This window comes from Grampus griseus, assembly GCF_964374135.1.
Source record: "Grampus griseus genome assembly, chromosome: 19".
In the NCBI taxonomy this organism is placed as follows: domain Eukaryota; kingdom Metazoa; phylum Chordata; class Mammalia; order Artiodactyla; family Delphinidae; genus Grampus; species Grampus griseus.
Genome location: NC_139013.1, coordinates 43,740,526 through 43,862,421, shown reverse-complemented (window position 1 = coordinate 43,862,421; position 121,896 = coordinate 43,740,526). Strand labels below are relative to the sequence as shown.

The window sequence follows — 121,896 nt, the reverse complement described above, 5'->3', positions numbered from 1 at the left end:
AGCCGCCGCTCGCTGCAACTAGAGAAAGCCCATGCGCAGCAATGAAGACCCAACGCAGCCAAAACTAAAAAATAAACAAATTAAAAAAAATACTGTACTTCTGTTCATCAAAATACACGATTAAGAGAGTGAAAGACAAGCCTTAGAATGCGAGATGTTGACAATACATTTACTTAACAAAAGATTAGTGTTCAAAATATCTTAAAAAAAAAAAAGACGAAAAACCCCAGCTCCTAACAAATCAACAGGGAAAAGACATTTCACAGAGAGAATATCTAAATGGGTCAACAGGACAGAAAAAGTGTTCTACATATCATTTGATGTCTGGGAAATGCAAATTAAAGTCATTATATTTTGCTGCATATGCACCAGAATGGCTAAAATTATAATGCATTGGCGAGGATATGCATCAACTGGAACTTTGCCATATTGCTGCTGGGACTGTATATTGGAGAACCATTTGGTAGTATCTATCAAAGCTAGATATATGCCTACCGTTGACACAACAAAGTATTTATCCAAGAGAAATGAGTGCATGCATCCACCAAAAGACATGCAAGAATGTTCAAAGCAGCTTTATTTATAATAGCCCTGAACTGGAATAAATTCAAATATCCATAAACAGGAGAATGGATAAATCAGTTGTGGTTTATTCATACAGTGGAATACTTCTCAGCAATGAAAGAAAAAAAAAGAAGTAAACTAATATGACAACATGGATGATTCTCACAGACATAATGATGGGCAAAAGAAGCCAGAAACAAAGAATGACTACTATTTGATTTTATTTATATGAAGTTCAAGAACAGGCAAACTTATTCTATCAAGATAGAGAAGTCAGAACAATGGTTACTTTTGGGGGGTTGGGCGTTGACTGGAAGAAACCCAAAGTAGGCTTCTTGGGGGCTGGAAATATTCTAAATCTTGATCTGAGTGTTGATTACACAGGAGTTATATAAAGATTCATCAAGCTGAACACTTAAGATTTTTAGTAAATGATGCCGGAATCAATTGTATATCCATATGGAATAAAGTGAGCCTGGCCTCCTACCTCACCTCCCTGTGTTTATATAAGATATTTATAAAAGACAAATTAGAATCACCTTAAATTTGCAACAATGAGGGGATATTTAAGTTAGAAATAAAATATGGCATTAAAAATGGTTCACAGAGATTTGCTGCAAGATGGAAAATGCCTATAACATTGGGTGAAAAAGGCAGACCACGCAAAAATTCTGTATAATGAATTATCAAAACTATGTAAAAATGTGTACAGAGAAAAGCCTGGAAGGAAGTGACACTAAAGTGTTAATAGTGGTTAGTTACCGGCTGTCTTGGGTCTTGGGGTGGTGAAATAATGGGAGGACTTTTTCTTATTTTTATTTTTCTGTAGCTTACAAAATTTCAAGACTTCCATATTGGCAGAACAAACTTTTAAAAATAGTTTTTTCTTCCAAAGTCAAAACTTTGCCCTTTGAGCTCCTCCACTAATTGCTGTCCTCACTTATTGATCTTTTAAACTTTTCTGCTTTCTGTTCTCCCTATAAAATGTATTCACTATGATTCATTTTATTTTAATTTTTTTTAAGTTTTTATTTATTTAGTTGCGCTGGGTCTTAGTTGCGGCTTGTGGGCTCTGTAGTTGTGGCATGTGAACTCTTAGTTGCAGCATGCATGTGGGATCTAGTTCCCTGATCAGGGATTGAACCCTGGCCCCCTGCATTGGGAATGCGGAGTCTTAACCACCGCGCCCCCAGAGATGTCCCCAGAAATGTTTCATTTTAGATCCCTTAGGAGGGGTAGCTGCAGCCCAAAGAGAAAGCCTCCCCCTCCATTTCATAGGATCATGGAGCTGCACCGTCGCGCAGTAGCGTGCATACGGGGCTGGGAGAAGTTATGGTCATTTAAAACGCAGATTTGTAGACACTGACAGACCTATCGAATCAAAATTTCTGGAAGGAGGGGCCTGGGCTTTGCTTCTTAATAAGTCTATCACGTGATTTCCCCCTCCTTCATATTTTTAAATGTTATTTGATACCTATAATTATATGTGATATACATATATGTGTATGTGTGATGTCTTTTTAAAAATAAATCACAATAAAGTGTACTTTCATGAACCTATTACCCAGCCCAAAAGTTGGATCATTAACAATAATTTATTTATATTTACCTATGTGCTTCTCTCTTATGCCTTCCGCCTCCCTACGAGAGGTAACATTTTACATTTTGTGTTTTCCGTTCTATTAAAATTTTTTAAAATAAAGTTTTTGTCTTCTTGGCATCTATGCCTATACATTATATTGTTCAGTCTTGGTTGTTTTTAAAAAGTTTTCTTTGGCTAAGAAAAAGTTTATTTTTTTTGAATTTTTTTATTGTGATAAAATATATATAACATGAAATTTCTGATTTTAACAACTTTAAAGTATACAAATCAGTGGCATTAATTATATTTGCAATATTGTGCAAACATCACCACTGTTTGCAAAACTTTTTCATCATTCCAAGCAGAAACTCTGTACCCATTAAGCAATAACTCCCCTTTCCTCCCTTCCCCCGGCCCCAGGGAGCCTCTATTCTACTTTCTGTCTAGACATTTCATACAAGTGGAACCACATAATATTTGTCTCTTTGTTTCTGGTTTCTTTCACTTAGCATAATGTTTTCAAAGTTTCATGTTGCAGCATGTATCAGAACTTCTTATAGGTGAATAATATTCCACTGTATGTATTTTTATCCACTCATCTGTTGAAGGACATTTGGGTTGTTTCTACCTTTGGATATTGTGAATAATGCTGCAATGAACATTGGTGTACAAGAATCTGTTTGAGGACTTCCCTGGGGGCACAGTGGTTAAGAATCCACCTGCCAATGCAGGGAACACGGGTTTGAGCCCTGGTCCAGGAAGATCCCACATGCTGTGGAGCAACTAAGCCTGTGCGCCACAACTACTGAGCCCATGCTCTGCAACAAGAGAAGCCACTGCAATGAGAAGCCCATGCACCGCAACGAAGAGTAGCCCCTGCTCGCCACAACTAGAGAAAGCCCGCACGCGCAGCAACAAAGACCCAACGCAGCCAAAAATAAATAAATAAATTTATTAAAAAAAGAAAAGACTCTGTTTGAGTCCCTTTTCAATTATTTTGGATTAAATACCTAGAAGCGGAATTGCTGGGTCATATGGCGATTCTAGTTTAGCTTTTTGAGGAACCATCATACTGTTTTGCAGATACTACTCCATTTTACATGTCCACCGGCAATGTATGGGAGTTCCAATTTCTCCACATCCTTGCCAAGACTTATTATATATAGTTTTTCTTGTGATTGTAGTCATACTTGTAGATGTAAGGTGATGTCTTGCGGTTTTGACTTGCATTTCCCTAATGACATTTTCCAGCAATGTTGATCATCTTTTCATGTACTTGTTGACCATTTTTGTATATCTTCTTTGGAATAATGTTTATTCATGTCATTTGCTCATGTTTAATTGTTTGTTTGTTTTTTATTTTGTTGCTGTAAGAGTTCTTTATTCTGGATATTAAATGCTTATCAGATATATGATTTGTAAATATTTTCTCCTATTCATAGATTATCTTTTCACTTTCTTGATATTATCCTTTGATGCACAGAAGTTTTTAATTTTGATGAAGCTCTATTTACCCATTTTTCCTTTTGTTGCTTGCGATTTTGGTGTCATATCTTAGAATCCATTATTGAGTTTACCTGATTTTGAGCTCTACAGAAGCGGTATCATTCTTACTTAATATAATCTCCTGAAACTTGAAGTTCTCTTTAAAAATTATGTTTATAACGCTATCCATGTTCTTTCATAGTTCATTCATTCTCACGGCTGTATAATGTCCTGTTATACAAATATACCAACATTATTTAGCCATTCTCCTATTGATAGACATTTGTGCTGTTTCCAGTTATTCTGCTGTTACATCAGTGCCACCTTAAGTATCCCAAAGGGATTCTTCTGCACACTCTAATTTAAGAACCACTGGCTTTTTATAAATGAGTTGATATTAAATTTCAGTTGAACAGTACTTGGGATACACAGCTGCAGGCATCTGACTAAAGCACATCTATTTTTCTCGCCTGCCTATTTGGATTGATTACTGGACTATAAAACCACGATAACCACTGCCATTGAGTATAGTTTGCGTCTACACTATAGCTTTAACAATGTTGTGTGATTTCTTGGAAAAAGACATCAGAGAAGACATAATAAATACATTTTACTGATTTCAGGTTGGAGAGCTTTGCAGCAATAAGGAGATGGCAACACAGAGTGGGGAAAATGATTCTGAAAAGGACATGCTTACTTTAGAGCCCTATCTCAGCCAGGTTGCAGGAGTGTCTCTAAGGGATCTGAAATAACCCCAAAAAGGCTCTGTTCAGTGCTGAAAATCATCCAAAACAAAGAGACACAGATTGACGGTTCCTCCCCCAGTCCTGCACAGTGGCTGATTTCGGGAAACACTTTGGCAGCTACATGGGGTCATGATGTGGCCAGGTTTCTTTGGCTCAAGCATGAAGAACACCAGGGGAAACTCAAGCGTGAAGCAAGAGCTCGACTCTTTAACAGAGATGTTGTTTGTGGCTTTCTTACTGGAAAATGCGAGTGACCTTAGCAAGGCCAAAGTGTGTAGACACAGGGATTATGAAATCAAGAAGGGGGTGGAGTGAGATACCGGAGACATAAAAGCATCAGAAGGTGCCCCACAGCACTGCTGTTTCAGAGGCAGACGTACCAAAGATGAGGTGAGTCCACAGTTCAGCCCTGTCCCCCCTTTCCTCTGGATTATTTCATCCTTCTTTGTATATATCTTTTATCTACATGACAGCCCAGGTACAGGAGAGGCTTACAGGAGAGATGCAAAAATATAACAAAGGAATAAGGCAAATGGGCTAAATTATAGTGAATAAAGTGTTTTCTGTGTTAAATCCTCTGCTTTTCCGTATCCATAAAGGGTAATTCAGATGGTGCTGTCTTTCCCATGAGATGTGACTTTCTCTAAGGAATAGATTTTTTTTTTAACAAATATTTTTTATAAGCAGATATTCATTTTAAATTAATTATTTATTTATTTTTGGCTGTGTTGTGTCTTCGTTTCTGTGCGAGGGCTTTCTCCAGTTGCGGCAAGCGGGGGCCACTCTTCATTGCAGTGCGCGGGCCACTCACTATCGTGGCCTCTCTTGTTGCAGAGCACAGGCTCCAGATGCGCAGGCTCGGTAGTTGTGGCTCACGGGCCTAGTTGCTCCGTGGCATGTGGGATCTTCCCAGACCAGGGCTCGAACCCGTGTCCCCTGCATCGGCAGGCAGATTCTCAACCACTGCGCCACCAGGGAAGCCCCTAAGGAATAGCTTTTTCCTCGAGGTTATGATATTTTCGCGGGGGATGCCAGCAGCTCCTGTGGTAGGCCTCCTGGCATTTTTTTTCTTTTTTGGGCCATGCCACACGGCTTGTGGGATCTTAGTCCCCCAACCAGGGAATGAACCTGGGCCCTTGGTAATGAGAGTGCTGAGTCCTAACCACTGGACCGCCAGGGAATTCCCCCTGGCATTTTGAATATGCCTATTAGCAGATTTTTTTTTCTTTTTAAAAATGTATAATAAGAAAGATCAATAGTGACACATTTGAGTGACACAATTCAGGCACTCAGATTTAAAAAAAAAATAAAAATTTTTTTTGAAATGTTGAAATAACGAGACTAGAAACTTAACCAAGCAATATTTGAGTAGCTGACATCCTTCAGGGAGATGGTTAACTGGTGAATATAGCCTGTGCATTGATGCCCATGTGCACAGTCGACCTTTCAGGGAGCCAGTTATCTTCCAGGTAACCTGGAATCCTGGGGTTTGCTATACCATTTCCTGAAGTCAAATTATAAAATAATAGAAAAAGCTGTATCAGTGTTTTAAATTATACATTAAAAAAAACCTCTTATTATGGAAAATTTCAAAAAGTAGAGAGAACAGCATAATAAATTCCAACTTCCCCATCTTCCAGTTATCCACATTTCATTAGCAGTATCCTTGTAGCCCAGCACCTTAGGGTGCCCAAGTGAGATTTCTCTTTGCTGGAGAGCTCATATATTAACAATTTAATGTTTCCTGAATGCTGCCAGAAACTGAGGCCCAATCCCCATGTGCCTTCCTATCTTGCTTGTTCTTCTCTGAAGCTTCTGTAGAATTCCCAGCAGCACAGAACATGCTGGAACCTGGGTGACTGGGAAGCTCCTAAACTATGCATGTGGGTGGGTGAAGGGCTTCTTTCTAGGTCCTAGCACTTCCGTATCTATTTTTTGCCTAATGGGGTGTGTGTGTGTGTGTGTGTGTGTGTGTGTGTGTGTGTGTGTGTGTGTGTGTGTGTGTGTGTGTGTGTGTGTGTGTGTGTGTGTGTGTGTGTGTGTGTGTGTGTGTGTGTGTGTGTGTGTGTGTGTGTGTGTGTGTGTGTGGTGAAGCGGGGAGACGAGCTGCGCGCTCCTTTCCGTCTTTTCTGCAGTGCCCTGCGAGCTGTTGTCGCCCTACTGCTCTGCGGTCAGCTTTTCGCGGTGGAAACCAGCGAGACCACAACTGCCACAGGTAGGACTCTGTGTTTGGACAAGAGCTGTACCTCCCAGCACTGCTGCATCCACTTTTGCCCCATCAGACCTGCACCCTCTCCTGGGGAAGATCCAATTGCTCCTTCTCACCTTAATCTCTGGTCTTTCAGTATCATGAAGAAAATTGGGAAGCCAGCCAGAAATAAGGGGAGATTGCCCTCCCCAGGGCTTCCATTTGGGGTGGAGGGAGGTTGATGTGCAAAGCAGCTGCTTCTCCTCTGACTTTTTGGGTCTCTAGGGGAAGCTTCTGACTACGAAATTTCTCTTCCTGTTTTTCTTTGCAGATGACAGCTGCTTAAAGCCCCCTGAGATTGCCAATGGCTACCTGGAACACTTGGTTCGCTATCGGTGTAAAACCTACTACAAACTACGCGCTGGAGATGGTAAGGCCGGGACGAATGTCCCCGGGCCCTCCTCTGTCCCACCATTTCCACAAGGAGTGGAGCCAGGGTGACTGTCCAGAAAGTGCCCGTGTTCTCTGGAGCCAGGAGATTTAGATTCTAACAAGGGTTTTGTCACCGGTAGCTGTGGCCTTTTGGGCAAATTAACTTTTCTCAGCTTCAAGTTTTCTTCTTTGTTAAGGGGAGGGAGGTGACGCCATGTAGCCTACCCTCTCAGGGTGACATCTACGTGGACAAAATGACGGTGACGGTGATGACGACAGGGAGCCCTTACCTAGTGAGCACTGCACTCCTGGAACTGTTCTAAGTGCTTCACATGGACTTGCTCACTAGGTCCTCACAACACCCCTCCGCAGAGATACTATTATTTATTTTGGCCGCCCTGCACTGCTCGTGGGACCTTAGTTCCCCGACCAGCGATCGAACCTGTGCTCCCTGCATTGGAAGTGCGGAGTCCTGACCACTGGACCACCAGGGGATTCCTAAGAGATACTGTTATTACTCTCACTTTGCTGCTGCTGAAACTGAGGCACAGAAAGGTTGAGTAATTTGCCCAAGTTCAGGTAGCCTGTAAGAGGGAGTCAGGACCCCGTACAGCCTTGCCACGATCACCATGATCGCCACGGTCCCCGTGACCACTGTTCTGCCCTGCTGGGCTGCACCGTGGCCCCCGCACTTGGCTTCTAGCACAGCACTCCTCCCTTCCTCCTCTTCCCCTGCCCTCCCCCTTCCTGCCTCTCTGATTCTGCTCTTTAAATACCTTCTCTCCCCACGCTAGGTCCAGATACAATTTCCCTTTTGGCTCATTTTTTTTTCTTTTTGTTTCAGGAGTGTACACCTTAAACACGGAGAAGCAGTGGATAAATAAGGACCTTGGAGAGCAACTCCCTGAGTGTGAAGCAGGTAGGAAATCATGGGTCCTGGGAAGGAGACGGAAAAGTGGGTATTGAGGGGTCGGTGCACCAGCAGGGATTGAAATGTCCTAGAGGAACATCCTCCCTGTGTGGTTTCCTCTGGGCACACAAGAGCCGAGGGGAGGGACCAGGGAGAACCACAGGTGGCTGGGCAGAGAAGTGCACAGGCAGGTAATACTTCCCCATGAAGTTTACTAAGGATTTGTTCATTTGGCCTGCGGGGCACTGACTGAATCCACTGTCTACACTGCCCACAGAGGATCAGGAAACTCTGTGTGTACATAGAGCCCACCTAGAGAGCCCTGGGCCAAGGGTAAAGCAAGCTCCAGGAACAACAGGTCAAGAGAGGGCATAACAAAACCTTAATCCGTGAGACTATGACAAAGGAGGCTGGAGATGGGTCAGGACTCTGTTGTTACTAGAAAGAGCTGACGCTCCCTCCTTTTCCCTCTTGGAACAAGAGGATCTTGCCTACCGTCTTCTGCTACTAGGGATGCGGAACTGCTAACCTGCCTGTTATGAAATGCAATATCACATCCCTCTTTATTCAGAGAGAATGAATCATGGTAGCTCCTTGTGCTTACAATGAATTTAAGGGAGCTATGGACATCTTGCTGTGATAGACTGTTTAAATATACATAGAGTTCAGTGGCCAGAGTTTGAAAACTTCAGGGCTACTTGTTTCTTTGTGAGTTAGAAAAGCAGGAAATAGAACTCCGCTTTAGTGACGTAAACATTAAAAGAAAAAAAAAAAGAATCATTTTAAACTATAAACACTGGGAACAAGAGGAGCAGAAGGTAAGGGCAAAGCGTGCAAACATTTCCAGCTCTGGAGAAATGAACAGTGACCGTTCAGACAGCAGCAAGAGTTGGTCCTTTTATCCTTCCCTGGGAAAGACTGGGAGACGGTCACATTCTGCTCATAGTTTTCTTACTCTCCTCAACAGTATGCGGAAAGCCCAAGCATCCAGCGGTTCAGGTGCAAAGGATCATCGGCGGCTCACTGGATGCCAAAGGCAGCTTTCCCTGGCAGGCTAAGATGGTCTCCCGCAATAATCTCACCTCGGGGGCCACGCTGATCAATGAACAATGGCTGCTGACCACAGCCAAAAATCTCTTCTTGGGTCATGACAATACAACAAAAGCAAAAGACATTGCTCCTACTTTAAGACTCTATGTGGGGAGAAAGCAGCTTGTGGAGATTGAGAAGGTGCTTCTCCACCCTGACTACTCCGAGGTAGACATTGGGCTCATCAAACTCAGAGAGAAGGTGCCCATTGATGAGACAGTAATGCCCATCTGCCTACCTTCAAAAGATTACGTGGAAGCGGGGCGTGTGGGTTACGTGTCTGGCTGGGGGCGAAATGCCAACTTAGTTTTTACTGAGCATCTGAAGTACATCATGCTGCCGGTGGCTGACCAAGACAAGTGTGTACAGCACTACGAAGGCAGCACAGTACCCGAAAAGAAGACACCAAAGAGCCCTGTGGGGGTGCAGCCGATACTGAATGAGCACACCTTCTGTGCTGGCTTGTCCAAGTACCAGGAAGACACCTGCTATGGCGATGCCGGCAGCGCCTTTGCAATTCACGACGAGGCTGACGACACCTGGTATGCGGCTGGGATCCTGAGCTTTGACAAGAGCTGTGCTACTGCCGAGTACGGTGTGTATGTGAAGGTGTCCTCCACTCTGGACTGGGTTCAGAAAACCATAGCTGACAACTAATGCAAGGCTGGCTGGAAGCCTTTGCCTGAAAGGCCGAGGGAAAACTGGACAGTAGCAGAGGGGACAAAAACGTGGCATGAAGCTGATGGGTTCCAGCCCTGCATTGCTGAGTCGATCAATAAAGAGCTTCCTTTGACTCATTTCTGTGCTGTTTCTGGCCTTGGGCCTTTTTAAATTCTCTCATTTATAGTATGGCAGCAGCCAAGTGCTCTAGAGTTTACTGGGAGTGTGGCAGAAAAACCCCCAGGGCAACTGGAAATCCCTAAAGTGATACAAACTGCCCCACTGCAGCGCTCATGATCACTGAATGAGTGCCTATCCAATGGCAGGCCTCAGAGAGGTCACTGTTATCCTTGTTTTACAGACAAGGAAATAGAGACTCAGAGAAGTTAAGTGATTTGCTTAGGGTTACACAGCTATCAAATAGTGAAGCTGAACCTTTAACCTAGGTCTGTCTAAATACAAATCCCGAGCTCTTTTCACCGCATCCTTTCGCTTCTTCAGAGTAAAGGAGGAGAAAGAGTGGAGGCTGGTGAGGAAGATGCTAGCTCAAAGTGGCATGAAAACAAGTGCTTTAACACAGACAGTACTTTGTTGTTTGTGCTCCAACACACCAGTGCTTCAGGTGGCAAAGTAAGATGGTATAAAGGCAGGATTTCTGGACTTGCTGGGTCCAAATCACAGCTCGACGATAAATCTGCCAAGTTCCTTAAGCTCCCTGCCCATCAGTTCCCAGGTCTCTCCTATGAGGGGCTTAACCCAGACGATCTCTAAAGTGCTCATCAGTAATAACATTCTGGGGCCGGGTAAAGTTAGATGTCTCTTCCTTAGGAGGGGCTGCTTTTCCCACTTGGAAGAGACCTACCCTTTACCAGGAGTCAAACGCAAGCCATCTGAGTCTTTCATTTCACAAAGAACGGTCTCGTTACTAAGGGTTTCCCAGAAAAAAGGTTCTAGAACCCAGCACATGAAGCTCTTCTAACTGAAGAAGAAAAGTTCTAAGTGAGCAGTAGGCCTTTATTCAGTACGCTGGCCCTTCACCAATATACCGTCCTGTCATCCCAAAATAGGGCCTCTCCTGCTCATGGCTTAAAATGTCACTATTCCTCACTAGGGTTCTGCCCTTCCCTGTGACGTTCTCCTCACATGCACTCTCCAGATCCATCAATAATTTTCAACAGGTTACAGCTCATAGGCCAATGAAGGACTTAGACCTGTATTCTAGAGCGTGTGGAAAAGACGATCGCTAGAAACTGAAAAATACAAACACATGAAATAATGCCTCTCAGGAGGCACCTATGTCTTCTGATCGTACCTTCAGCGCTAAGTTTTCTTGAAAAGCAATCTGACTGATTAAGTGGCTCCTGCCCACCCCTCAGGAGGAACAGAAAAGAAAACTTTCGGCATTTTCCCAACTCCCTCATCTCCTCTGCCTTCCTCCCAGCGGTACCTCTCACCCGCCTGGCCTCCTCCTCGGGTTCCAGTGACACTGGACTCCGTGGAGCCCTCTCAACACGCGTGCTGTCTCCAGCCCCCGGGCCTTCCTCCCCCGGTGCCCTCTCCTGAAAAGCCCTCCCCTTTCTCCATGAGTACCTCCTACTCTCCTTTAAGGCTCAGGCACTGTCTCTTCTAAGCAGCCTTTCTTCCATCCAGGAGTCATTCGTTTTTATGTAGCATCTGGCACAGGACGGGGCACACAGTATGTACTTAATAAATACTTGTGGAATGGACAGCAACCAAGATGAGAACAAAAACATGTAAACCAGGACTTCAGAGAAACATTCCCTAAAGCCCTCAGTAGGAGAGAAGATATGAGAATCTTACGCATGAAAGTTCCGAGGTTTTGCTCTTATCCGAGCACTTCCCACACCTCAAATGCTCTGTGACTTAGGCTATGAGGGACAGAAAATCCAACTAACAGTGACAGGCAGTGAAGACATTTTATTCTTTCATAGAAGTCTTAAGGGATGCATGTCTAGAGTCCACTCAGTAGCTCAGTATCGTTATCAGGGACCCAGGCTCTCTTCACCGGTCTTCTCAGCATGTTCATTTTTCATCCCAGTGCTGGTTGCCTCGTGGTCCTAAGACAGCTGCAGCAGCTCCATGTACCACGATCACCATGAAAGCAGGAAGTGGGGGCCAGGAGAAGACGGTGGTGGTGCTGACAGGGTTTTGTTGTCTCCTTCCTGGAGTGGCTCTCTCCTTTATCAATGAAGGTCACAAGGTACCCAGCAGCCTTCCTTCTACGCCACATTTGTCAGAAAAGGCTTGGACAGGACGCACCTGGCAAAGGGGGACAGACTTGCACCGACAGTGCTGCCCTGCACAGAACTGGGTGTCTGTCATCAAGGTGGCAAAAAGCTGCCAAGCAGGTCACGTGCTGCCTGGCACACTGCCCTCTGGCTCTGCATCTATTCTCTTATTCTAGAAAGGCAGTACCCTTAGCCCCGTGAGGTTCTGAGAGGAGCAGGAACTTGCCCAAGTGGTGGCAGGCTGTGCCAGAGGACCCTGGGAGAATTCTTCATAAAGTTGTTAACACAGGCAAGTCCTATAAACAGGATACTTCTTTCTAGCAATTCTGAGATCTCTTTCCAGTCTTGAGTCCGTGAAGTACAGTTTTCTCCTCAGGAAGAGACGGAGCTCTGGGAGAGATCAGCTCCTACTTACTAAGGGTAGTTAACTCTTTGTTTAGCTCACATTGGGTGCTGGATGGTGAAGGTTCAAGTTCTCACTTCTTGGGCAATTTCATAATAGAAAAGCTGGTAAACTGAGCAAGCCAGGACACCTTTAGAAGTCTGAGCCAGAAAGGCTCGAAGGTAAAACAAACTTGCCTGCTCTCAGTAAAGAATGACTTATTCCAGAAGAACTGGGATAATAGTCGAGCACGAGATAAATACACGAGTGGAGGAGTGGCGAGCTGAGGAAGATGGAAGGGGTGGGTGTGTACACATAGGGTAGAAAAGGAGTATTTTTGCTCTTACGGGAATTGACTTTCTATTTTACTTGTGTATCGAATAAACATAGTTAAATCAAATTGTACTAGCCAAGGTTTAGAAGGATTCTGTATTATCTTAAAGAATAAAGAAAACTATAATATGAAGAGAAATTAAAATAACCACACTGGGGAAACTGACCACGGCTGACTTGACTGCTCTGGGCTCTGCAGGGAGTAGACACTTGGGCATTCCCAATTGTCACAGCACCAGTGTGGTCTTCTACTTGGGGGCCGGTATTTTCTATACATGTCAAACCTCTTCTCCGCCGGGATGCTGACCACATTTCCGAAAGACCCCAGAGAAACAGCACAGCTGGAGTCAGGCACTGTGTCACGATGGGCCTGTCTCTTCAACTTTGATAGTAGTGAAAGTGCTAAATGTCTTGATAGAGGAGGTCATATTTGGGAATATTCTTGGGATCAATAGGACTTTGAACAATAAGTTTTCCCCTCATTGCACCTCGATAAATTACTTCAATCAAATCTATGAAGTCTTGTTTGGTTTTGAAACTTCCCACGAACTTAGTGTGATCTGGAGACCTAAATAGCATAGGAGAGAAACAACCTCGCTCAAAACTTTTCATAATTACTTGTCAGACCTTCAGGATAAACAAAATAAATAGCAGCTCTGTTATTTTCTTCTGATCAGGGAGCCTTTAGACACAAAGCCTGACACTGATTTTCCCTTTGCGATTACAGGGCCCATTTGATATACGACTAAAACCAGTGTTGTGGGCTGCTGGGAGAGCATGTAAGCCCTACCAGGTGCAAAGCTTCTGCTTCAAAACCTATTTAATCACTTCTCAACTCATCATCAAGTAGTATTCCCTGGGTGTTAGCATGGGCTTAGTTTGTTGTTGCTGTTGTTGACTACACACTGTGCAAAGTCCATTAACTTGTCCTTGTCTCTGAGTTCTAGTCACTTATACTTCTGAGTGGTAGGTGCAATGTTACCTTTTTTTTTTTTTTACTTTTCAAGTATCAAGTATGTTTACTGTAGAAGCAGTTTAGGAAAAAAAAAATGAGGCCATAGGCCACATTTTGGTATATACCCTTTCAAGCTTGTGTTTGTGTGTGTGTGTGTGTGTGTGTGTGTGTGTGTATGCATTTCTTTTTTTCAGAGTCACGAGAATCATATCATGTAAACTATCTCGTAAGGTGCTTTTTTCAATGAACATATAACATAGTTCTTTCAAAGTCATTAAACATGCATCTCCCATACCATATTAAATTAATTTCTAGTATGCTTCTGTAGACATCTAGCTTCTTTCTAAGTATTCTGTCTTCTAAATAATGGTGGGATGGATGAAGATCTATGTAGCCAATTCTGGCCACTTTCGTGACTATTTTCCTTCAGATAAATCCCTGGAAATGCAATTGCTGGGTTAAAAATTGTATACATTTTAAGGTGGTAAGTAGTATCATAAATCACCCTCTGAAAATATTCACCAAACTAATACATATATCAACTGTATTCTAGGAGAATAAATAGCTATAAAACACTTAAAACAGATTATATTTAATACACTTTCAAATAAATGATGACAAAGCAGGCACACAGATCTAGACAAGTGGACTCCTTGACCACAGTAAGAAATGATAGGATTATTACGGATACATTCAAAATTAATAAGTATTGGAATGCCAACTGGATGGAGGGGAAGGCATTAAAGATTTCATGTTATTTTTTTTTTTAAGATTTTTTTTTTGATGTGGACCATTTTTAAAGTCTTTACTGAATTTGTTACAATATTGCTTCTGTTTTATGTTTTGGTTTTTTGGCCTCGAGGCATGTGGGATCTTAGCTCCCTGACCAGGGATCGAACCTGCACCCCCTGTGTTGGAAGGTGAAGCCTTAACCACTGGACCACCAGGGAAGTCCCTCATGTTACTTATTCTTGACAGACTTTGTTGAAGAATGACTTCAAATTCTCTGAGTGAAAGAAGACAGGAAATTTGGCAAGACAAAAGCATGTCTTAATTTGCTGAAGGATTACTTCTTTTATAGATGCAGTCTATGAGTTTCAAAAGGTTAAGAACAAATGACCTACTTTGTTCTAAATAAAATTCCTGGGAAACTTTTTAAAAAGCTGTTCTGTATTTCTACACTGAAAGATGGCGAGTGCTTCACAAACTGTACTATTCTCTCACACTTAAGTTAAAATTCACCACTCATACTGGAAACACTCTCATTTTGTACCAAAGTTCCACATAAAAAAATTAGAGAGTGCATCAACTCAGGAAACAGTACCAGCATAAGACTCACAAAGCCCCCATCACATGCAAACAGGTGAGCTACTGAAACTGCCTGGATAAAAGAAACTTTTAAGACTATAATAACTTCATGTCAATATAACTTACCCATAATCCACTTTCATATGCTGCCCATTGAAGAAAAACACGGTAGATGGAATATAACTGATGTCAAAATAGTGTGTATAAACTGGGGTTTGGTCCACGTCTACCAGATATATAGCAGCCATTTTACTTAAGTCAGGAGATGTCTTAGAAAGCTACAAATGAAGAGAGAGATGTGGGTTACAACTTGAGGGCAGCAGCAACGTTTCTTCTGTGAACCTTTTTACTGGAAGAGAATTTTCTGTTTGAAAAAAATTCCCGGGCCAAGAATCTAGCCTGTTTGAGTTCCACATTAGACACAGTGTAACCTTATCATTCAGAGTCTGAATCACTGTTGGCAGGGTAATGAAAGGGCCCTAGGCAAATTGTGTGAGTATATTTCTGCTTCTTTTTTTTTCTTCTATTTTTGATTGTAAAGTTTTTATAAACTTTTTATGGATTTATAAAATCCATACTCGCTTAAATAAAAAACAAAACAACTCAGAAATATGTACTACAGACAATGGAATTCCCCCACATCTCTTCCTTCCAATCTCCCCATAGATGATAATTATGATAAAAATAGCAAACACTTACATGGCACTTGTTATGTGCTACGTGTTCTAAGTGCTTTACACTTGTTGGCTCCTTTAATCCTTACAACATTCCTATGAGGTATGCACTGCTACAGTCACCGTTTCACAGACGAGCAAACTGAGGTATGGGCAGGTAATGTGCCCCTGGTCACATGGCTGTACGCAGTAAGGTTAGGATTTGAACTCGGACAGCTTGGCTTCAGAGTCTATACTCTTTTTTTTTTTTTTTTTTTTTTTTTTTTGCGGTACGCGGGCCTCTCACCGTTGTGGCCTCTCCCGCCGCGGAGCACAGGCTCCGGACGCACAGACTCAGCGGCCATGGCTCATGGGCCCAGCCGCTGTGCGGCATGCGGGATCCTCCCAGACCGGGGCACGAACCCGCGTCCCCTGCATCGGCAGGCGGACTCTCAACCACTGCGCCACCAGGGAAGCCCCACACCCTCATTTTTAACCACAGAAGTGGGGTTTCTTACATTGTATCCACACTGAGGGTGGCAGCAGTAGAAATGGTGGGTGAGGTCTCAGTCCTGGGTAAGTCTCTCTCCACAATAAACAGAGACAGGATCAACTTACTCTGTCCCATACTCCCCTTCCTATTCATCAGACTGTGAAGATGTGTTGTGAAATCAGAGATTATCATCAGGCACACACTGGAGGCAGCACACTCGAAAAGCATATTTGCAGGCAGAGAAAACAAAGTTCAAATCCCAGCTCTGCAATTTAGTGGTGCTGTGCCTGTGGGAAGTCACCTGACCTTCCTGGCATTCATCTGCCCCCCTTGGGAACAGTAATAGCTATTATCCCCGTGCTGTGAGCACTGAGTAAGACAATGTTCATAGACTCTTGTTAATAATGTTCCTGGTCTTCCACTGAATTGTTGGTGAAACTGAGCTTCGGCAGCTGCTACTGAGGAAAGGCATCCAGGGCAGATTCAGCACAATCACAGATTTGGGGGTTCAGCTCAGGGCAGGCACACGATCGGCTCTCAGTGGAAGTGTGCTAACAAATGAACAGCTATATCCCCGGGCCCTGCCTGCTCCCTTTCATTCATTTTGCAGGTGTGGAAGTGAGAATGTATAGCTTTTTAATAAAAACGATTTACTTAAAAAATTCACTTACAATATCATCTAGTTGCAGACAGACAGGATCCTCGTCTCTCCCGAACCTGAGAACCAGCACCTTCTCTGCAGTACTTTTTATCGCCTGGTCCACTTCTTTTTTGCTACTCAGCTTGGGTAACAGGAAGCTCATGTTGAAATAATCCAAATATCAGTCCTCACTGTCAGTCCTGAAAGTTGAAATGTTTAAAGACATTAAGTGCATGCGTCCTAATTTTAAAACATTTTTAATTTTTGTAGTAGGTAATGTGTATGTATTTTTTTTCCAGAGGAAAAAAGGTTTCACACAACACAGGAACAACAAAGTAAAAGGAACACACTAAATGCACAAACTGGCGGCAGGTAAGTCCACCAGTTAAAAAGGAACAATATAGAAAAGTATATTGTCTCCCCTCAACTGGCTTAGTTCCCAGTGCCCTGTAAGCAGTTACAAGGTAACAACCTTCATTAGTTTCTCACGTACCTTCCAGAGTTTTGTTATGCATTCACAAGAAAATACAAACGGGTTCCAAAGTTTTCTCCCTTTTTTACTCAAAAGAGAGTGTATTCTTTCAGACAGTGTTCCAGCAGGAAAGAGGTGACATCCTCAGATTTGGTAATCTGAAGACTTCCATTAAGGAGACGTACAGGAAAACAGCAGGGTGTAGTGCAGGACCCTGGGCTAGTAGCAGCGGGACAGGGCGCTGTTCTCACCCGCAGGCCTGAAGGAGCCGTGGGAGGGAGTAGTTACCAGAACTGCGTGGCTGAGATTGCTGGAGTAAATGACAGACGTCCAGCACACGTACTTTACCCACTCTTCTGCACTTTGCACTTTACCTCACATGTGAAGACCATCACGTATCTCTGTGTAGAAAACTCACACATTTTTTGTCACAGTGCCATACTAGTTCATGCCCGTTCCATCCTTTTTTAAACAGTCTTTTATTGACGGACATTTTTATTATCGTGAGTCTGGTTTAAAGATCCTTGGTGTATGTCTTACTGAGTATACCTCATCACACGGCAAACAGATCAATTAAGAGTGTGTAAAAACCAGACACACACATACACAAAACAAATAATAAAATACTGAGATAGAAGAGGCCTCTCATTTTCAGACTAGTTTGCTCATAGTTACACTTCTAGCTACAAAAAAAAGAACTAGAATCCACGCCATCCAATTTCTAGTCCAGTGTTCCTTCTACTACAACAAGTCCTATTTTTATGATTGAGAAACTCTATGATCAAGGAGCTTTACTTTTGATCCATCCATGAGACTCCATTAAGATATTTAATATTTTGAATTCAGTCCCAAATGTGTCTTATGCTACAAAAAGGGAGGATTTCTTTCTCTCTTTTTTTTGGTGACAAGTCACATTTTAAGATATGAATTACTAAAAATTCACATAGGAGATGAAATTGTTCTAGTAATAGGTCACACTTTATTTTTTTAAATTAATTAATTAATTTTTGGCTGTGTTGGGTCACTTGCTGCACGCGGGCTTTCTCTAGTTGAGGCGAGCAGGGGCTACTCTTCGTTGTGGTGCGCGGGCTTCTCATTGCGGTGGCTTCTCTTGTTGCGGAGCACGTGTTCTAGGTTTGCAGGCTCCAGCAGTTGTGGCTTGCGGGCTCTAGAGCACATGCTCAGTAGTTGTGGTGCACAGGCTTAGTTGCTCTGCGGCATGTGGAATCCTCCCAGACCAGAGCTCAAACCCGTGTCCCCTGCATTGGCAGGTGGATTCGTTACCACTGCACCACCAGTGAAGTCCCAAAAGGTCATACTTTAAATAGAGAAGATGATTGCCAGAAGGGACTTCTTCAAGTCGGAGTGGCAGAACAAATTACTGATGAAAGGGAAAGTCAGAAAGAAGATGGATCTGTCCTACCACTAGAATTCAAACAAACAGCAACTTCTGTAAGTTACTGATTAAGAAGAGGAAGTGGTGGGAGAGCAAAGCTGTCAACGGGGAGTGGGGAGATAAGACTGTAAGAGGGTGGGACTGGATAAATGTTGGAAAGAGGAGAGGGAAATTGAGACCACACCTAAGAAAATGTCCACAGCAAAGGATACCAACGGAAAATTCACAAAAGAAGAGGTAAAAATGGACAAATATACTGGGAAAGTTAAGCTTTACCAGTAAGCAAAGGAAAGCAAGTTAAACGATATATTTTCAAATCCATTAATTTGGCAAAGATTAAATGATAACGGCAAGAGTGTGAGTGAAGGGGCAGGCATTCAGAGTCCCTGCTGGAATGCAGAGAAGCAAAACTTTTCTACAAAGAAACCTGAATACTCTTTGACCAACAATTCCACTTCTGAGAATTTATTCCTAGTAAATAAATAGACATATGCACAAAGATCAACGTACATTTATAACGCTGAAAAACTGCAAACAACCTGAGGAAATAAATGATAGTATAGCCACTGCAACGTACTAGCACACTGTCAATACATGCCGTGTTAGAGATGAATAACTGAAAAACCCTCGTGATAAAGAAAACAAAGTTATAAAACAACAGTATATAAAGTGTGATCCCACTTTTGTACAAAATCTAACTATAATACACATGTACATATTCACATAGAAAAATAACTAGAAATGAATATCCCCAAAGACCATCAGAGATGTTATCTCTGCGTGTGAACAGACGAGTGACTTTTACTTACACTGGGCTGCGCGTCTTTATTTTCCCCAAATATCCGACATACATACTTTTTAAAAAATTTTATTTTTGGCTGCGTTGGGTCTTCGTTGCTGCGAGCGGGCTTTCTCTAACTGTGGCGCGCAGGGGCTATTCTTCGTTGCTATGTGTGGGCTTCTCGGCGTCGTGGCTTCTTTTGCTGCGGAGCACGAGCTCTAGAGCGCAGGCTCAGTAGTTGTGGCGCACGGACTTAGTTGCTCCACGCATGTGGGATCTTCCCGGACCAGGGCTTGAACCCTTGTCCCCTGCATTGGCTGGCGGATTCTTAACCACTGCGCCACCAGGGAAGTCCGCCATACTTTTTTTTTTTTTTTTTTTTTTTCGGTACGCGGGCCTCTCACTGTTGTGGCTTCTCCCGTTGCGGAGCACGGGCTCCGGACGCACAGGCTCAGCGGCCATGGCTCACGGGCCCAGCCGCTCCGCGGCATGTGGGATGTGGGATCTTCCCGGACCGGGGCACGAACCCGTGTCCCCTGCATCGGCAGGCGGACTCTCAACCACTGCGCCACCAGGGAAGCCCCGACATACTTTTAATGATGCCAGTGGTTGGGCTACTCCTGGCCCACAACTGCCAGGGAAAACGATACTTACTTATTTGTACACGTCAGCTCCCTCTCTTCCACTTCAGGGTTGTCGGCAACCCTCACCCTTTCTCCAAAAAGCCGACTGGGGAGGCTCTTTCCTCCTCCCCCAACCGCGGCTGCGACCCCAAACCAAAGTAACCCACGGGCTAGAGCTGCCTAGCAACTGTGGCTGACCACTTTAAGGGAACGGAAACGGAAAAAGACGCACAGGCGCAGTGATGAACTCGCATTAGGCCCAGCTCAAATAAGCGGAAGAGGTTATTCTAGTCCCCGCCCACCTTCCCCTGGCCCTGACCGGAAGCCCTAGGGTCACTTCCGCCCCTATAAATATGACCGATCTCTTTAACTTCTGCTTCCCACATTCCACCTAGAGGCGGGGCGTCGCCTCTTAGACTAAGCGTGATTGGTCGTCAGGAGACTCGGAAGTGCCTCTGATCAGAGCCGCAGAGAAAGACAGTCTAGCCTTGTAAGCGTTCTGTCCCGCACTAGGAACGGGCGTTTTTCGGGCTGCTCTCGATGGTATCTTTGGACGGATAGAGGGGGCCGCGCAAAGTCTTATGGGACAATAATGGCGGCTTTCAAGGTGCGGATATTGGCTCTCTGAGGCGGTCTGAGCGAGGAGTGGCTGCGCCAGCGCCCCAGAATCCGGGACAGAAGGTCCCGAGAGTCGGGCTTGGTGAGGTGAGTGTCCATTCTTCATTTCCGACCTTTTCTTCGCCAATCGTGGCGGCTCCAAGCGGCGGATATCGGCCCCTCGCTCAGGTTCGGGCCCAGGTTTGGAAAGTCTTGTCCCTGTCACCCAACTTGCGTTACTCACTTTAGGGATGCTGCCTAGGTCCTGCAAGACCGGCCTTTCTCCTTGCTCAGGTCAGATCCAGCTTCCTGGCCTGGCCTCGCAGAAGTCCAGGGATGCTGCCCGGGGGGTCACCCTGCTCACTTCCTATTAGTCCACTCCCAGACGGACACCGAGCCCAGCAGGGCTCCTTTTGTCTTCCTCTTCTCTGTCACAGTGGTATCTCTACCAGGTGATATCTTTTACTAGAATGTCAGCTCCAAAAAGGTCGGGAGTTTTGTCTGATTTGTTCTCTTCTTTATCTCTAATGCCCAGAACACCGATCGGCTCACAGAAAGCACTCAGTAATTGTTGAATGAATGTATCCAGTTTTTTCTTCATTATTTTTCTTGTACCTCTTGTGGCTTCTTTGCCACTAATTATTCTTCACAAGCCAACACTTAGCTTCTTATTTACTTTTCTCAGCTGTTAGTTGACCTGTTTGTCAGACTCCTTTTCCTGTGCTGCTGGCATCTTTCTTTGTTGTCCCTAGAAATTTCTGGCTCCCTGTTTCCTTTAATCAGTTTAAACTCATTCATTCATTTATTCCTCAAACGTTTATTTTGCTAGGCACTGGGCAAAGCAGTCAACAAGACAGACAAGGTTCTCTCTCCTGCATAAAATGACATTCTAGAAGTATATTTTCTAGTTCAGACTACTGAGCAGAACATGCAAATCCTACCTTCCTGTTTAGATTTCCTCACATGAATACAGATGTCACCAATAGGTAGCTTTCCCTTTTCTCTTCTGCCTGATGGCATTTTAAAAAATGCAACTGTTGTTCATACTATATGTTCAGTCTGTTTAACAATATTCTTCTATAGAGCTGTGTATGTTAATTAGAGCTGGGTGAAACTTCTGGATTCTGGTGGTACCCTATCCCTTGACAGTTCTTTGCTTTACTGGCTTGTTGGAATGAGGGAAATTATTCAAGCATTCAGAATAAGTAGATTGTGTATAGTGGGAGGTAAAGAGGAATTTGTTATAAGTTGAATGCCAGAAAATCCTACAGTTACCTACTTTTCAGAAATACCATTTACTAGCCTCGTGATTCTCATTAATTTTTTTTTTTTTTGGTGAACTTGAATGTTGCTAAATAGATTTCGACTGCTGTGAGAGAAGTGTTTTCTACAAAACACAATTCATTAAAGTATGGATCACATGGATGGTAGTCTTATACGTCAACAACTCTGCTGTATCTGTAGTTTAAAGGAAGGGAGAGGACAAAGAACTTGTGTAAAAAAATGGTGAGGGACCCAAATCAATACCTTGGAGCACAGCAAGTGAAATAATGTAACGATGACATTTATGTAACTTTTTATGGTTACACAGTGCTTTCACATACACTTTCATATTTGATCCTCACAATAACTCCATGGATTAGATAGAGCAAAAAGTACTTCCATTTTGCAGGTGTAGAAATTATGCCTAACCAAAGATTAAGTTATTTGCTTACAATCATGCAGGTAGAAAATGTCAAGAGCCTGGGTTCTAACTGAGGTTTCTGATTTAAAATCTAGTGGTGTTTTCCCTAAACTCCCTTTATAGATGCCATAATGCTCTAGTAAGTGTCCCTTAGTGAGGTCTGTTCTTGCCTGGATGATACCCTCTTGGATCCTGGTGTGTGTGTGTGTGTGTGTGTGTGTGTGTGTGTGTGTGTGTGTGTGTGTGTGTGTGTATCTGTTTCTGACGTGAGTTGGGGTGGAAGTAGGAAGATCTTTTGAGATTGTCGATGACTCGATGGACAGGTCTTGGTAAGAGGTAACTAAAGGAGTTCTGATCTTGAGGGGGAGGTCAACCCCCCAGAGATCCATATACCTACGGTTATTCTGGGATGTAGCAGAGCCAAGCCTTTTCCCTTCTTATGTCTGATATCAAATGGTTTGTTTTCCTTCCAGAGAAATCCCAGAGCCTGTCATGGAGGACACCAGCGAGGATGCCTCGATCCATCGATTGGAAGGCACTGATGTGGACTCCCAGGTTGGCGGTCTTATTTTCAAGACCAAAAGTGCATCTAGTGAGCAGCATGTCTTCAAGGCCCCTGCTCCCCGCCCTTCATTGCTGGGACTAGACTTGTTGGCTTCCCTGAAAAGGAGGGAGAGAGAGGAGAAGGATGATGGGGAGGACAAGAAGAAGTCCAGAATCTCTTCCTATAAGGACTGGGAAGAGAGCAAGGACGACCAGAAGGATGCTGAGGAGGAGGGCAGTGACCAGGCTGGCCACAGTAGCCGGAAAGACAGGTAAGAGCCTTCGGGTGGACTGCCCCAAAGGGAATGAAAACGGAGGCCAGAAAATAGCATCTCATGTTTATCTCTCAGTTTTCTTGTTGGACATTTAGGACTTTATGATTTTACTGTGATTCTATAACATTGAGGCTAGATAAGAATTGGTATTTTCTTCAGATCTGGGGGAAGATTCAAAGGCACCTAAAGAGTAGATGATGGAGGTTAGAAGCACTTACGGTTGTTGCCATATGCAAACCTGCCGTACCAGGGAGATAAAGTGGAAAAGGCCAGATCACATATTTGGCCTGGCCAAAGGTTTGGGGCAGGTTTTTCTTCCATGGATAAGCCCTTTACCAGCTGCCCTCCCTGTTTCAGACATTATCGATCTGCTCGGGTAGAGACTCCATCCCATCCTGGTGGTGTGAGTGAAGAGTTTTGGGAACGCAGTCGGCAGAGAGAGCGGGAGTGGCGGGAACATGGTGTCTACGCCTCGTCCAAAGAAGAAAAGGATCGGAAGAAGGAGAGGTCGAGGGATCGAGACTGTGACCGCAAGAGAGACAGAGGTAAACTGCCCAGCAGAGTTCCTAGTGCCTGATAAGCACCTGAATTAACATGTCGGCCTTTTCCTGTTGTGGGAATTTTTATAACACCCGTTAATTAGGGAACTCCATTTTCATGTCAGCCTGGTTGTTTTTGACCCTGTTGGTATTGGGATTAGCAGGCAGTTTAAGAAAAGAGCTGTTACTTGCAACATAGCTGCTTTGCTTGAGTGTGTGGTCCTCATTTTATCCGGAAAATTGGTGATAAAGGTGAAAATGGGTAATATGTTTGAGAAATCAGTTGACACTAGTGTTGGTGAGAGAAAAAGGACGGTGCTGTGGATCAAAGCTAGACGTAAAATCCAATACTGGCTTTCCTCAGTGTTGTTTGATTTCTGTAGCTTGTAGGCATGTAACTATTAAATAACTATTCATTATAGACTTGTAACTACTCTTTTTTGAATTCTTGCAGGAAAATAACTTACTGTGAGTTTGAAACTTTCTAGCCAGTAACTAATTTTTGCCCTTGAAAGAATGGGGATATGTGAGTTTCAGGAGCCCATGGATCGCATTAGAGCAGTGAGGTTGCACCTGTGAGTGAGTGGGGAGGCCTGTCCTTTCTCTAGGGTGAAGATGGGTGGAAGTTAGGATGGGACACCTGTTTTCTAAGCTCTGCCGGTGACTCCTCACAGATGAGCGGGATAGAAACAGGCACAGCAGCAGGTCGGAGCGAGATGGAGGGTCAGAGCGCAGCGGCAGAAGAAACGAACCTGAGAGCCCCCGACACCGGCCTAAAGGTAGTCTGAGCTGTTGCTTGTGGTGGTTTGAGAGAGCCAAGTGTATGAGAGGCAGGGTGAGTGACTCTCATCCTCAGTGGAACTGGGTTGGAATTCCTGATTTCACCATGAATTTCTGGGAATACTTGGTTCTGAGTCAGTTGATTCAGTTGGGAAGGCTGTGGACTTCTCTGTGGACACAGATATGCTCCCTTAACATGATTTGCCAGTTTGCTGAGTGGCCAGTTTTCCAAATGGTAGGAAAGAATAGGGAGCTGGGGGTGGGTGGAGTAGGGGCAGAAGAAAGTTTTAATACAAAGAAATATGTACATTCAAGAGGGATGTGATTGCAGAGATAAATTGGATATTCCTTAAAATGTTGTTATGAGCACAGATGAAAACTGGGACATTAAAATTCAGATCTCTTTAAAAGCTGTCAAAACCATCTTATCTGTTGCAAATAGGTGCAAAGTTTATAAATAGTAAAAGAAATTTGGTGAATTGACTTTCACCTAATGGCTCTGTAGCTGTGTCTTAGGCGTTCCCTGTGGATGTGTCTTTTGTGGCCCAGATGCAGCCACCCCTTCAAGGTCTACCTGGGATGAGGAGGACAGTGGCTATGGCTCCTCCAAGCGCTCACAGTGGGAATCGCCCTCCCCAACACCTTCCTATCGGGATTCTGAGCGGAGTCATCGGCTGTCCAGTCGAGATAGGGACAGGTGACGTTCTGGGTGGTGCAGTCCAGGTTCTCTGGGTGGGCGGCACAGGGTGGGTGTGATTGGGGCTGGGAGGGCAGATGGTGGCTGGGGAACACATCTCAGCTTAGTGACTATTTAGTGAGGCTGGTTATACTGTTTCCCAGGTCTGTGAGGAGCAGGTACTTGGATGACACACCTCTGCCAACTCCATCCTACAAATACAATGAGTGGGCCGATGACAGAAGACATCTGGGGTCCACCCCACGTCTGTCCAGGGGCCGAGGTAAGGCAGGGTGGAAGTGGGAAGCAGGAAGCAGGGTCGCTTTTCCTGGTGGGGCTGGGCAAAGCCGGGCTGGGGCTGTGCTGCTCGGCAGGTCTGTGTGAGGCCACTGGGGATGAGCTGGGACCGTGCAGACTGACCTGCTACGTGTTCTCCCGCAGGGAGACGTGAGGATGGCGAAGAAGGAATTTCATTCGACACAGAAGAGGAGCGGCAGCAATGGGAGGATGACCAGAGGGTAAAAACTACATCTTTGAGGGACTGAATGAGGGGTGGTGGCCATCTGTCAGTGAGTAGGTGACCGGGGGTGTCTGAGCACAAGGGTCATGGGTTACACTGTAGTGGAACCGGACGTTGAGCCACGTTCAGTCTCGAAGCCATGGAATCTCTTTCCAGGCAAAGGCTCTGTGGTCAAACTTCTCACCAAATGCAGGTCAGACTTAACTTTTCCGGCTGTGTGCTGGTGCCACCGTGTGGTAAACGTAAGAAGCGCCGTCATGGTGGACTGTGCTGTAAACTGCTTCTCCTCTAGGTGGCTCGTCTTACAGCCTCTCTTGTGTCTCTCACGAGGATTGCTATGCTGCACCAGTGACTTCTTACCAAACACGTCCTCCCCTTCTGGCCACGTCTTGCACAGAAACTCGATCTGCGCCTTGTTCTTATTGCTTTGTCTCTTGTGCCTCAGCAAGCTGACCGGGATTGGTACATGATGGATGAGGGATACGATGAGTTCCACAACCCCCTGGCCTACTCCTCTGAGGACTACGTGAGGAGGCGGGAGCAGCATCTGCACAAACAGAAGCAAAAGCGCATTTCGGCTCAGCGGAGGCAGATCAATGAGGTGAGGCTGCCCACAGCAGGTGGAGCAGATTCAGCTGGAGAAGCGGCAGGTCACATGCACCTGCCAACGGCACAGCTTGTCTCCCCGCTGCTGAAGTCATAGACTTAGCGATTCCTCTGGAGGCAGAGGGGTGGGCAGGGAACTTATCAGTAACTTAAGAAAAACCCAACCCAAATCATGACTTCCGTCTTCTGCAGTAGTTCCTGGAGGGGTGCTGTTGATGGGAACTGGGAGGTCAGGCCCCGGCTCTGTGGTGTGTCCTTTGTGTCTCTCAGCGGGGCCAGGGACAGTCACCGTTTGTGTATCCATATAGAGGTTCTGCCTTAGATACAACGGGTTGCTTCTGGGAAGAGTACTGCAGGTGGTTTGGGATCAGCGATTCTTCTGTCTAAGGAGCTGCAGGGTAGAGAGGCCCGTGACATCTCTGCAGCCCCTGTGGCCCTTCTGTCAGGACCCTCTGCGTGGCCTCACCTGGGACCTTTCAGGATGGCCTTGCAGTTGCAGTCTTAACGTGGCCTCCCGTTGTGTCCTCACAGGATAACGAACGCTGGGAGACCAACCGCATGCTCACCAGCGGGGTGGTGCATCGGCTGGAGGTGGACGACGACTTTGAAGAGGACAGTGCAGCCAAGGTCCATCTGATGGTGCATAACCTGGTGCCTCCCTTTCTGGACGGGCGCATCGTCTTCACCAAGCAGGTGAGGGTCCTCTGTTGTCAGAGAGAAGAACGCTCAGAGAAGCCTGAAATGGGGAAAGAAAGAAAGAGAAAGGAAAGGAGAGGAAAAATGCCCCATCACGATAGGGGTAGGGTAGCAACCCTTCGTTTACCAGGACCAGTATGAAGTGGACCTTTGTGTTGAGTTTAATGGTCAGTGCAGAATTTCTCTTTTTCCTCAACCTCCTGCAGCCAGAGCCTGTGATTCCAGTCAAGGACGCCACTTCTGACCTGGCCATTATCGCTAGAAAAGGCAGTCAAACGGTGCGGAAGCACAGGGAGCAAAAGGAACGCAGAAAGGTTGGTTTCTCGTCTTCTAGGGCCAGAGAGTATCTGCCTATTTTTTTGTTTTTTTTTCTTTTTTCTTCTTTTTAAAGATCATGTTCCACCTCACAGGTAGGGTTCCTATTGGCAGTTAGAGGAAACTCATTGAGCAAGAAACAGCCCTTGTGGGAGGGTATTGCATTCCTCCTCCAGGGCCTCAGTTAAGATAATCCGGGGCCTGGTTTCTCAGGAGCTTCAGACATAAGATTGGGAGGCACGGCTCGGTGCCACTGCTACCTTGTGGGAACTTACTGCCTGCTAGATGAAGCCTGTTGTCAGATGGGACTGATTTTCCGTGGACCACAGTTGTGTCACGGGATGGAGCAGATTGACTTTTTGTGTCTTTTTCAGGCTCAACACAAACACTGGGAATTGGCTGGAACCAAACTGGGAGATATAATGGGTGTCAAAAAAGAGGAAGAGCCGGATAAAGCTCTGACAGAGGACGGTAAAGTGGACTACAGGTAGGAGTCTCGCCAGCAGCAGGTGTCTCTGAAGATGGGGCCTCAAGGGGTCTGATAGGATTCGTCACTCACCAATAGGAAAATGATGTCATTTTGAGTCTCTGGTCCCTTCCTCCTGGTCTTTTCGACTTTTCTGAGATAACATTCCTACTGTCGCCCCTGATACTGCAGGAGCTTCTTCTGTGCCAGGCAGCACCACAGAACTCACAGATATTCAGTCATTGGATTCTCATGACAGTCCCATGGGACAGTTGTAATCTTTCCCATTTTTCATGCGAGGAGGATGAGGTCCAGGGAGGTTAAGTAACTTGTTTGAGGTTACCCAGCTAGAAATGGTGGAGTGTGGATCACACCCAGACAGTCTAGTTTCAGAGCCCACACTCTTAGCCACTCTGCCAGAGTGCCTTTCAGATGCTCAGTGTGAGAAAGTGTGCTTTGCACCCTTAGATTTTAGTTCAATCTAAGGAAGAACTATTTTTAATAGAGGTTTGAGAATAGAAAGGATTGTCTTCTCAGGTAGTGACTTCCCCATTCATAGAGGTATTTAAGCAGATGTTGGATAACTGCTTATTGGGCTTTCCTCATTGTGTAGGTGGCTGAACTCAAATGTCCCTTCTGAATCTCATTGAACACTCTGAAATCCTACAAAATTGTCATCTGAGTTAATAATTCTCTATAACCCTGTGAGAAGTGAGAAGTTGGTGCTATTGATCAGCCCTTGTTAGTTTCTAGTTAATTTAATCCCATAGGTGTTAATTGTTAGCTGACCAGGAATGACTGGGATGTTAGAAACAGGAAGTTTGACAGAGCGTGGGCTCAAATCTGATGGAGGAAAAGTCTCTTGGGGAAGGGATGGGTGGAGACTGTAGACTAATGTAGGTAAGGTAGGACTGGTACCTTTTTCGCTCTGCAGCCTGGGGATGTACGTGTGTCGGATACTTGAGCGCTTTCAGTGGAAGCTGTAGGTAAACGTCAAGTGGGATTGTTCTCACAGTTCTTTAAAAATAAAGCCTTATGGACTCTGCTGTCCCACCAAGAGGTGGGAGGGAGTCTGACCTTGGTCATGACTGTAACCACAACTCCTCTTTTCAGCCTGTTAAGTGTGGTGCTGACATTGCCCAGGGTTGTTCCATATAAGGTGATGACCTGTGGATTTCAGCTTCTCTTCTGGCTGAAGTCTTTCAGGGCAGAGGATTTGCCACTCGCTGATCTGTAGCTCCTCTGAGCCCTCTGCAGCTGTGTGTCCTGGGGGCGTTGAGCAGGTTTTGGACGATGGATTCTCAGACAGCAGTCTGGTCCCTTAGGACAGAGGAGATGAGCAGCACCTGGCAGCTGTGGCGTCTCAAAGATTTCCTGCATATTTGAAGCAGTGCTCACTTCTGGGTGTAGGAAGCAGGGCAGTAACCCAGTCAGGAGAGAAGATGTGGGAAGCCGTGCAGGGCGCTTAGGCTGCTGTGTGTTCTCAGGACAGAGCAGAAGTTTGCAGACCACATGAAGAAAAAGAGTGAAGCCAGCAGTGAATTCGCAAAGAAGAAGTCTATTCTGGAGCAGAGGCAGTACCTGCCCATCTTTGCTGTGCAGCAGGAACTGCTCACGATTATCAGGTAACTGTGTCCACCCCGGGTCGGGATTCCACTGTTGAATCAGGTGTCCCATTTTCTCCTGTGTGTACTCTGCAGCTCTTTTTCTTTTGGGTATGACAGCTGATGGAGAAGGGAAAGGATTTTTTCCCCTCACTTGGGTGCCCTGGGCTACCCTGCTTGAAGTAAGCAAGATGGCATCGTTTTGTTTTAGTTCATTTGTTTAAACCATATTGTCTTCCACACTTTTTAGAGGGTGTTTCAGTATAAGACCGTTTTCCCAGGGAAATCCTCCTCCCTGCACAGGCATGCTCCTTGGATAGCTACAGGTGGGAGTAGGAGGTGGCCTTCCACTCGGGCCGATTCACCCTTTATCTTCTCTTCCTTGCAGAGATAATAGCATCGTGATCGTGGTTGGGGAGACAGGGAGTGGTAAGACCACTCAGCTGACCCAGTACCTGCATGAAGACGGTTACACGGACTATGGGATGATCGGGTGCACCCAGCCCCGCCGTGTGGCTGCCATGTCAGTGGCGAAGAGAGTCAGTGAAGAGATGGGGGGCAACCTTGGTGAGGAGGTGAGTGGGCACAAGCGCTGAGCTGTGTCGTTCTTGCCCGGTAGCTTCTGTCATTTGGGCTGATCTGCTGAGGCCTGGACCCAGCTCGGGGCATGCAAGGGCGACTGGGCGCCCAGAGCTTCTGAGCGGTCTCTCTGGCCTCCAGGTGGGTTATGCCATCCGTTTCGAAGACTGCACTTCAGAAAGCACCTTGATCAAGTACATGACTGATGGAATCCTGCTGCGAGAGTCCCTCCGGGAAGCGGACCTGGATCACTACAGCGCCATCATCATGGATGAGGCCCACGAGCGCTCCCTCAACACCGACGTGCTCTTTGGGCTGCTCCGGGAGGTGAGGGCTGCGGGTCCAGCCTCTGTGCCTGTGGGGCTTGGACCACCGCCCTGCCAGGAGTTAGTGACGAGGCACTCCAGGCAGGCTGGGGTCTAGCCTGGGGAAGCTGAGGGGGTCTTTGACAGGCCAAGTTGCCCCTGAGGCCCTTGGCTGCGGGGTTCAGAGCTGGTGGTGGTTTACTCTGTTCTTGCTCAGCTGAGTGACCCGTGGTTCTCCTGGCTGTGGCTCCACGGATTCAGTTCAGGATTGTTAGGAATCTAATGAGCCATCCGTCAGCTTTGACTTCTGTTTCATTTGGTAGTGATGCTGATGAGACTGGAGGGCAGAAGCCAAGGGTCCCAAAACTGTGGGGAAGCCTCTGACTGACTTCTTCTTTTAGGTGGTGGCTCGGCGCTCAGACCTGAAGCTCATCGTCACATCGGCCACCATGGATGCAGAGAAATTTGCTTCCTTTTTTGGGAATGTCCCCATCTTCCACATCCCTGGTCGTACCTTCCCTGTTGACATCCTCTTCAGCAAGGTACTGAGGCCCTGTTTTGGAACTGCCCTGACCCTTGATGAGGAGCTGGTTGGGGGATGTGGAGTGGCACACTGAGTCGGGAGAGGTTTTGTGGGGACCCTGGGAGCCTGCGGCTATAGGGCTTGGAGGCGAAGGGCTGCACTCTGGGGAGGTTTCGCTTGGTTGTTTCTTTGGAGTGGACGTGCAGGGCTCAGGGAGGGCCATCAGGCCTGTCTGCAGGTGCGGCAGCCCTGAGAGTTCATCGGCTCTAGCCCCTGACCAGAACTGGGTCACCAGTTCCCAGTGGGGGCTTGGCCTGCATTCCCTCTCACGGTGTCCCTCACTGGTTTGCAGACCCCCCAGGAGGATTATGTGGAGGCCGCAGTGAAGCAGTCTCTGCAGGTGCATCTGTCGGGGGCCCCCGGGGACATCCTTATCTTCATGCCTGGCCAAGAGGACATCGAGGTGCGTGCCTCGGTCATGACTGGGATGAACGGGTGTGTCCTTCCTGTGAGAACTGGGGGATCTGTGTCTCACAGCTCCTCTCTGTGCCCTCAGGTGACCTCAGACCAGATTGTGGAGCATCTGGAAGAACTGGAGAACGCGCCCGCCTTGGCTGTGCTGCCCATCTATTCCCAACTGCCTTCTGACCTCCAGGCCAAAATCTTCCAGAAGGTGAGATGGGTCCCCACCTTGGGATTCCCCCAGACTCCCCCAAAGGAGGGCAAGAGGGAGGGTGTTACTTTTCTGGCATGGGTGGGGTGTACTTTTCTCCTTGTGGGGTTTTTCCTACCTGAAGGCCTACAGCCTTCCCTCCATGAGTGTCCTGTCCGGCTCCAGGCTCCGGATGGCGTTCGGAAGTGTATTGTTGCCACCAACATTGCTGAGACCTCTCTGACTGTCGATGGCATCATGTTTGTTATCGATTCTGGTTATTGTAAATTAAAGGTAAGAGGAGACAGGCACCGGGGCCCTGGGCCTTCACCCAAAGCTAACTCAGCCAAGGGGGTGGGAAGGCAGGCCCTGGGTCCTTGGCCCTCAAACGACGATTGCTCATGGAAGTGGTGGTGGTGGTTATTGAGTGCTGGTTTTGCCATGTGCTTGATTCATTCCATCCTTGTGATAACTCGAGGTAGACACACAGTTTACATAGCTCGATAGAGATTGCGGAGCTGGAAATTTCTTGAGGTTCCTGGTTCCGAAAGATGGCTGCTTACATCGCTAAGACACTTCATTCTGTGATGTGTAGCAACCAGGGTTTGTCTTTGTCTCAAGCCTGCCTCCCTTTTTCCCCTCACTCTGTCCTTAGTCAGGTCTTTACTGTCCCCTCCTAGGTCTTCAACCCCAGGATTGGCATGGATGCTCTGCAGATCTACCCCATCAGCCAGGCCAATGCCAACCAGAGGTCGGGGCGAGCCGGCAGGACGGGCCCAGGTCAGTGTTTCAGGTAGGAGCCCTGTGCTAGCCTGCTTTCTGGGGTGGAGCCCCAGCTGGGGTGGGAAGGCTTGGACTGTGATCCTGCAGAGAGGTGATCCCTGAGGCTGGGAACCAATGGTGGGGCAGCCACTTGTTGGTCCTCTCATCACATGCTGCTGAGTGGAAGAAGCTGCCTTCCCAGGCAGCCCTGAAGTCTGAGCAGCCTTGGGTTTTAGGAAGACCTGTGTTGAAGGTATCTGCAGCGGATGACCAGTGATTACAGTGTGCCTCCTCCCAGAAGATAAATGTGAACAAATTACAGCACCGGTTCTTTTTTTCCTCCTCCAATTACTCTCTCTCTCTTTTTTGTTCCGATATGTAAAAATAATGTATTAACTATAGAAATTCAGAAAATCTAGAAAAATATAAAGAAAAAAAACCCCAGCCATAATTCTAGTCCCAGGCTCACTGGTTCCAGAAATGAAACAAGTACATAGGAGACTCCAGCAGAATGGTGAATTGGCAGGACTGAGCTTTGAGTAGGTGGAGATTCGTGATTGTAAGGGGAAGGGGGAGGTGGGGGAAAGAAATGAGGACTTCTCCTCCTTACCCGTGGCTCTCATCTGCACTGCCTCTTCTGGGTGCACAAGCCCAGTGTTGGTCCCTGTGTAGACAGCTGGGCATATTTGAGGGGCTCAGCCGGGCAGCATGGTGGGAAGTGCGTCAGGACTGTGTCTTCTCCCCCACAGGCTCTACACCCAGAGCGCCTACAAGAATGAGCTCTTGACCACCACGGTGCCCGAGATCCAGCGGACCAACCTGGCCAACGTGGTGCTGCTGCTCAAGTCCCTGGGGGTGCAGGACCTGCTGCAGTTCCACTTCATGGACCCGCCCCCGGAGGACAACATGCTCAACTCCATGTATCAGCTCTGGATCCTTGGGGCCCTGGACAACACAGGTGCTGTGGACCCGGGAGCCGGGCAGGGCCCCGTGGGCTCTGGCGCCTGGGTTCTCCCTCTTATGGCACTGTGTCCACTGACCGTGCGGATTTGCTCCTCTCTCCCAGGCGGTCTGACCTCGACCGGGCGGCTGATGGTGGAGTTCCCGCTGGACCCGGCCCTGTCCAAGATGCTCATCGTGTCCTGTGACATGGGCTGCAGCTCCGAGATCCTGCTCATCGTCTCCATGCTCTCGGTCCCAGCCATCTTCTACAGGCCCAAGGTGGGAGATGCTGTCCGGCTCCTCTCCTCCCAGGGATCTCGGGAGGTTATGGGCTCAGGGAAGGTTGAGAGAGGGGAGTAGTTTCTCTCTGTGTTGTTAAGACAGAGTGGAGGGAGGGGCAGGAATCAGTTTCCAAAGAGTGGTTTTGCTGTTTTATGTTAAGCAGGTTGGGGTAGGGGAAGGGGTGGGCAAGATCCATGGTTCTCAGGGAATGTTTTGCAGTTTTTTCTAGGATGGCTGTGCCTGAGCCCTCACATTTTAGAATAAATATTTTGTTGTAAACTAATTTATTTTTCCTATATTGTCAGGGCACTATGTTGATGTGTTTTTAGTTGTGGTGAGGGTAGATGATAGTGTGAGATAGCTCTTCTTATTGGACCTGGACTTCCCTTTTTCCTTCCTAGGGCCGAGAGGAGGAGAGCGATCAAATCCGGGAGAAGTTTGCAGTCCCTGAGAGTGACCATCTGACCTACCTGAATGTCTACCTGCAGTGGAAGAACAACAATTACTCTACCATCTGGTGTAACGATCATTTCATCCATGCCAAGGCCATGCGGAAGGTGGGGGCAGTGGCCGAGACAAGCAGCACATTGGGAGGAGGGTTGGGATGCAGGGAAGGAGGGCTCCATCCTTGTCTACCTGTGTCCTGCTCTAGGTCCGGGAGGTGCGGGCTCAGCTCAAGGACATCATGGTGCAGCAGCGGATGAGCCTGGCCTCGTGTGGCACCGACTGGGACATTGTCAGAAAGTGTATCTGTGCTGCCTATTTCCACCAGGCAGCCAAGCTCAAGGTGAGCCTAGTGGAGCTATGGCCCCTCTGGGCCTGATACTTCTTTCGAGGGCAGAGGTCTCCTGTCTCATTGTACAGTCCTGCAGATCTGGGCTTCCCCCAAAAGCCTGTGTCAAGACAGTATTGGACTGGGTAGCGGCCCAGATGTGCAGTGTTTTGCAATGTAGCCACCTGTTGCATCTCTTCCGTAGGGAATCGGGGAGTATGTGAATATCCGGACAGGCATGCCCTGCCACCTGCACCCCACCAGCTCCCTCTTTGGAATGGGCTACACCCCAGACTACATTGTGTATCACGAGTTGGTCATGACCACCAAGGTGAGTCTTTTCCAAGGCAGCCTGTATGACTGTAGGCCCACTTGGCTGGGCCAGGCCTTTGTAATAACCCTTTGCCGCCTTCTGGGATGGGTTTTGAGCTTGGGAGGCTTAAGGCCACATGCCTTGCTTGCAGGGAAATTGAGGTTGGTTTTCAGTTGGGGGTTTGGGGAAGTTTATATGGATACACAGTTAACCTCTAGATTCCAGTGGCCTCGGCTGTGCCAGCAGGATTGTTTCCTACTTGCTGCCGCGGACAAGCAAGCCCTTTTGGTGTTGTCAGAAGGGTTTTCTGAGGGGCTGGGCCTTTTCTGTTGGACAATAGGGGCCTTTTTCTCAAGCATGGAGGAATTTGGATGGGAGAAGGGATTAGAATCCCAGTGTCTGCGGCTTTCCCTTGCCTTTTTCAGCCTCACAGGGCTAGGGGTAGGCCCTTCCCATACAGCTCCTAATTGTGGAACTGCTCTGGGAGGGACAGCTCAAAGCATTGGTCCTTCTGTGACCACCGCTTTGTGGCCCTTCTGCCTGCAGGAGTACATGCAGTGTGTGACTGCTGTGGACGGAGAGTGGCTGGCAGAGCTGGGCCCCATGTTCTACAGCGTGAAACAGGCAGGAAAGTCTCGGCAGGTAAGGATCCTGTGCTTTTCTATGGAGGATCTGTTTGTCTCTGGGATCCGCTTTCCTCTCAGCCTGGTATTAAAGACACATCGTCATCTGGCTTCCCTTCACTTCCCTGTCAAACATAAAAGTTGTGATCCAGGCAGGTTAGTCTGTCTGATCTCCCCCCACGCACTCCATTTGCTTGGTCTGCTGAGCCTTAAAAAAAAACAACTTATTATTGAAAAGTCCAAATACTCATAAAAGTGGACAGAAACAGTATAATGAGCCACGAGTTCCTCACTTAGCTTCCATAATTATCAACATTCTGCCCAACCTTGTTTCTCTTATTCCCACCCCACTCCATACATATTGGTTTTTCCTGGAATATTTTAAAGCATACCTCAGACATTATATTTTTTCACCCATAAACACTTGAATATGTGCCTCTAAAAGGACTTTCAAAAATTAAAACATAACCTCCATGCAAATCTTACTCAACAGAATTAATCCTTAACGTTGCTAAAGTCTCCACTTCTTATTCATGTTTCCTTTTTTATTCCAAAGATAATTTTTTATAATTGATTTGCTTGAATTTGGATCCAGGCATTGAAATTTGTCATTACATATATTAAGTCTTTTATTCTGGAACAAGCTCTGCCCCCACTCATTTTTTATGGCATTGACTTATTGGAGAAAACAGGTTGGTCATCTTGTAGAATGTTCCACGTTCTGTTTCGAGCTGATTGCTTCCTCAACGTATTTAACTTTTGCCTCTATCCCGTGTGCTTTCTGTAAGCTAGTCATTAATCTAAAGCCTTGGTTAGATTCAGATTCAGCTGTTTCGGGTAAGGATGCATAAATGCATGTGGTGCTGTGAACCTCCTTTTAGATCCAGTCAGGAGGCACATAAGGTCTGGTGGTGCCACTTTTGAAGACACTAAGATTGCTCAGTGGTCCCACCAGACCCTCCGTTATAAATTCTCTACCTACTTCTCGGTCTCCTGACAGTCTTGGTGTCCACTGGTGGCTACCAGCTGGAGGTAGGGCTGCAGAATGTTGTGGACTTTAGCTTCCCCCCTTCTCAGCATAGTCCTCCCCACACCGGGCCCGCACACATCTTCCTGTGTCCGTCCTCTCCAGCCAGATGTCATGTCTTCTCTATTTCCTGTACTTCCTGGCATGGTTATGAACTTGGTTAGAGCATGTAAGCACTTAGCAAATTGAGTGGAGGGTTGAGGCATGAGAGGGTGAGGACTCAATCATCCAATGTCTGTCTTGGATCAGTGAGCAAAGCAGGCCTCAGTGCTGGGGCAGGGAGCTGTGTGTCCCTGCCTTTGGGAGCTGGCAAGGTCTACCCAGCACCTGGCTTGCAGCAGGGAGATGGGTGCAGGCTGGCCCTCCTCACCCGCCAATCCCCAGTGACCCCAGTACCTCTCCCTTCTCTAGGAGAACCGCCGACGGGCCAAAGAGGAAGCCTCTGCCATGGAGGAGGAGATGGCACTGGCCGAGGAGCAGCTGCGGGCCCGGCGGCAGGAGCAGGAAAAGCGCAGTCCCCTGGGTAGTGTCAGGTGAGCTGTGGTCTCGGGACTCTTGTCCTGATGGAGCCCACCAGCTGGACTGACCAGGCCCTGAGGCAGGGTCGTGATTTAAGAGAATGTAAATGTGCAGAGGTGAATTGGTGACGAGTTGACTGTGGTCACGTGGAGACGGGAGGGGTTTTGGACATACTTTCAAGGAGTGGTGATACAGCTGCAACTCCTGGTCGTTGTTTGTTATGTTGTGATGGGGCCCAAGGTGGGCTGGAGCGGCAGAGTAGGTCTCACAGCTTTACCAACAGGCTAGGGCTTGGACATCACAGTGGAGAGGCAAGGCCAGGAGAGCCTTGGGCACCTGCGTCTGCCCTGGTGCGTGGAGTTAGACTGCACAGGTGAAGGGCATAGTCCCTGCAAGACTGCTCTCACCTCAGTCACCACCTGCAAGTTGGGGGGTACCCAGGGTCACCCTCATTTCTCACCAACTTGTTACAAATTTGGGGATCCCCATGGACTCCCTCAGGTTTGATAATTTGCTAGAATACCTCGCAGAACTCAGGAAAGTACTATACATATTACAGTTTTATTATAGCAAAAGGACACAGAACCAGCCAAAGGGAGAGATGTATAAAGTGAGGTCTGAGAGGGTCTTAGATGTGAAGTCTTCCATTGTCCTTGGGGTCATGTTACCCTCCTGGCACATTACACAGAGTATTGTCACCAGGGAAGCTCACCGGAGCTTTGGTGCCCAGAGTTTTATTGGGCAGGACCCATGTGTTGACTTAATCTCCAACCTCTTTTCCCTCCCCAGAGTCTGGGCTGATAGCACGAGGCTCAAAGCACAGCCCTCTGTTCACAGGTTGGTTTTTCTGGCAGGGCAGCCACCATCCTGAGTCATCTCATTTGCATAAACTATCAGATGTGGTCCACCGTGAATAACAGAGACACTCCAGTCCCTTGGGAAATTCCAAGGGTCTAGAGATACTTCCAGGAACTGGGGACAAAGCCCAGCCACAGCTGGAGTGGCGGCCTGGTGAGGTGGAGGGAAGACTCCCTTCAGAGCTCACCTAGGGGATATGAATGGAATTGTTAAAAAATCTCATAACCTGCCTCAGTGGATAGAAGAAAGAGGTGCTATCATTCTGCTCCCGATCACACATAGGGAAGGCGAGGGGAGTGGAAGTGTGCTAGGGGCAGAGACCCTGCAGCCCCAAAGCCTGCTCACACACAGAAGCAGCAAGACCTCAGGCTCCTCGTCCTCCTGTGTGTCCTGGCCGGAGTGAGCAGCAGTGCGATTCCTAACCCCTCTTCTGTGTCTCCAGGTCTACAAAGATCTACACCCCAGGTCGGAAAGAGCAAGGGGAACCCATGACCCCTCGCCGCACACCAGCCCGCTTTGGGCTCTGAGCTGATGCTGTCCCTGAAGAGGAGGGGGGCCAGGTGTTGAGTCATGAGCCCTGTGGCTGGAGGGCCCAGGCCTGCCGACAAAACCGTTTCATCTGTGTGCTTTCATTTGTGTACATCATGGCCCTGGGGGCACCTGTTGCGGCCAGGCTCTGCCGTGGAGGAGGTGGGAGTTTCTCGGTGCAGGCGTGGGGCCGCAGAGCAGCTGCCAGGACCACAAGAGGTGGCCGGACCCACCGTATTCAAATAAACTGTCCCCGGGACACTTGGTGTATGAATGACACGGCTTTGACTATGTTTTTTAAAATTCTTGTGTAAAACAGCACAATAGACCTAGGGGGAATTATAATTTGGTTATAATTCAGGATTTGGAAATAAATTTATTGTTTGTAAAATGTTATTGTATTTCTGACTCTTCTTTTCCCCTGACTGCCCTAAATCACACTTTAGAGAATAGGCAGAACGCTGACTTTCCTTGGATGGATCCTTCTAGAATCTTAGCTCGCCCTTCTGTTCTCCAGGCAGTGCCTCTTAGAGGAGGGGTTGATGGGGTGGGACTCAGCTGACAGGGAAGGAGAATGGCCTGGGGCACCAGCACCTGGCAGGGCTGGGGCAAGGCGGCCACGGTGGCCAGGAAGTGGGAGGAAGGTGAGCAGCCGCGCACCCTCTGTCCTTTCCCAAGGGCGGGTTGGCTGCTCTGTTGCTCAGAATGGCTGAAGTTTCTTCCGTTATGTGTTGTGTATTCATGGAAAATAGTGTAAAATGTTGCTTATCGGTTTTCACGTGAAAGATGATGCTTACGCTAGAATCACTAGTCTTTTCTGTTGTTAAGCAGCCTCAACGGTCTGCTGAGGCGACGTCTAGTGAGGCACATGTGGCATACACAGGTGCCACAAAATAAGTGGGGAGGCTCCCCGCCCCCAGCAGCTGTACCCGAATCTGCTTTGGCTTCTGGACTTCTGCCCAAGAATCTGTTTGCACTCTGTCTCCAATGCTTTCTTTTTAACTATGGACCCTTTCCATTCAGATCTACCTTCCTTCCAGCTTTAATATTCCGATTTAATACTCTGCTCTTCACCATCTCTTCCTCAGATGATAACTGATTCTTTTTCTAGAGGTACAAAAGCGTTTCTTGGCAATGACCCGGAAGTGGATTCCTGAGACTGGTGTGAGAGAACAGTAAGGTTGAACTGGACAGGGGTCCCCTGCCTTGCTCTCAGCCATGTGCGTCTACCCTTTAATGCCTACTTGAGAGGAGCAGGATACTTTAGACATCTTAGAAATATCAGCAGTTGAGGGTCTCAGGCTGAGATAGGGGGCTCATTCTGGGGACCCCAGGGCTGGCTCGCTGGGCCCTGCCTATGGCAGGAAGCTTCCTTCTCATATGGGCTGTGCAGAGGAGGCTCAAAGGCAAGTGTACGTGGCCACATGGTGGTTCTAGGGCGCTCCTCCTTCCCTTTAGTAAGACGGCGGCTGGGGTTTGTGCTGGGTTCCTTTAGCTCAGGGGGAGAAGAATTGTACTCCAGGTAGGTAGAAGAGGGTCTGTCACAAAGGATTCTGCGGCCCCCAAAGTAGCAGAATCTGAGTGACCCTCCGACTGGGTGGCTGAAGCGCTTTATTTGTAATCCCCTCGGCTAAGTCCTAGCTTTATAATCGTTTCTTTTTTGTTATTTTTTTTTTAACGTGCCTTTAGGTGCACAGCAAAATTGAGCAGGAGGTACAGAGATTTCTCCTATATCTGCTTCCCCTGCCCCCAAACCTGCACAGCCTCCCCACTATCAGCATCGCCCACCGCAGTGGTTCGATTGTTACAACTGACGAGCCTGCACTGACACATCATTACCCCCTAAAGTCCGTAGTTTACATTAGGGGTCACCCTTGGTGTCTGTACATTCTATGGGTTAGGACAAATGCATCCACCATTATAGTTTCATACAGAGACCATGTCTGTTTAATGTCAACTTTTAAAGAACTCACTTCTTTGGTTATTTCTTAAAGCATTAGAGGCAGGCAACATTCGGGCTCCCTGCCCTTTCTCCTGCCTTTCTTCATTTCTCCAAGCTCAGCCCCTCCACTCAGTTGGGTCTCCTACCTGGCTGGGCTTGCAAGGCCACACGGCTGGGTGATGTACTGACATGGTTCTGGCTCTCCTGCCCCTTTGCTCCCCATAGCGTGCTACCTGCTTTCCTCTGGTGTAATCACACTATAGGAAGTGAAAGACAACTTTGGAAAAAGTACAACATTCAAAGTACCCAGATATTGTCCCTTTGGCCAACATATATGAAAACTTTTTGTAAATTAAAGAGACAAAATGCCTTTTTAGTAGACTGTACTGGGGATTTTAGTGACATTGAACTTTTACTTGAATAAATGGGCCACAGGCTAGAACTAGAAGCCATTTCATTAGTACCAGACCCTTCAGTCTTTGTTTTCTCTAGAACACGTATCCTTATTCTAAACCAAATGAAGGAACACAGTCAAAAGAGCATTAAAAACCAGACAATGACCATCACAATAGAAACCACCAGATGTGCCCATCACTCCTGCCTCACACTGCATTTCCAGAACTTGCCCTTCCCAAGGCCTAGCAGGGGCATCCTATATAACACATTGCTGCTATTAGCAGAAAATTTTCTTGGCTTTTGTTTGGCTGGGGAGGGAGGCAAGATATTTAAGAATTGCTATCAACTAGTGGGTTTCTTCCTTCACTTTTCCTTTCCCTTCTTCCAGAAATGCAAGCCCTTTCATTTCTTTCTCTTACTTTACCTTTAGCTATTTCAATTTTCTATAGACTAGAAATAGAAATTCTAGACATGTACTTAGTTTAACAAAATCCAGCCACAATAAAATAGTTTAGCTGTCCTTGGAGTTTGTTATAATGGAATTTTTCTTGTACTGAGCTGGCTGGGGAGAAAAATAAAATTGTTAAAAGAAGGAATATGGCAGCCAGGGAGAAAGCAGATGGCTATCTCTCCCTCCTGCCTTTGGAAAATGCATCATTTATTTCTCTTCCTCTCTTTTGGGTCTCAGGATTACTTTCCTTTCGGAGGTTTTTAGATATTTCTTTTTCTTCTTAAATTCCAGACAGAGATGGAAGGAATAAAAAAGGAACTAATTATCTCTTGTTGGTTTAAAAACGAATCCAGATAATCCAGAAGCTTGCTTTGGGAATTACAGCTCCCCTATGTATGTCAAAGAGAACTATATGTTTTAGAATTTAGGGAAAATAGGGATGAACACATTGCTGGGGACCTGAGGGGGCAGAATTGTCTGCAAGACACCACGAGCTCACTGAGGCTGCTGTGCTCATGTCTTTATTTTAGAGTTTGGGCCTGGAGATGGTAGTAGGGTTCCAAGGCTCACTCTGCCGCAGGAAGTAGACAAAACTCAATAAAACGTTAGCATCTTGCAGAATAGGCTTGGACCTTGACATATTCCGGTTAGAGCTGATCCAAGTCAAGAGAGGAATAGGAACTCACTGTCCTCTGAAAAACATGCATGGAAATGATGCTCAGGGCAAGGCGCTGATTCTAGCAATATGAGGAACCTGAGGGAACAGGGAGGAAATGACAATCTTGATTTGAGGAGAAATTAATGAAGTGATTTCTCAAGGACTAGTCTCGTGGCCAGGCAGCTCTGTTGCAGGTGACTTCTTACCTTGGGGGTACCATGGAGTCTACAGGTGGCAGAAAAGGTAGCCTTGGACTCAGGCCGAACAGGAGACCAGGGCATTCTTGTGAGGCTTCCAAAACACGTTAGAGGAGAAAAATGCCCATTCTGCCTGTTCCCTTCTTATCCTCACACCTCCCAAAAGGGACTGGGTCAGGGGAAGGGATAGGTCTGAGATAGGAGGCACTTGGGTAACATCAAAGATTCTTAAATCAGGATGAGCCTTAATTCATTTGCCTCCCCCTTTACAGAGGAGAAAACAATGATCTCTGGTCCAGAATAGATAAGCAAAAGATTTGTTTTTTTCCCCTATTTGAATTTCCAATCCAGTGATCTCTTCAAAATACGTTTTTTTTTCTTTTTTGACCCAATGGACTAAGAAAGACAGCACCATAGTAAGTAGCAAAAGCCGCATGGTGGACATACCTGAGCAGTGGGGCATCCCGACAGACTTGGTGATGTCCATTCTTTGGCTCACATCTTGGGTTATCCCCCTCCAGTCCAAGGTGCCATACACTTTCCCCCTTGATGTGGGGTCTGTTTTGCTTGGCCATAGGGCTTTGGTACATACCCTTGAGGGCCCAGCTTTCAGCTTCTTCTCCTCTATTTCATTCTTTAGTTTCTTGTTTTCCTTTTGCAGATGGACCATTACATTGTGGAGGTGGCTGGGGAAGGAGAGGGAAGGACAGGTGGGTGTTTGGTCTGTTCCAGTTCCGTGGACGCCCAGTTCCTTCCAGAGCTCGTGCTCTCACGCATGTTCTGTGGAAATGGAGGCCTATGTGCATCCCCAGGAAGAAGCCCAGGCCTGGGGTTGGGGTGGACCCAGAATCAGCACTCCTGACCCACTGTGTCATGTCAGCTCTGGGCTAGTTTTCTTATCTGTTAGATGGGGACCATTGAGTCTGATCTGCCTTCTGGGGTTCATATAAAAATCCAGTTTGACAAATGATAGAAATTGGATTCAAAGAGCCAGAACAACTCTGATCACATGTCCTCAGTTTCTCACAGCCATGCCTAGGAAACACTCACATCCAGTTCTGATGCCAAAGCCCAAGTTCTTTTGCCTCCCTTTGCTGAAAGGTTGAGAACACAGGGGATCCCAGCTCTGTCGAGAGCTTGGGCAAGTTACTTGTCCCCATTTTATGGAAGAAATGGCAGCTCCAGTGTAGGTGAGGGGAAAGGTAACTGAGCATACCTCCTGTGGCTCAATAAATGGCAACTGTTAATACTAACAGCCTTATTTCTCCAAACCAGTGTTGAGAGAAGTGAGTGACAGTGGGCTCTGGAACCAGGCTTCCCAAGTTGGGATTCTGACTCTGCCACTTACTGGTCAAGAGACCATGGGAAAATTATGTAGCCTGAGTTTCTCCCTTTCTTCATCCTTAAATGGGGATTATACGTGCACTGAACGTGTGAGGTATTATGAAGATTAAATAAGTTAACACATGTAAAGCACTTGGAACAGTGCTCCTCATGAGTAAGCAATAAATATTAGTTGAGCTCTTGTTATTATGATTAAAAGATGGTGTTCCTTCAAATAGGGTCAAGCAAACTCAAGAATGAGTTCTTTGTGAAACAAACAAACAAAAAACCCAAAACACTTGCCAGAACTTGGCACAATATAAGAAAAAGCCTGGTGCCCGGCTACCTTCAGATTCTGACAATTTCTCCTTTAGTTAAATCCTTTCAGAAAGTGTTTCTGTCCTAGTGAAATATTTTATGATATTTTCTAGAGGAAATCAAGTAGAGAATTCATCCTCAACTGCTTCTCTGGGCGTATTCTCTGCCCTCTTGCTCTGTATAAATCTGGCTGGCAGTGAAGACACCCCTTCCCTTGTAGCTCTTCATGTTGTTGCCATGCTCCTTGTGCCACTGGGCCTGGAGGTAGGGTCCTCGAATGCCCTCATTCCCTGGCTCTCTGCCACTCTCTCTGGTCCACTCCTGTCAGCATCCCTGATGCTTTCAGCATCCTGTACTTTTCATCCAAGCCCTGGCCCTTCAGTTCCTTGACCTCCTTATTCCAGTGATCTTTTCTTCTCCTTCAACCCAGACGCTTTCCTATGGTCCAAGCTCAGGACACAGCTTTCTAACTGGGGCTGCATGAATGGGTCCCAGGTGTGCTGCGATACCTCAGCCCTTGGAGCAGGGTTTGGCACAGCTGCTGGTTGGTCACCTTTACCATAAGCAACCCCATCCAAGACCCTCTCAGTGTGTCAAACAAAGGTGTTCATTTTCTAAGTGTTCCCTGACAAAAGGTTGGGAAACACTGCCCTGGAGCTTGTCATTACCTGTTACTATGCCACCTCTGAAATCTCAGTTTTAGACATCCATACTTTTGCCTCTGTTCCCAAACTTCCAACACTCCTCCCGTACCACACTCTATGCTGACCCAGCTTTGACCATGAGGGTGAACCAAGGCTGCAAGTAGATGGACCCAAATGACCACATGGGACAGAAGGACCCCACCAACCTTGACTGCTCACCTCATAGAGGTGTTCCTTCTATGTTCTATGTCCCTTTGTTTGGAGAGCTCTCCGTTACCACAGCTTAGCCACTACCCTAACTAATACAGTCTGCTTTTCAGTTCCTGTTTCCTTCTCAGCATTCTGACTTCTGAGACTGTGGAAGGTGACAGTGGAGAGGGACATAGAGATGATTAACCCCTTTTTTTATTGTTGGTGAGGGGACTAAGGCCCAAAGAGGTCAAGTGGTATTGCCCAAGGTCACATGGATGCAGATTTGGGACTTGGGGTCTTTCTCCACATATCCAGTGAAAAAGCCAGCCCTGGTTCCTGGCTGACTCCTCTCCCTGGGGCCCAAGCTCCAGCCAGGGGGGCGTGGGATGACTTACTCCTTTTCACCAGTCAGCTTGGTGATATATTTGACCTGTTCACGGAGTTTGTTTCCTAGTTTCTCATTGGCGATCCTGTAATAAAATTCACAGAAGAAAAGAGTTCCCCAGACCCCTGTGGGTAAGAGCATGAGCTGGCTGAAAAGGACATTGGGTGTTCTTGGCGAGGCCTCTTCGGGGCCCAGACCCCCCGCTCATCCCCCCGTCCCCGGAGCTAGAGCCCTCCTAGCAGCTGGCAATTAAGAGGACCCTCTACACTCCCAAGCAAAATCACTGTGATCCCAAGTGAGTTCAGGGGATCCAGGCAGTGAAGCCCGACACCAGGCTGGGAAGAGGAAATCTGACCCACAGGAGCATCCCTTCTGTCTGGAAGCTGCTCCATTTCCAAGTGGGCGGGGCTTTCTGAACCCGCCTGAAGGGTTGCGGCCCCTTCATCTTATTCCCAGCATCTGGGTGTGGGCTGAGACTGGATCAGTTTCCCTGGAGGGCTGTGTGTGTGTGTATGACACTATTCTCTGGCACAGGTGTGATTCCAGCCCTTGGAAGCCTGCCTTACTGTTTTCTTCCGCACTTACTTCTGCTCTTTTGCCCATTGCTCCATGTTGGACATAATCTGATCGTTCTCTCGGTGCAGCCTGCAGGTGTCTTTAGGCGCAGACCGCTGGGACAGGCAACAGGACTTCGGTACAAGAAGTAAATGAGATAGTAAGGGGGTGGGAGCACAGGCCTGTCACCTCCCTTCTCCCAGATCAGGTCTCCTCTCTTCCTGGGAGAAGAAACATTGACTCTGCTGTCCAACCCTGAGGCCAGAGTTGGAATTGCCATTGCAGGCCTCCACCTCCAGCAGTGCATTATCACAAAGGTGACATCTGTGAGCAGACACCACTTATAGTAGAGACAAAGTAGGTTTGTACATTTATAATAATGATTTTCAGGCCAAAGGTAGCAAAGTGACCTATTCTAAAACAGCAATACATTAAGCCTTTTTAAAAACAGATGAAAGAAAAAATATCTGGTGGAAAGGGAGGACTTTTTTTCTAATTTGGGCAAAGGCCCTGTGGCCACCCCAAGGATATCCGGGAGCCTCCTGCTACAAACTTCACTGATCAGAGAGCTAGACGTGCACAAAGAGCTCTTAGCCGATTCTACTGCAGGGTAATTGAAAGTGTCAGGAGGGGCTCTGGAGGGTGACTGAGCCGTGGATTATCTAAGTCGGGGCTGCTGGTGTACCTGACATGGAGATGGCATTCTCTCTCCTCTGGATTGGGACCTTTGCTCTGTTCAATATCTCTATCAACAAAGTCACGGGAAGATGGTTGGGTCGAGACAGCCGTTGTGGGCCTGGAACACCCAGACCCCGCTTTGTACTGAATAGAGGGGGTGTCCTTTCCTTGCTCCCAGGCACCCCCACCCCCACCAAAGGGTGTCTGTCACGCAGGCGGTCGTGGGATGTTCTGGGGCAGTGGGAGGAAGCGGCTGGGAGTTGAGGAGTGCCCACCTCCGTCCCGTCCGCGAGGAGGCTCTCTTTCAGGGCGCGCATTTCCTCCCGGAACGCCCTGAGCTGCTCCTCTTTAGCGGCCAGCACCTCGAGGTCCCGCTGGTGCTGCTTCTGCCACTGCAGCACCTGGTTGCTCATGTCCTCCAGCTTTTTGTCGAAGGCCTGCACCTGCTCGGTAGCGCACAGTGAGGAGGGAGACCCCAGCTTGACACCCTGACCCTGGAGGACCCGCGACAAGGCGGGAGGGCGCTTTCTCTGGGAGGTTCATGAGGGAGTGTTTTATTTCCAGCGGCCAGCAGAGGACGCCCCTGCTCTGATAGTTGCCGCCTTCTTGAAGCTCCCAGAGCCCAGCAAAAGGGAGGGCACCTGTTAGCCGAAGGGACCGGCTCAGTGCGAAGTACACAGCTGTGGGGCAAGAAGAGGCCTTGGGGCCCTGGGCAGGACGGCAGCCGGGGCCCCTGGCCGCTCCTCACCTCTAGCTCACTCTGCAGCTGGAAGCCCTGCAGTTTTTTTAACTCCACATTCAGCTTTTTCATCCTCTCCTCGTAAGCAATGACTTCCTCTTCCAGCTGAATCTTCCTGTCTTGGGCCTGTGTCAGAATTTGGTGAAGACTCTTTGTCTCTGAGGTCGAATGACTGAGCTTTGGTAAAGACAAAGGGTTGGGGGGAGAACGGCTGTCATTGCGCTTGGGCCTCTGTGCTGAGTCCTGAATGGAGAAGGGTTCCACCAGTCCCACAGCCCCTACTCTCTTCTGCCCAGGGTGGCACAGACACACCTGGTCCTGGTCACCTCGCCTAGAGTCCCAGGGAGGGGTGAGAAGTAACAACGGTCAGTCTTCTGCATCTCCCCTGCCCCTCTCCCGTTTCCTCTCTTTCCAATTCTATGAGCTCATCAGCCAGGCATGATTAGCACAGGGATGCAGCATGAATTTCCCTGAAAAATCCAGGTCTTGGGAAAACCTTGCCCCTGGGTCACCCATGGGCAGAAAGACTTGTTAGATTTGGCCTCTATCCCCCTCTTCCCCAAAGCCTCACTAGGGAGAAGCAGGCCTTCTCTGGACAGACATCCCAGCCAATGCAAGGGTTTGCAGATGGCCTTGGTGACAGCCAGTTATGCAGGAAATTGACTCCTTCACCTTTCATGCTGCTGGGATAACTTGGATATTAAACAGCCCCGGAGATGAGAGGGTGTAGCCCACCTTATCCAGGGCCTGTGTTAGGTCGTCTTGGCAGGAGGCTGACTTCCGGCATACCTCCTCATAGACATCTTTACTGACCGTGGTCTGGAGGTATTGCTTCTCTTTTGCCGCAGCCTTGTCCAGCTGAATCTGCAGACTCGCCATGGTCTCCTTCTGAAGGATTATCTTTAGGGAGGGGGAACATAACTGTCAAGGTTCATGGCCGTGGAGGCATCCTCTGTGTCCACAGATGGACAGGCACAGGGCTCTCTCCTCCCTGCACTAACTACCTGCCCAGCAGACTGTGATAATGCCCACTTCCCCTCACTGTTGGAAGAGGAAGAGCTGCCTTTCCAGGTTCTTCTGCACCCCTCTCCCACACTTCCTTTCTAGATAGCATGTCTTCCCAATACAAGGAGTACTGGAAGTACTGGGCCATGATGTGTCAAATACACGAAAAGTCCCTTTCACAGACTCCGCAGCCTTTGACGTGTGCCAGCCAAGCATGGGTCCTACATTTGTAACTGGATGGTTTCTGTTAATAGTTAACTGTCTCATGGTTAGGGTTAGGGTTAGGATTAGTGTTAACCTGGAATCCAATTCTAGGTTAGGAAATACGATGCAACATTTCAGTGGCATGCATTATGCCTCAACTCCTGACATAATCCACTAGACCTGATGCACCATGAAAGCAGGACTGTGTGTGCTTTCTTCATCGCTGTATCCCCACTACCTGTAGCTCAGAGCATGGCATATAATAGGTGCTCACTAAATATACTAAATGATTTATTTGGACGGAATGAAATAGTGCATTGGGCAATACTAGGGATGAATTGGACATATAGGTCCGACAGAGTGTGTTTAAAATTGAAATATGGACTACCGATGAAAGGAAATGCAGTTTAGAATGCAAAACTAAGCCTCTTTCTAATGGCTGTTTCCATTGATTCAAAAAGTCTGTTATATGTGGGGCATGCTTTTAAAAAATTGAACATGCTTACACACACATAAACTCCTCCAGCCTCTGGATTCCCATCAAAGGAATTCTGAAATTAGTGCTTCTAGTTGCACATTTACATAACTCCCTTTCTTTTGGCAAATGTGATAACAGGCCTATATTAAATACTTAGGCAGTATTCCTTATATTGAAAGCAGTTCCTTGGGGATTTGAGTGATTCAGCCCTCAACTCTGGATCCCACTAGAGGAGAGATTTATATCTCTGAGTGACAAAACTCCAGAAACATCAGTGCCTCAGACCTCTGCTGTTTAATATGGCAGCCACTAGCCACATGAGACTATTTACATTTCAATAAAACTAAAATTAAACTTATAAATTCAGTTCCTTAGTCATACTAAGCCATATTTCGAGCAGTCAATAGCCATATGTGGCTAGTGCATATAGTATCAGGTAACTCTAATCTAGAACTTTTCCATCATCACAGAGAGTTCTATTGCGTAGTGCTATTCGTACACTTAGAATGGTCATAGTATTTTAAGATGAACTCTTTATTATGAAGGACTCAGAGCTGCTTGGTCTCTCATTTATAATTCAAGAGACTACCTAATCAAGATGCTGTATTTTTTTCTTGTCCAGAAATATGGAATGGGCTCATTTGGGGCAAGTATTGCCATTCAGGATGAAGGGAAAGAGGTCAGGTGGCAGAGCCAGATGATCCAAGTTCAAATATTGCTCCATCCCATCACTTACCAATTAGTCAGTCTGAGCCTCAGCCTTTCTCTCCTCTGTAAACCAGCAGATGGAAGGCATGCCAAGGACTTAAGTAGACGGTCAGTAAATGATGACTGAATGTGAGCACAGTGCCTCACGTACATTAGATGCCATTTACTCCTTTTGTCTTTATTCGTGTAATGAAATATAACCATGTCCCCTTTCATCCCATTTTTGTGCTTTGGGACTATTTTTGGAAGTGTTCCCTAGCAAATTGCCCCGAACAATGGGCTCACTCAACTCTGGTCTAAAATGCAACTCTGGAAGCCTTGATGCCAAAGCCCAGATGGTTTGGGGCTCCACCAGATATTAAATAAGACCTTCTACATGTGGAAGAAATACTTCTTGGCCAGCAAGTGGGTGACACTTCAGGAGGGAAGTGGGGGCTCCGGTGCCCCAGAATGCACATGGGCTGGGCAGTTAGTGGCATTTCTGTGATGGAGGAGAGCTAGGTGCCAACTTCAGGTCAAGGGTCATAGGGTTCAAATTTCTCACCCCCTTGGGGTTTCTGTCTACTCACCTTACGAGTCAGCTCCTGGTTGATTTGCTGGGTGCTGTTTTGTTTGCAGAGAGAGGAATCCAGTTGCGCAGAGCATTGCTTTAACTGTGATTTGAGATTATCATTTTCCTCCTCCAACTTTCTCAAATTCTCCTTTGACTGCTCCCCAATTAAGGAAACAAAGCCCAGATGGAGGTGTTATCTTAGACTCCTGCAGAAGCCCCTCCTTCTGCCCTCACACACAGCTCCACCTTGCACCCCATGTATCTCAGGCCTTCTCTGCCCTCCTCACTTGTCTTTCTCACCCTCCCTCCCTTCTCTCCTGAAGTCTGAGCACCCTCAGCCTCTGTATCCCACCAGGCCCAGGTGGGCTCAGGTCTGGCCTTGGATTCTTAATCCCGAGGCTTCCCAGATTCTCCTCACCATCTTTTCTTTCTTTTTTCCTTCCTGTCGGAATATCTCGAGCTCTTGCTGCAGTAGCTTCTCCTGCTCTTTACTCTTTTTCAGCTGCTCCTTTTTCTCCTCCAGCAACCTGGTTTCCTCCTGAAGCTGTTCTTCTAGACTGCATTTGGAGGAGGCTTGCTTCCTGTTCTGAGAAAACAAACACGGGGCTGCAAGTCAGGCACCATATTTTTGCGGAGAAAACCCCCAGCCCAGACAACTGTGCACAGGGATGGCTGAAATAAATATGAGGACAGGGCTTCCCTGGTGGTACAGTGGTTGAGAGTCCGCCTGCCGATGCAGGGGACACGGGTTCGTGCCCCGGTCCGGGAAGATCCCACATCCCACATGCCGCGGAGCGGCTGGGCCCGTGAGCCATGGCCGCTGAGCCTGTGGCGTCCGGAGCCTGTGCTCTGCAACGGGAGAGGCCACAACAGTGAGAGGCCCGTGTACCGCAAAAAAAAAAAATAAATAAATGAGGACAACTCCTTGGTTATTTAGCGTGTTTAATAAAAAAGTTTCCTCTTAGGTTCAGCAACAGTTTTTCTTTGTTCAATTAGAAATACCAACTTATTTTATTTATAGATCCAGGTCCCACTTACTTACCAAGTCTTTCCACATAAAATACTCTGAATAAATTTTTAAAAATCTTAGAAAAGCACAAAAGGAATAATTCAAAGTTAAAAAACTTTAAATCAACTGAGAGGATAGCTTTTGAGTCCTAGAAAAAGAAATAATATTGTCGTTTGACTGTTTTTAAGCTTGGCCCCTGAAAATGCTTATTATTGGTTGTGGGAACTGGAGCTGCCTGGCTGGCTTAGCATTCTAAAACAAATTCTGGACAAGTAGTTTGCAATGGATTGGTGGTGGCATCTTCCCAAATAAAGAGCAATGCAATTTTTTTTTTTTTTTTGGCCACACCGCTCAGCTTGTGGGATCTTAGTTTCCCGACCAGGGATTGACCCAGACCCTTTGCAGTGAGAGCTCGGAGTCCTAACCACTGGACAGCCAGGGAATTCCCAAGAGCAATGCATTTAATCTGAAACAGAGCAAATGCTTGAGCTGGCTGCCTACTTGCCCTCCACACCTGGTGTTGAATGTGATTTATACGATCTAGCAGGTCATTCAGTTTTACATCCTGCTCAGTCACTGTCTTCTGAAGCTGCCTCTTTTCCTTCTCTGAAATTTCAAGCTTTCTGGAGAACTCAGATAATTCTGATGTCAGCTCCTCTATCCGTTTCCTAAAGCAAAATGGCAAAAACAGGTGGATGGACTTCAGGGTCCACGTCGGTGGACTGTGGGCTGGCTGCCCGGGGCTTGCTACCCAACTCCTGGGCAGCATCCCACAGGGTCCCAACTGGCTTACGAGGGACAGAGACTCTGTCTGGAGGGGAACCTGTGGTACCTGCTGGGCGCGAGTTCCTCCTCTGCCATTAGGGAATCCTTCTGCAGCTTCTGAAGTTCTCTCCGGAGCTCCTGGATGGTCTCTGCCTTCTGCTTCTCCAGGCAAATGCAGCTTTGCAGTTTCCTATGGCAATCCTCCAGGTTACCCTTTGCCAGAATGGCTTCTTCTTTATATTGGGCTGCTTGCTGAGCTGCAGAAGACAGGAGATAGCCCGGGGCATGTCCATGTGTGAAGGGAGTATGTGTGAAGATCAGACTCTCAAATGAGACCAGTTAAAAAGTCTGTTCCTTGGGGCTTCCCTGGTGGTGCAGTGGTTAAGAATCTGCCTGCCAATGTAGGGGACACGGGTTTGAGCCCTGGGAAGATCCCACATGCTGTGGAGCAACTAAGCCCGTGTGCCACAACTACTGAGCCCGAGCTCTAGAGCCTGCGAGCCACAACTACTGAGCCTGCATGCCACAACTACTGAGCCCACGTGCCACAACCTACTGAAGGCTGTGCACCTAGAGTCCGTGCTCCACAACAAGAGAAGCCACTGCAATGAGAAGCCTGCACACCACAATGAAGAGAAGCTCCTGCTCACTGCAACCAGAGAAAGCCTGTGTGAAGCAACGAAGACCCAATGTAGCTAAAAAAAACAAAAGTCTGTTCCTTCATTCTGTGACTTACTTCAATTTCCAATCTGTCCTCATCTCTCTCTATCTCATTATCACTCCTAAGGAGCTCTGATGAATTATCTGTCTTCAACTACCCACCAGCCGTGAACTCCTTCTTGAATAAAATTAAATAAATTGGTTGAAATTGCTTGGTATCTCTTCTGCGACTCATCCTGTCATTGAAGACAAATCCTGACCCTCATAGAGTTTAGAGTCTAGTGAGGGAGCTGACATAGAGAACACAGTAATGTTAAACTCACACTGACTGTGAACTCAGGAAGGAGGACCAAAGCGGGGAAGTACAGTTGGAGATGGACTTATGGAGGAACAGAGGCTGAGCTGGGCCTTAGAAGAAGGAGAAGAAAGGGAATTCTCGGGGTGGGGGGCACAGTGAAGGGAATGGGGAGGGCATGTGGGAAGATGATGGGAAGATATCAGCTTAACTGGAAAGGAAAGTGGGAAGGAATGGTGAGAGACAGAATTGAGGAAGTAGATGGACTAGAGGGGGTTTTGGAGGACGCTGAAAGCCTGAGAGAAATGTTTAGACATGATTTAGTGGGTTCTTGAGTAGGGACCTGCCATAAAGGAAAGAGTGCTTTAGGAAAATTGGAATGGATTAGAATGGAGAAAGACTTCTGACAATATCCTTTTAGCCCACGTCCTTGCCTCCACTGGGTATGAAGGAGTAAGGTGCTTACTGGGGTTTCTCTACACCAAATATCTCCCCACTTCCGGTAGTTTCTCCTATCATTTCTACTTAAATATCACTTTTCTCTCCGTTTTTTTAAGCCTGGGATACTGGAAGAAAGATGGTGTCACTACGGAGATAATTATACACCCGGAAGAAGGGAGGAGGATTTTTTTTAATAGGGAAGAGAGTAGGTTCAGCTTTGGGAATGTTGGGTTAGTGGGGAAGGTGGGTTGGTCAGGTGGAGCTAGTCTCTAAAGACAAGACTGACCAGGTGCCAAGTCAGGGCTGGGGCTCTAGGCATTGGAGTCACCTGCAGAGAAATGCAGCTACAAGGAGCAGAGGCGCTCACCAAGGAATGAGTGTAGAGAGGAGAGGAGAGGGCAGAATCTTAGAGATGGGTGAGGGAAAAGGCAGGAGGGAAAAGAGGAAACAGTGGTGAGATTTATGGAAGAACAAGGGACCTGTTGTGTCTCCAAAGCTAATAAACAACCGTTGAGGTACGGGGGACCAACAGTGTGGACACCCAGAGAGTTAGAGGAGGGCGAGAAAGGAAGACATGCTTTGGACCTTCTTTTTTTCCCCCAAATTGATACATCACTCACATAACATAAAATTTATCCTTTTAAAGTGTACAGTACAGTGGTTTCTAGTAGCCTCACAAAGTTGTGCAACCATCAACATCTAATTCCAGGACATTTTTATCACTCAAAGGCAACCCCATTTCCAAGGCAAGAAGTTACTGGTGACTTCTGAGAAAGCACTTTGGGCAAAGGAGCAAGGACACAACCCACACTGCAAGCAAATGTGTGTGTAGACCAAAAAAGGAGAGTGTTAAAAACCAGGGAAGGAAGAAATGAATGGTGTGACAAAGGTCCCAGAGAAGGTGGAGAGGAATGTGGTACAAAGAAGCAAGGTACAGAGCCCTGTGCTCTCCGTGGTGAGGAAAGGAGAGGACCTTCAGCTGAGACTGCAGAGAAGACGGTGGGCGTGTGAGAGCAGTGGTCTGCCTTCCCAACCCGAGCACCTGCTGTGTGATGGGGGCTTCAGAGGAAAGGTAAGGTTGGGGTGAAGGAAGGAGCTTAGAGGGCGGTCCTAACTGCTGTGAGATGAGATGAGATCATGAGGAGATCGGAGTGAGAAAGCGGTGAGGGAGAGGGACACGGCCATTTGGGGAAAGGAGGGGGCTGCTCTGGCCCCATGGGTTGGAGTGTGTGGGGACAGTGCTTGCCCGGGGGCCTCACCAGCCAGCCTGTGCTGCTGTTTGGCATCTTCGAGACAGTCCTTCAGCTTCTTGATCTCAGCTCCCAGGTGCCCATACTCGGCCTTGCACTTATCCCGTCTCTCCTCCTGGATGGCAACTTCGAGTTCTCTTGTCATGCATTGCTGCTTCTCCAACTCCATCTCCTTTTTTACGAGGGTGTTCTTAACCTGCGCCAGGTCCTTCTCTAGCTCCTGCAGCATCTCATCTTTCTCCTGGAGGAGCTGAGGAAAGCAAAGTGTTAATGCTGATAGAGGCCTGAGCAGCGGCAGGGCGAAGTCAGTTAGAGATTGTCTTGAGCCCTCTTCCAGCCACCGTCTTCTCTTGCCTGGATGTTGCAATAGCCTCCACCTGGGCTCCCTGCCTCCCTGTAGCAGTCAGAGTTGGGCTTTTACAAATGCGAGTCAGATCTTGTTATGTCTCTGTTCAAAACCTCTACTGGGTCCATCTCAGTTAGAAAAAGACCAAAGTCCTTACAATGACGTCCCGGGACGCTCATGATCTGGTTCTTGGCTACCTGTCTGACCTCACATCTTGCCGCCCCACCCTCTCTGCTTCCGAGCTGACTCCCACCTGAGGGCACTCGCCCTTGATGTTGCCTCTGCCTGGAATATTCTTCAAGACTTTGGCCTGGGTGGCCCCCTTACTTCATTCAAATGTCTGCCCAAATGTCACCTTATCAAAGAGGCCTCCCCCGACCACTCTGGGGAAAACAGCCACCAAGCTGTTTTAGGAATTCATTAGTACCTAACATTTTATTGTATATTAGTTTTATTTGTTTGTCTCTAAAGACTGGAATGTAAGCTCCATGAAAGTAGGGATGGCACATGTTTTATTATATTCTTATGCCTAGAAGAGTGCTTGGCATATAATAGGATCTCAAAAGTATCTGTTGAATGAATATATGAGTGACTCGAAGCTGCTTATCCAGACTCCTTGCTGCTTCTTCAACATCTCTCCAAATACCTCCATTTTGACTGGTGAATCACCTCCAGACCTTGAAATAGGAAGTTTGAATGACCAGCCACTCAAATCAATTGGATTATTTCTACTAGCTCTGATAAAAGTTTAGAGTTGAAACAGTACTGACTACAAAAACTTGCGCTGGTTTCAGTCTTTCTGCCCTTGGTTCCAGTCTTACGCTTTTCTAGGAGCTTGATTTACGTTGGTAACTACAGACCTTCTAGGGCATATTTCCACTAATATTTTCAAACTGCCTGGTTTGCATATTTGTAAGTTATTTGTAATTAAAGAATTGAAATTCACATGAAATTGTGAATAAGGCTACACATTATTTTATAGCATTTCTTTCTACTCTTAGGCATAAACAAAAGCATAAGGGAATAATACGAGCGTGTCCCAAACTCACTATTGCAGGGCTGGGGAAGAACCCCTTTCTTACACAGAGTCTACATCTCTATTAAGGCTCCTGATGTTTTATTTATTTATTACGTGCCATGAGAAATTCCAAGGAAGAGCTCAGAATTGCCCCTGGGCCTGAAGCACCGCAGTCTCACTGCGCATGTATGGGTGCTCCCCAAGCAATCACAGCGAGTGTGGGGCCACAGAGCCCGCCTCTGCCGAGGCCTGGCCTCACAGGGCCCTGCTGGCAGTTCCAACCACGGAGCTCCTCGCCTTACCTTGTCTTTCTTCAAACTGAGCTTCTGGGTCTCAGTGAACTGCACCTGCAGCTCCTGCAGTCGCCGTTGCAGGATGACGACCTCCTTGTCCTTCCTCTCCAAGCGGGCAGATGTCTCTTCCCGCAGCCTGTGCAGGTCCAGCTCCAGCTTCAACATGTCTGCAGCGGGACAAGACAGAGCGCTTCTTGCTCAGAGCGGGGCTCCGGCTTCCTTGGCTGCCTACCCTCTGCTGCAGCCCGCTGGCCCACGGTTTACCCTCCATGATGCTTTTCTTCTCTTCTGACACGGCTTCTAGCTCCGTGCGCAAATCCTTCACGAGGTTCTGGTACTCCTCCACGTGCGAGCACTGGCTGTCTTTCTGCTCCTGCAGGTGCTTCAGTATCTGGGCAGATGGAAGAGCAGGGCAGGGTGAGGACATGGGGGAAGAAAGCTTTATAGAATTCTGAGTGTCCAGAACAGGCAAATCCGTAGGGACGGAAAGCAGAATAGTGGTTGCCAGGGTTTGCGGGAGGGGGGATGGGGGGGTGACTGCTCGTGGATATGGGTTTCTTTTTGGAGTGATGAAAATGTTCTGGAATTAGTGGTGCTGTTGCCTAACTTTGTGAATACACTAAAAACCAATGATTGTACACTTTATTTTTATTTTATTTTATTTTTTTAAACATCTTTATTGGAGTAAAATTGCTTTACAATGGTGTGTTAGTTTCTGCTTTATAACAAAGTGAATCAGCTATACATATACATATGTCCCCATATTTCCTCCCTTTTGCATCTTCCTCCCTCCCATCCTCCCTATCCCATCCCTCTAGGTGGTCACAAAGCACCAAGCTGATCTCCCTGTGCTATGCGGCTGCTTCCCACTAGCTATCTATTTTACGTTTGGTAGTGTATATATGTCCATGCCACTCTCTCACTTCGTCCCAGCTTACCCTTCCCCCTCCCCATGTCCTCAAGTCCATTCTGATTGCACACTTTAAATGGTGAGTTTTCTGGTATGTCAATTATATCTCAATTTAAAAAGTAAAAAGAGAGTTAAAAAAGAAAGGACATGGCAGACTTCTTCTCATGCCCACACGGAATGGAATGTTCACAAAAGGAGCCCCCTCTTCCTCCCTGTAACACTCAGTGTCATTGATAAGACACCTACTGTGTGCCAGGCACTGTGTGCACTGTAGGTGCTGCAAACGACACAGACACCAATTCTTAACCCCAGGGAGCTGACCTTCTGGTGGGATGAGACAGACAAAGAGCGTAAAGTAGTGACTTACAGAAAACAAAAGTTGATAAGTGCTATGGAAGAAACAGAACAGCAAAAGGGGAATGGAGATGTATGGGGCAGGCAGGGGCGAGGCTGTGGGTTACAGTTTTAAATAGGATAGATGGGTTGGCCTCACTGAGAAGGTGGCCTCTGAGCAGGCACTTGCTGGAGGTGAGGGTGTGAGCCATGTTGAGGTATCTGAGGGACGAGCTCTGCAGTTGGGGGAGCAGGCAGTGCTAGCTGATGACAAGGCCTTGGGGGCAGAACATGCAGGAGGCCATGTGGTTAGAGTGGAGTGAGTGATGGAGAGAGAAGGAGGAGGAGAGGAGGTGAGGAAGTTAGGGGGTAGTCACATCACAGAGGGCTCTTAGTCCCTCAGCAAGAACTTTGGCTTCTACCCTGAAGGAGAGGGGAAGGGGCTGTAACCAGAGAAACCAGGAAGGAACATGTACACGTGGCCAAGAAGGAACAATTAGTTGTCTGGGCATCAGGGGATGCTGGGGAGATAGTTATGTGATTTCACAGTTGACAATGAAGGAGGGTTGCAGCAAGAAGACAGAGGGGGACAGCTGGAGAAATGCAGGGCAATCACCGTCTGACCTGGGTGTGGGCCCTACAGCGACTCAAAGGCCCAGTGTGTGTCAGGCCAGCTGAGGGAGGAGAGGACGGCTGGCACTAACTGTGATGTGGGTAGTTCTAGCCTGAATAGAATGTTCAAATAATGTGAAGGCTTTGGGTAGGATATACAAAATGGTGGGTGAAAGTGGATTCTGTTTCTGGAGGAAGTCTGTATCATTTTAGAAAATGGAGTATTAAAGAAGAATTTGTGTTTAGTAGATACAGTTTCAGTTTCGCAAGATGAAAAAGTTCTAGAGATTTATTGCACAACGATGAGAATATACTTAACACAACTAACTGTACACTTAAAAATAGTTAAGATGGTCAATTTAATGTTATGTGTTTTTTACCACTATAAAAAATTAAAAAGTGAGGGAGAAATAAAGACATTTCTCAGACAAAAAGAAAACAAACATGGAGTGTATGAGATCTTGCTGTAGGTCAGGATGTGAATAACATGGGACTGACTTTTAAAATAAATATTGACAGATGTACAAGGAAGAGCTCCAAAGTTCATCCAAACCTTGTGGGATCAGAAAGTCCTGGAAAAAGAAGCATCTCCACTCCCCAGCTAGAGGATCCCTTGGAGAGCTGATGTGTTGACTCTCTCTGCCACTCCGCTTTGCCACTATTTCAGCATCAGCATGGCCTCGTGTGGCTGGCTTTGCCTTGTACCTCGAGTTCAGGCATGACTGACTTCAGACCTCCTAGAAGGGACCCTAACCTAGTTTTCACTGTCATATTTGTTGGTCAAATCGTGTGATTTGTTTCCATGGTTTAAATGCTTATTCATTATTAGAATCAACTTTTGAGATGGCTTTGAATTTTGAAAACATAAGAGTTTTTTTTTAAAGGGAGTGGATTTGAATTAATAATCTTCCCTAAATTTGTTGCTTTTCAACTCCAGCCAGAAACTAGAAGGCTGGATGGTTCTTTTGAAGCTAGCAAGCCAAAAGGAGCCTCTGTCTTGTTTAGATGTACCATTGGATGTGAGTTAAGAGACAGGTGCAATTCCAAAATTCAATTCCAAAATCTAATCATGCCAGACGCACTCCTTGGGGGTGTGGCATACATTATATACACGATCCTTGTGGCAGGGCTAATCAAAGTGACACAAATATAAAATAAAATATAAAATGTAGTATAAATATTTTAACAAGTAGGAGAACCCAGAATCAAACCCAACTCGGCCCAATCCTACCAGGCACACATAAGCAAAAGTTCTCCCACCTTTTTGATGTCTTCACAATCTTCTGAGGAGCTAGAGGGATGTCGGTGGGTGGCTGTATAGGAAGCAAAGTCTGCTTGTAATTTTATCAAAGCCTCTTCACGCTCCAGAACCTGCAACCCAGCACAAGTCAGTTACGCTGGATGATCAATGCAACTGGCTTATTACTAGTGCTATTTTTGCAGGGTGTTCCTTTCTCAGCCCAAGTTTGTTGCAGCATTATATAATTCATATTATATAAACTAAGGAGAAGGAATTATGTTCTCAATCTTATATCAAGGTTCACTAAGGCATAGACAGTGATTTGTCTCAAGTCCGTCAATGGCCACATTTTGGACTCCCTCTTGATCCTCTGTGCAGTCCAGTTTATGAGGCAGAAGAAGATTCTTTGGAGGCTGTGACGGAAAGACGTACTGAATCTCTCAGAAGATAGGATTCAAAGTTCAAGAAATAAAGAAGGAAGTTTCTTTTGGAGTGGGTGAATGTGTACGTGTTTTTTAAAATTAAAAAAATATGAAACTTTTGTTCTTGTTTGTTGAAAATAATTCACATAGAACCCAAGCATTGAAAATAAGAAGTGAGACTCTCCTATCCACTTATTGTCCCCTCTCTCACTTCTACTAAGGGGGAGGGGGCACTATTGGCAATTTACAGTATATAATTCTATATTACGATCAAAGACTTTAAAAAACAAAAGTGGGATTGAACTATACATAAGATTCTGCAACTTTTTCTCAACAGTGTATCGCAAATATCTTCCATGCAGCCCTTACAGATCTGCTTAATCTTTTTCCTTGGCTGTGTATTATTCCATAATATGGATAGCTCTTCAATCATTTCTCTTAATCTCTTTAACTATTTCCCTACTGATGGACACCCTGGTTGTTGCGTGAGATTTTAAGTCTCTTTAGAATCTTAGTGTGGGTTGGGGGATGCACACCATGGAGAATATGAACAAGAGGCAGGGACATGAATATGTAAGACATTTGAGGAGTACTGGAAAAGAGATTACTTTAGGTGACTCTTTTCCCCTCCTCTCTTTCCTCATGGCTTTATTTTGGGTCTCTTGGGAAAATGTTCTAGAAGGAGACACTTACCAAAGCGTTACTGCAGGCTAGCTTATTTCGAAGTTCCTTTATTAGATCATCCTGCTCAGAGACCTTCTGCCAGACTTCAGATAGTCGTTTCAGGGTCTCCTGATGCTCTTGAATCATGCAGGGAGAAGTGTATATATGCACCTTTGAATGATCACCATTACTCTTGGGCTCCTGGGATATTTAAAAATAATAGGTTGATTTTGTTCATAATTTTCGAGTCAATTTCAATATGCCATGAACATGGAAGATCTCTAGACCTGTATTCTAAAAGTTTATATTCATATATGTGAATCAGAGCTTCCTTAACAAAAGAAAAAAATTAAGTGCACACACGGTAAAAAGTTCAAAGCGTTCACAAGAGAATACACTGAAAAGTCAGTCTTGACCCTCCATGACACAGGTCCCCTTTTCCATGACGGTCTGTGTTCCCAGTTTTTTGTATATCTTTCTGGGGATAATTTATGCATATTTATATATGCGTATATGTATAAGTATATAACCCTCTACTCTTCCCCTACCAAATGAAAGCCTTCTGCATACTATTCTAAACATTGTGTTTTCACTTGGCCACTTATTTAGGATATTTTCCATATTGCTGTTTGTGGATCTATCTTACTCTTCTTTTAAAATTAATTTCAAACTGCACGAGTAATACACACACACATATATATGTAATCTTTCTAAAACATTGTAATATTACAGGCAAGTCTAAATTTCTCTTTGACCACCACCTCTAATCCCATACTTGCTGCATTCTCCAGAGATGACAATTTGTGCATATCCTTCTAGAACTTTCTATACATTTACATACATATAAATGAATATTGTAGAATACATATATTATTTTGTCTTTTTGAAACATTTTTTTTCTCAACAAGATGCCTTAGAAATTTATCCATGTTAGTACATGTGCTTTTATCTTGCTCTTTTAAATTGCTTTTAAATATGTTTATCCAGTCTTCTATTGATGGGAATATATGTTGCTTCCAAGTTTTTTCTAAAACGAAGCTGAAATGAATATTTTTGCACATAAATCTTTGAGTACCTATTCTAGTTTATGTATAGATTAAATTTGTAGAAGTAGTAATCTATTTAAATTGGATCTATTTAAAACTTTGATATTGCACAATTGTCCTTCAAAGAAAACATACCAATTGACACTCTCATCACCATGAATATGGCTCTTTTCCTAGAAGTGCGTTTTTTTAAAAAATGTCTTTCTCTAGATCATCTGAAATCATGCATGAAGGTTACTACCTGTTCACTGGTCTGCACTAATAATGGGGTGAACTGACGCAGACAGGCAAAAAAGAGCAAAAAGTCCTAGTTTGGATGGTAGATACTTTCTCCATTAAACTGTCTCCCTAACTGGGCTTTTTCAGGCAAAGTTAGAAATAGTTCATGTTCACTGAGCATGAAAGCTGCCCATGAGTGTATAAATAATTCAGTGTCTATGTGGAAAAAGGAATGGAAAACAATAAAAAAGTTAAGAAACAGTAAGATGATACTCTCATTATGTATATATAAAATATATATATGTGTGTGTGCATTATATATATATATGTATGTGTATATTCCAGGTGGACTAAAGCTAAAAACATAAAAATACAAAATTATAAAAGTGCTAGGGCTTCCCTGGTTGTGCAGTGATTAAGAATCCGCCTACCAACGCAGGGGACATGGGTTCGAGCCCTGGTCCAGGAAGATCCCACATGCTGTGGATCAACTAAGCCCACGTGCCACAACTACTGAGCCTGCGAGCCACAACTACTGAGCCCACGTGCCACAACTACTGAGGCCCGTGCACCTAGAGCCCGTGCTCCGCCACAAGGGAAGCCACCGCAATGAGAAGCCCGCGCACCACAAGGAAGAGTAGCCCCCGCTCACCGCAACTAGAGAAAAGCCCACGCACAGCAACGAAGACCCAACACAGCTAAAAATAAATAAATAAAATAAATAAAATTTTAAGAAGTGCTAAAAGACAATATAAGATAAACTTTTGCAATTTTGAGGGTAGTGAAGGCCTTCCTAAACAAGACATAAAACCTAGAATCTATAAAGAAGAGCTAAGAGATTTAACTTCATAAAAATTCAAAAGTTTTGTATGTTGAAAAATACCATTAATAAGAGAAAATGAAAAGTTACAAACTGGGAGAAAATATTTATAACTTATATAATGAAGCATTATTACCTGTAATATATTAAGAACCTCCTATAAGTCAACACAAAAAAGACTAACAACCCAATAAAAAATTGGTTAAGGATTTAAAAGCAATTCGTAAAAGAGAAATCCACAGGACCGATACACTTATGAACAGGCTCACTACTTCATTCACAAGGTGGGAGCTGTGATGGGCCTCACAGATCCCCTTCAGCAGTGAAGGATTTACTCCTCCAGCTGCTGGGGGTGATGCCCTAAGATAGCCTCAGCTGTCAGCCCTCTTGGGGATTGCCTGGGCTGAAGAAAACTTTTGCCCAAGGTCATGTCTCTCCCTAGGAAGACAGCTCACATCCAATCACTGATCAACATGGAGCTATAAAGGCCAGCTCCCTTCTCCCGAATTTAGAATAGCTCTAAAGGTCCTTCCAGCCCAAGAGCTCTCCGTGAGGTTGGCTGAGGCCTTTGCTGGGACCATCAGAGCCCAGCTTCTCCATCTGCCCAACCCTGCTTCCTTCCCCTTCCCAGGTGTTGATGCCAAGAGCTTTCTCTAAAAACGTCCTGCATACCAGTCTGTCTCAGAGTCTGCTTCCTGGGGAACCCAACCCACAGCTATTAGAACTAAAGGAAATAAAAATTGAGAAAATCTATTTTTTTCCCCATCCATCAGTTTAGCACAACTTAAAAAGACTGAAAACATACCCTGTGAGTGTAGGGAAATTATTGTCGGTAAAAGTGTAAACTGGTAGAACCTTTTTGGTGTTCAATTTAGAAGTATCTTTAAACATTAAAAATAAGCATTTCCTTTAACCCAGCAAAATCCCACTTCAGGAATTAACCCCGTAGAGATAAAGATGTTCATTTACAGCTTGTTTGTAGTAGACAAACAGGTCAGTAGATGGTACAGGGTACAGTCATACTACAGAATACAAGGTAGTAACTAGAAGAAATCATCAAGATATACATTTAAAAAGCAAAGTGTAGAACCATATTTATAAAATGACTCATTTATGTAAAAAGAAAACTCTAACTTTTTACATAGCAATAGGATGGGGAAGATTGCCAGAACATTTCGGGTGATTGCCTAGCGGGAGAAGAGTGGGGCGGAGAAGGCTGAAGGTGGGCTTTTACATTTAATATCCATAATTCTGTCTAGAGAGCCTAGATTGTTGTATTACTTGTGTAATTTTAAAAAGCAATTGAAAGAAAAAAGAAACAAGTTCAGTCACTTCTTTGCTATGTTTTTTGGCTTTCTCCTCCTATTTAATCCTGACGCTATGGTTTCCATGAGTCCTGTGACCTGGAATAGCCCCCTGCCGGACCCCCATGGCAACATGGAAGATTTGAGAGCTCATTTGGTAATTCACTTTCTGCCTTATGTGAAGTTGTGGCTCCTTAAATTAATTAAGGAGTCTTAAAATTCCTAAGGAGCAATCTTACAGGAGATGTGAAGGCTGGAAGTGCAAAACTGAGGGCTACAAAATTCAAGGGAAGGAATGACAACTGGTTGAAGGTTTGGGTTTCTGGCAGAGAGGCTGGGACTGTTACAGGGACCACCTGGGAGCTCCTGGTCTGAGTGGTCTGGTTTAAGTCCTACCTGACCGACGATCCTGCTGAGCTCCCCCTCCAATATCTTCACTCGGCACTCCAGTAACTCGATGCTGCTCAGGGAAGTCTGGTATTTATCCCTGTAGAGGTTTAAGCTCCTTTCTAGGGAGAGGATTTTGTCCCTGGCCAAGGCGAGTTGCTCCTGGGCCAAATGGAGCTTCTCCCCTGTGTTCTCATTATGATTTCCTGTTTCCTCCTCATAGAGAATCACCTGTTGGTGTAGGAAAAAACAACAACACTGAACCCATAGAAGCATCTAACGAGGAAAGGATATTGCTATAAGACCACATGCAGAGGAGTCTCATATCTTAACTAGAAACCCAGATGCAAAGAACAGGCCCAGCTCAGATCTAAAAACTACAATACATAAAATCAGAATGTTAATGATTAGAAATTTTTTTTTTAAGTTTGTCCTGTTTAGATGGTAAGCTTCTTAAAGGCAGGGACCATATCTATTTCTCATTCTGTCTGGTATGTAGTTAATTCAATAAGGACTTGTTAGTTGATTAATAAGAATGAATGTATAGCTCCATTTTTTAAGGGCTTAAAATGCCAGTATTCTTTCTTTCCTATGTATTCTCTAGAGGTCTAATTTAGAAAATGTGGAGCCCCTCGTGCACACAGGCCCATGTCAGCAAAGTTCCCTAGAGATAGTGGGGGAACATGACCCGAAGATCCTCTGGGATTTGCAGCATCCTTATTTAGGTTCTTTTTCTTCCTAATCAATTAATTAGTCAACCAACTGACAGATATTTATTGAATGCTCATGAACACTGTTTTGGGTGCTTAGGGGTATGTATACCTATATAACATAGGCTCCTCCCTCAAAGAATTTACAAACTCTTACAAATCGGGGAGAGATACGATTTAAAATTAGCAAACAACTGTTGAGTGAGCTAAATTATATAGCTTGAATTATATGTGTTGAAAAGTTAAGAGCACGAGGGTCATCAGGAAGGCTTCATTTGGGTTCAAATAGTTCAGTAGAATTCAGACAGAACACATTTTATTGGTCTAAGCTAATATATTTGCTACCTGTCATTTGAGATTCGTCTTGGGAGAAAATCATTTAGTTTGAGGTGTTTATTTGGTAAGGAAAAGAGGAAAGGAATATTTTATATTCAAACGTTTATAACGGAAGCTCATATCCCCTTGACACCCATCATCCCTTTGCATGCTAACCCCACTCCAACCACAAGCATCTTCAACTCTTTGCCTGAGCATCGCTCTGGCCCCAGGAGTCCACTCAAGCAGAGGAGCAAGACAAGGCAAGTGACAAGCACTGGGGAGTTTAATACCCTCAGGTGCAACTCTCAACCAATGACTGGGGTGGTTGGCTGGGATCAATCTGAGGGGTGTTCTACATTATCTCCCAGAATTCTCCAGAGGGATTGAACCTCAGTTTCCCATAGCAGTGATCTTCTTGATTTTCTTTATGGGCTTCCTGCCTTTGTTTGACTCACTTCCCTATTCTCCCACCATGCTTCCTGGGATCACCTCCTGAATTGACTAGTACTTATATTCATCTCCTTAAGATCTGTTGTTGGGAAACCCAACATTAGACAGAAGTTTGATACTTCTGTGAACAAAATATTGGGGGAACTTGGCAGAATGCCTAAAGTAATTTTTCCAAAGTCTTCCCATTTTGTGACTGCTGCCTGCCGAATCCCACACCTTGACTTTATTTGGGACAATAGTGAGCCTCACTAAAACACTGCATTTCCTTGCCTTCCTAAGAACTAGCTGTAGCTATGTGACTAATTCTCGCCAATGGTATATAAGTGAAAGTGTTGTGTGCAGCTCCTGGGAAGTGTCCTTAAAAGGGAGGAGTGTGCCTTTCTCTCCCCACCCCACCTCCCACCCGATTATTTGGAATGAGGATGTGATGGCTGGAGCTCCAGCAGCTGTCTTAGGTGAACTAGAAAATGGAAGCCTTGGGCTGATGATGGTGGTGCTGAAAGACAGAACCCTATGTATCTGATGACACATGTAGTTACCATAACAGTCCTAGACTACCTCTCTCTGACCTTCTTTTATATGTCATAGAAATAAACTATCTTATTTAAGACACTATTACTATGGGGTTTTCTGTCATATGCAGCCAAATAGAATCCCAACTAATTCAGGGTGACTTTATCTAGGCTGGACTCTTGTTTAAGTTAAGATGAACCAGACAGTTTTAACACAGCCCTGCATTAGCTTTATTAAACCATGTTTTATGCTCACAGGCTTTGTCCCAGATTATATTATGTAGGATAACCTTTCTTTGTTCCTTTCCCTCCCAGTCCTTTTCAGCAAATTCTTATTGGCCATAATATTTCCTTTAAAAAAAATTCCATGTTCTTTAAGGCCCTTCATAAAACCCCTGGAGTTAGTTCTTAAAACAGCACCATTCAAGATAGCCCTTGGAATTTTATCTTTAAGGGCAGAGGAAGAAAATGCCAGAGGAGGCTGCCTGTCCCATTCCCTTTTTTTTTTTTTTAATAAATGTATTTATTTATTTATGGCTGCATTGGGTCTTCGTTGCTGCGCACGGGCTTTCTCTAGTTGCGGCAAGCAGGGGCTGCTCTTTGTTGCGGTGTGAGGGCTTCTAATTGCGGTGGCTTCTCTTGTTGGTGGAGCACAGGCTCTAGGTGCGCCGGCTTCAGTAGTTGTGGCATGAAGGTTCAGTAGTTATGGCTTGCGGGCTCTAGAGAGCAGGCTCAGTAGTTGTGGCTCGCGGGCTCTAGTGCGCAGGCTCAATAGTTGCGCACGGGCTTAGGTGCTCCACGGCATGTGGGATCTTCCCGGACCAGAGCTCGAACCTGTGTCCCCTGCGTTGGCAGGTAGATTCTTAACCATTGCGCCACGAGGGAAGTCCCTGTCCCATTCCTTTGAACCCATGGTTTTACTACTGCCAGTGCTATCACTTCCCAACTGATTTTAGTTCTATGGTTTTGTTCTTTGGAATTTACTTGGGATTCTACAAGGATGATACTCTCTGGTTTAAAAAAAAATACTATCCTCGGACATGAATAGAAATGAATGTCCAGAATGTACTTAAGCTAAGTCTATGTGATCTAAAACTCTAGTCTGAAAAAAATGACTGATCTGGTGCTGTCAGCGATTGACTCAGACTCAGTGTCTTGTTATCTTATCAACTGTGCAAGTGCCAGGAATGTATATATGACCAAAACCTGATTTTTCTAAAAATGATTGACTTAATAGACCTTATACCTCCTTCATAACCCTCAGAGAACCAGAGTCTTTTGCATTTAAATTGCCATGGTAATAGAATGGAGATGATAAACCTACATGCACACCATACACATATATGTGCGTGCACATACACACCTCCCACACATGTACACACATACCACATACCCCATGTGCATTAATACTGGAGCTTTCACCCAATTATGCCATTCTGTTTAGTTCCCTCTGTTCAGCTTCAAAAAAAATCAAGACTTAAAGAGGGAAAGTTGATAAAACCTGCTCAAGATGTTGTGAAGCTCTTCTCTAAGTCCAATGCTTGCTTTCTAGTAGCTTTGGCCTGATTTCTGTAGGTACATGGGCATATGGGACATTTCCATAGTTACTTTATCTATACCTCATCTTCTTTCATCTCGCAGTGATGGTGGAGAATGACCAGGTCGGAAGTCTCCTTCTCCAGGATGGACTGATACTGCAGGAGGGAACAGTAAGAAGTCTGCAGCTCCTCAGTGCGAAACTCCAGTTCTTGCTGAAGGGCCAGCAACTTTTTCTTGAGCTGTTGGAGTTGTCTCAGATGACACTGTTTATTGGGCTCAACCTCCATGTGTGACTCCTCAAATGCTGACACTTGCTTCTTATCCTGTAATTGAGATCAAATATACAGAAAGGCTTTAGATTGTCACCAAGCAGGCATTCATTCTTTGATTTTTTTCATTTGTTCAACCATTCACATCCATCTATGCATCCATTTATCTTTTCATCTCCAGAGCACTTATTAAACATTTCACTCTATTCACAATTAAACATCACTTTGCACTTCCACTCTATGGGAAGGATTTAAAAGAAGGAAAAAACCATAGTTTCTTCCTACTATTTAGATCTACCATTCCTATTATGTAGGTCAGAAGAGAAAACATTCACATAAAGAACCTAGAGAGTAGTATAAAGATACACTCGATAATATGCTTATGTTTTGTCTTCACATATAAAGATAACACAATCGACCTGGAAGCGAATGAATTTCTGGTTATGGTTCTTGGACTAAACTTGATTATTAAAAATGCCCAGATAAAAGGACAAACTCTTGGGGAAGTAGCTTTCTGGAATGCTGGGAAACGGGAGGCAGAGATATTGTTCAGGCACATCTGGGCACTGACTCTGTCTCCTTCTGAAGGCAGATGTGACCTTGCAGATGCTGAGTGTGTGTGTGTGTGTGTGTGTGTGTGTGTGCGTGTGTATGTGTGTGTGTGAGATCTCTCCCTGCCAGTCTACAATCAACCTGAAATGCTGCCACACCCCACCTACATTTTCATTCATTCATTCAATAAGCATATGTTGAACACCTACACTGTATCAGGTATTCTGCTAATAGGACACAACCCTGAGTTGTTTATTCTAGTACGATTGAGACCTTTGCACTGATGCTTCTATATTTTCTTGCCCAATATTCCTGGTTGAAATGGAGCAGGACCCTATGGTCCTCCCCTCCATGTGCTCTGCCTGCCTTTTGTCTGTAGAAAAACTTTAGCCAAAGAATAAGTTTTATCAAAGAAGTGAGAAAATGCAGAAGCAAAGTAAAGCAGTCAAACAAGACCCACTAATAATAGTTTAGTCATTAAACAAAGTCAAGGACATTTAGTTCCTCCTCAAGGGCTATAGATAATATTCTGAGCCATATCCCTTGAGCTGTCTTGTAGATACTGAAACCCCCAGGTGAAAAAAGTTAATTACATGATGACCAGACTGTAGCCATGACATAAGCTGCCACAATTCTGAGAAATGGGCTCAAAGAAATGGGAACAAACCCACCCTGCAACTGAAGATTAACTGTACTTAAAACAATCAAGATGACGCTGATCAGACCCACCGATGACCAATTTCAAGATGACTGTCAGGGCTGACTGTGCTGTTTCTGCATGCAGCCCCCTCCCTCCACATATACACCCCCGAAACTCCGCTTTAAAAGCTCTTGCCCACTGATTGTCAGTGGGGGGAGTCAGCCTTTGGATGTGAGTCTGCCCTCCTCCCCAGTTGCCAGCCTCTGAAATAAAGCAAAGTTTCCTTTTACCAACCTTGCGTCTCGAGTACTGGCTTTAGAGTAGCGAGCAGTCGGATCCTACTTTCAGTAACATGGTGACATGTGGAAGAGAGGGGGGTGAAGACGGTGGCCTGTAGGCCCTCCTTAGCGCCCTTCTCTGCTTATTGTCTTCCTACTTAACACTTTCCTGGCATGTCCTTAATGTGGCATTTCATATTCTGCCTTGCATTGTAATGATCTCTGTGCATGTTATCTTTTAATTAGATTATAAATTCCCAAAGGGCAGGGGTTATGTCTCCTCCTATAGGGCCTAGATTATAGATTCATACACAGCTAGGAATTGAAGGAAAGAAAGAAACAAAATAGAGAATAAGCAATCTCATTGGCTCCCAAGAATTTGAGCTTGTAGCCTTGGCCTCATTAACAGAGTAATTTCAAAGTTTTTTAAAATAAACTTTTTAAAATTGTTTTATTGAAGTATTCTCTATATATCATAAAATTCAACTACTGTAAGTGTACAATTCAATGATTTGTAGCAAGTTTATAGAGTTGGGCAGCCATGATTGCAATCCAGTTTTGGAATGTTTCCATCGCCTTGAAAATTCCCTCATGCCCATTTGTCACTCCCATTGCTACCCCAGCTCCAGGCAACCACTAATCTGTTTTCTGCCTCTATGAATTTGCCCTTTCCAGACATTTCATATAAGTGGAATTGTATAATATGTCATATTTTGTGTCTGGCTTCTTTCACTTAGCATAATGTTTTCGAGGTTCATCCAGGCTGTAGCAAGAATCAGGATTCTGTTCTGAATACTGATTTTTACTGCTGAATAGTATGAATATACCATATTTTGTTTATCTGTTCACCAGTTAATAGATAGCTGGATTGCTTCGGTTTCTATTATGAGTAATGCTGCTATGAACATTAACATGGTAACTATTGTGTGAATATATTTTCATTTAGTTAATTTGTTTAGCAAATATTAAGGGAATACCAGCTATGTGCCAAGCACTCGACTAGGCAATGGGGATACAGAAGTATATAAAACAGAATCTCTGCCTTCAAGAATTTTGCATCTACTGGGGGGAATGTGTGGAGGAAGAGAGAGACAGAGAGAGGGAATGAGAGAGAGAGAGAGAGAGAGAGAGAGAGAGAGAGAGAGAGAGAGAGAGAGGTAGCAAATTACAGAAGTAAGTTATGTAGTTTATTAAGAGGAACAAGTGCTGTGGAGGAGAGTAAAGCAGGGGAGGGAGATGAGGAATGCCAGGATGGAGGAAGTTGTAATTTTGAATTAATTTTGTTTTCATGGAAGATCGCTTTGAGAAGGTGACATCTGAGTCCAGACTTGGAGGAGGCAGGGAAGGAGCCTGGTGGGAATCTACAACAGGAACACTCCAGTGAGAGGTAACAGCAGGCGCTAAGGCCTGGAGGTGGGAGGTGCCTGGCGGTGTTTGAGAAGCCACTTTGTTCTGGCTGGAGCAGAGACAGTAAGCGGGAGAACGGTACCAGATGAGGTGAGAAAGGAAAGGGAGGTGAGGTCCCCTAGGACCATGTAGGCCTTTCTGAAAATTTTAACTTTTCCTTTTAGAGAGGTGAAAGGCCAGTGGAGTGTACTGAGCAGAGAAGTGATGTGATCTCCTGTAGATGTCACAAAGGACACACTGGCTGTTAGACTGAAAATGAACTGTAGGGAGCCAAAGATAGAAGCAGGGAGACCAGCGTGGAGGCTACTGCAAGAATCCAGGTGAGAAGTGACAGCGGCATGGACCAAGGGAGGAGTTGGGAGAGATGGCTGGATTTTAGATGTATATTTGAAAGTAGACTCCACAGGATTTGCTTCTGCGTTAGATGTGGGATGGTGGGAGATAATGGTCATACAAGGCAGGATAACTCCATGGTTTTGCTCTGAGTAACTGGAGAGATGGAGTGTTAAAGAGATTAATTCAGTAAGAGCTGGGACCCAAAAGAGAGAAAATCTTCTGTAGTGAGAGTGGGTGGAGACAGCACAGATAAGATCAGAGAGGCTGATCAGCCCAGTTCAGAGCCAGAAAGACAACAGCTGACTGTGTCAGTTCAATCTGAAAGAGAAAACAGAAAATGCACCACAATGGTCACCAGGCAAAAAAAATCCCAGGCAAAGACAAGCTGAACCCTTGGCCTGAGAGAATTCTTTCCTAGGCCAAACAAAGCTGAATTTTGTATTTACTCTGTGTAGCTACAATTGCCAACGTTTATAATAAATGTTTTTAGTTAAGTGCTTTCATTCTTTTCAAGATAAGAATTGTGCTATTCTTACAACTCATCTGTGAATGAGGTTCAGAGACAAGGGATTTGGAAGCGGGGTGTGTGTGTGTGTGTGTGTGTGTCTGTGTGTGTGCTCAGGTGTGCATGCACAGAAACATATATGGGGGAGGTTCTCAAGAGCCCAAGTCCTCTGTCTATACAGGTAAACTGTGGGGTGGGGAGCTAATTGGAAAAAGACATGGTCGCGAATAAGTACTTAATGTGGGTAGAACTAAAGCAAAGGAGTGAACATCTGGTGTATGGTTACTGCAGAAGGGCTTATTTTAGTAAAGCTAATACCCAATAAAATCCTTACCAAATTTTGCTCCAATCCTGTTTCTCTTGGCTTTGTTGACAGTGACTTGATCTCTGAAAATTAAGAAACAGGATTCCTGGTCCTTCTAGTGCTTGTGTGCAAGTATTGATTTGGACCTGCCTCTCCACTGCTGGATGTGTATGACCCAGTTGAAAACTGACTAGTCTCCTCATTATATTCTTTCTCTGCTTCCCCTTATTTCATTACCCAAAAGAATAAGAGAAATGCTCTTCTTTTAAAGAAGCCAAACTCTTTCCTTAGGGCTTCCCCTCCAAGTACATCATCTATACTTTGGCGTGTTCATAATTGTTCTTTGACTTTAAAGCCTCCTGTGGGTAAAGAATGTCCTTTCCTAGTATAAAGCTTAGTAACCTGGCAGTGATACTGGGGAACTGCTAATCATCTCTTCCTCAGAGGACATGTTAAAACTTCTGGGTTTAATTTTGGTTTGAGGTAATATAAGAGACCAACCAGATGATGAGAGTTCGCTAAAATCTTTCAGTACAGGGCAAAGGTAGTACCTGATCTAATTTGCCTGCTTATAAAGATCCAAGAACTGCTCATACCTGCAGAGAAACTAGAGTTTTCTTGGATGAGGATTAAACATTTGCACACTGTAGATACCTATGGGCTTAGGAATCAAATTTCAAAGACTTGGAGAAATGCCTAGACTTATCTGAGACCTATTAAATTTCTACTTATTTATCCTTAAGTATTCAAAAGATTATTTTCTTAATTCTACATGAATAGAAAATGACACACTATGGATTAAGCCTGAATTTCACTTACATTTGTACCAAAAAGCAGTGTCACAAAGGCATCAATGCATTTTCTACTGCTTCTTTGTCTTCTTTTTTAAAAAAGTTTTCTTTAGAGTGAAGACATAGATATTTTACTAGATTCTGCTTTGACCTTTAAACTGAGATCTGGAGAAAATGAGCAAGTTGGAAATAATCTCATGGAAGTAAGATTAGTCCCTAAAATGGCCATCCAGGGTTGGACGTGATTCCGGAGGCCATCTGGTCTACCAGTGTTTCTCAGATAGATTTCTGTCCAGGCCTCAGTTGTCTTAAAAGATAGAGACTTGGCCACCTGTAGGAACTGTTGCCATATTTAGACTACTTTTCAGCCCTACTTACGGTCAAAGAGATTATAGCTACTGCTCCCTCCTTGCCTGTGTGGCCACTTGATCACAGAAGAAAATTAATTGGCCTGGCACGATTCGTCTTTTGAAAACTCATGTTGGTTTCCACCCAATACTTTGTGCTTTTCAAGTTGATGCTAATTGATTGATGTTAAGTTCTATATTTTCCCTGATATTGAAGTTAAGCTGACAGGTCTATAATTACCGGGATTGTCCTTTTTCCCTTTTTAAAAAGATGAGCACTGCATTTACCCTTTTTCAGTCTACAGGGACTTTCTTTATCCCCTTGAGTTCTCAAGAATAATCGCTAGCAGCTATGTAATAACACCGGCCAATTCCTTAAGTACTCTTTATTTATTTATTTATTTTGGCTGCGTTGGGTCTTATTTTTTTTTAACATCTTTATTGGAGTATAATTGCTTTACAATGGTGTGTTAGTTTCTGCTGTATAACAAAGTGAATCAGTTATACATATACATATGTTCCCATATCTCTTCCCTCTTGCGTCTCCCTCCCTCCCACCCTCCCTATCCCACCCCTCTAGGTGGTCACAAACCACCTAGCTGATCTCCCTGTGCTGTGCGGCTGCTTCTCTTCGAAGTATGTCATCAGGCCCTGCTGCTTTACCTAAAGCCGGCTTTTCAAAATACTTTTAAACCATTTTATTCTCTCTCCTAGTTTGCGCTGACTCTTCTGTTCAGGTTAGCATTGCTCTGAAAACTGAATCCCTGATAATTTTTATTTTTCTTCATTTAAGAGGAAAAGCCCCATCTTTTCCCAGTCATTGTCAGAACTTCTTTCCCTATTTTTGAGGTAGGAAGTGAGATATTTCCCATGTAAGCCTGGTTTAGCCTTATATCACTAGATAGGTTCACCTATTACTTTTTATATCTTCTACAAATTGCATTTCTTGTACTTTCTTATATTGGTAGAGTGTAGAACTGTGTGTTTCAGTGACATCCATTTCTTCTGGACACATCTTCATGGTTTAGACATTTTTCTTATCAGTGATCTCTATTTACCAGAGATTCACTTAAAAAAAAAAACCCTCTTTATTTTGGAATAATTTTAGATTTACAGAAAAATTCCAAAAGTAGTACAGAATGTGCCCATATACTCTTCACTCACCTTCCCCTAATGTTAACATTTTACATAACCATGGTACGTTTGTCCAACTAGGAAGTTAACATTGGTAAATTGCTATTACCTATACTACATAGTTTATTTGGAGTTTATCAGTTCTTCTACTATTTTTTTTCTGTTCCAGGAGCCAATCCTAGATCCCACATTGCATTTAGCAATTTCTCTTAAAGTTTTTTTATTCCCAATCATTCAAAATGATATCTTTGTGTGATAATTTCCATCGAGTGTATTAAATCTTTATATATTCAATGAATTACTTTTATCTGCAGAAATCAAATTTCTTACAGTTTTCTGTTAAAAATAATTCCTCAGTCCACTGCAAAGATGAGTTTGGCAATCCAAACTCTACTGAATATCAGGGTATTCTCTCCATGCCACCACCGGGGCCAAAGGAGCCTGGGAAACTGCTCTTTTTCTGGTTTCATCATCGTTTTACTATGATATCTCTGTTGTCCTTTTCTCCTTTCACTTTAATGGAGGCACTTTTGATACATGAGCAGGGTTGGGACTAGAGTGAGGCAAGTGATGTGCAAATTTAAAGGAGGCATTCAGTCTCAGGGTTGAGCAAGTACAGGGTTGGCACTTTTTGTACCCTAGGCACCTCACTTGGTTTTCCCTAGGCACAGCTCTCTCTGTTCGTGGGATCTGGAGCACAACGTATTCTTGATTTACAAGGTCACCTACCCTCTGCCTGCCACTCCTTTAGTTACACATAACATCTGATATAATATTTTGATTTTTTCACACAACTGTGTCCTGAACTATGACCTCCTGCTTATTTCTCCAGCTCCTTGTCAGATATTAGTCAAAATTTCAGAAAGTCTTGGGTTCCCCCTTTGTTCCCATATTATATTTCCTTGTGGAAGGCAGATCTTGTATGATTTTCTGAGTAGATGAGTGTTAAATCTACATCTAATTGTGTATTTGTATTCGTAGTCTGCAATTTAAATTCTGCACTAAGTGCTGGGGAAAAAAGAGCATGTTTTAAAGCTTGCTTCAAGCTGTTCGACCTTCTTTTGGGCAATTAAAATAAAAATGTGACAATACCTTTCTCCCTCCAAGTTGCCAGGTACATTTATTTGCCACATGGCTTTCCCTGACTGGGGGAATAAATAAACTTGCAACAGCAATGGTGAAAATATCTTAAAATGTTGGAAGACAATAAATTATGGTAATATTCTTCCTGGGATCCATTTAGGAAAACCAATGGATTTTTCTATATTTGTGACTTCCTACAGAAAGGACAGTAGTGCTCAGTAAGACAAGGTAGAATTATTTTGTTGTTAGCATTTTTAGGGCATTGCAGAGGAACAATTTGTAGTTCTTATAGGGAGGTGGTAAGTCCCGGGAGAACTCTAACAGACACAATTAAGAGAGACCAGGTCCTTGACTGCAAATGTTGAAGATGATGGTGATGGTTTACACAGCACCTAAGATGCTAACTTGGAGGTCTAACAACAGGTCTGTGCAACAAGTACCTGCCTTATGTTTGCCAAGGACTCAAGTCCCTAAGCAGAAATGAAGACTGCAAGTTAGGAGTTCTTGGCAACCCAAAGTGTTTACAGAGCTATGGGAAAATATCTCCCAGCTGGCTCCCCAGCTTGTGTGGAAAAATTTAGAGGCTGGCTTAAAGAGTTTAGAGCTAGAGTTTCCAAGGGAGAAAACCTCAGGGTGAAATGAAGTTGCCTCAGCTGATGAACTGCCTAGGCTATGGATAAGTATTAGTTCAAAATCACAGTCTCAAGAAAGATGATCATGCCAGGAGGTCCTCCTGTTCAGGACAGGTGTTACTGACTATCTTGGCTCGGGCACCTCTGGAAGCAAGTCCTATGGCAAGGAACCAGACGTCAAGTAGCAGCTTATGTGGAAGGTGATTTTAGGAAACTCAGGTAGGGGGAGCAGGGAAATGAACAAGGCAGGGAAGGAAACTGTGAAAGGGTGTGTTACCAACCTAGTTAGCACTGTTGGGCAACTGATGCTGGGCCCCACTGAGGAACTCTGGGACAGAGCAAAGAGCATGCCTGGAGTTATCTCCAGTGAGATAGGGCAAGGGAGATAGGTTATTTAATCAACCATCTACCCATCAGTCATTGGTTGAGGGCTGCTTCTAGGGGTATTAACTCTTCTGTACTTCACCTTGTCCTATGATTGGGTTCTTGCTTCCAGAAGAAAAGCTTGTAGGCAGAGAGCTGCAGGTGTGGCAATAAAGAGCTCCTGCTGCACCGATAGGAAGTGACACCTTGGAGCAAGTGGGATGGTTGTTATTTTCATGGGTGATTTAGAAGTTTGTCTAAAATCCATTAAGAGATGCTACTCTCTTTATATAACTATGATCTGGTCTTTTCAGGGCAATGGGCCTCAGATGCTGCAAAGCCAGGTGTGAAAGGCCAGATAAGGAAAAGACAGAGGCTCAGATGTAGATCACCTTGGAGATAGCTAGATGGAAAAATTCTGAGGGCAGGGATGGCATTTGTGTGTGTGTGTGTGTGTGTGTGTGTGTGTGTGTGTTAGGGTGTGTGTGTTTAATTCTTTCTCATTGCTTGCTCAATAAATGCTCTTGAATGACCAGTGGAAGAACTTTCTATTATTGGTCCTGCCCAAGGGGGCAGAGGTGGAAGCGGAGGGGGCAGAGGTGGGAAACGGATGTTGAAGCCCTTACGTGGCCGCTGTCCATCATCTCCTCCTCCACACAGAGCTGAGTCTCCTGCAGGGTCTTCCCCTGTCTCTTGCAGACATCGTGTAGATTCTTGATGTCAGCTTGCAGGCTCAAGAGCTTGCTGTTCAGGCTGCTCACTTCTCTGTCTCTCTCCCCCGCCTCAGCAGTCAGAAAAACAAAAGCATCAATTATGAACTATCAAGAAAATGCTTCCTTTCATTCACTGGTTGACAGAGACTTTAAATTTGCTGGAAATTTGTCCATCAACCCTTAGCTGTCATTACTCATCCAGAGTAATGTTTACACAGTATCCATTTGTGAGGTGTCCGGGTGCTCTGCATTATTCAGACAATTACTTATTTACATTAATTAATCTTCACCCACTACTGTGGGTGCATCATAGACGCTTCCCCTGCTTTTCAAGAGACAGTCAGTGCCTAGAATAATTTCAGGTACCTAGTGGACTGTCTATAAATATTAATGGCTCTGTCACTGATGAGATGAACATAGTGAGATGTCAAATGGACTTGTCAAGACTACTGTGAATCAGTGATGGAGTTGATGTGGCTTCTGAAAAGTCTCTTAACTTTCCCTTCTACCCACTAAACCGAAGACCTCCCTCACCTATAAACCTAGTGCTTTTCTTTGGAGACGTACACCAATGGGAATAAAAGTAAAATCCCTGGGCTGATTGCACAAGATCCCTGTCTTTGATTATGAGAGAAAAAGATTTGTTAATTACTGCAAGGTCAGATGGAAATTAGTGATCAAGATCAAAATAGAGAATGGGGAGCATAGCGGCTTGGGTGGGCTTGGGGGTGTACAGCTGTGGGAAGAGGGTGGGTGCCCTGTCATAGAGGACGCCACCTTCCACTCCCAGTGTTGTGGGTGACAACGGTGTAAAAAGAAATTAGCAAGAAGCCCTCTGTGAACCTGTCCAGTGCTTGAGTCCTATCACCGTGCAAACCTTTTGTAACGCTCTTGAGGGCAAGCACTACCACCTCCAAGTTTTAGATATTGGAACTGTGGCTGGTGCTTTTATAGTAGGTGCTTGCTTATGTTAAATTACCCAGAGCAGCCTCTTTGGTGAGGATTCATGGCATCTATTCAAGAAACACTCCCAAGAGAAATCAGCAAGGAGGTGGGGGAAGCAGGACAGGGAAGAGAAAGAAACCGAGCAAGGGCACAATTTCAGACAAAGTTTTGCGGGAGTGGCTTCAGCCTAATTCCACAGGAAACTCCGGAGTGTAAGTTACACCTCAGAGTCTGTCCTGCTTAGATGCAATGAAAGCTGGGCTGTCAGCCTCAGCATCAGCCAGTCAATGGCTAAGGGCTGCCTCATGGGACGTAAGCTCCCAAGGACTTCCAGCTTTCTGCTCTTATGAGCAAAGTGAACCCAAAAGCCCAAGGGCAATTCTTCTAAGAGAGTTGCAGGTGCAAAAGCACACAGAAGCCATGAGTGCACAGAAATGGCAAAGTGATCCAAGTGACAGTGTCCAAAGTCCCACAGGTGGTTAGCAGCAGAATGAGGAGAGCTCTGCTCTCCTGACCCTGCAGCCAGTGCTCTGCCACCATGTCCCACTGACTGCACTGGCTTCTTAAATATATGAGCTATATAACGCACACTCCTGGGGGAGCCGGAGACCTGATATGGACATCATAAATCAAGCCTACTGGACAGGTCAGTTTAAGAGACCTCTGCACAAGGCCAGGGAGGTGGGGTGGACAGAGAATAACCACGAGAATCCTACACGGCAATGTCAGAGTATTCGGAATTCAGAAGGTTTCCCAGAAGTGCCGCTGTCTCAGCTGATTTATGCCTTCATTTCCATTTAGTACCTGGATTTTTTTAAAACCACTTTACAGTTTAATTAGGTTAACGGTGTGGCTCTGTCATTAAAAGCATTTCATTATCTCAAAACTCTCCCTCTTCCTCTCTTGCTCCTGTCCCTTGTTCCCCACTTTCTGAAAAATAACAGTGCATGTCAACTGCCCCAAGCATGTAATTACCATTAAGACAATTACCAGGGACTCTCTTAAGAGAATATGTGTAGAGCAGCTAAAAAATGGTGTACCGACACTGTTCTCTAAATAGAAAACAAAATCCTTGACCTGACAAGGAGCAGCAGTTTGATTCTAGTGCTTTAAATCCCTTTTCTCATAACCGCCATACTGGGAATAGAGTATGGAGGCTCACGGGAGTGGGGTCCTTGGGATCCCCTCCCCCCTTGCCACAGGACTGTCTTTCGCATCTATGAGCAGATAAGGTGACAATACAATGCCTACTCTATGGAAGTGTCAAATGCCCTATACTCTTGCCTTGATGCTGAATATATGCATCCTAAGGTGAGGGCCATGTCACCAGATTGTTGCATATGTTGCACACTGAGGACTTATTAACAAAGTACCAGTGATATACAACTTGAGCCTCTCTATGTTAAAAGCTCAATGCCCTCTCTCTCAGGCCAACTAAAAGAAAGCCCACTCCTTCTAGTTTTAGATGTCCCCTGAGCAGTAGGCCTGCTAGCCCAATATTGTTGCACCACTAGGGTTTCAGAATTGGATCTTTAATGTAGATGATCTCATCTAATTTGGACATTAGCATTGACTCAGAGTCTCTGAGGCAATTTCTTTGAGGTTTGGAATAAATAATCCTTTCTTTGAGGATGCCCTAAACCAGTTGAATAACAAATGTATTTTGCTGGATGTCAAATGAAATTTGCTTTTGAAATCAGAACCTAACCATTCACTCCTGAAGGCCAAATTACACAAGGGTTTTTATTCATCAGAACAGAATGAAAACCCTGGGAGAGTAATAAGGTGATTTCCATGAACCATGTATTACTTTTACTGTAGGTAGTTGTAAGAAGAGGCTGTGCTCACCTCAGAACTCCATAAAGGCAAGTGTTTCTGAGGTTCCAGTAAACTTAATTTCTTGCTAATATTGTGCACAGAGGTCACTGTACACTATTTCTAATCTTATGTACTTTATGAACGCTAAATTCCAGGCAGATGCCTTTTGAGTATCAATATGCAGTAGGAATTGATTTAATCTGACATTTCATCATTCAAAGCTCTGTAACCAGTACTGGGGCATGAGAAGAACTGAGAGTCTAATGCTGACCCTCAGGCACCATCTGATCCTGTCCTAGATCTGAAGTCTTCAACAACGGCCGAAATCACAAGCCTCCACTGCTACGTGAGTTTCACTTACATAAGCTGTGCACTTAGATACAGGCATTACCTCGACAATGTTGTGGGTGTGCTTCCAGACCACTGAGATAAAGCAAATATCATAGTAAATCAAGTCACACAAATTTTCTGGTTTCCCAGTGCATATAGAAGTTATGTTTTCACTATACTGTAGTCTATTAAGTTTGCAAAAGCATTATAGCTAAAAAATTACATACCTTAATTTAAAAATACTTTATTGCTAAAAAATGGTAACCATCATCTGAACCTTTAGTGAGTCGCAATCTTTTTGCAAAAGTAACATCACAGATCACTGATTAACAACATTGTAAAGCAACTATACTCCAATAAAAATTTTAAAAAGGTCACTGATCAAAGATCACCATAACAAATATAATAATGAAAAAGTTTGAAATAGTGCAAGAATTACTAAAATGTGACACAGAGACACAAAGTGAGCAAATGCTATTGAAAATGGCGTCGATACATATATACACTACCAAACGTAAAATAGATAGCTAGTGGGAAGCAGCCGCATAGCACAGGGAGATCAGCTTGGTGCTCTGTGACCACCTAGAGGGGTGGGATAGGGAGGATGGGAGGCAGGGAGACGCAAGAGGGAAGAGATATGGGAACATATGTATATGTGTAACTGATTCGCTTTGTTATACAGCAGAAACTAACACACCATTGTAAAGCAATTATATTCCAATAAAGATGTTAAAAAAGAAAATGGTGTCGGTAGACTTGCTCGACATAGGGTTGCCACAAACCTTCAATTTGTAAAAAGTGTAGTGTTTGTGGAGTGCAATAAAGTGAAGCTCAATACAACGATGTGTGCCTGTACCCAGTTTTGCTTGTATGGGGTTGGAACCTGGTCACTCGATTTGAAGGCACGTGACATCTGCAGCAGCTACCAACCACAGGCAAAATGGTGAGTGCTGAGGCTACAGTTGCTACCAGACGCATGATAGTGATTGGAAAATAGGTTATTTACTGAAGCAAATTTTCTGTACTGATTAAAGGATCTTTTTTCAAAGAGCATGCCTTCTTGAACATGTATTTCAAAAGCCAGGAAGAAATTTTGCTCTAGGCTTCAAAATACTGACAGATAGTCTCATGCTGCTTCTTGTGGGGAGCTGATGTTAAACTGAAGCTTGTGATTCAGTAGCACTCTCAGGCCCTAGAAGCATTACCAAGATTCAAGATGGCAGCATTTCCCAGGATTTGGCACTTGAACAAGAAAGCTTGGTGGCACTTTCGAGAGTAATACTGGAGTCCACCAACAATACCATAAAATTCATCATCTTTGGGAAATTACCTTTGTGAGGATAAGGACAAGTCTTCAATAAACAATGGAAAACCACCTTTAGCCACGACTACCATTCAAAACATATCAGTTTCTAGTGAGACTTATGTTTTAAAAAGCAGGAAATCTGGGCTTCCCTCGTGGTGCAGTGGTTAAGAATCTGCCTGCCACTTCTAGGGGACACGGGTTCTATCCGTGGTCCAGGAAGATCCCACATGCCGTGGAGCAGCTGAGCCCGAGCACCCCAACTACTGAGCCTGTGCTCTGGAGCCCACGAGCCACAACTACTGAAGCCTGTGTGCCTACAGCCCGTGCTCCGCAACAAGAGAAGCCACGACAGTGAGAAGCCCGTGCACTGAAACGAAGAGTAGCCCCCTCTCGCTGCAACTAGAGAAAGCCCATGCACAGAAACGAAGACCCAACGCAGCCCAAAATAAATAAATAAATTTAAAAAAAGAAAAAGCAGGAAATCTTTTGTTCTACCAACAATTTTAGTTTTTAAATTTATTTATTTTTAACATCTTTATTGGAGTATAATTGCTTTACAATGGTGTGTTAGTTTCTGCTGTATAACAAAGTGAATCAGTTACACATATACATATGTTCCCATATCTCTTCCCTCTTGTGTCTCCCTCCCTCCCACCCTCCCTATCCCACCCCTCTAGGTGGTCACAAAGCACCAAGCTGATCTCCCTGTGCTATGTGGCTGCTTCCCACTAGCTATCTATTTTACATTAAAAGCAGGAAATCTTAAAAATTAACATTGCTACAGGAAGTTTTACAGTTTACTTGTTTAATAAGAGTTTAAAGTTATCTACAGTAAATTCAAACATTCTTATTGATATTACTAACTTGATTCCTGAGCTTGCTTTTCCATCTATAAAAACATTACAGGGCTTCCCTGGTGGCGCAGTGGTTGAGAGTCCACCTGCCAATGCAGGGGACGTGGGTTCGTGCCCTGGTCCGGGAAGATCCCACATGCCGCAGAGAGGCTGGGCCCGTGAGCCATGGCCACTGAGCCGGCGCGTCTGGAGCCTGTGCTCCGCAACGGGAGAGGCCGCAACAGTGAGAGGCCCACATACCGCAAAAAAAAAAAAAAAAAATTACAGTTTTTGTTTACTTGTGATGGGAATTAATGGGCACTTACATGAGGTTTTGCCTGTGAGCAAAAATTTTGGAGCCAATTATGTTCATATAGTGAAGACTGAGTATATTTCATTGTGTTCTAAATTCTTTAAAAATTGGCACACTGTACAAAGTATATGGCTTAGGATACACATGGCATATGGCAGGTGGTCCACCACCTTTGGAAGATGGGCCAATTCTTGTTGGTACTTGGGCAACTGCCACATACTTTTCTCCATCATATCATATCCTTGGAGAAATTATTTCACTAGAAAGTAACCTCCACAAGAACAGGGATCTTTGTCGATTTTGTCCACTGATTTATCCCCAGGCCCTAGAACGATGCCTGGCACAGCGAAGGTGCCCCAGAGATATCAGCTGAATGAAGAAATGCCCTTCTAGAAAATCCATACCAGATCCTCGTTCCCTGCAGAACTTTCAGTGAATCCTCAATGGCTCCCACTAGTAATCCAGCAGGAAAGGAGCTGAAACACCTCTTTTAGAAGCTGCTGACCTCTTGGTAGGAGGTCTGTTAAAAAGCATATGTCATGTGGGACAACCCTATACTAACCAAAACATCCCCTTTAAGTCCTTTCTGGAACAAGTCAGGGAATACATAAACACAGTTTGACCAAAATAATAGAGTCATCAGAGCACTCCGTTTCCATATCATTCCAGATAAAGAGAAAATGTCGGCAACAATATTTAATAAGTGCTTAAGCCCCAAGCACCGGTGTTTTACATGCAGTATCTTACTTAATCCTCACAGCAAGCCTTTGAAATAGGTGCTTATTATTCATATTTTCTAAGTAAGGCAAAGGAAGCTCAGAGAGGGTAAGTAACATGCCCAATATCACACCGCTATTAGATATGGACCCAGACTCACCTAGCTCAAGTCTGGGCTTTTAAATGTTATGCTTTGCTGTCCACCTCTGTCTGTGACATTTTGGGATGTTGTTATTGGAATTTTGAATCATGAAACTGGAAAAGATGTCCCTTGTAGCAAAGTTTCAACTGTACGTACATAGAGGAGTGAGGATGCTTACCTCATCTTTCATTTGCTGGGTACCTCTCAATTCTCCTTTAAGCTTTAGCATTTCCTGAGCTTTGGTATAAACCTAAAAAAGTCCAAGAATTTAAGATGGAAAAAGCATAAATGAGTCTGGCCCTTTAAAGATTTTCCCACCTGGATGTGTGCTCTGAGCAGGGAGTTTGGAAAAATTTCCGAACTGTTAGCAATACCTACTTGCCTACCCATCTGTTGTGTTTTCAAAAGTGTGTTAAAGCCTTTGCTAGGAAGACAGGACCGTGGTTTTACATCTTTTCCAAAAAATCACCACTTGGTAGGCTAAATAGTTTCTGAACACATCTTTCTTGGAAAGTAAAAGGGCTGAAACGATTTTACTTTCTAGATTTCTAAGTATTCAATGGCTCAAATATAGTTAACTACTAATTATGAATCAAATGGGATGTACACGCCAACTTCATTCTCATGATAACCCTGGTAGGTAGATACTATTACTGTCCCCATTTTACAGAGGAGGAAACTGAAGCCCAGAGAGGCTAAGAGACTTACCCAAGGCCAGGGAGGCTCTCTTACTACTCCATGGGGAGCTTCCCTTCCATAATTTCTAACTATTAATTTGGAAATATATGATAATGTGATTTTTTGCAGCATCAAGTTACTGTAATGTTGGTGCTTGTAAAGTTAGGAAACTTGTAAAGTGCTGAGAATTATCTAAATAAAAAGCCTCAAAGAAAACCAAAGATTTGTGTACATGTATGTGTGTAAGTATAGGACGACGCATTTGAAGTCATAATGCACTGCACTTATTAAAACAATCTAATTCATTATGTTTTAAACTCTAAGACCAGAGGAAATTTCCACCAAGCACTTACCTGCAGAATAGTTCCAAGAATGAGAAGCTATCAAAATACTCATTCTTTGTAGTGAACCACATCCCTAATGTAAGCCAAGAGGAAGCAAGAATGCTGATGAGAATTTGGAATGTTTTATGGGGTTGTATTCTGAGCTGCTGCATTGTTTACCCTCTTATGTCTTCATGCAGAGAGATGCATCATGGGAATGGTGATGTAGCTTGGGCTTACCCAGTAGGGAGAGGCTAGGTGATGTTGCAGTAACAAACAATCCACAAATCTCAGGGACTTAAAATCATGAAGGTTTATTTTTCATTTGTGCTGCACGTCGTTTATGAGTCAGCTGGGGCTCTGCTCTTTATTGTCCTCAGCTAGTAGAACCTCTGTCATCTAGCATGTTGCCTGTTGCCATCCCAGCAGAAAGGGAACTAGGTGAATCACAAACAGGTTCTTAAAGTAGAAGTGACACACTTCACTTCTGCTCACATTTCATTGGCCAAAACAAGTCATATGGCTACGCCTACATTCTTCCTTTACCCCCAAGAGGAAATATTGGTGAATGTTACAAATCATTTCCATGCAAGGTGTCTTAGCTGGTTGGGCTGCTGCAACAAAATATCACAGACTGCATATCTTATAAACAACAGAAAAAATTTAGTCTCACAGTTCTGGAGGTTGAGAAGTTCACGATTAAGGTGCCAGCAGATTAGGTGTTTGGTGAGGACCCACTTCAGAGATGGCTGTTTCTTTTTTTGCTGTAAATTCACATGGTGAAAGGGATAAGGGAGAACTCTGGGGTCTCTTTTATAAGGGCATTAATCTCATTAATGACTGCTTCATCCACGTGACCTAAGCACCTCCCAAAGACCCGACCTTCTAACACTATCACCTTGGCGGTTAGGATTTCAACACATGAATTTTGAGGGGATGCAAACATTTACTCTACAGTGTTAGGCAAATGAGAAGATTAAAAATAGCATGGCCTAAAAGAACACTGAATAGGTCTCTAGGCCAGTAAACTGTTAATCCTGACCCAGCACCTAGGTCAAGGAGTAGCCTTTGGAAAGGCACTCACCTCTCCAAGCCTTTGTTTCTCCCTCTGTAAACTGAGGAGCTGTACTAAATGACTGTTTTCTTTCTTAGCTCTAAAGTTTACTGGTTCAGGTTCTACCTTGATGGACATTCTTCTTTAATAGGAATCGTGAACTTAACCCAAGCATCACACAAAAGTTGGAATGGAGTAAACATATCCTTGAGAATAATATTCCTCTAGAGGTAGACTTACTGGATAGTCAGGAAATGATTCTTAAATCAAATGAAATTTTGTCTCAAAGACAGAAAAATGATTGTCTAACTTGTGCTGGTTTCATCTACTATGGAGTTACACAGCTATCGTTGCAAGGGCCAAGAGCATTTGGGAGGAAAAGTGGCAGGCACAGGCTCTCATATTTGCATGAAAATATACTTACTAAGTAAAATAAGTCAGAGGAAAAATAGAGAGCTGAACTGTGTTCCATGAAGGAGACATGGGAATCCTGTGAGTCATTAACAGCAGCAGTAGGCAATTTGGAAGTGTTTATGATGAAAAAAAGGGAAGGGTTATATGATAAATTTTCGAAGCATTTGACAGTAATGTTTGCCAGATGGATAAGGAAGAGTGCTTTGAGGGAGCCTCAAATGCTTCATAAAATGAACACGGGAACCTTCACAATGCCCTCTGAGGAGTGTGGCTGGACAAATATTTTGTAGAGGAGAGAACTCATCACAGAGGGAGGGGCCCCCTACCTGATCAATGGATACTGATCTCTGGGCCCAGGACTTCAATGTCTTCTCTCTTCTTAAACTGATTCTACATCTTCTGTGCTGCCATCTCCTGCATCACTGTTGAGACCTTCACATCCTCGTGCCTCATCTCCTCCACCAGCATCTCCAATTCTGTTGCAACTGCCCAGGGAACTACTCTTTTTGTATTCGAAAGTTCTGCCATCTGCCTTTCTAGCAGGCTTTTTCTTGGTGACAGTTGTGAACAGGAAAAAAAAAAAAACTGTAGTGGAAACAAAAACTTGGTCAGGGTGATGTCGTGTGTCATATCACAAAATATAGTGATGTTTTGTGCCCCTGAAGTTGGCCTCAGCCCCCACGTAGAGCACTTTACAGATTCCCGAGAAACACCTAACACTGCATCTCACATGGGTGACTAGTGTAGCAGGTATGAACTCAGGTGTGCAAAGAAAAGGTAACTATTTTTCTATTACTCAACCTCTTTGTTAAACCCCATTTCCCCCAAATGGCAGAAAACAGAATCTTAGTTATTTCTGAGAAAACTCCATCATTTTTAGGTTAAAAATGAAGCAGTTCATGATTCCTTCCACCTATTTAGGTCTCTCCAGAGTGTGCCTCATTTGTGAGGTCCTAGGATGCAACCTGGCATCAGGAGTGGCTCCTGGTCCATGGTCATGGGCATCTCTCCCAGCTGAAGTGTGCTGAGATGTCTGTGTCCTGGTCATCAGGCTGCATAGATTACATCTTTGTCTTACTGTAGGCTTTGGGTCTTCTGGCCCTTTTTCATCCCCTGAGGAAGCTCCTAATGCAGAAGGAGAGAGAGACACACACACACACACACACACACGTGAGATTGGTCTCAGGCCCTCTCCTCTTGAACCTGCTCTACCATCATTGTACCTACCATCATTTCCACCATTCTCTAGAAAGGTGTTGAGAGGAAGGGGATAGGATCTTAAGATTCTGTTTACTTCTCTGTCCCCCATTCCTGGTATTTGTCAAAAGCCCTTTCTGCCCCTGGATTGCTAAACCTACCTGGGGTCCTATTGTTTTCCCCATTTGTGCCCATTTCATTGATTTCACCAGGGTCAAATTCTCTTATTTATGTTCAAATTCTCTTCTTCCTCTTTTTTTTCCTTTCTTTCTTTTATTTTTATTTTTGGCTGCGTTGGGTCTTCGTTGCTGCACGTGGGCTTTCTCTAGTTGCGGCGAGTGGGGGCTACTCTTTGTTGTGGTGCAGGCTTCTCACTGCGGTGGCTTCTCTTGCTGCGGAGCATGGGCTCTAGGCGTGCGGGCTTCAGTAGCTGTGGCACGCAGGCTCAGGAGTTGTGGTTCGCGGGCTGTAGAGCGCAGGCTCAGTAGTTGTGAAGCACGGGCTTAGTTGCTCTGTGGCATGTGAGACCTTCCCCGACCAGGGATTGAACCCATGCCCCCCGTATTGGCAGGCGGATTCTTAACCACCGTGCCACCAGGGAAGTCCCTCCCTCCCCTTTCTTAACTCAGAGAGACTTTGTTTATTTGTGGGGGAAGAAGGAAAAAAGTACAAGTGAACAGTTCAGTGAAACACAGGTTGAACAGGGGCAGGATGGGAAACACATGTTAGTACTTCATACACCATCTACCTTCATTAGGTTACACAAACGCCATCATCACAGATTACTGATGCTAGCTCTCTCTCCAAGGAACTGGTAACTGCTTGGGTATATGGAGGGACTACTGGCCTTAAAGCCACACCATCTGTTCCTTTTCCTTCATGACCTAGACGGAAGAATATCAAGGACCTATTTTTCTCATCTAAAACATGTTTCTATGTTTTCATAGAAAGAGATGCTATTTAGTTTAAAGTTAAAGCTATCCTTGGGGATTAATCAAAATAACAGGTTTACTTACACTTAGCCATGAGTCTTTCTTTACTTTTGCTAGGTTTTAGATTTTTCTCCAATGTTCCATCTCCTACCAATGAGAAAAGGGTGATGAGTCCTAGGGGTCTTAATTATTGAAATGATGAAAGGATGTTCAATGTTTCTTCCATTTAAAAATATGTGAACACCATGAATTGACAGGATGCTCCTTGTACAATAAATTACTTTTGCCAAGAATGCATGGACAGAGCCATACTGTGTGAAGGCCTGGCATGAACAGTCTACTTCTTTGGATCCAAATCCAGTTCAAAAAGAAAGAAGTCCCTGGTCATGTAGCGCATATCTGATGGGGGAGGTGGTAGAAGGGGATGGTTTTGCCAGGGTTACTAACTGGGTCATAGTTCAACCCCAGGACTGAGGCTTTTCTGGAGAGGAAGCAGGGCCCGTTGGGTCTTCCTAAAGGAGACTTTGGAATGGCAGAAGAAATAAGTGTCTAGAAGGAACACGAGAAGGGGTCCCAGGATTTATCAGACTCACTGCTGCAGGTGAAAATCTCTCCCCATGGCTACCTCTTTTGGTACTTTTCACAGAGGCTGTCAGTTGCCTGTTCCAATATCCATACTTTTAATCGTTCATGTAACAGAACCATAATTTTATTGGGGTGTCTATGTACTTATCCAAAAGACTACCTATCCCAGCCTCTCTGGTAGCCAGGTATGGCTATATGTCTAAGTTTTGGCCAGTAAGATGTAAGAGGAAATATTGTGGGAACTTCCTGGAAATGCTAAAGAGTAATGTGCCGTTCTTTGTTCTTTCCTCCTTCCCAATTGTTTGGAATGCTGATTTAGTGGCTGGTGCTCCAGCAACCATTTGGAACACGATGTAATGTTCACAGAGGTAGAACCTAGGTCTCTGATGGTATGGAACCACCATGCCAGCCCTGGAGAGAGAGAGCAATTTCTTACATATTTGTTTGTTTGTTTATTTATTTACTTCCACACCACGTGGCATGAGGGATTCCCCCACCAGGGATCAAACCTGTGCCCCCTGCAGTGGAATTGTGGAGTTCTAACCACTGGATGGCCAGGGAATTCCCCAGAGAGAGCAATTTCTATCATAAGTGACTTCTATCTTAAGTCACTGTTTTGGATTTTCTCTGTTTTATGCAGCTAGATCTAATGCAAAGGGATAAAGTACCCTTAATTATAGTCCTCTCCAAGAGACCTCTTTACAATTCACTCTTCATTTCTAGGACCTCCACTAGCTGCTTCTACTATAGGTTCTGGAACCCCTGTTTCATTGTGGACCAACTCTTTGATCCTACAAACATTTTTCTCAAATGTTCCTTTCTCTGCCTTGATTTGACTTCGTTTTCTCTTGATACATCAGCTCATTGCATTCACTCCTTCTCTTTCTCCACTTGAGGTATGAAGTAGCGAGATTCAGTGTAGGGAAGGGAGCAACATACTTAGCCCTCCTACTGCCACCATCATTATTCCCATGCCATTTAGTAAAATTTCCTCTTTTGAAGTACACACTCCATTTCATCTTGGTTGCCATTAGGATCAACCGACATACTGAGAACTCTCCCACCTGATTTCTCAGTATCTTTCTTTTTTAAAAAATGAGGTATCTGTCTCTCTGTCCAAAAAACATACACTTTCAAGACCCAACTCAATAGCCATTTCTGTCATCTTCCTTCCAACCACATGTGCTAATTAACACTTGTGTGGCAGCTACTATATGTAAGGTACTGTTCTAAACATAAAAGAACAATGATCCTCACAGCAGCCTCGCCAGGTAGGTAACCCCTCAGACTCCTATGGCACTTTATCTATTCACCTTTTAAAAAACACAATCTGCCTTTATTATGGTTTTTTGTGATTTGCTTTGTCTCTACAAAGGTAACAATGGTTGACTCTGGTGAAAAAACAGGAACATACAGACCTTTCTGAAATAATACTAGATTTCCAGAGAAGTTGCAAACATAGTACAGAGAGCTCCTATATACCCTTTCCTCAACTTCCCCAGTGTTAGCATCTTACACACTATCAGTATGTCTTACTACCAATGATTTTGACCTTGGTCACTTGGTCATGCTGGTGTCTACTATTTTCCCCGTTATAACTAATAAAAAATTTCATAGAATCTGCTTCTTGAGTTACCCTCTGCTGCCTTCTTCCTGATACTACACAATAAGACTGTTATCCTGAGAAAGGATTTTCCAAATTCCTTTACCTTCTCTCCCCATGTTAGCCCCCTCCACCTTCTTGCAGTTTTCAAAGGGTTCAGTGGAAAAGCAAAGGCTTTTTGGAGATGCTACGATCAATAGGCATTTGCCTGGGTGCCTGCTCTCCAGCAGGAGAGGGGTTAAATTCTTTGGGATAACTTCAGCACTGAACTGCCAAGTCTCTTAGGTTCAGCTCAGCAATCAAACTGCATAACCTAATAGAGCCCCTGGTGCTTCGGGAAACACAAGACACTGATTTATATTTTAATATCAGTAATTTCCACAAGAGCAACATTTCTGAGTGTCATTTTACAATTTCTGTCAAATGCCAGTTCAGTTTTTCTTAATTCTGTTTATTGCGTCTGAATTTGCAACCTCATCGGCAATGCAGATTCTTGGCTCCCAGGAGAGAAAATTTCCATCTTTTTCTGGAATGGGAGGGATGGGGATAGGGGCAGAAATAGGCCTGTAAAATAATTGGAAATGTAAATAAAGTACTGTTTATTAAGAATGGTGATGAAGTACTTTTAGTTAAAAAAAGGGAGGACAAACTTTGCAAAAAACGTGACAAAAGAAGTGTTTGGGATCCAAACTGGACTCTTCCCTCCCAGAGTGGAGAACTGTTCTATACACTGAAAAACTGAGAAAAGGGAGCCAGTGTGGGGAATACTTGGCACGTTTACTGTGAGATCGTTGCTCTGGCCATTAGCACTACAGCAGACTGTAAAGGGCTTTGGGATCCTTAAGGATCAAAGGTGCGTGGCTGCATAAAAGCCAGATGTTGCCATTAGGAGGAAGGTGCCTGGTTCTCTCCTGTATTCTTTGAGCATCTAATAAAAGTAAGAACAAAGCTGGTGTTGTTGGCACCAAACCACACCTAGTCAGCGTGCTCCAGGCTAGGCGGGCTTCCTGAGGCCGCTGGCTGCAGATGTGTGCCCTTGCAGACCCAGTATCATCCCCTAGTTCCTTGCGGGCCTGCAGCTCCAGTTTCTGCATTGGTCCTTTTCCTGGACAGGTCGTGGGCAACCTCCTGGAATAGCTCAACCTAACGCTCTTCTTTGAAGCCTGAAATTTAGCTTCAGCTAGAGAGTACCTCTCCTTTGGTTATAACATATAGCCATCCACGAGTCAGAAGTGAGGACCCTGTAATCGGTGAAGCTTCTCGTGTGACTACTCAGGGCCTTTCCCAAACGGGGGTGTCATTAGTCTCTGTAAGCCTTCTTTTCTTCAAAGTCACAAGCCCCTGGGTCTCAGCGAGCCCAAAGCCAGTTGCTCTGCCTCTGGTTGCCATTAAGACCTCGTGATTTTCACCAGCATCCTTCAGCTTCACACACTCTAAATCCAACATCATGTCTCATTGCCAAACCTCTGGCAGAAGCCGTGTTGAGTTTCTCAGTGGAGCTATCGACCACATTGACTGAAGCTGCAGCAACTTGTTTCTCCCCGTCCAAAAGGGTAAAAATAACAGGAACAAGTTGTCGGAAATGAAATTTCAATTCATCCACGCCCTTTCTACACTTCTGCTGCGACTCCCAAGCAGGGATCAATAGTGTTTAGACAGCCAAGGAGATTTTTTCCCCTCTTAAAGCACCAGATCAATAGTAAAAAAAAAAAAAAAAAAAAAAAAACCCTCCAGCCCTCTGTATGGGTTGTAGTAAATGTGAACAAATCAGAGGCCTTCGGCTAAACGGATTGACTGAAGGCAGCAGCAGTCCAAGGCTTTGTAACTAAGGGTGCATCAACTGCACAGGTGGCAGTGAGGGAGGAGAGCCGCCAGGCCCCGTGAACCCCGGCGCTCCCTCAGTTCCGATCACAAAGAGGCTTCAAAGGGAATTTCTGTCCCCCAGATGAAGGGAAAAATAAAAAGATTACTGTGCATTGCAGCATGTAGGCGTGACTTTAAAAAAAATTAGGAATTGTCAGGACCATTCATGGAAGTGCATCTTATTTGAAGACAGCTTGGGCTGTGGGGTACTCCACACTTCCTCTCCATTTTGTCTTTACTTTTTTAATTTTAATTTTTTTTAAATTAAAGTTTTTGGCTATCTATGGCTTTTCCTCATTGCTTCACAAGTTTCCTTACCACAGTGCTGTCCAGCTCTCAAACATCTTTTCCCCAGGAAGATTCTGAATACTGCTTTTCTGGGTTGCCTTCATGTTCATTTCTCTGACTCACCTGGGTTCCTCATTGCCATCACTGATGTTCTCTGTGGCCCGCTCTCTCTCCTCCCCTTAATCCCATTATTCATATGAGGGAGAAATTGTGTCAAAGCTCAATTCTGATTTTCCTCAAATGATTTACCCAGGAGCAACCTTCTACCCCCATTATAAAAATTTCTGTATTTTATTACATCCCGTTTTTTCTGCCATAGATAAATAATACAGTGTGCAGATATTTACGTGGATAGTCTAGGCATTAGACTGACTTCCATATTTGGTCTTTCTGTTTCAAGAAGGAGGGAACTGATGGACTGTAGTCCTAATTATGGTGTGAGAAGCTGAAGACTTCTGAGATGGATTGTCACAACTCAGTTCCTTAATTTCACTTGGAAAAGCCAACCCAAGGGCTCAAAAGACTATCACATAGCTGGTGCTACTTTGTGGGATTAAAAAATTATTCAGGGGCTTCCCTGGTGGCACAGTGGTTGAGGGTCCGCCTGCCGATGCAGGGGACACAGGTTCGTGCCCCGGTCCAGGAAGATCCCACATGCCGTGGAGCAGCTGGGCCCGTGAGCCATGGCCGCTAAGCCTGCACGTCTGGAGCCTGTGCTCCGCAACGGGAGAGGCCACAGAAGTGAGAGGCCCATATACCGCAAAAAAAAAAAAAAAAAAAATTCAGGTTGCAAAACCCGAAGATGAACTGCTATGAACATGTGAATGTTGGCCTTTATTATAAAAGACTTGTTATTCTTATCAATGATTATCATGCTAACTTCTGTAATGAATTAAGATTCTATTTGAAATAAAGCACTGGCTAAATCTAATATAGAAACATATAAAAATGATAGCATGTCAACATATACTAGCTTAGATAATATAATTTTTGTGGTAAGTTTAGTTAAATAAATGTTTGTAGTCAGAGATAAAAGAAATGATTCTTACCGATTATGCTATAAACAGAAGCTTTTCTTGGAGTCACTTCCTGCCTCTTATGTGCCCATACTGTAAACCAGACCTGTTCTCCTTGACAGTCACTGGCATATCTGAAAGGTATTTCAGGAGAAGAGAGATACACCTCAGTCACTTTAAATAATCAAGAGGTTAGGTGATAGCAGAAAAAGTCCCTCTCAATGGATATTTCCAAAGATGAAACAGGAGAAATAGAAAATATAAAAATTTATTCAGCAATTAAAAAGTGCCAAGAACCCAGTATGCATCTGGTGAAGCAGAAATGAACAATGACAAATATAACTATGAGAATACTGGTGCCAAAAAATAGTCCACTTCCCTCCTGTAAGGGGCCTCACACAGTGTGCAGCCTTGTTCTATAGCTTCTCCCTCTCTATGATTCTTTTTATTAGCAAGTTAAAAGTTTAAACATTTGAATATGTAATGTAGTCAACTGGCTCCAAAATGAGAAAAGGCATTGGGCCAGGTTTCTGTTTGTCCCTTACGTTCTACTCCTCTCTCCTCTGCTCTGTGCCCTATGAGGTGGACCTGTGGGCGCTGCATCAACCAGCTCCCTGACCCTCAGGCCTCTGGATGGCTTGGCTGATACAGAGCATCTGCAGGAGATCATAGGGAGGCAGGACTGTGCCATATTTGAACGTGTGTCCTTAGATCCAGCCCTGGCAGGTCCCCGGCAGTGACTGAGGCTCCAGTCACACTTCTGTCACAGGTCCTTCCACCCAGTTGCTCTGTCACCCCTTTCACGTAGGTCTGCTCCCTCCCATGGCCCTTGAGTTCTGGGGATGGTCAAGGCCCATTCTTACTCTACCTGGGCACTGCACATACCTTATAGCTTCCTTACATCCTGCCCACACCTTTATGCCTAGTCCTTTTATGAACCATTCCATGACTTACTCAGCTGGAGCATGCCATCTACTTCCTGATTAATATGATAAATGGTGGAAAGTCCCATTAGCGATCATATTGGTTTGCTAGGGCTGGCATAACATAGTACCACAAACTGGGTGGCTTAAACAACAGAAATGTATTGTCTCACAGTTCTGGAGGCTAGAAGTTTGAGATCAAGGTGTGGGCAGGGTTGGTTCCTTCTGAGGGCTGTGAGGGAGGATCTGTTCCATGCTCTCACCTAGCTTCCGGTAGTTTGCCCCCAGCCCTCCCACCTCTGCCTTTGTACTCACATGGCCTTCTCTTCGTGTGCCTATTTGTCTCCAAATTTCCCTTTTATAAGGACACCAGTCATGCTGGATTAGGGGCTTGTCCTTCTCCAGTATGACCGTATCTTAACTAATTACATCTGCAATGACCCTATATCCAAATAGGTCACATTCTCAGGTACTGGGGGTTAGGCCTTCAATGTATGAATTTCTGGGGGGCACAATTCAACCCATATCAACGTCAATTAAAAACACTCTAGTATCTTCTATTATACCAAAAAAAGCCTCTCCTGACCTCCATCTACTGTCTGCTCTCCCTCCTCCCTGCTACTCACGCATCTTCATGAACGAATTGTTTGCATTTGCTGTCTCCTTATATTTCCTCTGCCACCTTCCTCTCACCCCCACCCTGACAGCAGCAACTCTGATTGGCGGCAGTCAAACTTTTGTTGTCAGATCCAGTGGGCTCTCTTTGGTCCTTATTGTATTCGACAAACTTGACACCAGTGGCTACTTCCTCCTTCTAGAAACACTTTCTGGTCTTGGTTTTCCTTTTGCTTTTTGACTGCTCCTCAATTTCCTTGGCAAGTCCTTCTCCTTCTGCCCATTCCCGAAATGGTCTCAAAGGTTCTCTCTTGTCTTGTCCTCCCCTTTCTCATTCTACATCCTCTGTGGTCTGTTGCATCTATTCTGTCGCCCAAAAACCTCTTTGGTTTCTCATGTGGGTCTTCCTATGCTGGTCATATGGACTGAGAGTATTCCAGCTCCCGTGACAGTGATTTCTCACTGTGTATTAGTTGGCTATTCATTCTTTCAGTATATATTACTGACCATCTACTATGTGTCAGGGACTTGTCTACTCACTTGAGATAAGATGGTGAACCGTCTGGAGGCATATATAGACAAGTATGCCCGCAATTCTAATACAGTGTGATGACTGCCTTGTAAGGAATGTTCAGGGGATCAGGATGGGGGTTCATGCTTGGAGGAAGAGCCCAGGCTTGAAGGTAACTGATTTCAGTTCCTACTCATATGAGGATTGTTCCCAGAACAAAATCCCCAGCACAGATCTCCATTTGGAGCTCCAGGTCTATATATGCAACTGCCATCTAGAGAGCTAGTCCCGACTGCTCCACAGATTTCTGCGATTCAGTATCTCCAGAGCGAAACTCATAATCCTCTACTCCAAACCTGCTACTCCTCCTTTGTCATCTATTTTGTTTATTTAACAAACACATATAACATGTGTTATATGCCAGGCATTGTTCTGAGCATGCCGCTATTAACCCACGTAATCTACATAACAACTCTGATATAGGGACTCTGGTTGTCTTCATTACAGATGAGAAAACGAGGCACAGAGAGGTTAAGTAACTTGCTCAAAACTACACAGTAGTCAGTGGTAAAGCAGGGATTCAAACCCAGGTAGCCCAGCTCTGGAGCTTGTGCTCTTAACCACTATTACACACTGCCTCAGTGAAAGGCACCAACACCCACCCCATTTATTCAAGCCCAGAAATTCGAGCACCATCTTGATTCTTCTCTCTTTCTCTCTCTCTTGCTTACTTCCACTCTCAGTCCCTTTATCCCATTACTCACCAAGTCCTGCCTATTGTATCTTCTAAATAAATCTTCTATTGGTCCTCTTCTCTTCATCTCTAATGATACTGCCCGTTCCTCCAGCAACCAGAGATATGAGCATGTCATTCACTTACTTAAAACCTTTCAATAATTCTGCACTGCTCTCATAATAGCGTACAGACTCTTAAAATGGTATATGGCCCTCCCTGATCTGTGTGCAGCTCTCCTGACCCTCCTGCCTGCCCTTACTCACACCCCCCACTATAGCACCATTGAACTATGTTCAGTTTCAGACATACCCTGAATCTTTTTAGGCTGCCTGTGCTATGTGCATCATTCTATTTCCCTCCTCCTGTCATCTTCAGGCTAACTCCACCTGATGCCTCAGGATTCAGGTAAATATTATTTCCTCTACGGAGCCTTATCTGGCTCTTCGAGCCTGGGTTCTTTCTCAAGAATGTGCTCCCACCCTAATCCCGTGAACACCCCTAACAAGGCAGTCATCACACTCTATTAGAATTGTGGGCATACTTGTCTATATCTCCCTCTAGACTGTAAACTCAGTAGAATGAAGGACTCTCTTGTTCACCATCTTATCTCAAATGAGTAGATAAGTGCCTGACACATAGTAGATGCTCAGTAATATTAATTCAAAGAATGAATAACCAACTAACTAATATACAGTGAGAAATCACTGTCACAGGAGCTGGAATACTCTCAGTCCATGTGACCAGCACACTCTCTTTCTATATAGGCAGACCAACATGAGAAACCAAAAAGGGTTTTGGGTGACAGAATTAGGACTAAGGGATATCTAAAGAGTCCAATATTGAATGGCAACTGGCTAGGATAGCATCACATAACCATCTCAGATTGCAAAGGTCTCACCAATGGAGCTTGTACTATCATCTGTTGGCCAAGGCTTTCTGTCTCCTGGACATCACTAGGAGGGGTCCAGACATCATCCCCTCTGTGACTATGTTCCCCCCACCATTTATGCATCTCAAGATTGATAATCTCTTTCCTTAAGTAGGCTATTCTGGTACAGTCTGATTTTGAAGATATGAAAGCTATTCTGTCTCTCTAAGGTGACTCTAGATATGGTTCAGCTCTCCCAGAAAAATCTTTGTCTCATTTTCAAGTTCTGGGGTAAGTCCCCCTGTAATTCACTATGAAGTGGCAAAGTATTCTAAAAGATTACTGCAGTTCAGAGGTGCAGTGGTTCACTTTCCACTGGAACAATCATGAAAGACTATGGAGGTGGTTGCATTTGATCTTGCGTTTGATTCTAAGGGAAGATGGGCTGTATTCTAGGATATTGGGGAGAAATGAGAATTTCCAGTGAGAGCCAGACGAGAAGGAGAGGCAGGTTTGTGAAAAGCTTTAGATGCTAAGATGCAGAATCTGGAATTTATCTAGAGGCAATAGGGAGCCATTGAAAGTTTCTGAGCTGGGGAGTGACACCTCAAGAGTTGCTTCAGGCAGTTTAGCCTGCACTCTGTGTGTAGGAGACAGGGTAGACAGATGTAGGAAGAAGAGGAGAAGGCCCAGAGAGCTAGACTGGAATTAGAAGATGACTATTTTCAAATAAAATTAGCTAGCTGAGCAGAGTGACAGGTAAGAAATCTGTTTCTATCTTTTCTTTTCTTTTTTTAAAACATCTTTATTGGAGTATAATTGCTTTACAATTGTTGTGTTAGTTTCTGCTGTATAACAAAGCGAATCAGTTATACGTATACTGATATCCCCATATCTCCTCCCTGTTGCGTCTCCCTCCCACCCCTCTAGGTAGTCATAAAGCACCGAGCTGATCTCCCTGTGCTATGCAGCTGCTTCCCACTAGCTATCTATTTTACATTTGGTAATGTATATATGTCAATGCTACTCTCTCACTTCCTCCCAGCTTACCCTTCCCCCTCCCTGTATCCTCAAGTCCATTCTCTACATCTTCCTCTTTATTCCTGTCCTGCCCCTAGGTTCATGAGAACCTTTTTTTTTTAGATTCCATATATATGTGTTAGCATATGGTATTTGTTTTTCCCTTTCTGACTTCACTCTGTATGACAGACTCTAGGTCCATCCACGTCACTATGAATAACTTAATTTCATTTCTTTTTATGTCTGAGTAATATTCCACTGTATATATGTGCCACATCTTCTTTATCCATTCATCTGTCGATGGACACTTAGGTTGCTTCCATGTCCTGGCTATTGTAAACAGTGCTGCAATGAACATGTCTCTATTTGAATTATGGTTAAGAAATCTGTTTCTTTACTTTTTCACTATACTAGTACAATATTATATCCTAATACATAAACACATCATGCTGAAGTTTCCTGAACACTAATTAAAAGCAAACAAATGAACTTCACTTCTGAAGAAATATTGGTGGTGGGTGAGATTTAAAATTGCCCCATCGGGACAATACCGTATTTCTAAATGGTTCATTTTCTTCAATTACTAGATGAGTATACAGATTAGATCTGGTTACAGTGGGCTCCAAGATCTGTCCACACTCAATTGGTTGGTCAAAGTATTCCTAGGTACTAGTCAAGTAGGGGGGACTTGGGAACATTTTCGATCTAAACAATTTCTGTTGCAGTGGCGTAGATCCCACTACAGGGCTACATTTCATTTGTAGCCCTAAAGGGTTGTCGAGGTGAGATGAAGGTAGGGCTGATTTCGGAAGGGGTGGGCAGGTAGGCTACTTATATCAAACCCATTTATATTTCAAAGTCCTTTTCCTGTAGCTGTTCTCCAGTGATCAATTTGTGGAGGGAAGGGAGAGTGAGGCGGTTACATATGGGCACTGCTATTGTTACGCTGGAAAATACTTTCTGATGAACAGTCATTTCCTTCCACTGCCAGAGGGTGTTGATAATGAGCAAATTACCTTTTACTCCCTCTGGTGTGGATGTGAAATTGGCTGTTAATAGAGTTGCTAATGCTACAGGTTAGCATGTGATTGTTCTATTTTAAGCCAATTTTAGTTATATTTGGGGAGTAGCCAATCAGACATCTTGCTAAGACTATGGGCCCAACTGCAGCATTTAATATCGAGAAACCTGCCTCACCCTCAGATGTGGCTGGGAGCGGAAAGTGCTGAACACAGCGTCGTTAACATGAAATGTTTTAATACAATGTCTTTTTTCCTTTGTAGGTACAAGAATGGTCTCATTAGACAAATACCAAATGTTTTCATCATAGGATAGGACCCATTTCAAGCCTCAATACTATGGAACGCTATCAGCCAATGATGTACTTTGTTTAATCTAACAATGGGTTAATATCGGTCATTTCATTACTGCTTGTTATGCAGCGAAAGCTTACTAGAAAATGAAATGTTCAGAAGTTAGTTGAAAGCAGCAAAAAAGGTGAGAGACTTTTACCGAGTTATATGCTCGATTGGGCTAATTAAAGGTACAGATGCATCACCTGTAAAGCTATTATGGGAATAGCTTTGATTTCTAAAGATGTTCGCCTAGGAGGAGGATGGTGTGTTCTAATCATTTATGGCATTGTGAGCCCTCACACCCAAGGGAAGGGGGCACAGTTTTTCTCTTATATTCTTCCTAGCCCTCCCATTACAGCGCCTATTGCCACCTGGCACCTGGTGGCTGAATTGAGTGCATTACTTGGGAAGTTTCTTGATTAAATAGGATATTCTTGAACAAAGCACTGTTGATTTGTGATTTACATGTTTTATGGGCTTTGCATGTTTTAAATGTAAAGCTCATTAGCTACACACAGAGAAGGAAACAGGTATGAAGGATGGAAAATAAAACTCAACTGATATGATACAGAAAGGTATAGTGTGTGCCATTCTGGTTTAGATTAATTGGGCTTGGCACTATTATGGCCCCTGTCACCTGATCAGTTTACTGGGCTGAAGAAATTGCGGGAATGGAAAGTGCTAGTGCCTAAGAGTACCCTGACCTCAGCTCCTGCCAAAATACCTCCTGAGGACATTCTAGGCTCACACTCTCTGATTTGCCATTAAGATCGAGTAGCCTGGAAAACCCATCCCTTATGAATTTTACTCATTTAACAAATATTTCCTGACAATTGCCTCATGCCAGGTTGGAATACAGAGGTGACAGGGTCCCTGACCAAGGGAGCACAGAGTGTACTGGGGAAATACTTATGTAAAAACACAATACATGATTATAAGTGGGCTAATAAGAGGTGATTAAAAGCTCGGGCATTTGGAAAATACTTTTAGAGTTGACTTTTTTCCCCTTAAACAAACATTCATGGTACTTACAATGACACCACTCTAAGGACTTTACAAATATTAACTCATTAATTCTCATAACAATCTTTGGAGGCAGGTGCTATTGTTATCTTCATTCTATAGTCGAGGAAATAAAGGCACAGAGAAGTTAAAATTAACTGACAAGGTCACACAGCTTGTCAATGCAGAATCAGGATTTGAACCCCCATCGTCTGGCTCCAAAGTCCATGCCCCCACCCACTACATGCTGCCTTCCCTTTAAACCAGTCCCTGGAAGATAAGCGGGATTTGGGCAGATGGAGGAAAGGGGAATGGGTAAGATGAGAATTTCAGGCTCAGCATTCCAGGCAAAGGGACAAGCTTGCCCAGGGCCACTGATGTGTGACTACATGTGGCACACAAGGAGAACCCTCGTGGTCACAGTAGCAGGATAAGAAGGGGTGCGGTTTGGGGTGTGAGTGCCAATCCTGGTGGGATGGGCAGAGAAAGGGGAGCTGGTGAGGAGGGCTGAGAAGGAGCCCACAGAAGGAAAACTAGCAGAAGGTCCTCTCCAAAGGGAAGGCAGAGAGATGACGGCAGGGTCCACAGTGTCAGCTGCAGCAGAAGTTCAAGTAAGATGAGGAAAACCAGGCCATTATTTTAGAGATGAGGAGGCCACCACTGACCTTGTGAGTACAGTGTGGGTAGAACAGAGGACTAAAATAAACGCTGTAGTTGACAAGGAGTTCCTGGGAGAAGAGAGTGGTGTGAATGTTCTTCTGGGAGTTTTCTAGTAAAGGGAAGAGGGGAGAGAGAGAGGAAAGGAAAAGGAAGGGAAGACAGTGATCCTCAGCTAATGATCAGAGAAGAGGGAAAAGCAGAGGGTGAGGAGTGAGAGGGATGTGGGGTTGGAGGAAGCATTGGAGATGAGTCAGATTGAGGTGTGGAACCTCTTCCTGCCAAACCTCAATCTGAAGCATTTTCTGGAGAACAAGGTCAATATTATTATTATTTTTTCAGGCAGTGGAAAATAATATTAAGAGGTTCAGATGCAGATTTAATACAGGGGGCTTTATAAGACATCCTGGGCTGTGAGGACTTTGAGAGAAGACTTGTGTGTCCCTAGCAGAGCGTCAGGCAGAGAGCAGGTTCTCAGAATGTGTTTGTTAAATGAATAGATGGGTCTTATTTACATTTTTATTGTGAATATTATTAAGAAAGAATATCACACTGCTTATAAAACACTTGGAAACACAGTCATAAAAAACCAACATTTTATGGACTGCGAGTCATTTTATGAAATGTTGCAGATACCTGTATCCATCCTGCCCGAGGCCTTGAAGTAATAGGACCATTATAGGATTTCTCATTGGGTCATCAAAAAAGTTTCACCTCTCATATTCCTGCTACTTCACAGACAGATCCTGTATTTTACTAAAGGTAGAAAAAATAAGTTGTTTCTGAAACGCAGGATATAGTTAAAGGTGTTAAGAAAACGTGAAACAATTTCACTAGTGTCTTGACTACTAATTTGGATAAATGTTCATTCTCAAAATGTTTCAGCATTATCTTTCTTCTTCCAGAAAGGTCAGGCACATGCCACTAAAAATACATTTAGTACATTCGAGAATATTTTTCAAGTGATTTATTGGGGTAATGTATGGACTATTTATTTAAATATATCTCTTATTTCCAGTAATGCCACAACCTCATTAGAGGTGACTTGGCTCATTGCTTAAGCAAAATGATTTTGCTATTTAGGACTTCTTTAAAAATAGGCTATTGTCCTCTAACCATTCACCAGAATTGGAGATCTATTTTTAGAAAAGTAGCCGAGAATGGGTAAGGTCATAGCCCTGAGCCTTAGGGAATTCCCCCAGAAGCTGTGCCTATAGTATATGCCAGCTCATTTTCCTCCCTTCTGGATTCTCCAGAGCGAAGGGAATTCTCCACTTGAGGTGTAAGGGCACAGCCACTTCTCTGGGGAATTGCGGAATCCTGCAGAGAGGCTCTGTTCTGTATTCTCGGTGGCAGGCCTCTAGCCGGCAAAGTATGGGGGCCTGGTTTTAGCAGTGAAAAACTGCTGATGCTCTTTGGGGACATAAGAGCACTATCTGACGTATTAGCAAATGAAATTTGCTAACGAGTGATGCAATACATAACCACCTCTCTGTGGTTGATACACTCAGATGCTTATAACACATATAAAACAGAACAATAAAATGAATAAGTGTGATCCCTCTGGGAGCTGAACCATTCCCGGTGTGACATCTAAGAGTTCCTTCTGTTTCATTCCTCTGACCCTGTCTCCCCCAAGAGGTAACCACTGTCCTGAATTTTGTGTTCATTATTTACCTGATGAAAAAAATGCTTTTATCACCTATGTATGTACCCCTAGCAATAAGCTTTTTAAGTTTGCTTGCTTTTGAGCTTTATAAAAATTGTATTGTACTGTACCTAATCTTCTGCAGCTTGCTATTTTCATTCAATGTTGTTTCTAAGATTCCTCCATGTGATTGCATTTAGTCGTGGTTCATCCATTTCACTGCTGTATGACAGTCCATTGTGGGAATATGGCACAATTTACTCATCCCTTTTCCTGCGGATGTACACCTGGGCTGTTGGCAGTTCCTTAGCTATGCCAGACAGGGCTGCTGTGTGCATTCTTGGGCATCCTCACTCTCTTTTGCAAGTGTTTCTCCAACATGTATGCCTGGTTCAGAGGCTTGCAAACGTTAAACTTTATAAGATAGAGCCAGACTGTTATTCTCAACAGTGCCATTTGAATTTCTTGTCCCTTAATGAAAAAATGTCACTACAGCTATGACTCAAAAAGAAAGGCAGGCAGACAGGCAGGGAAGGAAGGAGAGAAAGAAAAGAAGAGAGGTGGAGAGAAAGAGGGTGAAAAGAGAGAGAGAGAAAAGAGAATTATCCCCAAATAGTTTAAGGCCAATATAGAAAATACATATATTTCCTTAGGTGTTTTGTTCTATTTAATGATCCAAATTCAATGGCTTTAGGATGTTTAACATGTTATTGAACTGAAAGATTAAACAAATGTATTAAATCTAATTGGTGTAAACATGAAGAATCTGGAATTTTGATTTATTGTTTGTGGAGTGGTAACTGCCTTCTTTCTTGAAAATAATTTAGCAATATGGAACAAAAATTCTAAGAAAATTTCAATTGACTTGGCAATTCCTTTTATAGGAGTTTAACCTAAGGGAAGAGAAGAATAAGTATATGAAGATGTTTGTTTAAAGATGTTAGCTGCAGAGTTACTGGTAGCAAGAAGAAAGGAGAAATCATCTAAATGTCCAAAAGTTAGTGGTTAAATAACTATGCAGCAATTTTAAAGGGAGGGAAGGATGTGCTATAGTGCGTGGAAAGATGTTAGGTGATGATAATGATGATGATTGCTTTTCTGTATTTTTTGTTTTTTCTATAAAATAATGCATTACTTATCTTGATTAAAATAAAGAATAACTTGTTGCAGTCTATTTATTAAAGAGAATCCTTGGAGATTTTTGATACTGCCTACACTGCTTTATCTATCTGTGGATTATCTTTAGAAAATTTAACATCATAGATTGGCACCTACAATGAAGACTTTCTCTTCCTTGCTTTCTGGGAATGTATCAGCCCCCCGCAAAAACCCCGCAAATATAATTCTACAACCTCCAAATACATTCTATTGAACAAAAAGTCAAATATCTGCATTACCCCTGATCATATGTCCCAGCTCCAGTCTGTCAGCCTGGATCATCCACACCACCACCAGCTAATATTTCTAATTCCGTTTGTCATGACAACAACCCTATGAGGTGGGGAGAGTGTATAGTGGCAGGTATAGTAATTATCAAGGCTACTTTTTTTTTATTTGGTAAAATACTGGTCAAATATTTTCATTTTATAATCCCTGGTCTCTTGGAGCCTTTGAAAACAATGGCCAGTAGTTCTGCAAGTTCATTAACTAATTCCCTTAAGGTTGGGAAATGTGCATTATCTAGACCTGCTGATTTACATATTGTACCATGTTTTCAAGTATTCCCTTACCTGGTTTATTTCAACATCTATATTTAAAGGTCTTCATTACTTCCTAATTATCTATGCTCCCTTCCTTTATTTTTCTTGTTAAAGATCAGTTTAAAAGAGCAGCTCTGTATCTCTGCCACTCAGAGTCATCATTAATTTTACACCCCTTCTCATTTATTAGTCCAGCCGCTTTATTGCCCAGACTTCCTCCTCCCCAGACCATTTTCCTCACCTCTAACCTCTTTGGTGGTGTTAACTCACTCTGCCTTCTCCACTGCTATTATCTTTCTTTCCTTGAGAAGCCTTAGAAAGAGTTGTGCATTCATTTTTTTGTGTGTGTGGGGGGCTCTTCCTCATCTTTTCTCTATTTCCACAGTGGGCTTTCTTCTACCTTTAGATCTTTCCAAGGTTCTTTGTCAAGTGCTCATTGTATTTTTTATTCAAGGTATCCTGGGCCTTTGTGGCTTAACTATTATTTGAAAACTTTGTGCCCTTGTCTGTTGTGCTATCTGGGTTTCTTAATTCACCCAAATTGGATTTCTGACAATCTTTGAACTTGAGCAAGTTCCTTAATGTTTTTAAATACAGAAATCAGGTCATATCTCCAGGGCAGTTGTGTCTCATGGTCAACAGCAACAAAGACCGTTTATAGGAAGAAGAGAATCAGCACAGGTGTGAGGTTATTGTTCATGCCTTGGGCAGGATATAGACATTTTCAGACTGAAATCCATCCTCAACAAAGAAGCTAAGATGATGTTGGTGTTCCACGTTGTTGACGTTGAACTTGGTTTCAGTGTCACACCGCGGATGGCCAGCAGCTTGTTGTTTAGAAAGGTGGGATTAATAAATACTGCCCAGGAGCTGCACTTTCTGGTTTAATTAATGGAATGAGAACAAGTACTAGGTTTACACTCAACTTAAATGCATCAGACCACAGTGTTCCTGCATGCTCTGTTTCCGATCGTGTCTGTGTGGACGTGCGGGTTGGCTGGCGAGTGTGTGATCCTGGCACAGTCCCCCTTCCAGTCTGTGGTAGCCATAGCGTCCTGCTGCTCAGGTCTCCCTTCAAGAGGGGATCAGCCCCCCGGAGCGCAGGTAACTGGCCGCCTCCTGCTCTGAAAGTCTCCAAGGTAGAGGCCGATCAATGACCAGTCATAGCAGTGGTAGCAGGGCCCTCCTTTTCTGGATCTTTGCACCAGATTTCCCAGTTGGGATGGCCAACCCCTTCTCTGTGCTGCACTGCAGCCTGAGGCTCTTCTTATCCCATCTTCTTTTCACAGCTGTCAGATCTGCACGGACGTCTGAAGGCTCTCTCTGCCGAATGGTGATCCCTCTCCCCTTTTCCTTTCACAGGTGTTAAACTCACTAAGTCTCCTGCACGTCTAACTCCATCTCAGCATCTGCTTCTTGGAGAAATGAACTGACACAAGGACCCAACCCCCCTTTAACCTGGCCAACCCCTCTGCCTCCCCTGCCCATCTTGCCTGGCATAAGCTCAGCCATGCTCTCTTTTATGTTACTTGATGGAAAATCCAAATGCCACATAGTCATAAAATGCATTCCAAGCTAAACAGAAACAGAATTCGGGGTCATCTCCAGTCTGGGATTATACACACAACTACTCTCACTCATTAATATGGAAAATCGATCTCATTACAGTTTGATCAAATTGGATAGTTCCCAGGAAAAGAGCTTGTACTTAAACCACAGGATCACTAGGTGACGCTGCTGCCCCACATAAAGGTGACAGCCTGAGCTAGGCTTGGCCAGAGCCATTCTGGGCTGGGGGTCCTGCTGTTTCCTTGGTTAGATAGGGCCTACAGGTCTGTAATCTACCCCAGAATCTGAAAAGGTAATTTCTGGATCCATCAGTCCAGGCTCTAGAAGACCATGTCAAATCTCTCTCTCTCTCTCTCTCAGAGCTTGCAGAAATGTGTGTGTGTGTGTGTGTGTGTGTGTGTGTGTGTGTGTGTGTAAAGAAGTTCTTCTCTGGACTCCTGAATTGATTAAAAAACTAACCATGTCTGCTGTAATTTCTCCAAGTGTCCCTCGGGCCACCTTACATGACTACCTACCCTTTTGGATCAAAAGAACAATATGGGAGAACTATCAATGTGAGTGGTATCGACACCAAAGTTTATCTAGAGCCTCTCAACACAGTTGCACGTCCAGGCATCACTCACTTGTGTTAGGAGTGTAGAGAGACACGGAGTGTAGCGTGCAGGGGCTACTTCTATGCTTGGTATCTTCTCTGCTGAACACAGAACATGCATCTCCCAGGTCAGGTTTCTGGCTTTAGCGTTGCCATCTTTTATGCTGCCTTGCCTACATTCTTACATGTGCAGTCAGCAATCAGTAAACATAACACCTGTCCTGTAAATCCTCATAGACAAAGCTGCTGAGTGGCACTAGAAATTTAACCCTAGAATTCAAACTTCATTCTCAAACAGTCCTATCTGTTATACATGCACAATACTCCTTTTTTAGAGCTTCTGGGTTGGCACATTGGTTAATCTGAGTTTTAAGAAGTTATTTTCTTATACATGGAATGAGTATTTTGTTGCATAGAAAATACTTTTGTATCAACAGGACTGAATTCATTCACGCTTCTACTGGGGACTCTCCAGAACCACAACCATCCATCTATTCTTTACATTTCTTTAACACTGCCCAATCTTTTTCGTCACGTTTTACACCAATAATGGTTAGGAATTTCCCAGAAGACTTCTGGCCCACTGCCTTATATATAGACATCAGGAGTATGTCACTAGATAATTTTCGAAAGATAGCCCTCACATTGCCAGTATGTTCACAATCCAAGTGCAGTGCTACTCAAATTTGCTTGATTGTAAGATACAGATTCCCAGGCCTCTCCCTGGCGATTCTGACTCAGTAAGTCTGAGGTACACTTGGGAATACGTATTTTAAACAAGCAGTCCAGTGACTCTTATGATCGAGTTAAGAAAACACAGGCCCTCTAAACAAAGTGGGTTCTAGCTAGGAACAAGGATATGATTCCAATCAGACATAGCAGAAGCCACAACACACACACACGCACACACACACACACACAAGATACTGGAGATTTTAATAGCTAGGGAGAGAACCATCTGTGAGTTGTGGGATGCCCTCACCAGGTAACTGGGCACCTAGGGTCATCGCAGCCACCTGGAAGCTCCTGATAGAGAAAGCATTGGGGAATCTTTTATTAACATATTTAATGTGCTTGACTAAGGGGAAAAAGTAGAGGAGGACTAGTTAGCAACTCCTCCCTGGGTGTGCCTGGCTAAGAAACAATGTTTTCTTTCTCAGGAAAGGTTTAGTTAACCCTTGATTGACTTTCTCTGGGGAGAAATCACTGGGCATGATCAAGCCTAAACAGAAGTCTTCCTGAAAGAGCTGGGGGTCCCTGGGGCCCTGCGGGCGGTGCCTGGGAGGTGTACACAGAGAGCCACATCGATCTTTATCATGGAACACGGTATGGCTTCTATGAGAGAACAGTGTGCCCTGTTATGTCCCCGGCTGCCCTCTTCCTCTCCTGGGTCAGCTTGAGAACCCCTGGGGACCCCAGAATATTGACCCACCCAATGAGGGATCCTGCCTCCCCTTCCTCATGGCTGAGGAATGAGTGCGGCTCTTTCCCAGCTGAGGGTTGACTAAGATAAAGAGATGCAGAACCTTAGTAGGAAGCTGAAATTGGAACCATGCATCTCAAAGAGCCAAGTGGAAACTCTGATCTGCAGGTTTTTCAGGCTACTTCTGTCACTCTGCACTCAGACCAACATTACACCTGCACACAAACCACAGTAGGTGAGATTTCAAGTCGGCCACCCCATGGGGAATTTTTTGTTTGGTGGCAACAAACAGCTAAGTGAAAATGCAACAATCTCTTCTCTTCTGTAGATAAATCACGCTGCATTGTGGTATCTTTTTGTTTTCTATCCGTGAAAGAGTCTGGGGGTGGCTTTTTTTTTCTTTTTTGCTTTTTTCATAAATAAATATTTTAACTGGAAATTTCCAAGCATATGACAGGCCTAGAATGTGAACTTGAATGTACTGTAATAGAAATCATCAGTTGCCATGGCGACGTGTTCCAAGAGCAGATTGCAGGGAGTCACATGGGCAGAGAGTGCTCAGTAATACTAACACATCAGAGAGCGAGGCCACTTAACCTCAATCGCTTCCAGCTATTGTGCAGAATGCAATTGAATTTATTCCTAATTTCTGCCAGTGCTAAGGAACAAAATTTCCCTGCAGATTTTAATCTTACTCAGGCAGCCCCAGACAGTGCCCAGACACTGTTCAGCACCAATATTCAGTCCAGTTACTCGCCCACTTTACAGCTCTATTTTCTTATTCTTATTTTTAATGATAGCTTCCCTCCCCCTGCTGGGTCCTGCACATCCCCCTGCCTTGGGGAGAACTCCCCTCCTCCTTTCCGAATGGCTGCACGGTTTCTCTGACTCCATTCTGCTAAAACAAGGAACACAGCTTTCGTAATAATAGGGGTAAAAAAATGACAGGGCTCCACTCTCAGCAATAGTTTTCTTTTTTCCCCGCCCCAAACCTGTTCTGAAATACAATTCCTGTCAGCTTTGGGTTGTACCTTGGAATGCCACAACGAACAGCCCCAGCATAAGAAGGCAAACCAGTGGATCAGTGAATAATGGAATCAAAGTGTGTATTTTCAGTCCCTGTGACAGTCACCTGCAGCCTCCACACATGCACCCCCAGCCAGGAGAGCCACACAGATTAGCAGGAGGTACAGCCACCGATCACAGAGCACTCGTTTCGAGAGCTTATCCGCTCTTATGAAGGCTGATAAATCAGAGACTCATATGGACAGTCTCAAGTTAGCAGCGTCATCCATCTCCCCTGCCCCTTTTAAGTTATTTGTCTTATTCACTTCCAAATATATCAGAGATGCCAAATGAGCCTTTGTTTTCTGTACCTTTGCTCTTCCCAGGGTGAGTGGCTACCTTGTTGTAGGGGCTAAGGAGCCTGCTTCCAGGGCCTAGCCCTTGCTTTCCAACCCAGGTCACCTCTCCCTGCGTTGAGGTGTTGTCAGCAGCCTGCCTGTGTTCCGAGGCAGGAGGCAGCGTTCTCCAGGCTGACAGTCTTCGTGTGGCCCTAGCCCTCTGATGACCTTCCCTCTTTAGGAATGTCTCTTTTATTTAATTTATTTTTTTAAATAAATTAATTTTTTAAATTTATTTTATTTTTGGCTGCGTTGGGTCTTCGTTGCCGCGCACAGGCTTTCTCTAGTTGCGGTGAGTGGGGGCTACTCTTCGTTGCGGTGTGCGGGCTTCTCATTGCGGTGGTTTCTCTTGTTGCAGAGAAGCACTAAGCACGTGGGCTTTAGTAGTTGTGGCACACGGGCTTCAGTAGTTGTGGCATGTGGGTTCAGTAGTTGTGGCTTGAGGGCTCTAGAGCGCAGGCTCAGTAGTTGTAGCGTACAGGCTTAGTTGCTCAGCGGTACGTGGGATCTTCCTGGACCAGGGCTCGAACCCGTGTCCCCTGCATTGGCAGGTGGATTCTTAACCACTGCGCCACCAGGGAAGCCTGGGAATGTCTCTTTTAAAAAGACAGAAAGCCTGCTTTAATAACCAAACGAAGACAAGGCAGAGCCCAGCTCTGAGAGAGTCCACATCAAAGGTCAAGCAACAGGAAACTTAAAAATATAGGGAGATTATTGGAAAGGTCTTTCGAGGGACAAAAAAGGTAGTTTCTGCAGTAGCTCCCTTTAGAGGGTAGGTCCCTCTAATAAGGGCGGAAATGTAGTCACAAATCACTTAGCTCGTATGAAGCCATTGTTCTAACGCTGCGCTGGGATAGGAAACATGGAGAGAAACTGAGAAGAGAGACAATGGCAGTCTGGAATTAGGATGAGCTGCTGGTAGTCGTTGCTGACTCTACACAGAGGGCTTGGTGACGAGATGTATCCATGGAGGCTGCGAGAGAAAAGAAGCCAGAGAGGAAATGAAGAGAAGCATTGTAATGAATTTTTTTTTTTTTTGCGGTATGCGGGCCTCTCACTGCTGTGGCCTCTTCACTTGCGGAGCACAGGCTCCGGACACGCAGGCTCAGCGGCCATGGCTCACAGGCCCAGCTGCTCCGTGGCATGTGGGATCTTCCTGGACCGGGGCACGAACCCGTGTCCCCTGCATCGGCAGGCAGACTCTCAACCACTGCACCACAAGGGAAGCCCTGAGTTCATAATTTTATGCTGAACAATTACCCTTAGAACAAGGCATTTGGATTTAAATTTAAATTGGAGTTTGAGAGGTGTAAAAGTCAAAAGAAATATGTCCACATTTTCATTATAGATACTCCTCATTCCCAGCAGTTGTTAGAAAGATCTTCAGCACTTCCCACATTACATCTAGTTTTTAATTCAGTTAGAATCATGTATGCCTCCTCTGTATATCATAGTTAGAAACAAACAGCGATTTTCAGAGTAATTCTTCCTGACATGATAGTGAACACTTTTCCAGAATACAGAAGGGACTGGCTCTAAAACAAGTAATAATAAAGAATTCAAGCAAAGCTGCCAATACCAATCCTTAACATTGCAGTTGGTCCAGGGCTTGTCCTGCGTTTCCAGCTTATATTCAACTACAACATTTACCTTTCCCTCTGGGCCCATTTCCATCCCAGAAAAGGACTAATATTTATTAATTATCAACTATATGGATAAACACCCTTCTTTATATATATTATCTCAATTCATTAAAAAATACTTTCAAAGTTCATTATTTAGGTCAGCTATAACTTAGAAGACTAGATATACTGACAGACCACTAACTTTATAAGGTAGGTGCTGACTAAGCGGCGAAGTACTCTGGTTATTTGGACGGACTGAACACCCAAGGATGGGGTGCTCATGAAGGCTTTCACAGAGGCCGCTTCTTCCAGGAAGGTCTCCCAGATCGTTCTCCCCATTTCCCTTCACCAAAGTGAAGTTAACTGTCTCATCCTCAAATGTTCACATCACTTCATTTTACCTGTTGCCCTGTACTGGAGTTATTTATTCATGTCTTATCTCCCTATTAGAGAGAAGTTGCTTTAGAGAAGATTGTCTCTTTCACTTATCTCCCTATGGACACCCTGATTAACATGGTGTGTTGTAAGTTGAATAGATACCCTTGAATGAATGAATGAATGAGTGAGTGAGTGAGTGAATGAACTGATTTGGGATTTGAGCTGGATCTTGAAGGACAGACAGGCAGGTTTAGACATTTTTTTAAGTAATAAATCTGTAACTATAAACCATTTTGGCTAGCATCCTTCTGGAGTCCTTACTGATGTTCTTCTCTAACTATGCATGTTTCCTCCCCTAGGTCCCACCCTGATACTCATTAGAATTGTTCACTGGTAGCATGGTCTTTAGTGACATTGAGGCTTTATTGGAATAGGGAGTTGGCACTTTGTTGCAGCGATCCCATTACTTCCCCGTAGGAGGCTGTCGCTCCCCCAAAGTGCACCACCTCTGGTGTCAATCTCTCACTCCTGTGCTCTGCTCCTGACTGCTGGGAGCCCATAGGCATGCTGCATGTCGCCTACTCCTCCGGCTCTCCACAATTGCCTTCCTTTGTTTCCAAATCCTAAGCAAATTGCTCAGTTGACAATCAAAGCCTGCTAACATCAAACAGCTGCTATAGACAGGTGTGTTCTACAGTTACCTGCTGTTTGCTTTCCTCAGCAGGGATGATATGACAAACAAAACCAGGAGCTGGGTGCCAGCTTCCTGCTGGCATTTTTTCAGACTTGGAAATTCACCCTAAAAATAGCCTCCCTCAGTCTTCCTCAGTGTGTGCCTGGGTGGGATGCTGTACAGCCCCACTGGCTCCAGCAGTTCTTCGAAAAAGCTAGAAATCACAGTGGCTGCATCCAAGGAAAGAGGTTGGATAGTTCTAGAACTCTTGATTTTTAAAGGACTCCCAGTCGCCTTAAAATATTTTCTGGATTTTTCTTTCCTCTTAATGTGATTATATGAGTGTTGTCTCCTGCTTGCTGCTTTTAGCAGTCTTCTCAAAGGCCTCAGTTTCTGACCTTTGAAAGTTGTTCTAACCAGCCTGGAGTATGACTGGCCATGCAGCCTCCCATCACTGGGGGGTATGAGGCTATGGCAAGTTGGAGGCAGAATGGATTCCCACTTCTTCCAACATTCCTTCCTGTGCTTTGGAGCCTGGAAAGCTAGCAACCATTATTTTCCATACTCTCTTTTATTTACCAGGTGCTTTTGCACCCAGGGTTTTGAATGTGCTCTAAGTTCTGCCAGTTAGATGACCCTGCATGAAACATGGAAGGTGGCATGGGGTGGAGCCCATGCTTTCTGGGGCCACTGTTTCTCTCGCGACACCACTGTGACTGTGTCCGGGTTTTTGATGGTGGCCACTTCCTCACTGTACTGCTTCCCAGCCACGGTGGCTTCCTGATCGCAAACCAGACAGCAGTTTCTTCCATTGTCTGGTGCTCAGAGTCACGCTTGAAACCTCCACCTAGTGTCTGTGTCTTTAAGCTTCTCTGGTAATTTTGTAATACGCTGCTTTAACTTGCTAGAGTGAATTCTCTTCTCTATGACTGACCCTCAATCAAAACAGAGGGCAAATGGGGTAGACATGCATCCCCCACTGCTTGGCAGGGTGCATGGAGGTAATCAGCCAGCCGGCAGGGGTCCCACACAGAGCCTCAGGCTGGAGGCTGGGAGAGAGGAGGACCACGGTTCCACCAGGGAACAAGCTGTCTGCCTCTGGGCCTCTGCTCAGGCCCTTCCTCCAGCTCAGGACAGTCTTTCTTCCACCTCCACGTTCCTCCTGCTTTGAGAGCCACTCCTTTTCTTGAGCTGGAAGTCGTTCTTGCTCCTCTGAACTCCATGAACACTCAGCACACTTCTCCAACGAAACGATCACTGTCTACTAGTATTACCGTTACTTATGTACAGTTCTTATCTCCTGAACCAAATTGTTAGTCCTTTAAGAGCAGGAGCAGAATCTGAATTGTTTGGGCAGATCCTGAGAGTCCCAACACCTGGGAGTACGCTGTACGCATAGACACATGATAACATTCAGGACAGGAAGGCAAGAATGGAGGAGAGGACGTATGCGTAGTTATGCTCCCTGGCTAGCATCTGATTTACGATGTTTTCGTCGTTTGTCTTCACATGGGTTTTGGGGCCTTTCATAGACGTCATGCCAGTTTAAATGATGGCATCAGAGCCGTAAGGCTGCCCAACCGCTTTCTGTGATGATGGAAGTGTTCTAGATCTGTACTGTCCAGTGCGACAGCCCCTAGCATAGGTGACTATTGAGCACTTGAAATGTGGCTAGTGTGGCTGAAGAACTGATTTAAAATTTTGCTTAATTTTAATTAAGTTTAAGAAGCCATAGTGGCTAGTGGCTGCCATATTAGAGAGTGCAACATCAGGGTACATACTATTCTGACTGGCACACGGGCCAGTCTGTATTTACTGTTCATTCTGTCACCACAGGCCAGAACACTGTGGATGTCATTCTGGTATTTATGGGCTGGGAGTTTGCCTTTCTGGCCAAGGACCAGGCCTTAAAGCTCAGGAGAAAGACAGAGTAGTGGAAGCTTCATCAGGAGACCTTACAAACAGGGGACCAGCTTTCAAATACTCTTTTGCATGATTTAAAAAAGTGATCTGACTCTTTAGAAGCAAATGATGCTTTCTACCTCTTGCCCCATTGAAGTGAAGGGCTGTGGAAGCGCAGAGGCAGAAAGTCACTAGAAGAACTGTTTGGCTATGTGCTGAGTGGATTTCCTCCCATGGATTGGCACTGAATGGATGACTCTTATTGGAAGGGATAATCACTTTCTCATCAAGACATTTTTTTCCCTTTCTGTGGCATCTTCTATAGCAACCACAAGGGTATGTCAAACTGCAGCCGGATGTCAAGGATGAAAATAACCTCCTGTGGGCATCCTGGATTGCTGTGGGTATATTGACCCCAACATATCCTAGTCTTGGCCACTTTGCTGGCTCTTGCTACATACATGAAAGGGTATGATGCAAGGACAGGACTGGGATCAATGATGCAGATGCAGAGCACAGTACATACGCTCAGTACACATATGTGGTCATCTGGCTACAGAGTGCCTTCCTTTCATGAAGTTCTAAGAATGTCCGCGCAGGGACCTTTCATTTATAGTGATCTCTTGCACATAATTCTTAGAGATCGGGGTTTCAGATCCTAAGAGAAGACAGTTCTTGGATTAGACATTTCTTCAGTGAACTTGCCAGAGGAGGATGTAATCACCAACCACACTCACACTTGGTTTCACTCTGCTAAGTGCTCATGTTCTTACCTAAAAAATAGGGTTTTCTCTTTCTGAATTCTCTCACAGGCATTATTTCTTTTTCCTGCTGGGCACACAGAGTTACACACAGATACACTCGTACATCCATGGGCACAATTTAGGGGCACTAGGGGAATCATCGAAATACTGGCTTGATTCTGGCTGACCTGCAAACAATTTGGGGTGCACTGCTGGGAAGATAAGCACAGCTGCTTGGCCCAGGGAGGGATGTGAATCTGGAATTCTGAATGTAAACCCCAAGGCCTTCCCCATCACGGCAAATGGCTTCACCAAAGGAGGTACTGCGTACTCGGTGAGCTTTCTTCTCTCTTTCTCCCTGCTCACCCTGCTCCTGTCTCCTTACCCAGTGCCATGCACCCTCCCTTGCTGAGCACAGTCTTATAAGCCCAAATGCAATTCCACCCTCGAAAGCAGGAGCTTCTGTGTGGTTCGCCTGGAGGGAAGGGAGGATGGAGAGGATGGCAATCTCTCTACTTCTTTTCCTTCTTCAACCTCTTCCTCCTGTTTCTCTTATAACTCCAGTTTCTTCCTCATCTTAAATCTCCATCTCCCTCCAGTTCTTCCCGACTGACTGACCACATTAGACAGTGTTGTCACCCAGGCACATCTGACTTTAATCAGGAAGTTGATAATGTGCTGTGATGAGGGTCTCGCACATCTCCTCTTAGAGTAAACCTAAAGAATTAACGTTTTATTATGGAAAATATAAAATATATACAAATGTCAGAGAAGAGTATAATGAATCACCCACTTCAACAACGATCAAGGGTTTGCCAGTCTTGTTTCAACCATTCCCAATCCACTTTTTTTGCTTGAGTTTTTTTAATTTTTAAAATATTCATTTATTTAATTGAAATATATTTGATGTAAAATATTGTGTTAGTTTTAGGTGAACTACGTAGTGATTCAACATTTACATACATTAGGAAATGACTGATCACCACGATAAGTTTAGTAACCATCTGTTCCCATTCAAAGTTGTGACAATATTATTGACCATATGCCTTATGCTGTACATTACATCCTGGTCGCTTATTTATTTTATAATCGGAGGTTTATACCTCTTAATCCCCTTCACATATTTGCCGAACCCCCAAACACCCTCCCCTCTGGCAACCACCCGTTTGTTCTCTGTATCTGTAAGTTTGTTTTTGTTTTGTTTTGATTTTTAGATTCCACATATAAGTGAGATCATACAGTATTTGTCTTTCTCTGTCTGATTTATTTCACTTAGATGACACCCTCTAGGTCAATCCATGTTGTCGTAAATGGCAAGATTTCATTTTTTAAAATGGCTGAGTAATATTCCATTGAATGTATGCACCACATCTTCTTTATCCATTCAACAATCGATGGATACTTAGGTTGATCCCATATCTTGGCTCTTGTAAATAATGCTGCAAGGAACATTAGTGTGCATATATCTTTTTGCATTAGCGTTTTGATTTCTTTCAGTAAGTACCCGGAAGCGAAGTTGCTGGATCATATGGTAGTCCTAACTTTAATTTTGTGAGATACCTCCATACTGTTTTCCACAGTGGCTGCACCAATTTACAATCCCACCAATAGCGCATGAGGGTTCCCTTTTCTCCACATCCTCGCCAACACTTGTTATTTGTTGTCTTTTTGATACTAGCCATTCTGACAGGTGTGAGGTGGTATCTCATTGTGGTTTTGATTTTCATTTACCTGATGATTAGTGATATTGAACATCTTTTCACAAGCCTGTTGGCCAACTGTATGTCTTCTTTGGAAAAACGTCTATTCAGGTCTTCTGTCGATTTTTTAATCGGGTGTTTGTTTTTCTGATGTGGAGTTGTATGCATTCTTTGTGTACTTTGGTTATTAACCCCTTATCAGATGTATCATTTGCAAATATCTTCTGCCATTCAGTTGGCTGACTCTCTGTTTGTCAATGGTTTCCTTTGCTGTGCAAAAACTTTTTAGTCTGATGTAGTCCCATTTGTTTGTTTTTGCTTTTGTTTCCCTTGCCTGAGGAGACAGATCCAAAAAATATTGCTAAGACCGAGTCAGAGAATACACTGCCTATGTTTTCTTCTAGGAGTTTTATGATTTCAGGTCTTATGTTTAAGTCTTTGATCCATTTTGATTTTATTTTTGTATACGTTTGAGAAAGTAGTCCAGTCTGATTCTTTTGCATGTAGCTGTTCCCTTTTCCCAACACTATTTATTGAAGAGACTCTTTTTTCCTCATTGTATATTCTTGCCCCCTTTGTCACAGATTAATTGACCATATAAGCATGGATTTATTTCTGGGCTCTCTATTCTGTTGCATTGATCTACGTGTCTGTTTTTGTTTGAAGTTTTTTAAAAAGCAAATTTAAGTCTTCAGATTATTTCTCCTATAAATATTTTAGTAATTATCCCTAACAAATAAGAACTTAAAAAGTATCATTGTCATGTCTAACAAAATCCACGAAAATTTCTTAATGTCACCAATATTTAAATATCAGGTACACCATTTTTTTTTTTTGCGATACACGGGCCTCTCACTGTTGTAGCCTCTCCCGTTGCGGAGCACAGGCTCCGGACGCGCAGGCTCAGCAGCCATGGCTCACGGGCCCAGCCGCTCCGCGGCACGTGGGATCTTCCTGGACCGGGGCACGAATCCATGTCCCCTGCATTGGCAAGCGTACTCTAACCACTGCGCCACCAGGGAAGCCCAGGTACACCATTTTTTGTTTAAATACGAATTGGTACCTATCACCTTTTGAGAGGGCAATTTGGCAGTATATTTCAAGATTTAAAATGCCTATACCCTCTGACTCTGCGTTCCACGTGTAAAAATTTCTCTTAGGATGTACTACATCAACTAAACTATGCAAAGACAGCATTGTTTATGAGAGCAATAAATGAGAAAAAACCTAAATGGGCTGTTTGGCCATTTATACCAAATTCATGTAAGGATTTAAAAGAAGGTGGTAGCTCTATGTGTTTTGATATGAAACTAAGACATATTATTGTGTAAAAAAGAATAGCAGGAAGGATATATAAGAAACTTCTGGGAAAGATGGGAGGGAGAGGGCAACAATAAGACAGGAGGGGAAACTTTCCTCTTCACCTGGTACCTTCCTGTGCATTTTGAATTATTTTTTATCGTGAAGATGTATTACTTTTATAGTTTAAAAAAGTGTATTCTCATCAGGACAAGTTTGGGGAACTCTGTTTTTATATTTCTGTAGTTTCTCATGTAAATATTATGGTAGCAGTTACCAGTGTGCTATCATATCCTGTTCTCCTCTCCTTCCTAGTCACCCAGGAAGATGACATTCTTCTGCCCATCTGCAGTTAGGTAGGGCCATGTGACGAGTTCTAGCCACTAAAGTATTTGTGAACGTGACATGTGTCACTTCCAGGCTAAGGTGTTTAAGGGCCCATGTGCCGCCTCTGTGTTTTCTCCTTTCCTGCTATGGTCACTCTGGAAGCCTCCTGTTGAGATGGCAGTGCCCCATATTGAGGGAGCCAGATCCCTGAAGCACTGCACAGAGGACCCCCAATGTTCAGACTTCGCATAAAAAGGAAAAAAGCTTTTGTTGTATTAAGCCACTAGATTTCAGGGTTTGTTACTTCAGCTTAGTTGATCTTATACTGACTAAATCGGTAATGACAGTACAACCACTGGAGGCACATAAGAAACAGGCTTCCCCAGACTGCACTGCATGCCCTTGTAACACTGTGTGGAATGATTATAAACCTCTCCCATTTGCTAACGCTGTGATAATCATGCATTTGAGCTGCAAAAAAAAAGGTAATTACAATTCTCTGAGCGTCCTTGGCATGGGAACAATTAAGCAGGAGCCATGGTCAGTCCTGCCTATCATGTTCAACGCCCCATGGCATAACATACGCAGGAAAACTTTAGAAGTATCAGGTGCTCTGAGGGCCTCAGTCTCTTCTTTTTCCACTGCTTAGGAAGGTGGAAACTCCAATTACAACAACCAGAGAGCCGGAAAAGATATCTAACTGCTTTGCCTCTGTTTGAATCAACTAAAAATAAGTAAATGTCCGGACTGGATAACAACTTATTGGAAGATGGGGTGGAGGGGTCTGAGGAAGTGAGCGAGAGTGACTTGGAGGGTACGGCAGAGACAGGACAAAACCAGAGAGGCACAAGAAAAAAGCACAGCTAGATCTGAGCTGAAATTCTAGCTGTGTAGCCTTAGGCACATTACTGAGTCTCTTGAGAGCCTCAGTTTCATTGTATGGGTGGTTGAGTGGTTGAAATGAAATAACTTATGTAACAGTCCTTATGGAGTGTCTGAGAAACAGACAGAATCAGAGGCACCTCCAGGTAGGGGGCCTCTATGACCTGTACATATTTACAACTTTTGAGGGTGAGCCAAGATGGGGGGCATCAGGATGCCCACTCATTCATGGCTGTGATATCAGCATTGCAGGAGGGCAGCTGCATGGGGTAATTTCAGTACATTGGTAGCTCACCATCAGCAACAACAATGTGATGAATGCTAAAGCTCAGCCTTTATTGTGAGCATTTATACTGGTCTAACCACTTTCTATAAAGCCTTACAACAGTCCTGAGTGTGACTATTGCTATTTCTATCTTGTAGATGATGAAACTGAGGTCCCAAGAGGTTAAGGGATTTGCCGAAGTCCACACAGCCTGTAGGTGGTAGAGCTGGGATTCAAACCCAGGGAGTTTGGTTTGAGAGTCACTGCTCTCAGCTCACTCAGCTGAGCACGGCAATGATGACTGTAGCTAATAGTAACAACTGAAAGCAGGCTAGGAAATATTTATCTCCCTAAAAGTTTTATAGTGAACTTCCTGTGAATCATATTTTCACCCAGATTGTATGTAATCTCAAAGTTAAAAAAAATGCAGGTAGGAAGGGGATTTTGAATCAGAAAATAAGTCATTTACATTCTATATTTTTCAGTGTTGGAAGGAGTACAGGGTGTGTCAGGTGGGCAGTCCTATGCAACATGGCTCCAATACCTGGAGTTCCATCTTGTTTGAGAGCCACACTGGAAGGGTGGGTCAGATGGTGGTGAGGCTTAGAGGCTCAGGAAGGAAGTCTGGGCTTTTCCTTAAGTCACTGGAGGTCACTGAGGAGGGGACAGATGTGATGAAATAGTGTTCTGCTACAGTCCATCTGGCAGTGGTGTGCAGGGTGAAGGAGAAGCAAGAGAGACTGAGGCGGGGAGGCCAACAGGAAGGCTATTGCATGTGGGGATGAGGGCTGGGCTAGGGTTGAAGCGGAGAGAATGAAAAGAAGGCGTGTCGGGAGATGAAAGGAAAACCAATAGGACTTGGTGATTACTGGAACCTGGTGTGGGGGAAACAGACACAGAGGTGTTCACCCACAGTAAGAATTAAGAGGAGAAAGAGATGATTTTAAGGGAAAGAAGATTCAGACACTGAATTTTAGATGAGATGGGAGTATTGAGGAGCAACGGCTAATAGGTGGTAGGAGATACTGTGATGAAAGGTAGAGGGCAACTCAGGGTTATGATTTAATAGAGAAATGGGAATTGCAGCGGTGAGAGTTGGGGAAGGTTATGAGAGGAGGACTGAGAACCAAGAGACAGAGAGAGGAAGGAGGACCTCCAAGGGGTGGGCAGAACAGTGAGTGTCAGCATCTACAAGGGTGAGGGTGGAGACGAGTCCACAGAACCAGACAGGGAGAGCACTGGTGACATTTGAAAGTATAGCTTCAATGCTGCTGTGTTAGGCTTCTCCAGAGGAGCAGAACCAAAAGTGTGGTGGTGGTGTGTGTGTGTGTGTGTGTGTGTGTGTGTGTGTGTGTGTGTGTGTGTGTGTGTGTGTGTGTGTGTGTGTGTGTGTGTTTGTGTGTGTGCATGTGTGTATTAAAGAGATTTATTACAAGGAATTAGAGGCCAAGAAGTCCCAAGACCTGCAGTCGGCAAGCTGAAGACCGAGAAAAGCTGATGTGTAAGTCCAAGCCCAAAGATCTGAGAATCAGGAGAGCTGATGGTATAAGTTCCAATTTGAAAGCCAGCAGGCTCCAGACCCACGAAGAGCAGCTGTTTCTGTATGAGTCTGAAGGCTGGAAAAGACCAATGTCCCTGCTCAGGCAGGAGGAGTTCCCTCTTGCTCAGACGTTTTGTTTATTCAGGCCTTCAGTTGATTGGATGAGCCCCACCCACATTGGGGAGGGCCATCTGCTTTACTCAGTGTATGGATTCAAATGTTAATCTCATCTAGAAACACCCTCACATGCCTAGGATGACCAAATGTCTGGGCACTCCATGGCCCAGTCAAACTGACATGTAAAATTAACCATCACAAGTGCCATGAAGTCAGCTTTTTGGGAGCTAAATAACGAATGTGTGATGGAGGAAAGGAGGCAGGAAGACATAATCACCCACTTGAGAATGCTGGCAGCCAAACAAAGGAGAAAAATCACATACTAACCTGAAGGGGCAGCAGGGTAAACCAAGATTTATTTACATGATGGAGGAGACTTTTTAACTTGACTCTTCTTTGGTAATTCACACAGACATTCATTGCCCCCAGTCACCACCCCACCCCCACTGCCCTGGAAGGTTATTAAATTGAATACACAATTTTCTATTCTAAGTATACTTGACCAAAGGTAAATTTAAGTTAGTTTGCTTTCTTGGCAGGCAACTATTGGCAGAAGCAGGTGGCTCAGCAATGATCTGGGGCAGAGGAAGAATTCAGCCCATGATCTAAAATGTGTTGTGGATAAAGGTGCACACTGCATACCGAAAGAATCAAAGTTAATTTTTCCATGATATTTGTGGATTTTCATCATTGATGCAAAATGGATCTGTTTCTTAACAGCATGACGACTGCCTTAGCATTTACTTAAATACGGGGAAATACACATTTCAAGCATTAGTGTCAGATGGGTCAGAGGGAGCAAAGGAATCTGCAGTTTTGTCAGCTGGACCACATGGTGAGCTGACAGTGGCACAGTGACATTTCCTTACACCTGTCCCCATCTAATCAATGATCTAGCAAGAGAGAGAGAGAGCAATTCTTAAAAGGAAGGAATTCAGACTCTGCAATACCTTAGATATAAGTAGTGACAAAATCCTTTTTGAACTTTTCTAGATGATTTTGTAGAATCCTAGTTCCATGTTTCACCTGTGCTGCCCCCCTTCCCCACCTCTGCTCTTAAATAGATCCCACATAGCCAGCTGGGCCTGGGCACTCAGCCCTGCTGAGCCTTCTTCCTGGAAACTGAATTTCTCTCCTCTCATCACTTACACTCTTAAAAAAGACCACGGAAATGCTTCTCAAATAGCACTTGCACCCAGAAAGTCATGTGCACAGTGTACCTGGCCAACATGCCCTTTAACTGTCATTTCTCTCTGACTCCACTATTTCTTTACTTTATTTAACAGAGGGTCCTCTCTGGTTGAGACCTACTCGTTGGTTTACACTGATAACTCACACATCACTCTATATTATTATCATATTACACACAGGTACTCAATCAATGCTCTTATTAGATTATTTGCGTATAATTAATTGTTTTTTTAAAATTTATTTTTGGCTGCGTTGGGTCTTCGTTGCTGCATGGGCTTTCTCTGGTTGCAGAGGCGGGGGGATGCCCTTCGTTGCGGTGCCCGGGCTTGTCATTGTGGTGGCTTCTCTTGTCGTGGAGCATGGGCTCTAGGTGCGCGGGCTTCGGTAGTTGTTGTGTGCGGGCTCAGTAGTTGTGGCGCAAGGGTTTAGTTGCTCCGCGGCATGTAGGATCTTCCTGGACCAGGGCTCGAACCCGTGTCCCCTGCATTTGCAGATGGATTCTTAACCATCTATGCTACCAGGGTAGCCCTAATTAATTGTTATAGTGTAAAATATAATTGAAGAAAAGAGATTATAGTTAACGATACTGTATAATATACTTCAAAG

General features: G+C 44.6%; 4 protein-coding genes across 5 annotated transcripts; 2 read left to right on the top strand and 2 right to left on the bottom strand.

The window, feature by feature from the left end:
* The first annotated feature begins 4,698 nt into the window (after positions 1 to 4,698).
* Positions 4,699 to 9,793, top strand: LOC309836291 (haptoglobin-like). The gene is made up of 5 exons (XM_082676211.1): positions 4,699 to 4,767; positions 6,513 to 6,592; positions 6,897 to 6,995; positions 7,842 to 7,916; positions 8,875 to 9,793. The coding sequence occupies exons 1-5, from the start codon at positions 4,763 to 4,765 to the stop codon at positions 9,651 to 9,653; spliced, it is 1,038 nt and encodes a 345-aa protein (XP_082532337.1). The 5' UTR covers positions 4,699 to 4,762; the 3' UTR covers positions 9,654 to 9,793.
* A 1,792-nt stretch (positions 9,794 to 11,585) lies between these two features.
* TXNL4B (thioredoxin like 4B) lies at positions 11,586 to 20,196 on the bottom strand. 2 transcript variants are annotated; one of them, XM_082677165.1, is made up of 4 exons: positions 19,973 to 20,196; positions 16,701 to 16,869; positions 15,010 to 15,161; positions 11,586 to 13,188 (listed from the first exon to the last, which is right to left on the bottom strand). In XM_082677165.1, the coding sequence occupies exons 2-4, from the start codon at positions 16,830 to 16,832 to the stop codon at positions 13,023 to 13,025; spliced, it is 450 nt and encodes a 149-aa protein (XP_082533291.1). In that variant the 5' UTR covers positions 16,833 to 16,869; positions 19,973 to 20,196; the 3' UTR covers positions 11,586 to 13,022. The 2 variants fall into 2 exon arrangements, with proteins under 2 accessions (XP_082533291.1, XP_082533292.1); XM_082677166.1 differs by lacking the exon at positions 19,973 to 20,196 and adding an exon at positions 17,163 to 17,441.
* Positions 20,197 to 20,422: 226 nt separating this feature from the next.
* DHX38 (DEAH-box helicase 38) lies at positions 20,423 to 38,318 on the top strand. The gene is made up of 27 exons (XM_082676949.1): positions 20,423 to 20,646; positions 22,696 to 23,037; positions 23,398 to 23,585; positions 24,254 to 24,358; positions 24,909 to 25,056; positions 25,200 to 25,318; positions 25,477 to 25,553; positions 26,001 to 26,156; positions 26,693 to 26,854; positions 27,064 to 27,171; positions 27,547 to 27,659; positions 29,126 to 29,263; positions 29,631 to 29,817; positions 29,963 to 30,148; positions 30,528 to 30,668; positions 31,002 to 31,112; positions 31,206 to 31,322; positions 31,488 to 31,595; positions 31,982 to 32,094; positions 32,813 to 33,021; positions 33,130 to 33,284; positions 33,689 to 33,844; positions 33,940 to 34,074; positions 34,265 to 34,390; positions 34,919 to 35,014; positions 36,434 to 36,555; positions 37,842 to 38,318. The coding sequence occupies exons 2-27, from the start codon at positions 22,715 to 22,717 to the stop codon at positions 37,924 to 37,926; spliced, it is 3,684 nt and encodes a 1,227-aa protein (XP_082533075.1). The 5' UTR covers positions 20,423 to 20,646; positions 22,696 to 22,714; the 3' UTR covers positions 37,927 to 38,318.
* A 2,054-nt stretch (positions 38,319 to 40,372) lies between these two features.
* PMFBP1 (polyamine modulated factor 1 binding protein 1) lies at positions 40,373 to 82,917 on the bottom strand (the record flags this gene model as incomplete). Its single annotated transcript, XM_082677824.1, is given in 23 exon segments — positions 40,373 to 40,377; positions 41,403 to 41,514; positions 41,518 to 41,585; positions 41,588 to 41,599; positions 42,019 to 42,257; positions 44,444 to 44,518; positions 45,019 to 45,122; positions 45,942 to 46,109; positions 46,415 to 46,582; positions 47,141 to 47,305; positions 49,370 to 49,507; positions 49,772 to 49,939; positions 50,877 to 51,030; positions 51,195 to 51,384; positions 53,783 to 54,023; positions 55,440 to 55,597; positions 55,695 to 55,821; positions 58,546 to 58,656; positions 59,641 to 59,811; positions 63,396 to 63,617; positions 66,996 to 67,238; positions 76,183 to 76,338; positions 82,852 to 82,917. Coding segments are annotated over 23 exon segments (3,246 nt in total). The 5' UTR covers positions 82,903 to 82,917.
* Between the last annotated feature and the right edge of the window lie 38,979 nt (positions 82,918 to 121,896).

Coding starts and splice junctions, on each gene's coding strand:
- TXNL4B (XM_082677165.1), bottom strand. CDS start 16,832: ATGAGCTTCCTGTTACCCAAGCTGAGTAGCAAAAAAGAAGTGGACCAG. Junction 15,162..16,700: donor GTCTGCAACTAGATGATATT/GTAAGTGAATTT, acceptor CTTCATTTGTAG/CTTTCTAAGACATCTCCTGA. Junction 13,189..15,009: donor CATATGAAAGTGGATTATGG/GTAAGTTATATT, acceptor TATGCTATTTAG/GTCTCCAGATCACACTAAGT.
- DHX38 (XM_082676949.1), top strand. CDS start 22,715: ATGGAGGACACCAGCGAGGATGCCTCGATCCATCGATTGGAAGGCACT. Junction 30,149..30,527: donor TCTTTGGGCTGCTCCGGGAG/GTGAGGGCTGCG, acceptor TTCTTCTTTTAG/GTGGTGGCTCGGCGCTCAGA. Junction 31,113..31,205: donor CTGGCCAAGAGGACATCGAG/GTGCGTGCCTCG, acceptor CTGTGCCCTCAG/GTGACCTCAGACCAGATTGT.
- LOC309836291 (XM_082676211.1), top strand. Junction 6,593..6,896: donor CGAGACCACAACTGCCACAG/GTAGGACTCTGT, acceptor TTTTCTTTGCAG/ATGACAGCTGCTTAAAGCCC. Junction 6,996..7,841: donor CAAACTACGCGCTGGAGATG/GTAAGGCCGGGA, acceptor TTTTTGTTTCAG/GAGTGTACACCTTAAACACG.